This window comes from Coregonus lavaretus, assembly GCF_964263955.1.
Source record: "Coregonus lavaretus genome assembly, chromosome: 16".
Lineage (NCBI taxonomy): Eukaryota > Metazoa > Chordata > Actinopteri > Salmoniformes > Salmonidae > Coregonus > Coregonus lavaretus.
This window is the reverse complement of record NC_140003.1, coordinates 8,001,842-8,117,183: the sequence shown is the minus strand read 5'-3', so window position 1 is coordinate 8,117,183 and position 115,342 is coordinate 8,001,842. Positions and strand designations below refer to the sequence as shown.

Genomic DNA, 115,342 nt, shown 5'->3' with positions numbered 1-115,342 from the left:
AGCCTCACTGCTTCTTACATTTTACATTTTAGTCATTTAGCAGACACTCTTATCCAGAGCGACTTACAGTTAGTTAGTGCATACATTTTTCATACTGACACCCCGTGGGAATCGAACCCACAACCCTGGCATTGCAAGTGCCATGCTCTACCAACTGAGCTACAGGTGGGCTGTTCACAGGAGTAGGTTTTGGAGCAGGCAAAATTAATTATCGTTAATGTAGAAATAGTATGGGTGGAACAAGTTGGTCATGGATTTGATCATCAGGCTATTAGGTGACTTACAAATCTGATGTAGAGATCTGGACGTATTCACAAATGGTCTCAGAGTTAGAGTATTGATAAAGGATCCGTTTTGCCTTTTCGATCATAATGAATAAGATTATATAGACGGGGGGAACTGTTCCTTGATCAGCACTGCTACTCTGAGACACTTTGTGAGTACAGACCCTGACCTGCTGATTTGTGCGGTTCCCGTGAACAAGCAGTCTCAGAAGTTTGAGATTAGGAGACTGTGAACTACCACATTTGATTTCTCCCCAATATTCTACATCCCTCCATCTCTGGCCCCTGGCAGCCAGGTAATGCTGGATAATGAAGGAAAACTGTGACGAATGTGTTAGAATGGGAACTAACACTACCCCTCCACTAAGCTAAGCTGCGATACAGAAGTTATAATGCTGTTGCCTTTCCAACCGAAAACAGTAACCATCTCAAAACAGGTGTAAATACTGTACTACACCATGAAATACGAATAAAGTATTCTTACTTTAGTTTGTATTTTGAAAAATGACTACTACAAAGACCCTCTGTACGTATATAGCGTTCATGTTCTCCGAAAAATGGTTTACTCCAATGTTTGTTGTTTTAAAATCTTGACTGTTATGACATAAAAAATAATTTAAGACAGACCAAGTACATGGATTTTGCAGTATGTTTAACAAAAGCACAATTTTTCATCCAATTAGATCCCCATAGTCTTAATAGAGAAAATGTTATTGCATCTGAGATTATTTATACCACTTCGGTGGGTATTGCAGAGCCACGAATGGGGACTTGATCTGATTGAGGATCTTTCAACTGTTGAAAATGGACAATTTTATGCCATAATAGCGTTTGTATGTCCAACAATTGTATTTTAGACACATTTTGTTTGATCAGCACATGAAATGCAAATCAATCACCCACTCACTCTTATTCTATTGGTGATTTTATTTAACTTAAATACATTTTTTATCAGTAAAAGTTAACTGTTCTGTAAACCTTGATGTACACCATGACAAAGGGCATGTTATCAATGTTATTCCACCAACTGTCAACCTGTGTACAGAACTTTATGGAGTGTTTGCCCAGCACCCATTGTGGATAGAAGACATTTTATGACTTGAGCTAACTACAGGAAGTTATAACTTCCCCTGTAAACTGAAAAAAGTTAAGCCCCTCAAGTGCAAGTTTTACCTTTGTCCAACTCAGTTGTTACTTTCACATTGTCAAGAAATTTTTAAATAATAAAAATTCCAGTAGCTTTTATTACCATCACTATGATTAATGCACAAAGGAAGCCAGATGTGAGAGGTATTTGACTGTTTAATTCTTGTGGTTCCTATAGCCTATTTTTACTTGCGAAAAACCCAGGCACTCTGGAACTTATCATCCTATCTAAACATTTGTTTATCAGATTTTCCCCCAGATCATCCATGTTGAAGTCTCTTATTGATGGGCGAGGTGCTAGATACATAAGTGCATTGTATATATTTTAAAACGGGTGTTTTCAAAAATGTATTTTTTCAACGGTTCTTACGAAATGTGCGTATATCTTATGAAGAAGGTAGTTTTTTCTTTCTCAGGTACTTTGTTGGAAGGATGACTTTATTTTCCTCTGTCCAATCAGATTTTGGTTTGATAATTTCCCGTCCTTTATGATTGTATCATTAATTAATCTCTTTTAAAAAGATGTATACAGATTTATGTAAGCGTGATCATTATAGTTTACTGTATCATCACAGGCTCTTTTAAGAGTCTTTGGTGAAGTTGCGTAAGTCCTTTTTCCAATGTTATGCTGCACTATTAGAACGGAAGATTTTCATTCTTGTCTCGAAAATATTATGTTTTGTAGGTATGACTCCAGCGCTATTATTCCATATCGGATTGTAAGAAAGATGGCATAATAGTGAATCTTGTCCTTTGTATCCCCACTTTCTCCCTCAGTTAAGATACCTTTTTTTGCCATCTAATTTACAATTTAAAAAAAATCTTAACCTATTTCAATAACATAACAAAAAAGTTTAAGCTGGTCAAAAGCTGAAAAATCCATGAAATTCAAATGAGCACCACAGCCCTAACTATGCACTACCAAGATTTTCCAGCACACAGCTTCAACACCTGCTAAATGTCTGTAGCAATGTTGGTCTACTGTGCTTCAAACAACATGTACAGTGAGGGAAAAAAGTATTTGATCCCCTGCTGATTTTGTACGTTTGCCCACTGACAAAGAAATGATCAGTCTATAATTTTAATGGTAGGTTTATTTGAACAGTGAGAGACAGAAAAACAACTAAAAAATCCAGAAAAACACATGTAAAAAATGTTATGAATTGATTTGCATTTTAATGAGGGAAATAAGTATTTGACCCCTCTGCAAAACATGACTCAGTACTTGGTGGCAAAACCCTTGTTGGCAATCACAGAGGTCAGACGTTTCTTGTACTTGGCCACCAGGTTTGCACACATCTCAGGAGGGATTTTGTCCCACTCCTCTTTGCAGATCTTCTCCAAGTCATTAAGGTTTCGAGGCTGACGTTTGGCAACTCGAATCTTCAGCTCCCTCCACAGATTTTCTATGGGATTAAGGTCTGGAGACTGGCTAGGCCACTCCAGGACCTTAATGTGCTTCTTCTTGAGCCACCCCTTTGTTGCCTTGGCCGTATGTTTTGGGTCATTGTCATGCTGGAATACCCATCCACGACCCATTTTCAATGCCCTGGCTGAGGGAACAAGGTTCTCACCCACGGTACATGGCCCCGTCCATCGTCCCTTTGATGCGGTGAAGTTGTCCTGTCCCCTTAGCAGAAAAACACCCGCAAAGCATAATGTTTTCACCTCCATGTTTGACGGTGGGGATGGTGTTCTTGGGGTCATAGGCAGCATTCCTCCTCCTCCAAACACGGCGAGTTGAGTTGATGCCAAAGAGCTCGATTTTGGTCTCATCTGAACACAACACTTTCACCCAGTTCTCCTCTGAATCATTCAGATGGTCATTGGCAAACTTCAGACGGGCCTGTATATGTGATTTCTTGAGCAGGGGGACCTTGCGGGCACTGCAGGATTTCAGTCCTTCACGGCGTAGTGTGTTACCAATTGTTTTCTTGGTGACTATGGTCCCAGCTGCCTTGAGATCATTGACAAGATCCTCCTGTGTAGTTCTGTGCTGATTCCTCACCGTTCTCATGATCATTGCAACTCCACGAGGTGAGATCTTGCATGGAGCCCCAGGCCGAGGGAGATTGACAGTTCTTTTGTGTTTCTTCCATTTGCGAATAATCGCACCAACTGTTGTCACCTTCTCACCAAGCTGTTTGGCGATGGTCTTGTAGCCCATTCCAGCCTTGTGTAGGTCTATAATCTTGTCCCTGACATCCTTGGAGAGCTCTTTGGTCTTGGCCATGGTGGAGAGTTTGGAATCTGATTGATTGATTGCTTCTGTGGACAGGTGTCTTTTATACAGGTAACAAGCTGAGATTAGGAACACTCCCTTTAAGAGTGTGCTCCTAGTCTCAGCTCATTACCTGTATAAAAGACACCTAGGAGCCAGAAATCTTTCTGATTGAGAGGGGGTCAAATACTTATTTCCCTCATTAAAATGCAAATCAATTTATAACATTTTTGACATGCGTTTTTCTGGATTTTTTTGTTGTTATTCTGTCTCTCACTGTTCAAATAAACCTACCATTAAAATTATAGACTGATCATTTCTTTGTCAGTGGGCAAACATACAAAATCAGCAGGGGATCAAATACTTTTTTCCCTCACTGTACTCACCACAGGGCAGAGTGGTTTACTATGAAGCAAGCTAGATGTACTTATAAAGCTAGCCAGCTTCAGTTAGCTTCACATTCCAGCTCAGGCCTCATACATACTATGACGGTGGATATTGCTCGTCTGCCTACCGCTAACCCTAGCAGGCTTGTACCTTCACGTGCATGTCGCTCATGGCTAGTCGAACGCTGAACTCTTCATTGAGACAATGCTGAAACCTCAATCCATAGGCGGGTCAGTACCACATTTTCATTTGTGCTGAAATCAAAATAAAATAAAAGTTATTTTGAAAATTCAGCAGGCTTTGGTGTGAAATATGCTTTTAGAGGTGCTGTCTTTATTTGATTACTTATCGTTAATGCCGTCTTTGGTGTGCTTATCAATACACAAGCACCTTTTTCCCCCACTGCTATCTATATGCAATAATTGTATTAAGTTATACAAAAAAAGTTTTACTGTGCGTAAAGTTTCGAATGTATTCTGTCATTACTAAATTTGTAATGTGATAGGTATTTTAACATTAAATATTTTATTAAATGTTTGTTAAAAAATAGTAATCAGTCGTCTTCTTCCAATGAAGGGCATGATGACGTAATCTTTGCGAGAGGGAGGGAGTCTGATTTCATTGTTCTTCAATTCGCGGCTGAGACACTTCATTCAGCATTGTTCTAAAGGATTCGTTGCCATAGAAATGTACCTGGGTTAAAGGTGAGCCACTTTCGTGGTACCGGTGATCCTGAGTTGAACTCAGAGTTGACCAAAGTTACCTCTTCAAAAATGATTTGTAGAGTAGGGCTCAGGTTACCTAGGATTTGTTAGATAAGGTTTGTGTTGTGTGTGTTGGTTCAGACTTTTCAATTTCGTTCTGTGTTATTGGTCACAGAACTGCCTACAAAAGATCCAAAGCTAAACTCAGGACGACTTCTGGTTTACAGTTCAGAAGTTGTTTTGTATTCAGTGAATCCTCTTCCGCTCCGCTCCCTGAAAACATTTGAGACCTTTTAACTTGTAAGACCAACTTACGAATCAAAAAGTGGTCGACAGAGGAAAAACAATAGATCTACTGTTATACTGTATGATTTTTGGTATTTATTACAACACTAATTAGAAACCACATTTTTGTTTATAGAATGTATATTTATACTGGCTACAAAATATTAACACAGGAGCTAGCAGTGCAATTATGTCAGCAGATTGTCTTGGATATATGGCTTCCAAATCAATCTCTGAGTTGGATCCAGTCTGTCTAGTCATTGCAGATAATTGCAGTTACATGGACAAATTCCATATCCAAATTCAGCTGGCATTAATTGAAATGGAATTGGACCCTAACAGTGAAAGGCTCATAAACTGATAAAGCCCTCACCTGTCCTCATAGGCTGACATCGGGAAATGTCATACCTGTCTCTCTGTGTTCTGCCCAGTTTACTATTGTACATTACTTGCAGCAATACATTTATTCTGTGATTCATCATGCACTCAAGTTCAGCTGTTTTGTCAAACGCACGTCAGCATCTCGTCTTATAAAACATTCAAACAGCAGTTTCACGGAGGCATTTACAATCAGGGCAATTACAGAACATAATGATAGATCATTAGGAAAATATAAAAGGGCTGGAAATGAAGAGGTAGGGTAATTATTGTAAACAAACCAAATTGATTTAGCTAGCTTCGCTGTTGAGAGTGCACCTGCCTGACGACGCTTTGTCATGCAGTTTGGCCTGGGTTATCATGCTTTATCTGCCTGAGAGCTTTTGAGAGCACAGAGATAGGCACTCAACCAATCAAGTCTGTGCTCTAATCAGATTGATAAAACCTGCTTTATCATTTTACCCAACTCAAATTCTTGTGGAATATGCTTATGTGAAATCAGGGCAGATTGCAAGCCAATTGCAGATTGCAAGTTTTCGTAGAATGGATACAGTCACTTTTCCTGTCTTAAATCAAAGGGTCCGTTTTTGTTTGATTTACTTCTTGTCTCGAGCCAGCTCATTGTTAATGTCAAATGACATGGACTTGATGCGGCCTCAATAGAAAATGTGTGTACTTTAATTCAGTCATGTCTGTATAATATCAATACAACTTCCTCCATTTGAACTTTTGAACTTCTACGTACCGGTATGCCTTTTGTTACTTACATCCATCCTACACAGGGAATTTATTTCACCACGTCTGTTTTCTTAGAGGGCATGTGGAAGAGTGTCAAAGTCATTTGTATATTCTGCAATAGTTTTAATTTGTGTAAATAAGCCTAAGAATGGCGTTTGAATAAATGTACCTTTCCAAGGTGCCATGTAGCAAAGTTACCTTTTTTAGTTCTGTCCCGTATTATATTCATCCAAATGGGAGGTGATAATGTTCGGGAAGGGCCACACCTCTGTATGACTAAAGAGATGCGTAGTAACCCTTGGTCCCGCCTACACACAATCACCCTGTCCCTGAAGTAGAGCCAGGGTTCATACTGCACTTGAGTAGTGATAACAGAACAGGGCTGTGCTCTCTCTCCCCTGCTCTGAAGTTTAATGTTTAACTTGTAGGAGGGAGGAAATAGGAGAAAATCAGTGCCTGCTGACAGGGTGCAGCTTGAAGCATGGCCCAAGCAAAGGAGTAAATCCAATACTTTCTGGATAAAGACTTCGGATGGCCGATGGTTCAAAACTCAGACTTCAGGCCAGTAATGGGTAGTCCTGCCACTTTGAGGCGTATGTTTCAAAGAAGCTAAAACGAGGAAGAAACTTTCTGGTATGTCTAATGGGATCCTAATTATTCTTCTGTGATATGGTTTATCTGGGCAACCAAGAGGTCTGTGGTGAGAAAGTTGTTGTGTCGCAACAACCAAGTTAATCTAGTTTTAGAGTCAATCACAGTTTTCGACGAGGGAGTCAGAAATATAATATTTGATCTCTGAAAAATAAATCTCTCCCTGGCTGTTTGGATTTCCTCTGGGCTCTATTACAGACTCTGCCCTGCTGAAGTGATACGCTAGGAAAAAATCAATATCTGGAGATCGAAACTCAGTAACCATGAATGTGGGGGAGGCCGAGATAGCCGAGGAGAAAGACTGGAAGGAGCTGGAGCCCAACTATGCCATCAAAGTCTTCCTCACTGTCCTGTACAGCCTCATCCTGCTCACAGGCATCGTGGGTAATGGTGTCACCATTCGGGTGACGCAGGTGCTGCGGCAGAATGGCTACCTGCAGAAGTACGTGACGGACCACATGGTGAGCCTGGCATGTTCTGACCTTCTGGTCCTCCTCATAGGAATGCCCGTAGAGCTCTACAGCGCCACGTGGTTCCCCTTCACCTCAGCCTCGGGTGACGCTTCCTGCAAGATCTACAACTTCCTGTTCGAGGCCTGCAGTTATGCCACCATCTTGAATGTGGCAACGCTCAGCTTCGAACGCTACATGGCCATTTGCCACCCGTTCCGCTTCAAGGCCCTGGCCAGAGAGCGAACAACGGGGAGTCTCATCGCTCTCGCCTGGGTCACGTCCGTGTTCATAGCCCTCCCGCTGCTGTTCACCACGGGAATGGAGGGCTATGTCCCAGAGCGAGCCATCAGGCCGGTCCAGAACCTGACGTTCTGCACCAATCTGAGCGACCAGTGGGGGATGTACAGGGCCAGTATCTTTGTGGCGTTCATTGTGTACATGGTGGTGCTGGTCAGCGTGGGGGTCATGTGTCGGGCCATGATCCTGGTCCTTCAGAAAACCATGGGGCCCACAGGAGGAGGGGTCAACGGAGTAGAGGACAAGCCAAAACACGAGAGTGCCAGGGTCAAAGCCGCCAAGAAGCAAACCATCCTTTTTCTAGGTAAGTTGACACTTTTATGTTCTACCTAAAATACCTAAGATGTTATCGATTGCAATTTTGAAAGGATGTCGATACATTTTGTTTAGCCAACTAGTGTCCACAATGTGTGTGTTACACAGGGCGTGTACACCATTGCATTCCAACTGGTAGACAGTGGAGCTGTTGAGACAGGCCATTCGGACAACGTGTGGCGAGGCGGCATTTGCCACAGCACTTTTGATTTAGGTTAATAAAATATATTGTCGCAAAGTGTTAAAAAGAGAGTCAAAGTACTGTTTTTTAGACCGATTTGCCAAATGATTTGTCAACTATTGCGCAATTTCTCTATCCTTCACATCAGAGTGCTTCACATCGGAGTGCTGCTGCAGGCTCTTTGCTGTGTTTTGACCAATCAGATTCATGGAAATCGCAGGTCACGCATGCTAGGCACAATGCACAAAGCTCAAGGCGCACGCTTCACTTTCGTCCGGTATTGGGTATTTCGGCAAGATGACAACCTAAGCCCGCAACTTCAACAAGCTAGTTAACGAAGTCTCTCAATTTATATTTACAACCTGAACTTCTCTCAGTTCAAAATACTGTAAATATAAAAGACGTATTTGTCACTATACTGTTGGTTATTGTCCTAGAAGAGAATGTCAATGTCAACATTTTCCTCAGGATCTGGTCCTCTGAAAGCTAGTGTCAAAGGAGCTAGCAACAACGCTAAGGCTACAGGGCAAAAGTGTCTGACAACTACTATGCCCCCTCCTCATAAAAAATTTAATAAAAAATATGCCATTTAGCAGACGCTTTTATCCAAAGCGACTTACAGTCATGCGTGCATACATTTTTGTGTATGGGTGGTCCCGGGGATCGAACCCACTACCTTGGCGTTACAAGCGCCGTGCTCTACCAGCTGAGCTACAGAGGACCCAAAGACAGACAAAGGGATTCCTCTCACGTTTCCCCCATTTTTAAAGACCACAACCCAAAGAAAAGCAAACCCGGGGAAGGAGACGAAAATGAACCAAAAGTAGACAAGATTTCCAATGCAACAATACTTGGAGATAACATGCTCACAGACAGGTTTGCTAAGCAAGACAAAACACTTGAGGACATTAACTCTCAAATCAAACTTGGGCTGACTAGGCTACCTAGACTTTTTAAATCCAAAATTATTAGCTGGAATTAATCAATAAAAACAATAGCTGACATAGACTGTAAATTAATTTTTTATTAGGCCTACAGTTACATATGTCACGACTACACTATGCAAATTTGCATAAAGCAAGCTCAGCCCTGTTAGTTTTATTGTCCAATCATGTTGATTTCTCTGTGTCTGTGTATAGGAAACCCCCTAGTCCTTTTTTAAAATATAAATACAAGGTTGCTGCAGTTTGACAGGGTATTCATCCTCCCCAAGGCCAGGAGTTGTTCCAGGAGTTTTTTAAAACCACGTAACCTGATTAGAAAAACTTTGGTCCCATCATAGCCCATATTAAACCTTTTTACAACAGATTAATCACGCCATATCATATAAGGTCTGGAGTTTTACCTGCTTAGGTTACCAGATCAGGAAAAACTACGTGCCCCAGAATGTTTTTTTTTTACCACACCACTCTGGGACCTGTGGTGCCACCTCTGTGTTGAGATGTGTCTGTCCAACTCCTCTGTTTACCTAACAGTGGAAACACCACTCCCGGCCCCAAGCTCCGATTGACTCTACGAGACCATTATGAAATGTTATGACCATTCAAATGATTGATTTCACACACAGGTCTTCTGTTTGGGGTGTCTGTGCCATTACTGTCCACAGAGAATCTCAAGGGAACTCACATGAAGAACACGCCTGTAAATGGCCATGTTATATTGATGTCACGTGGATAGAAGGAAATACCACACAACATTGAAGTGTGCATACACATTAAGTACGCAGAGTTATTTTTTAATTCGTTCTAGACTGTATTGTAGTGTTTTCTCATGTCTCGAATGCATGTAAAGTTCTCGGGTGCTGGAAGCAGGAAGCCTTGACAAAGACGGAGAAAAATGTCTAGAATTGGAGGCCTGTAATCCATATTAACATTGACTATAATGATTAATATGTGTGGCTGTGTGCAGAATATTCAACATGCACATGTGAAGTGTTTGCTCTATGTTGGTTACAGGGTTTCCAGGCAATACTTTATCCCAACAGTAAATATTACCGCATGGCAAAGAGAATCGGAAGCCAATGTGAATATAATGTATGATATATTACAATTAAAATGACTATTTTACTGGTACTGTAGTTCTCTCTGGGGGTACTTAATTGAAAATGGGCAGATTTACTTCAATATGGCACTTGATAATGTAAACTGAGAGAATGTGTAACCTCATCTCTCCTCATTACTGCACTCTGCTCCTCTCAACCACCTACTTGAACCATTCAGTGTATAAATATTAATATTTAGAACACAGACAACATACCCTTGCATTTTTACATTTCTGTGTGTCAACATCTTTGTCTAGTTTCTATTATATATTATTCAATGAAATCAACAGTTATATAAGTGATATCTATTCGCAGAATGTCCAGGTATCTAAGAAATCAAATGTAGGCCTACAGTATCATATACGCTAACCATATTGTGTACGCTTGGAAACCAGGCATATGCTAAATCATCATTGGATTCGCCTTAGAAATGTGTATCTTCTTTAGTTACTTTGTACATGTACATCCTAAGGCTTCTCCATTCCTAAATCCCATCACAGCCCTTTCAGACAATAACAATCTCCACAATTGGCTGTGCCATCTTGGCTTCCATTTCACTACTAGACCAGTGATCACTACTTGAAGGTATAACAGCTCACTGAGCAGTGCTTGAAGAGCTGTCCTTCAACTGATTGCAAGGTATGAATTTCAGTGCCTGACTGGTCTGCTGCCACTTGGCACGTGGCACTTTGAAAGTGATTCATTTGTAATTATGTGTATTTGTTGTCAGAGCGGTGTGGTTGTATTCAACAGCTATCAGAATGTAATAATAATAATACATTTAATTTGTATAACACTTCATTACAGTGTTATCTCAAAGCTCTACATAGGCAACATTTTTAATAATGATAAAATCAAATGATCAAATACACTGAACAAAAATGTAAACGCAACATGTAATGAGCTGAAATTAAAGATCCCAGAAATGTTCCATATGTGGTCCTCTGTAGCTCAGCTGGTAGAGCACGGCGCTTGTAACGCTAAGGTAGTGGATTCGATCCCCGGGACCACCCATACACAAAAAAAATAAAGTATGCACGCAGGACTGTAAGTCGCTTTGGATAAAAGTGTCTGCTAAATGGCATATTTTTATTATTACAAAGAGCTGATTTCTCCCAAATGTTGTGTAGAAATTTTGTTACACCCCTGTTAGTGAGCATTTCTCCTTTGTCAAGATAATAAATCCACCTGACAGGTGTGGCATATCAAGAAGCTGATTAAACAGGATGATCATTACACAGGTGCACCTTGTGTTGGGGGACAATAAAAGGTCACTATAAAATGTGCAGTTTTGTCACACAACACAATGCCACAGATGTCTTAAGTTTTGAGGGAGTGTGCAATTGGCATGCTGACTGCAGGAATGTCCACCAGAGCTGTTGCCAGATAATTGAATGTTCATTTCTCTACCATAAGCCGCCTCCAACATCGTTTTAGAGAATTTGGCAGTATGTCCAACCGGCCACGCAACCGCAGACCACGTGTAACCACGCCAGCCCAGGACCGGCTTCTTCACCTGCGGGATCATCTGAGACCAGCCACCCAGAAACTGTGGTTTTGCACAACCGAAGAATTTCTGCACAAACTGTCAGAAACCGTCTCAGGGAAGCTCATTTGCGTGCTCGTCATCCTCACCAGGGTCTTGACCTGACTGCAGTCGTGATCGACTTCAGTGGGCAAATTCTCACCATTGATGGCCACTGGCACACTGGAAAAGTGTGCTCTTCACGGATCAATCCCGTTTTCAACTGTACCGGGCAGATGGCAGACAGTGTGTATGGCGTCGTGTGGGCGAGTGGTTTGCTGATGTCAACATTGTGAACAGAGTGCCCCATGGTGGCATGGTTATGGGGTTATGGTATGGGCAGGCATAAGCTAAGGACAATGAACACAATTGCATTTTATCAATGGCATTTTGAATGCACAGAGATACCGTGACGAGATCCTGAGACCCATTGTCGTGCCATTCATCCGCTGCCATCACCTCATGTTCAGCATGATAATGCACGGCCCCATGTCGCAAGGATCTGTATACAATTCCTGGAAGCTGAAAATGTCCCAGTTCTTCCATGGCCTGCATACTCACCAGACATGTCACCCATTGAGTATGTTTGGGATGCTCTGGATCGACGTGTACGACAGCGTGTTCCAGTTCCTGCCAATATCCAGCAACTTCGCACAGCCATTGAAGAGGAGTGGGACAACATTCCACAGGCCACAATCAACAGCCTGATCAACTCTATGCAAAGGAGATGTGTCGCGCTGCATGAGGCAAATACTGACTGTTTTTCTGATCCATGCCCCTACTTTTTTTTAAAGGTATCTGTGACCAACAGATGCATATCTGTATTCCCAGTAATGTGAAATCCATAGATTGGGGCCTAATTTATTTATTTTAATTAACTGATTTCCTTATATGAACTGTATCTCAGTAAAATCTTTGAAATTGTTGCATGCTGCGTTTATATTTTTGTTCAGTGTAAAGACATACAGTATTTAGAATCAAGGCAGGAAATAGAAGTAGTAGGATAGGTGCTAAAAGGATTTTTCAGATTAGGAATATAAGAAAGACAGTCTGTAGAAATATGTTTTATGGCCCATTTTAAAAGTTCTGATTGATGGAGAAGCTCTCAGATGGTCAGGGAGAGCATTCCATAGGCGAGGGGCAAGGGAGCAGAAGGATTGGTCCCCCATAGTACGGAGACATGTCTTGGGGACTTGAAGCAGTGGGTAGTTGCTGGAGCGTAGTAAGGTAATGTACATGTCTATTGTCAAAATAAATAAAGTGTGTCAATGGAGAAAGTGCAATTTTGGGAAAAACTGTAAAGCAATCCCTGGTTGATGGTTGCTGGTCCTGGGTTCAAATCCTAGTCTGGGCTACCTCCTGCATTTGCTGCAATTTGAACTATGTAGATGTTTATCAAACCCTCATTTTCCCATCTAGTATTCATTGTGTGAGATGATTTATCCTGTGTCAGGCTTTGTACCATCTGCTCCCCCCTTTTCATCAGAAAGGGCTTGACTACATAAGGTTCCATTTGCATGAGTGTAATTTAGCCAGTAGCTTCAGTAATTTATCAGCCTCCCAGTAAGGTGGGGCAGGAAGAATTCATCAGCCAGTCTAGAACAGTGTTTTTTTTTACTAACTAACCTGAGAGAATAACTAATGCCATCAGCCTGATGATTTGAATAGAGGGCACAGTGCTACCATTTCTAGCCATCGTGCTTTTACTGTATTGATGTAAAGTAGCACATTGGCTTTAAGAGTTGCATGCCCTATTGAAACCTTATCCTAAACTTTGGACCGCTAATTCAGCAAAAAATATATATTTATTAGCAGCTTCCTCCAAGCTCACTCGTGTGCACATAATCACATGCATTATAGTGTAGTATATTTTATACAATATTATTATTTTATTCATGTTATATTTTAAAGTAAGTGAACACACTCAAAAATAGTAATAACTGATTGACCCTATCGTGTAATGATCTCATTGCCTGGAGTGTAAAAACAAGATGGCATTTTCATAGTTGGACTCAATTACACATCAGCCTGTACATCTTCACTGGTCTAATTGTGTCTTTAAAATTGGATAGAGTGAGAATCAGATTGAGTGTATGTGCTCCGGTAACCTCCCTACGGGGTCTGGTTCTGACAGGACAGGGAGATGGCTGGCCATATTACAGTGATGAAGGCGTGAAATGGGGTTTCATCCATTAGCCCCCACACATTGTGCACCCTAATCACTGGAGCAGGCATAATTCAGCTTGTCGGGCAGCATGGACACTGTGGCACCTCAATCATGTCATACTGAGCCAATGGAAATGAAAACTTACATGACATTGTTTTGAGGCAGTTATCCTCTGATGATTCATATCATGATGATGATGATCCTAAAGCAAAAGAGTACACTTTCTACTCAAACAGGCATAAATCATTCTCACAAACCGATTTAATACTATTATCTAAACCTCTATTTTCTTTAATTAAGAAAATAGAAATTCGACATATGAGCTTGTCTGACCACCACGCTTACTACTGCCAACTTAACATTTCTGAATCTCCTAAAAGAGCCACAAGATGGCATTTCAACATTTCATTACTACAAAATCCTACATTCTGTGATCAATTTGAAATTTCACTAAATTAATTCATAATGATCAATAAAAATTATGTCGATGACCCCCGGATTATATGGGATGCCACCAAAGTTATTTTTTTAAATAATGCAACTGCATTTGCATCTGCGTTGAATAAATCACAATAAAAGAAGATATCAGATTTGGAAATGTGTTAACTGTGTTACAGCTTTCTCAACAAACACTATTTTCAGACCAGGAAGCTATTACTCTTTCCAAAGTCAAGACAGAACTTAATTTATTAATAACACAGAGATCAGAATTTGCCATCCATCGAGGAAGACTCAACCATTACATCCATGGTAATCGTCCCAGTCATTTACTGGCCAACAAGCTATGCAGTATTGATCAATTAGCTGATATAGCAACTATTGAATCTGAAACAGGGGAATTACTATCAGAACCCAAATTAATCAATCAGATTCTACCGCATCTATAAAGAACTGTATGTAAATCCACAGCAAGCCAGACTACGTCATTTTTAAAAGAATTAATAACTCCTCTTCTCTCAACAGAGGAAGCCACCACACTGGGAGTCCAAATCTCTCTCAATGAACTCAAAAGGAATCAGTTAGGTCCACTATTGCTCGAAATGATTAATACAGCCGTTCACAAAGGTTCATTTGGGATAGATGTGAATACAGCACTAATTTCCTTTTAATAAAACAAGTTAAGGATGCCACCCAGTGTTCTCACTATCACCCCCTATCTTTGATAAACACAGATATGTTGATAAACTGTTTTCTAAAATGTTGTCGTCCCATCTCGAGACTTACTTACCCAAATTGGACCACACGGACCAAAGCAGGTTTGTTAAAAAGTGTTTATCCTCGGATAACCTCTGTCAACTATTACATAGCTCCTTGGTCTGTATTATCTCTCGATGCAGAAAAAGCTTTTGATAGACTAAGAATGGTCATATCTCTGGTCTGTCTTGGAACATATGGGAATTGGCAAAAAAAGTTATAATATGATTTAAATACTACATGCCAATCCCTCAGCCATAGTTACAACTGGCAATATCTGCTCTGCTCTGATCAGAATCACTAGAAGCAGCAGACAACGCAATCCAATTTCGACCTTTGCCATTGTTATTATCCATGGAACCCCTGGCCCAGGAGATTCGTCAATCGAACACCAATTTCCCTCAAATCTACTGATCACTTCATCTCATTATACCCAGACAATGTATCTCAATCGCTCCCAAAAGCATTAAAGATCATAGATAAATTGGGGCGGCGCACAATTGGCCCAGCGTCGTCCAGGGTAGGGGAGGGAATGGCCGGCAGGGGATGTAGCTCAGTTGGTAGAGCATGGTGTTTGCAACACCAGGGTTGTGGGTTCGATAAAATAATGTATGTGCTAACTGTAAGTCGCTCTGGATAAGAGCGTCTGCTAAATGACTAAAATGTAAATGTAATAAATTCAGCTTAATCTCAAGCTCTAAAATGTATGTAACCAAATTAGCCCTACTGCCTCTCAAGACCCCGATGGAGGACTCCATCTTTACTTATGGAATCCCAATCGTTTCCCATTTTGGATTAGATATATTTCCTTCCTCAGATAAAACCATTGCCAGAAACTTTAACAGAACACTCAAATCAATTCAATCCGACCTCAGTTGATGGAAAAATTTCCCAGTTAAACTGGCAGAATATCTATTGTCAAAATGAAAATATTGCCACAGCTTTTCTGTAGTTCCATTCTTACCATGGCTCCCCCTTCTGGCTATTGGGATAAAATTCATAGTGTGGTAAAAACATTTTTTACGGCAAGGTAAACAATCCCGGATAAAATTTACAAATTTACAAAGAGGGAAAGACGTAGGAGGACTATCTGTACCAAACTTTAAATTGTATTTCCAGGCACTAGCATGTCGCCCTATCCTTAATTGGTTTAGACATGATTGTTCTGTCCCCCTAGCTTAGTATAGAAAGAAATATGGTGTCTCCTAACGCCCTAGAAGAGGTGGTCTTCACTGATATATCCCTTAAACAATGTAAACTATGCTTTGGTCCTATTATTACTCACACAATTTCTATTTGGGGCAAAATTTAAAAACAATGTAACTGGGAATCAAATTTCATGCCCCCAATGGTCCAAATGTGGAATCCGGACCCTTACCGATAACATGAACAGTAATGGTTTGAGAACACTCCAAGATTTGAAAGATACATACTGTACACATTACGAGGCAACTCCTTTTTTCTATATTTACAACAGCTATGCTGGCCTATGGAGTCCCTTGGGAAACCGAACTACCGAACCATCCAATGATTGGTTTTATAAATACATTATCTGGGCTCCCGAAAACACTGATCTCTATAACATATAAAAAAAGCTGATATTCTGATCTAGCCATTAAAAAAGTATGGTCCACAGTTCTAATTGAAAATAAACAACCCTTTAACTGGAACAGAATATGGAAAAATATGACCTTAGCATCCCATAATCCGAACCATTATTTATACATTTTAAGTTTGTTCACAGACTTTATTTAACAGCAAGGTTGTGGCAAAGTTACAAAGTTCATTTCGTGGTGAATTAATTTAATTATTCAATGCTTTGCATCTATTATGTTACTTAAAGATGATAGCCCCTTGAATCTCTCAACCAATCAGAGAAGATTACTGATGGCAGGCAGAACTGCTGCAAAAAACATTTTGGGCTCTAAGATGGCAACCACCTCACTTTCTTTCCCATTTACCAGTGGATACAGTTACTATTAGAAGTTATAATCGACAGCGAGAATTAATTGTGTTAGTCAAGGAACAATTGAGTCCTGGACAAATATACTTGAATCTGTAAAGAAACAACAAAACTAAATAAAAAGTTGGTCCTAAAAAATGTAATATCATGATTTGATGATGATGATGATGATGATGATGATTTGGAACAGTTTGGGTGTTTCTTACCGGTATCTTACTATTATCGGTGATAGTAATAGTAATGATGAAAGAGATAATATTGCGTATAACTACTACACAGATGAGGATGAAAATAATCTAATCTTTGTAATGAAATTATAAACTATTAATGGCATTGTATAAGCAGCTTATTAAAAAGTGCCTTATGTAAGGTAAAGTTTAACCGAATAATGTTCACACATGATAGCATTATTTATACTAAACTGTCTCTAACAACTAATTCAAACAAATGTATTTACATAAATATATGTTTAATTGTTAATGGTTATACAGTCAATAGGATGTTTATACATTTAAGATATAATTTGAAAAGGACGAGTAAGAATTTTCTCTCAATCTGTGATTGTCTTAAAAGTCATACAGGTAACTATTAATTATGCTAATTAATAATTTACACTTACAACTTCTCAGCAAATATAATGCACCGAATCACTCCCTGTAGCAGATGAACTTCAGCTTCCTCTCACATTTTCCGGATCCCCAATGGAGCTTATTAGTTTTAATGCTTCCACAAGGAAATGCAGAGGAACAATTATCATCCCACCCCTCTCTGTTCTCGTACTCCAGGGCATCCCCGTTCACCCACAGCCAGTAGCCACCATGGAAGCATAGGCCCATCCACACCAGCGGACTATCAGTGGTATTCTTGATCTCCTCCTGGATCTTTCTCATTGCAACGTTATTCTCGTTCTCAGAGAGAAGGCTGACGATGTCAGTGAAATGCTTTCTACAGTAACGCACGGCCTCCTCCCATGTCTTCTTCTCATGGACCAGGGTCATCTCCTCAAAGCAGTAGAAAGTGAATCGCGAATCACTGAACTGATACATTGTCAGTACTTTTTTGCCAATGAAGACACAGTTCCCTGTGTCTTCAACTGAGTTGATTGAGTGGTTATTCTAACACCTTATCATTTGGTTATTGGTGTCTATGGGCACACTAACCCAACCAATAGATCCATCCAAACCCGCTGCATCTTCAATGGAGGCCAAGCCAGTGTAGTGCTCACTGCAGTACCTATGTGCGTCTGTGCTGTTCATCTGGCTGTCCACGTTGAAGAGCTCTCTCACCAGACCGGAGGCCACCCCACATAGAGCTGTGATGAGGAGGCCAGTGTAGCTGCTCTTCCCCTGCATGGTGCCTCAGTGTTCTTGGCGGACTGGAGATGCCCCCCTCGTCTTCTGATGCTGGTGCATATTAGACCATATATACCACGGGTATGACAAAATGTTGGTTACCAGTTTACAGTGCATTCGGAAAGTATTCAGACCCCTTGACTTTATCCACATTTTGTTACGTTACAGCCTTATTCTAAAATTGATTAAATAATGTTTTCCCTCATCAATCTACACACAATACCCCATAATGACAAAAGAAAAACACGTTTTTAGAAATTCTTGCAAATGTATTACAAATAAAAAACTGATATCACATTTACATAAGTATTAACACCCTTTACTCAGTACATTGTTGAAGCACCTTTGGCAGCGATTACAGCCAGCGATTAAGCTACAAGCTTGGCACACCTGTATTTGGGGAGTTTCTCCCATTCTTCTCTGCAGATCCTTTCAAGCTCTGTCAGGTTGGATGGGGAGCGTCACTGCACAGCTATTTTCAGGTCTCTCCAGAGATGTTCGATCGGGTTCAAGTCCGGCCTCTGGCTGGGCCACTCAAGGACATTCAGAGACTTGTCCCGAAGCCACTCCTGCATTGTCTTGGCTGTGTGCTTAGGGTTGTTGGCCTGTTGGAAGGTGAACCTTCGCCCCAGTCTAAGGTCCTGAGAGGTATGGAGCAGGTTTCCATCAAGGATCTCTCTGTACTTTGCTGCGTTCATCTTTCCCTCGATCCTGAATAGTCTCTCAGTCCCTGCCACTGAAAAACATCCCCACAGCATGATGCTGCCACCATCATGCTTCACCGTAGGGATGGTATTGGCCAGGTGATGAGCGGTGCCTGGTTTCCTCCAGACGTGACGCTTGGCATTCAGGCCAAAGAGTTCAATCTTGGTTTCAGCAGACCAGAGAATCTTGTTTCTCATGGTCTGAGAGTCCTTTAGGTGCCTTTTGGCAAACTCCAAGCGGGCTGTCATGTGCCTTTTACTGAGGAGTGGCTTCCGTCTGGCCACTCTACCACAAAGGCCTGATTGGTGGAGTGCTGTAGAGATGGTTGTCCTGGAAGGTTCTCCCATCTCTACAGAGTAACTGGAGCTCTGTCAGAGTGACAATCGGGTTCTTGGCCACCTCCCTGACCAAGGCCCTTCTTCCCGGGCGGCCAGCTCTAGGAAGAGTCTTGGTGGTTCCAAACTTCTTCCATTTAAGAATGATGGAGGCCACTGTGTTCTTGGGGACCTTCAATGCTGCAGAAATGTTTTGGTACCCTTCCCCAGATCTGTGCCTCGACACAATCCTGTCTCGGAGCTCTACGGACAATTCCTTCAACCTCTTGGCTTGGTTTTTGACACGCACTGTCAACCGTGGGACCTTAAATAGACAGGTGTGTGCCTTTTCAAATCATGTCCAATCAATTGAATTTACCACAGGTGGACTCCAGTCAAGGTAGAAACATCTCAAGGATGATCAATGGAAACAGGATGCACCTGAGCTCAATTTTGAGTCTCATAGTAAAGGGTCTGAATACTTATGTAAATTAGGTATTTCATTTTTTTATTTGTAATACATTTGCAAACATTTGTAAAAACCTTTTTTAACTTTGTCATTATGGGGTATTGTGAGATTTAGTCATTTTTTAATCCATTTTAGAATAAGGCTGTAACGTAACAAAATGTGGAAAAAATGAAGGGGTCTGAATACTTTCCGAATACACTGTATAATAGCAATAAGGCACCTTGAGGTTTGTGATATATGGCCAATATACCACAGCTAATGGCTGTGTCCAGGCACTCTGCGTTGCATCGTGCATCAGAACAGCCCTTAGCCGTGATATATTGGCCATATACCACACCCCCTCAAGCCTTATTGCTTAATTATACTTTCATTACAGTAGTATTTAATACACTCAAGTACTGTAGCCAATGTTGCATGAATTCTTGTCTGATCAACTTGACATGAAAGCTAGTTTTATCTATACTAATGGAAACTTTGAACAAAACCTTAGTGTTTGTTAAGAATTGTGGATTCTTATTGGAAAAGCAGCACTAGTCTCTCAAATGGAGATTAGAGATTAATCATATAGGTTGCTTCCAAAATGGCACCCTATTCCCAATGTAGTGCACTACTTTTGACTGGAGCCATATGTACTCTGGTCAAAAGTAGTGCACTACATTGGGATTAGGGTGCCATTTGGGACGCATAGGCTGTGTTCTCATTCAGATTGCGACAGGCACTCAATCAGACTGTCGTCTCCCCCCAGTTGAGAGGGAACAGCAGGCAAATCACAGCTTTGTGTGACAAACAAATTGAGCCAAGAACATGCAACCCCCTTCCCCTTCCCCTTAACCTGAAAAGCAGATAGATGACTAAGCATAACTTTTCTGACAAACCTTTCTGCAGGTTTTTTCAGAGATTGTTCAGCCCTTATGTTGTATTTTGTTTTACTTGGTCTGCTGCTGCAATTTTAAAATACATCTACAAATGTTGGAAGAGTTTTATTCTCAGTCCATTTGTAAGCCTTTTAAAGGAGAGTAACGGCCAGCTTTTCCACAGAATGCATAGAAGAGTACTGGTTCTGTTCCACAGTTTCTGTAACAGGCTATACATTGCAAATAACTAATGAGGTTATTGTTAGCCTTAGTTTTAAATTGGCAGATAAAAACATCAATAATATGAACATTACCCCACTGCTGGGCCTAGTCATAGGTGTTTACGAAACCAGCTAGCTAGCATACTAATATTGCAACATTCGCTAAGTCTAGGGAACCTTTCCCTAGCTAAATAGTCTATAACCTCATTTAATGTGTGCATTTGCGTGAGAAGTCGGAGTATGCAGACCGTGTTGTATGCATGTTCCCCAGGTACAGCAAACTTACCTGGGTCCAGGGCCAGCTCAGTCTTGACTCCTTGGTCAACCAGCTCAAGCGAGTTATTGATGTTCACGTTTTACATTGGCATTTTAGTCATTTAGCAGACTCTCTTATCCAGAGTGACTTACAGTTAGTGCATTCATCTTAAGATAGCTAAGTGGGACAACCACTTCTCAGTCATAGTACAGTAAGTACATTTTTCCTCAATTAAGTAGCTATTAGCAAAGTCAGTGCTAGTAAGTGGTGACCAACATATAATATTACATACAAAAAGGACATAAAAATATGGCAGGCCACCAAAAACTAGTTCTACCTGGAACCAATAAGGGTTATCCTATGGGGACAGCCAAATAACCCTTTTGGAAACCTTTTATCTAAGAGTGTATATAGAAAACTATAGTAAATCCAATATCCGAATATGAAAAAAGTGTGTGTCAATACCCAGCTGGGACCCTCGCAGAAAATGACAATAATATATTCTGCAAAATTAGGCTACTTTACTACAAATGAAAATGCACAATAGAATACAAAAGCATCTCCATAATCATCTGACACACACGGCCAATATGTTCTTCATATTTTGTTTGTCTTGCAAAGGTGAGCTAGGTGAAGAAGTTGTTCTGGTTGATTCAGTGTATTTGCAGGCAGTTAACAATTCAACAGTGTCGAAAAGTAAGCAACAGCACAGACCAGACAGTTAACCTTAAATGTGTGGATACATTTAATCAGGTCATATAAACTCAACTCATATTACAACCCATCAGTCCAAAAAATAAAGTTTGTTTCAATCAAAGTTACAAGCATTTCGCTACACCTGCAATAACATCTGCTAAATATGTGTATGTGACCAATACAATTTGATTTGATTTTAAGTAAGCACCCTAACAAGCTAAGTACAATGCCAGTCAAAAGTTTGGACACACCTACTCATTCAAGGGTTTTTATTTATTTTTTACTATTTTGTACATTGTAGAATAATAGTGAAGACATCAAAACTATGAAATAACACATATATGGAATCATGTAGTAACCAAAAAAGTGTTAAACAAATCAAAATATATTTTATATTTGAGATTCTTCAAATAGCCACCCTTTGCCTTGATGACAGCTTTACATACTCTTGGCATTCTCTCAACCAGCTTCATGAGGTAGTCACCTGGAATGCATTTCAATTAACAGATGTGCCTTCTTAAAAGTTAATTTGTGGAATGTATTTCCTTCTTAATGCGTTTGAGCCAATCAGTTGTGTTGTGACAAGGTAGGGGGGGTACACAGAAGATAGCCCTATTTGGTAAAAGACCAAGTCCATATTATGGCAAGAACAGCTCAAATAAGCAAAGAGAAACAACAGTCCATCATTACTTTAAGACATGAAGGTCAGTCAATACGGAACATTTCAAGAAAGTTTCTTCAAGTGCAGTCGCAAAAACCATCAACCGTTATGATGAAACTGGCTCTCATGAGGACCGCCACAGGAATGGAAGACCCAGAGTTACCTCTGCTGCAGAGGATAAGTTCATTAGAGGTACGACCCTAAGAAATTGCAGCCCAAATAAATGCTTCACAGAGTTCAAGTCACAGACACATCTCAATATCAACTGTTCAGAGGGGACTGTGTGAATCAGGCCTTCATGGTCGAATTGCTGCAAAGAAACCACTACTAAAGGACACCAATAAGAAGAAGAGCCCTGCTTGGGCCAATAAACACGTGCAATGGACATTAGACCGTTGGAAATCTGTCCTTTGGTCTGGAGTCCAAATTACAACCGCTGTGTCTTTGTGAGACGCGGTGTGGGTGAATGGATGATCTCCGCATGTGTAGTTCCCACCGTAAAGCATGGAGGAGGAGGTGTTATGGTGTGGGGGTGCTTTGCTGGTGACACTGTCTGTGATTTATTTAGAATTCAAGGCACACTTAACCAGCATGGCTACCACAGCGATACGCCATCCCATCTGGTTTGGGCTTAGTGGGACTATCATTTGTTTTTCAACAGGACAATGACCCAACTCACCTCCAGGCTGTGTAAGGACTATTTTACCAAGAAGGAGAGTGATGGAGTGCTGCATCAGATGACCTGGCCTCCACAATCCCCCGACCTCAACCCAATTGATATGGTTTGGGATGATTCGGACGGCAGAGTGAAGGAAAAGCAGCCAACAAGTGCTCAGCATATGTGGGAATTCCTTCAAGACTGTTGGAAAAGCATTCCAGGTGAAGCTGATTGAGAGAATGCCAAGATGGTGCAAAGCTGTCATCAAGGCAAAGGGTGGCTATTTGAAGAATCTCAAATATAAAATATATTTTCATTTGTTTAATACTTTTTTGGTTACTACATGATTCCATATGTGTTATTTCATACTTCTGATGTCTTCACTATTATTCTACAATGTAGAAAATAGTCAAAATAAAGAAAAACCTTGAATGAGTAGGTGTGTCCAAACTTTTGACTGGTACTGTAGTTGCAAAGTAGCTAAAACGTGGTCAGTAGGTGTAGCGTTGCTAGTTAGCTAAAAATGCTTAAGTTGTAGATGATGACATTCGAACAAGCAACCTTTGGGTTGCCAGCCGTTTGTGTTATTTTCATACTAATTTGGGTTGCCAGGCGTTAATTAGTTATCATACTAATTTGAGTGTCCCGGATTTTTGTTTACTATGTTACGTCTATTATTTTTATTATTATATTATTATTATTAGTCTAAGAGACCAGGCTGATCCCTGGCCTGGTTTCATAAAATAATGTTATGCAGAACTGGACCAATACATGGCATCAGGCAAAAGAAAACAGGGATTGAATGACTTATGCAACTGTTAGGCTAGCGTAGGCCACATTCTGTGTTAATTTGCCTGTGAGATGGAATGTAATCATTTTTCAGCTATTTATTAATGCACAGAGGAAGGGATTCTCAAAGATGGTGCTCAAGCAAAGCATATCAACAGGTAGGCTATAAAAGGTGCAGATTAGACGCTCTACCCAACTCATTCAGAAAACATTTCGGACTTGAACAAGTAAAACAAATAAAAAAGTGAATCTTGCCTAAAAAAAATTGCTTCCTAAAACACACAAAGAATAAGAAGTGAAATATTGATGTTTATAATGTCCTTGAGGAGGATTTAGTAGTTTGTGCAGATATTTAATTTGAAGTCAATCCACATGGTTTGGAATGTATTTTGCACTAATTGGATAATTACGTTAGATGATTATGTTATGCAGGGTGATCGAAATGAGGGGTAAAAGCACAGTGCCTCTTTTTCCGCTCAGAAGCCCTACTTATTGTGTCCTAAGAACTAAACTTAACGACCTATCCTATACCATAACATTGGCTATACTGTATTTGTAATGGTGCAAAGTCATGACTGTGTATTCCCCCTAAAATATGTTTTGTGTTTTTTGTATATCCATAACGGTTTACAGCACCGTGGTAGAGTGAAAACAGTTTTGCATGAATATTTCACTGATTTGTATTTTGTGCAAAGGCATACTGTATGTGTACTGTGTCAGCACTGGAAAAAAAAGCTTCCAAGTTTGTATTTACGCGTAGCACTTGTTTGACTTTTTTGCATGTGAATTTGCCTTGTGTGCAAAGATGTTGACCTCTGTCTCTTTCATTGTAAACATACATTAATCATTCAGAATGGTTAGTGTACTGTATGACAATGTGTTTAGTGTTGACAGGTTGAGAATTGCGTTGCTCTCAGGTCCTATAAACTAACATAAGTCAGTCTCTACTGCTTTTAACCAGAAGATGGCAATACACTCCCTTTTCAATAGAAAAATGTAAATTGACTATGCATGTTTAGGCCATTGTATTTGTGTGAATTACTGTTATTATTAAGTCTTTATTAGTGACTGTGTATAGGCCTACTCTAAAATATGCCATTTAGCAGACGCTTTTATCCAAAGCGACTTACAGTCATGTGCGCATACATTTTTACGTATGGGTGGTCCCGGGGATCGAACCCACTACCCTGGCGTTACAAGCGCCATGCTCTACCAATTGAGCTACACCCTCTACTAAGATGTATTCATATTATGCAGTCCTACATGTACTGTATATTAGCTGATAACAATATATAGTAATATATTTCATTTTGAATGGGTGATTCATTTCTTGCCCATTACTCAAAAACCTACAGTGGCCATGGGCAAAAGTACATAACAATCAAATTATTTGCATAGCTAATTAGAAAGATACTGAATCCAACAAGTTTTGCTGACACTCATGTTGATTGACAACTTAAGTGCAGCAAAGCAATATTCGGAAATTGGAATATCACAAGAGATACTGCATGGGCTGGCACAATTACCGTATAACCGTGTAACCGACGGTTATGGATGAAGACATCAGGAAAATAAAATAACTGTTTAACATGTATTCTTATTTTTGTGTGGAACAAGTCGGGGCGGCCAGGCATTTGTGCGATTGAGTCCGTTTCGGCCATAACATGGACTCTTAACAACGTGATGAAACAAGCAAACAAGTCTTTGGTTTATCTAGGCAACACACTCCACAATGCCGCAGCAGCAAATTAAATAGAAAGGATAGAACCAGTGGTGTAAAGTACTAAAGTAGTTTTTTTGGGGTTATCTGTACTTTACTACTTATATTTTTGACAACTTTTACTTTTACTTCACTACATTCCTAATGAAAATAATATACTTTTTACTCCATACATTTTCCATGACACCCAAAAGTACTTGTTAGCTAGCTACCTATCAAGACAAAATACTTTTCATCACGATCCTGCAACTCTGAGAGTCAAGACCACAGGATATAGTGATCAAACCCTAGAGCAGCCAACCCCCCCCAAAATGTATAAAAATATGTACAATATTTACAGAGCTCTCTGCCTAGGTTACCTTACGGTGCCATGGCATCCACGGAACCATCATCATTTGGCTGGCCAATTACTGTAATCCAAAATTCCATGACCGTCACAGCCCTACCACTGCATAGACGTGCAGTGCAAATTATTTCTATAAAGAAATAGCGACATTGCCTCCGGGTTATTTTAATAAATTCACTTCACCTGGCTCTACCTCGCTCCCTTCAGGGTCATAAAATTATCATATCACTCTCAGCTACTCTAAAATTCATAACTCCCCAATATTGAGAGACAGGAAGTGCAGAAATGCATTGATTCATTTTCCTGTAGAGGTGTTATTGAGTTTAGGGTCAACTTTGTGCTTGCGTTGACAGTTTTTTGTCTCAAAGCGACATCCTTCGTCAGGAGGCCTAAACATTTTCATATATTTGCTTTGTGTATCATACTGTATTTCTCTGCTGAGATTTCAACTAAAGTTAATCAAGACATGACAATATTGTAGCAAATGGTAACAGTGCATTGCTCCTTGCGGGTTTCGAACGCGGTTCTCCTGGCTCCAAGGCAAACTTGCTAACCACTGCTCCAATATGGTTAACTGACTCGGGCGGGATAGTAATGTGCCTATCTAGACAAGGCCCTTTACACTATACTGAGAGAGTTCAGTGAGACTAGTCAAAATGTATCTGTATGGGGTTGTTAGAAGCGCTCATTAAAAACAACCCGGGCTGTGGTAATCACCGCTGTCAATTACCTCTGAAAGAGTGAGTTACGCCACTGTCACCTTGCCACTTTACCTTGAAAATAACTTTTTAATCTCAGGCGGACTCTGTGACTTTGGAGAGTAATTAAAAGCAGTGTGGCAACTCGGTAAGTTGCTCACACATCACATATAGGACATAAGGTTAATTGCTATAGATATTTTTTGTCAGTCACGCCGGCTCGCATTAGCGAAACTAATATTCATTTTGTTTTGCCGCCTTCAGCCTTTGACACTCGCCCTTTTTGGCCAACGTGTGGTGTGGACATTGTCTGTGTAGCATGTATTATTCCACACTGACAAGATAGATATGTGGTGTGGTAAAAGCTGTTAGCTTCCAATTGGCTCATTCATCCCCCTTCCTCTCCCCTGTAACTATTCCCCAGGTCGTTGCTTTAAATAAGAATGTGTTCTCAGTCAATTTACCTGGTAAAATAAGGGTAGAATAGAAAAGTGCGTAGAGGCATAAACATACAGAGTGGGTGGTTTGGTTCCTTTCACTTATCGGTTGGTGGCTTTGACATTGTTCTTTTTCTATTAGAGTAAATCAGACTTGTTGAGGATGTTGTGTAAAAGTACTTGACACCCTACGTTGAATAGCACTCACAGCTACATGGGATTTCGATCTTCTCTTGTCACAATGGTGTAATTATCATTTAACAATTGGTAATTAGGCTACATTGTTAGGTTTTGTGCATGAGCAGTCCATTTATTCACATTTTCCTTTCTCCTCTTATTCAATGGAGTCATTGCTTCTCATCGGTTTGTTAATGTGAACACACTCGAAATACTTCTAGACTTCACAACTTCTTCAAAACGGCGAATATGTCTGCTTGTCATCAAGTTACAGTGCATTAGGCCTGCACCATCTATCTGTTGACCATGCCCCTTCGTAAGGACTTCCTACTCATTGAATCAGTCTTAGACTAAACCCCATTGTAAACCAATAGTTATTAAATACCCTTTCCCCTCTATCAACTCTCTCTTATCCCCAGTCAGCCAGAATGTGTCCATATCTCATAAACATGGTTACAACCCTATTGCCACCCACACAACTCTTAAACCGCAGTCCATTGGATCGATGTTGTTTATTTATTGTGTATGACTGCACCACAGACGATGGTCCCCTTTTTACCTGCCAGATGGTGAAGTTAAACAAACCTCAGGGAAGGATTTGTGGCAAGAGATGTATGATTCCCTTGGTGCAGGTCGATTTAACACCCTCTTTCCTCTCCTCCCTCCCTATCTCCCACAGAATGACAGCCACATACTTTTAATGATGGGCTCCCTGCCTTAGTGGTGTTGCTATCGGCAATCCTACCTCAGAGTGACAGCTCGACTCACTAACTCACACACAGGAGACAATGGCTGACAGGGGAGAATAGCATGGCTTCATAGTGTGACGGCACAGAGGGCGATGACAGAATAATTGTGTGGGTGTGTTTACTTGTCTTACGATATGTAGGGCTTGATGTGATAGTGGTTGAATAATAAGAATCAAAGTTGCCCTAATTTGACATTGACTGATTCATTTTACATGACATACTCAATATTCACATTACAGTGGATGCTATAAGCTTGTTGTAATTGTTGTCACATTTTGGTCTTTGAGGATACTAACATCATTGAGTAGTTTGTGAGAAATTAGTGAATTTGTCACTGTATTTTTCTGTAATACCTTTCAGTAGCACTCTTCAAACTTTTTCAGTAGTAAAACACCTGCCGGTGTTACCTTGTTAAAAGGCCAGTGCATTCAAAAACGTAATTTCTCTGTGTTTTATATATAGTGAGTTCCAAAAGTATTGGGACTGTGACACATTTCTTGTTGTTTTGGTCTGTACTCCAGCACTTTGGATTTGAAATGATACAGTACATTGACTATGAGGTTAAAATGCAGACTGTCAGCTTTAATTTGAGGGCATTTTCATCCATATCGGGTGAACCGTTTAGAAATTACAGCACTTTATGTACATAGTCCACCCATTTTAGGGGACCAAAAGTATTGGGACAAATTCACTAATGTGTAGTCAAAAGTTTTGTATTTGTCTCATATTCCTAGCACGCAATGATTACATCAAGCTTGTGACTACAAACTTGTTGGATGCATTTGCTGTTTCTTTTGCTTGTGTTTCAGATAATTTTGTGCCCAATAGAAATTAATGGTAAATAATGTATTGTTTCATTTTGGAGTCACTTTTATTGTAAATAAGAATAGAATGTTCCTAAACACTTCTACATTAATGTGGATGCTACTATGATTACGGATAATCCTGACTGAATCTTGTTATTGTAATTGTGAGAGGTTAGCATGTCTTGGGGGTATGATATTTGCACGTCAATATTTCCATGTTTACAGTTTATAAGAGAGCTTCGACCTGGCCTTCCCCTCACTCTCGATGGAAATGCTTCAGGGTTGTGGTTATCTTTTGCACAGTGTGTAGCACTGAGGGGCCTCAGGTAAAATGAGATGAGTTTCTTGTGTGCTACCTTCCAGCAGTAGTATCTTGCCCATACCTAACCCCTCAGAGAGTCTGAAAGCTAGGCCCTATCTCTACAGTGCCATTGTGCAGTGAAAGGTATAGGCCTATTATCTGTATTACTGTACAGCGTTAGCCTACATTAATGACATGGGTAGGCTAACATATTTTCCTGTAGGCCCATGTCTGTCTAAAGACTGTAATGTTTTGTAGAAAATATGTGACACACCTTTTCTTTATTTTTTCCAAAATGGTTGATGGTTCTTTGAGATGCCCTGTTGAGGGTTGGGCTACAGGCATACAAGGAAACATACGGGGGTGGACAAGTCCTCCTTTCTGTAGCTCCTTGAGGATAAGCAAATGCCAGGAATTTGCTTCAAGGAGTTTTAACTTGATGGAAACAAACAATACAGTGGCTTGTTTTGTACGATCGTGACTTTGATATGCACTTAAAAAGCATTTAAAAATTAATTCAGAAAGGGAGACTCAAAACATGCCCTTCAGGACTTTCTCTTAAAAGCAGAGGATAGACTTATTTGGTATTATATTCTCTTTTAAGGGTCGGTCATACCTGCAGTGTTTTTCCTAGAGATGATTCCGTCCTTTTCCCTTGATATTCTCAAAAGTCAAACTACAACCTAGTCTAGTCAGATATAAAGGAGTCAATAACACAGAGACCACACATCATTATGGTCGAAAGAGAAAGATGGCCAGCTCCACTCATGCAATAAGTAACACATTATCAAATCGAATAGACCTGGCTCACAGTCGGCGTTCCAATTCATCCCAAAGGTGTTCAATGGGGTGGAGGTCAGGGCTCTGTGCAGGCCAGTCAAGTTCTTCCACACCGATCTCGACAAACCAGTTCTGTATGAGCCTTGCTTTGTGTATGGGGGCATTGTCATGCTGAAACAGGAAAGGGACTTCCCAAAACTGTTGCCACAAAGTTGGAAGCACAGAATCGTCTAGAATGTCATTGTAGCCTGTATTGTTTCCCTTCACTGGAACTAAGGGGCCTAGCCCAAACCATGAAAAACAGCCCCAGACCATTGTTCCTCCTCCACCAAACTTTACAGTTGGCAATATGCATTCGGGCAGGTAGTGTTCTCCTGGCATCCGCCAAACCCAGATTCGTCTGCCGGACTGCCAGATGGTGAAGCGTGATTAATCACTCCAGAGAGTGCATTTCCACTGCTCCAGAGTCTAATGGTGGCGAGCTTTACATCACTCCAGCCGACACTTGGCATTGCGCATGATGATCTTAGGCTTGTGTGCGGCTGTTTGGCCATGGAAACACATTTCATGAAGCTCCCGCAGCAGTTCTTGTGCTGGCGTTGTTTCCAGAGGCAGTTTGGAACTTGGTAGTGAGTGTTACAACCAAGGACAGACGATTTTTACAAGCTATGCACTTCAACACTCGGGAGTTGAACTACATTGAAAAGTTTGTTTTATTAAATTAATTGTTTGAAATGTCATGGTATATCCTTTTATGTAACAATGTCACATGGATATGTAGATTTACTTTAGAAAAAGCCTTTTCAGTGTTAAAATATACCTATAATAAAAAAATAGTATTTGAATACTAACATCCGTTCGAATAAACGTGCACATCCCTAGCTCATTCCTGATTTAATTTCACTAGCTCATTCCTGATTTAATTGAGGATTTTAGACAAATCTGACGGAGTTGACCATCTCCGGTCACATCTTTTAGGAATCAAACTTTTGAGAGATGGAGCTGTAACTTACTCCTAATTATACCATTATCCCAACTGACAAATCGAGAAGATTGAAATACTGCTTTTTTTTATGAAACAGCCTTTTTCATCATGCTAGGCTAGATAATGCTTATAGCTGCTCATTGGGTTCCATGAAAATGCAAAGGCTAGCGTTGTCACAGAACAATCAGCCAGATGTTTCACCGGATGTATAAATCTGAAGCATCCAATTTGCATTTCCACTCACCACCAAATATGGTGATGAGAGGAAGCCCAGTGGATGGCAGTGCGAGAAGATGGAGCAAGATGGATTTTGGGCGACATTATGCAAAAAAATATATAATAATCAAGGAAACATTTCATCTTAATACAGTTTTCTGTTCCCCAAACTAGAATAGGTTACGAACAGAGTGGACTAAGTTTTGTAGACTTTACCCTTCGCCAAAGTTTCAAAAAATGGTGTTAAGGAGTCCAAGGGCGAATTAAGTTATTGCACACGCGCACATCAGAGTAGGTGTTCCCTAACGGAAATATGCAAATACATGCTAGAACGCGCCAATAGGATCTCGCTAGCTTGTGCTTGGCTCTGCCCACCTCCTTGCTTGTTCTGCCCACAATGATTAATTTGCTTCCATTGGAAACGACAGGCTGTGGTCTGTCTTGGGTTAGTTATAAATAATCTTTAGGGTTGTGGTGAGTATCTACCGGAAGTTTTTTTCAAATCCAATGGGTTGCTTTAGCATGCTGACGAAAAGGGCAGTATTTCAATCTTGTCCAAGTGATTTTGTTACATACAAGGATAAACCATGACATTTAAAATAATTTAATAAAACAACATACTTTTCAATGTAGTTTTTGAGGCGCGCCCCATAAAAAGACCGGCAGCCGACCGGTGGCCTTCGTGTGTAGCTTGCTTATGTTGGCCAATCAAAGCGGCGGGGAGGCTCAGTGTGTAGCAAGTGGAGGAGTTCGCTAAATGCAGTGCAAGATGGAATTTAATCATGGAATTGAAAGTTAGCGAAATGAGTGGGCTGCAGTGAGCGACTAGCGGGTGGGCTGTTGTTTTGTTTGGATGGGGTTGGGGAGAAAGCGCATCATGTGGCCTCAAGAATTAGCCTAGCTTTCTATTGGCTACTCCAGCCAAGACAGGCACTGTTATATGGGATGATAAATAACATTTTGGCTCCTACATGTTAGCTAGTCTTGGCTGTAGCTGAGTTGTCTTGGTTACTGCATATCTCACTCTCTCACACTCAGTCTGCTCACTCCCATCTCACTGGACCCTCAGCAGCTGCCGCAATAGAGCGCAGAAGTGCCTCTTGCGCAGAAGTGCTCAGGTTAAAAACAATTTTTTTCAAATATCCGAAAACAATTCATGATACTATTCCAATAGTGAAATTCTTTCAAACCCTTGTCCCTATAGCTAATTAGGACAGGTGTTAATGTTTAGAGCAAGCGTCTGAGCTCTTAAAAAAACTATTGTCAATAAGCGCTAAAGCAGTTAGCGTCTATGAATGGAGTAGGATGTATTTGTTATTGCCCCGTGTAGCTCAGTTGGTAGAGCATGGCGTTTGCAACGCCAGGGTTGTGGGTTCGATTCCCACCAGGGGCACTATCAAAAATGTATGCACTCACTAACTGTAAGTTGCTCTGGATAAGAGCGTCTGCTAAATGACTAACATTTTTAAAAATTTAAATGAGTCCGTTCTGTGAGCTTCTCTGGCCTACCACTTTGTGGCTGAGCCGTTGTTGCTCCTAGACGTTTCCATTTCACAATAACAGCACTTACAGTTGACCGGGGCAGCTCTAGCAGGGCAGACATTTTATGAACTGACTTGTTGGGAAGGTGGCATCTTATGACGGTGAAAGTCACTGAGCTCTTTGGTACGGGCCATTCTACTGCCAATGTTTATCTATGGAGATTGCATGGCTGTGTGCTCAATTTTACACACCTGTCAGCAACGGGTGTGGCTGAAATAGCCGAATCCACTAATTTGAAGGGGTGTCCACATGTATGGACATATAGGTAGGTGTAAAGTGACTAGGCAACAGGATAGATAATAAACATTAGCAGCAACGTATGTTATGAGTCAAAAGATTTAGTGCAAAAAGGGTCAATACAGATAGTCCGGGTAGCTATATGGTTAACTATTTAGCAGTCTTATGGCTAGGGGGTAGAAGCTGTTCAGGGTCCTGTTGGTTCCAGACTTGGTGCATAGTCTTATTTGCTGTATAATGAAACAGTCCACAATATTATTAGCTTAGCATTGAGCATTGTTTTTCTGTTGGCATGTTCAGTCAGTCCTCTGTATCGTTGATGAGATTGATCATGACTACCAGAATACTTCTGGAAGTCAAAGCTATAAATAGACAAAAGTTGTGTTATATAGCCTACCAGTTGGCATCAGAAGTGCCTTGTAAGATGTACAGTGGCTTGCGAAAGTATTCACCCCCCTTTGCATTTTTAATAGTTTGTTGCCTTACAACCTGGAATTTAAATGGATTTTTGGGAGGTTTGTATCATTTGATTTACACAACATGCCTACCACTTTGAAGATGCAAAATATATTTTCTTGTGAAACAAACAAGAAATAAGACAAAAAAAACAGAAAACATGAGCGTGCTTAATACTTTGTAGAGACACCTTTTGCAGCAATTACAGCTGCAAGTCTATTGGGGTATGTCTCTATAAACTTGGCACATCTAGCCACTGAGATTTTAGCCCATTCTTCAAGGCAAAACTGCTGCAGCTCCTTCAAGTTGGATGGGTTCCGCTGGTGTACAGCAATCTTTAAGTCATACCACAGATTCTAAATTGGATTGAGGTCTGGGCTTTGATGAGGCCATTCCAAGACATTTAAATGTTTCCTTTTAAACCACTCGAGTGTTGCTTTAGCAGAATTATTAGGGTCATTGTCCTGCTGGAAGGTCAACCTCCATCCCAGTCTCAAATCTCTGGAAGACTGAAACAGGTTTCCCTCAAGAATTTCCCTGTATTTAGCGACATCCATCATTCCTTAAATTCTGACCATTTTACCAGTCCCTGCCGATGGAAAAACTTCCCCACAGCATGATGCTGCCACCACCATGCTTCACCGTGGGGATGGTGTTCTCGGGGTGATGAGAGGTGTTGGGTTTGCGCCAGACATAGTGTTTGCCTTGATGGCCAAAAAGCTCAATTTTAGTCTCATCTGACCAGAGTACCTTCTTCCATTTTTGGGGGGAGTCTCCCACATGCCTTTTGGTGAACACCAACCGTGTTTGCTTATTTTTTTCTTTAAGCAATGGCTTTTTTTCTGGCCACTCTTCCGTAAAGCCCAGCTCTGTGGAGAGTGCGGCTTAAAGTGGTCCTATGGACATATACTTCAATCTCCACTGTGGAGCTTTGCAGCTCCTTCAGGGTTATCTTTGGTTTCTTTGTTGCCTCTCTGATTAATGTCCTCCTTGCCTGGTCCGTGAGTTTTGGTGGGTGGCCCTCTCTTGGCAGGTTTGTTGGGGTGCCATATTCTTTCCATTTTTTAATAATGGATTTAATGGTGCTCCGTGGGATGTTCAATGATTCAGATATTTTTTTATAACCCAACCCTGATGTGTACTTCTCCACAACTTTGTCTCTGACCTGTTTGGAGAACTTTGTCTCTGACCTGTTTGGAGAGCTCCTTGGTATTCATGGTGCCCCTTGCTTAGTGGTGTTGCAGAGTCTGGGGCCTTTCAGAACAGGTGTATATATACTGAGATCATGTGACAGATCATGTGACACTTAGATTGCACACAGGTGGACTTTATTTAACAAATTATGTGACTTCTTAAGGTAATTGGTTGCACCAGATCTTATTTAGGGGCTTCATAGCAAAGGGGTTGAATACATATGCATGCACCACTTTTCCGTTTGAAACAAGTTACATTTTTCATTTCACTCCACCAATTTTGACTATTTTGTGTATGTCCATTACATGAAATCCAAATAAAAATCCATTTAAATTACAGATTGTAATGCAACAAAATAGGAAAAACGCCAAGGGGGATGAATACTTTTGCAAGGCACTGTATGGAAATGCTCACCATACTAGTCGCATTTGTTGCGCTCCCCACACACACAAAGATGTTGAAGGTAAATTGCCTAATCAACTTACCTACAACTTTTCTCCACTTTCTCTTTCTTTCCTTCTCTCGCTCCCTCCATCCCTTCCACCTTCAGGTTGACTGTGACATGACCTGGAAATAAGAATCTGCCTGTTCCTAATTGGCACTCAGCTGTAAAAAGCCTTGAGGACCAATTGAAAGATGAATGGATGGAGTGAGGGAGGCATTTTTCATGTGTTCCTTGTAGAACCCAAAACATAACTCTTCCTTTGGCTTGAGGCATCTTGACATAACACCTTTGTGGCGTTGTAACGGGGCAGTATTGTCATTATACCTTTTATTTTGATACATCCTGCCAACTACGCCAGTTACGATTTAATGTGGCATTATCTGTTATGACATGGCACTAGCAGTCTTTTCAGATCATATTCTGAACTTTTCCAATGCCTAGTGATTCTTCCAAAGAAATCACAAAGCATATGGAACAAATGTAGAAACTCTGTTTGCCTCTGTATGTTGCAGTACAGTATCATTGCTTGAGTAAGTCTGAAAAAAATTATACATAGAGAGAACAGTAAGTGTTGATCTATCTAAATAAACAGCTATGGTTCTGTGAGAAAATCACTTTAAAGATTAGATTAGCACAATATGAATAATATCCTCTTCGGAATGAATGAAGTTGCTTGAGTGGTTTAACGACAGAGGATTTTCTATTAGCTATCAAATTAATTTGCTCACCCACAGTGGCTGGATAGCATCCCAACATTATAGATAGTCGCTTCTTAATCCATTTGCTATGCTAGGGCAGCCAGTACATTTGTGCCTGACTGACAAGCAAACGACTGGAGATTTTCCCAGGTTTATAAATGCCTTTACTGGATCCATGGACTTAGATATAGTGAAGACATATTGACAGGGGAGGGGGGTCCTCATCATCTTCCTCCTCCTCCTCCTACTCCTTCACTTCTTCCTCCTCCTCCTCCTCTTCCCCTCCACTTCCTACTCCTTCACTTCTTCCTCTTCCTCCTCCTCCTCTTCCACTCCTCCTCCACTTCCACTTCCTTCTCCTCCTCATCCTACTCCTTCACTTCTTCCTCCTCCTCCTCCTTACCATCTTCCTCATCCTCCTTCACTTTCTCCTCTTCATTCTCCTCCTCTTTCACATACTCCTTAAAGGGGCAAACTGCAGTAGAAACAATAACAAAGCATACACTCTCAAATTCGTAGACAGGGCTATGGATGCAAGGACTGACCATTCATTTGACATTTTAGTCATTTAGCAGACGCTCTTATCCAGAGCGACTTACAGTTAGTGAGTGCATACATTTTCATACTGGCCCCCCATGGGAAACGAACCCACAACCCTGGCGTTGCAAGCGCCATGCTCTACCAACTGAGCTACAATGATAGTTTTAATACAAACGTTGTAGTAAAACAAGCTATTTTGTGTTCTGATGTGGTATGACAGTTTACCTAAGCCAATGAGTGGGTGCATACAGGTAACTGCCAAAATAATGGAAACACACAGGTGTGGTTCCTGAGTTAATTAATCAATTAACAATCATCATGCTTAGGGTCATGTACACAAATGCTGGACAGGCCATTATTTTGGCTACCATGGCTATGTGCCAATAGGATGACAATGCCCCCATCCACAGGGCACAAGTGAATGGTTTGATGAGCATGGCCATCTCAGTCACCAGATCTCAACCCAATTGAACACTTATGGGAGATTCTGGAGCGGCGCCTGAGACAGTGTGTTCCACCACCATCAACAAAACACCAAATGATAGAATTTATTGTGGAAGAATGGTGTCGCATACCTACAATACATTTCCAGACACTTGTAAATCTATACCAAGGTGCATTGCAGCTGTTCTGGCTCATGGTGGCCCAGCGCCATATTAAGACACTTGGCAGTTACCTGTATCATTAAAGGTGCAATATGCAGAAATCGCTCCGCCATTTCCCCATTTCCTGGTTGCTAAAATTCTAATAGTTTGCCTAATTTCAGTTTATGTGACTAAACAAGCAGCCATTGTGTAGAGAATCATTGTATCATCTAAACCTATGTGAAGAAAAAAAATCTGCTGTTTGAAGCTGGTGAACAAACCCGAAAGTAAAAGATGCAAAACGAAACTTAAGAACGGAAAGCATAGAAATAGAGCACATAGAACACAGATCTACCACTTCTTTCAATGAGAATGACAGATCTAAACTCACATTTTTATGTGAATTTGGCAGGGTCACCCAAAAAGTTACATATTGCAGCTTTAATTTATAAGTGCAAAAATAGATGTAGCAACTTTAACTTTCTCCTCCTCCTCCTCGTCATTCTCCTCATTCACTCTTCTTCCTCACATCCTCCTCATCCCCTTGTCCTCATCCTCCTTCTTCTCATCCTCCTCTTCATCCTCATTCTCCTCCTCCTCCTTCTGAGGTATGGAGGCCTGCCCTTGTCCCTGTATCTGTCCTTCGTGGTTCTGATGTTCCCCAAAGAGTCCAAGAAAACTGTTGAACCACTTGGGGGAGGGATCGGGGTATTTTAGGGGTTGAAGGGAATGGAGGACTGAAGTTTTCCCAGCAACACCTTTTTCAGATGACGAGAGCCACACTGGCTAATCTGCTAGAGAAAATGATTACCCATTTTTGGTACCTCATTCCAGAAATGTGCACAAAACACTAACAGTACAATTCAGCTGTCTGTGAAGATTGTCTGTGTTGATACACTACAATGATATTGTAGAGTTCTAGAGTGTTGTCTGCGTTGTATACTCAGAGTCGCTATTCACAAAAATACACGGCAGAGTTCTCATAGACCGCAAGCAGAAAAAGCTTCCATGTACATGTTGCTTATGAGTGCATTTCACACTACTTTTGGATTATAATTGGATTGTAAGGCTCGTATGAATGTCCTGCTTCATATAATGTTTGTGTCATCGTAGCCAATCAACTGCATTATACTTAAAAACAAGTAAAATGCTCATCACAAGCTTAATAAATAGCTACCAGCCTATGTCAATGAAAGTTAGCATTCTAGCTAACAACTGCTGCATTCAAAATAGGTATTTTGCAACGATCACGACTAAATATAATCTTAGCGACTGTTCAAGCAATAATCAAAACAACATTGTAAGCCTATGAGAACCCCCCCCCCCCCCCCAAATGTTTTTGTTTATCAGTAATAACTACTTAAATCTAGGCTATGTTGAATGGGCACAGATGGTGAACAGCATTTGACTTCCCCGAAGGTGGGTGTGGTTTAACGGACTACTTCTTCATGACGTGAATAGCGACTCGGCGTATGGGACCTGTTATGACATCACGGTTTGGTTCCATTACAATCTTGATCTATGACATCACATATTGCAGACCTACAGTAAGTAATTCAATTGAGATAAAGGGTTCTGACTACTGATTCAGTGAAACTAGAGAATGACCTTTGTCTCTGCGCCTCTGATCTGAACTGTGCATGTGTCTGTCTGTCTGTCTGACTGTCTGTTTGCAACTCTAAATTACAAACATGTTTATCAGTGTTTATCTTCACCGCTTCTATTCCCTAAATCGCTTTTCCTCATTCCACTGTTATTAACGAACCTCACTGTCTTCAACCCGGTTTAGATACAACATCCGGCATAAGGAGAGACGGGACAAAACTAGCCAGTTTTAGAATTTTGTGTTTTAGAACAGCTGACGAAAAACAGGGCATTCAGATCAACTTGTTGTAGCAAGGTGTTGTAGCAAACAAGTATCATGAAAAACATGCACCAAAAACAGGGCACACTTTGTGACTTGCAAATATCAGCAAGCTAGGCTAGCTAACAGCAGCAAAATATTGACTTAGCTTAGCTAACTAGTAATCCTTCAAATGAAAACACACACACACTTTGAGTTTGCTGTGTCATGTCATATTAAAGGAGATTTATTTAAGACTTATAATATTTGTATTTATAATGGTTCCCGATTAGCGAAGGCAGCAGCTGCTATTCCTGGCATCCAGCAAAATTAAGGCAGTTACAGGGCATTCGGAAAGTATTCAGACCCCTTGAATTTTTCCACATTTTGTTACATTACAGCCGTAATCTAAAATGTACTTTAAAAAATGTATCACCAATCTACCCCATAATGACAAAGCAAAAATAGGTTTTTAGAAATGTTTGCAAATGTATTACAAATAAAAAACGGAAATATCACATTTACATAAGTGTTCAGACACTTTACTCAGTACTTTGTTGAAGCACAATTGGCAGCGATTACAGCCTCGAGTCTTCTTCGGTATGAAGCTACAAGCTTAGCACACATGTATTTGGGGAGTTTCTCCCATTTTTCTCTGCAGATCCTCTCAAGTAGCAAAAAAGGCTTGCACTCTGTTCCTTGCCTCAGGCTGCACAGCTGTTCTCTCATCAAGTGATCATATTTTCACTAATATGTAAAATTAGTTTCGATTTAGAATTGCCCAATATCAAATGGGCAGGAACAGAGGCAGGGGAAAAAATACATGTTATTTGTATGCACTCGAATAGCGAATTGAAGCCACCCCTGACATTTGATATTCTGCCCAAACGCTGTATGCCATGGGCTCTCCAACCTTGTTCCTGCAGCTACCCAGTGCTTCATTTGGAAAACCAAGTGAAATCTGTTCGGGAACATCGATATTAAAATAAAATCTCAACAAAACATATTTTTGCTAAACTGTTGACAGCCCGTCTGCGCGCTCGAGAACGGAATAATGGAGAGAGAGGAGGAGATGGAAACTTATGGTGGTGAGATATTCTTTATAGCTAAAGGTAACGTGTCACCCAATGAATTGTGAAAATATAAAACATTCCCGATTACTAGGCTATTCAAAATCAAATACAAATTCACTAATTGTAGGCTAACTGTAAGCCGCCCTGCACAATCAATGAACCAACAGCATTGCCTAGGACTATAAGTTCTCTCCCAAACTCATGGTTAGAAATGTTGGTGTAGCATAAGGTAACCAGTCCATCCAGTATGCATAACAATACAGTCCACACTCAAAGGTGATTACTGGAATTTGTTTAATTTTGGAGTATAGGCTAGACCAATTATTTACCAAAGACATCTTCAATCAGTTTTGTTTTATGTTTTTCAGCCATGCATAATTTGCGATAGAGTATGTATTGTATAATGCCACAATCATCATTTTAATTCAGGTTTTTCTTTTGGGCTTGGGCTCATAAGCCTATGCATATGCTCTAATATGCATATAGTGTTTTGAATGTGCTCATCACATGTAGGGGCGACCCTACCCTACATGTAGGGGGTGGTAGATAGCCTAGCAATTAAGAGCGTTGGGCCAGTAACCAAAAGGTTGCTGGTTTGAATACCCGATCTGAAAAAGTGAAGAATCTGTTGATTGGTCTTTGAGCAAGGCACTTAACCCCAATTGCTCCTGTAAGTCGCTCTGGATAAGAGCGTCTGCTAAATGACTAAAATCTAAACATGTTAATGTAGTTCAACAAGACCACTCATGGTCTGTAAAGTTCTCTACTTTTGATAGATTTAAACCACAGGTGTCAAACTCATTCTATGGAGGGCCGAGTGTCTGCGGGTTTTGTACTTGATTGATGAATTAAGGTCACTAACTCCCCACACCTGGTTGTCTAGGGCTTAATGGAAAGGAAAAACCAAAAACCTGCAGACACTAGGCCCTTTCAGCATTGTGGTAAAATGTGTAAAATTAGCTATAAAACTGCACATTTTGCTCTGACATTGGGCATGAAACTGCACTACACGACTGTTCAGGACAACCAGAGCTACAAGTAGAACACAAAACAATTTGACATAAACAGTTGCATTCATGAGTTTTATTGACAAATGTCAATAAAACAATTTGGTCTACTAAAGCAAAAACCTGAAAAATGGTATTTATAGGAATGCTGTAAGTACAGAAATTGTTTGCTCAGTGGAAAATGAATATTCAACTAGTCATTGACAACTGTGTGGAGTTTGGAGTTTGTGACAGCAACTATGTGATCTTATTACAGTATTATAGACACTATGTCCTGGGTTTTCCTGTGATCTTCTATGTAGAAGAACTCCATATCTTGTAATGACTCTTGTGTAGCTTGTGAGCTTTAGAGCGAAACATGTTACACGTGCTTGTTCGTGAGAGTATCAGTTATTCAAAAAGTGTCTGACGAAAAGTGATCTTCTTATCCATGTGTGATCACTACCTTCTCTGGCGGGTGTGTCATCACGCACTCCACGCAACAAACCTTGTTCCTGATTGGGAAATTTGGAATGCAACTGTAGGTAAGCAACCTGTGTTCGAAGTTTCAATAGCGCAAATTACATTTTGTTTGTGAAAACTATTTCTAAATGCATACTTTCAGTTTTTCCGAATTCACTTCACTTGCGCAATCGCATAGAGGGAGGCTTGCGTTGCTGGTGCTGGCACATGCCCAGATCAAATACACTATTGCAGTTGACATAGCCTACGTTGGCTGACGTAGCCTCGCAAGCCAATCGCAGAATGTGACGACAAAACGGAAGCAAATCATACAATCTGGCCAGATTGATACCAATATTTTATTTGGTAACATTGCACAGTGTGACATGTAATAATTGTAAAAGATTGAATCCGACGTACAGTGTGGGAAGGCCTTTAGACTGACAGTTCAGACTCTACTAAAATGAGACCGAGTTGTGCTTAATGTTGGCTGAAAAGAATGTCAACAAAATATAAATAGTACGTTATTTAGCAGATAGGTATGCCTAGTCCTTGACCTTCACCTTCAAGGTAGGATTATTGAGATTGTTTAAATATGTATTATGTACTTGTTATTCTCTGAAAATATGCAAATTATGCAAAACAACATCTCACCTTTTTGGACCCTAACCAGATTGCATCCCTGAATATGATACCTCATTACTGTAAGGGGCTAAATATCCCTTAACACCTGTAGGTCTAAGCCCTTAGATCGCAATATCTACTAAGCTAACATATGGAATTGTTTTAAGATGGTCATAAAATTTATAATTTAGCCATTTGATTTATAATTGTACGACCTGTAGGTATAAAAATATATAGAAACAATTATTTGATGAAACATTGAATTTGGCCTTTACTGCTATAGCCCATAGAAACGCATTGAATAACACATTTGTACATGACAAAACAGACAGTCAAAAAATTAATCATGAGGAACAAGGTTTTGAAATGTCTATCTGAGAGATATAAGAAAACTCAGGAAAAAATCGATATATTTGACACATATTTGGTCATGTTATTCGTGGCACATTGTACCCCCTATGCACTTTTTGCAATTTTTACAGCCCAGTACTTACTGGGTTACCTTCAGACTACTCCCTTGAAGCAGAACAACCGACACCTTCGTGTTTGTGAGTCTCCCCTTTTGATATTGGGTGACATATTAGTTTGTAGCTCCAACAGTTCGGTCTGGTTTTGTGAGAAGACCTCTTCGAAATGAAAAAATTGGGGCCGTTCTGGAAATCGTAATTTACATAGGCTTTCTAGGACAGACCAGGGCTTTTGGCACCGCTAGGTTGCTACGTAGTAGCCGACCAGCAGAGCTCGTGACTTCATGCTCCAGACTGGACACTGGGTGCGTCAATCAACTCTAGGGGGTTTTTAACCACACATTTGCTTACAAGTTCCATAACCTGTTTGTAGTATATAACAATAGTGGTGTAACTACCACGAGCGATGTCTGGCCACACAATAGATACGAGGGGCTCAATCAGAGAGACTCCAATTAAAGACAGGGAATTAATTTGTTGAATAATCAGCTTTAATTGCTTTCTAATTAGTAGCTGGGCCTTATTATCCTTGGCAGGAGAAAGTAATACTTTATTAAGGGGACTCTGTGGTACTGTCTGTGTATTTGTGTGTGTCATAGGACCAGGCTGTCCAGACTGTTCTTTCATATGCAGTGTGAGGCAGCAGGAGCGCCCGGCAGGATAGCAGAAAAACAAAACAGACTCAGAGCCAGAACATAAGTGTGTTTTGCCAAGCATGGATGATAATGGTGAATCGTGGTGATATACAGTGTGTGTGTGGGGAGGGAAGAGGGGATATGTGTATGTGGGTGTGTACCGTTTGTACCTTTTGTGTGCCTTGACAACAAGATATGACTACAAATGTTTTGAGTTGTATGTGTATGGTGTGTGTTTATGGCATATGTGGTATATGTGGTATATGGTTATGGCATTAGACAGATACTAGACCCACAACAACAACAACACCATCAATCAACATTCATTGACAAAGCATCTACCATTATGGAGGCTATAACGTTTGAATGTTTTACAGTTATACTCTATTACTGTTTCACGTGCACCAATCCATGTTGGCCCAATGCCTATTTCCCAGGTGACTGGCCACATTAGAATGAGGAAGCCATGGGACAGGAAGAACCAAACTCGGTGATCGATCGCCTCCCCAGGAATTTGGAGCAAATAGAATAGCAGTCAGCATTGTCTTCATGGTTCTCTGCTTAATTTAACATTTGGACATGATATCAGTTAAAAGGTCATGCGAAAGATAAACTTAATCGATTCTAAAAGAATCATAGATTTTTATTAAACTGACAGAAATGTAATAAAGTGTGTGTAAAGAAATTGATTTAAAAGTGGTCCATTATGCTCAAGGGCAACAAACTCCACACCTTACTCATTTGTGTGTAACTGCTTATAATCATAGTCATGAATCTTCCATTTGACAAGGAAGTAATTAATCAATTGATTGCACTGGGTTCTTTTGATTACATTATAGCCTAACACAAGTCCCCAGTTATTTTGAATTGAAGAAAACTGGCATTTAGTACCCTTTCCTCAAAAGCAGAAGGGTAGTGAAGACTTTCTGTTGTGTGGACCATGAACACTTAGATTGGTTTATGAGTAGCAGATCAGAGAGTGGTGTTCTCATCACCTGTGTGTGTACAGCAACTGCGGCACTCTGTATCAGTCTAATGTGAACCAGTGGACCTGTGGATAGCGCCAATAATGATAATGATGAGTCCGTGTCCATCCGATAGAGAGCTCTTTGTGTGTGGTGTGTGATGCTCTGCTTCTTTATTCTCTCTCCACTGGCTTTATTCTCCTTCTCTCTTGTTCTCCCTTCTCTCATCTTTATCTCTGTCCTTCCCACTCTTCCTCTCACTCGCCTCCTCTACCTCTTTTTCTTTCTTACAGCCTCTCTCTGTTCTCTCCCTCCCGTTTTCTTACTTTCTCGTCCTCTTTAGCTCTCCCTCTGTCCCTCTCATAAGCCTCAAGTCATGTGCTTGTCTTGTTAAGGGTTATTGTGACAAGCCCCTGGTTGATTTTCCACACAAAGGGGGTTAAATGTTTTTGCTGTGAATAAAAAGGGTTTTCAGGCTTCTTTAGTATTCATTGATGTCTCCACAATCATATAAATTAACTTGATTTATTATGCTCCATCAAAAGCATGCACAGAGTAGTGCATTCCCATGTCCCACAACCCCTCCAGCAGTCTAACTGCGACATATGCTATGCTCCAGTCTCATATGTATGTAGAGTAATGTGTGTGTGCAGGAATAAAGCACAAGAGCAGTGTATACAGGACAGTGAACAGGCTTTCCTTTCTTTAATTCCAGTACCATTTGTTGCTCTGCTGCATTGTTTGGAAGGGAGGCCACTGATGGCATTTGGTAGCTGTCTGCATGATGTGCGTTAACTGAGGTAGGGAATGGCCCTGTTGCTACTGACCCTGCTGGTAATCAGCTGAGGCTGAGCGCAGTGGCCTGTCCAGCCTGTAATGGGTTGACCTCTGCTAAGGCTAAATTGCTATGGTCACAGCGACCTGCTAATGGATTGGCCACTGCCTGGAGATAAGCTAATGTTGCTTACGGTGACCGGTGGCAGTGGGCCTGTGGCTGTTACGGTTCCTCATTCTGCTTGGGAAAAATCTAAGTTGAAGCTGGTAGCACAGATTGGAGCTTGTTCAGGGAAATTGCATTGTTTCACTGGTCTGTGAGGTGCTACGGCTTAGGGTATTGATACTTTACATAGATCACTTTGGGTGTTTCTCGATATGCGTACTACCGCGCTCCACACTCTCATGCTCCGAGTGCATTTTCCGGCCACGTTCTCTTGAGTACGTTCTTGTGAGGATGAGAGTGTGGAGAATGCATAAAACAATACATTTGAGAAGCACTCACACTCCCCCTATTGTATTTCCTCACGCTTCACCTCCCCATTCACTGAACCTTCTTCCAGCCAGGATAATGACAACAATAAACGAAACAAGATATACACAAAGCAACCGTTTTACTTCATAACTATCAGCTAGCTATATGTGAATCGTAATAATGTAGCTAACCAGATAGTTTAACAGGCAAAAATGACCTAAAACTAATATTATTCAAGGTAGATGTCAATTATTATACTAGTACTAGTAGCTAGCTAGTTAGCCCTATTGACTTATTATGGGCTTGTGGTCTACGGTACGTAGGCAGGTAAACATGCCAAAATGAACACAGCATGTATTTATTAACGTATCAAGATAAAATATTGTAGTCAGGCAACATATGAGATGTGAATAGGCAACATTTCATTCCAAAGTCAGAGTGTATTTTCTCTCGCTTCAACTCAAATAATGTCCGCCATACCTTAATATGGACTCACCTTAATATGGACTCACACTCGGACCCTCCCATGCTCCAATTTGCATGCTCGGAGCATGGTAGTATGCATTTTGAGAAACACCATTTGTCTCTGACATACCTATCGTGAAAGATAAAATGGACATTTTACAATAAAATAATTACAAATCAAGTGTATGTAGCTAACAAATAGCAGCTATGGAGTACTAATGACTGGCCTAAAAAAATTATTCATAACTTTTCTCAAAAAAAAAAAAAAACACCATGACAGTTGAATGAGAGGAATGAGAAATGTTCAATTATGAAGTAAAGCCGAACATGCGCAAGAACAACTTGGTCTGCGGAATACAAATAGCCAGAGAATCAGATATATTATTGATGGTCAAATAACCACAAATCCCTTGGTTATAATAATGTAATATGGTGAGATATTTAATGCACAGTCATACACTCCGAAAATCATGCCGTTTTTGACCAAATGTTCTTACATTTGGACTCATAGTGAAAATTTGTCCAAAATGTAAAAACATTTCGAACACCATTGGAGCAAATACTGATTTAATAGCTTTGTTATTCATGTATTCCTGTTCAATATTCTGTGAGAAGTTTCCATTTGACTTATCCCCATCAGTTTTCTGTTTACCCCTTTAGGCATGTATTGTCTAGAGACATGTTTGTAATGAATAAAATATACATACTTCTTTTGCCTCTCCGATGTCTGTAACTCGAGCTGTGGATATTGTCAATTTCTATTTCCTTGACTTGATGTCAATTGGGAAATTGGAGCCCATTGACACGTTAAAGTTTTTGAGTTCTTGATGCATTCGATCAACGCTTTCAGGAATTTGTATCTTCAGGATGCATTTGTTGGTGTGAAACTAAGCATTATTAATTTAGATTTAGAAATATGGTTGAGTGTGGATATTGGACATTCCCTATCTTCAACACAATTCTAGCATTTGCATAGGTAATAGAATTGTTTGACTATAATAGTCCAAACTCACTACCACCCAGGGTTGGAGTTTAACCTCCAGATGCTACACTGTCAGCGTAGTCTACTTTACTATGATGCTTAAAGCATATGATAGAGATGTGCTGAGACCATAATTTGTGCACCAGCTATAGCATACACATAACACACCAGGCTGTGTTAAGCCTACTGTATGTTTGACATTTAAAGTTTCTCTGTCTTGAGTTTTCTAAGACCCATTCCTGACACTTGGCAGATTCAAACTAAAACTTAACCTTGACTTCATAGTTCCCCCAGGAAAAAATATGAAGGTTAGCTTGCTGCTTCACAGCCATGATTACTGTATGACTTTGCCTCATGGTGCATTCACACTGTGGAAGAATTCTGTGTGTAAATGCAAGATCAACCTACTGAATGACACCTTTCAAATACACTCAAGTCTGCACAAAGAAACATGTATGAGCCAATGCCAACAGGAACTGTATTGAGTATGTACTGGAAATAAGAATAGTGTAAATAGTTATGTCTTGTAGAATCTACAACTTCATGTAAGTGTTTGTCAGCAAATTGTTTAACTAAATTGATAACTATTTACTTCAACACTTAAAAAGTGTTAGTGATTTTAACACTTGGTTATTTTAACACTTAAAAAGTGTTGGACTATGTTTAATACTTATTTGTTTTAATACTTAAAAGTGTTCATATAAATTGATGAGGATTGGTAACTATGTGTGCGGGAGTTGTACTTTTTTACAATCAAGCAAATTGTTACCACTTTTTCCTGCAGTGTAGAGGTGAATACAACATTAGCCAGGTAGGAATGTATCAAAAACCTGTGCCTCATCATCACAGAGGAATTCTACAGTCTGAGACCTACCAAGAAAATTGTTTCAGTCTTCTTATTAAAATCCCATTTCATTTATTTTGGCAAGGATAATGTTCAGTCATAACAATGTTTTTCAGCAGTTGCCTTTATTCAGGGTTTTTCTTTAAAAATAATTGCATGGCACAGTTACACTTCAGTTACACCCAGCTAAGATAGCCCCATTAACGAAAACATAAATCAGATAACAATACATATATATCCCTGTTTAGGATTTTTCTTCATTTGTTGTATTTTTTTCTTCATTAGAATGGGTACTGTTGTAGTCTGACATTCACTAAAATGAGCAAGGAGACAGCAAGAAAGTGTAATTACCCCCTAGGGAATCTCTCTAATGGATCCCTCACAGTGTCGACCCATACTGCACCTCTTCTAATCTCAGCGCCACTTTGCTGTGAGATAGGGCTGAAGAAAATATCTCCACACCCCATCATTTCTGTTTTCCCTTTTTCGAATTTCACAGCATTTCAATTTAAGTCCTTAATTCATAACAGTAGTATGCCGATATGAATATAAATAAATACAAATTATTTAAATGTAATTTGAAATCACCTCGCCCTAAGGACTAGCCGGCAGTGATTTTTACAAAAGCACAGACCTCCATGCACTGAGAAAGTATATTTTTTATTTAATAGTGTACTGAATCTCAAAGGACAGTTTTTGTCTTAGCATTATAAATCATCAGGGGAAGCTAAATTAGTTCATGTAAAGAGACAGCACAAATATGGCCAAAAACACCAACATAAGGCATTGTTTCTGTGCGGGTTTAGATGGCAAAGCAAACCGAATCTACACAAAAATGTTTGCATTATTCAACCTGGGTTGAAATACTATTTAGGGTATTTCAATTACTTTCAAAGATATTTCAGAGTAAGTATTTTGATATTTCATTTAAAATACAAGTAGTTGAATATTGGAATGTGGAAATACAGTTGGAAAGTATAGGCATGTACACTGAGTGTATAAAACATTAGGAACACCTGATTTTTCAATGACAGACTAACCAGGTGAATACAGGTTAAAGCTATGATCCCTTATTGATGTCACCTGTTAAATCCATGTAAATCAGTGTGGATGAAGGGTAGGGGACAGGTTAAAGAAGGATTTTTAAGCCTTGAGACAATTGAGACATGGATTGCGTATGTGTGACATTCAGAGGGTGAATGGGCAAGACAAAAGATGTAAGTGCCTTTGAACGGGTATGGTATTAGGTGCCAGGTGCACCGGTTTGAATGTGTCAAGAACTGCAACACTGCTGGGTTTTTCTTGCTCAACAGTTTCCTGTGTGTATCAAGAATGGTCAAACACCCAAATGACATCCAGCCAACGGCAGTCCAGTCGTCGTAAATGGGTCATTGATGAAAGAGGACAAAGGAGACTGACACGAATTGTGCAGAGCAACAGACGGGCTACAGTTAGTCAACTGACAGTCCAGTACAACATTGGTGCCCAAAGACTCATAAAACGATATGCAACTCATTTTACCTTGACACAAATGGGGTACGGCAGCCGACGACCTTACAGAGTTCCACTTCTTTCAGCAAAAAACAAGAAACTGCGGTTGCAGTGGGCTAAGGAACTGGATAAGTGGAAAAACATTGCCTGGTCTGATAGTGTGGGGTGTGTTTTCATGGCACACGTTGGGTCCCTTGATAAAAGTGGAGCAATGTTTGAATGCCACAGGATATCTGAATATCATTACCAATCAGGTGCATCCCTTCATGGCAGCAGTGTATCCCATTTGCAAATTGATTTTGACACAAGGCTAGGATTGTCCAGGAATGGTTCCATGAACATGACAGTGAATTCAGCTTACTGCATTTATTTTTTATTTTGTATTGTTATATATATATATATATATATATATATATATATATATATATATAACAATAAAAAATAAAAAATAAATGCAGTAAGCTGAATTTTTATTTTTTTACTCCATATACCAACTTATACTGTACATGCGAACAACAAGTTACAGACGCACACAAACAATGACTACATCTCATCTGCCCAGACCCGCATGCTCACACACCCATACCTAGTGCCTGCATTATTATTTGCACTTGGCCTTAAATTGTATCAATTTGTTTTTCTTGGTCGCCCATGCTATTTCAATATTTCGATAATAAATAATTAGATTTTTCCATTGTGTTAATGATGGTGGATTGATTGATTTCCACGTTTTTAGTATACACTTTTTCAAGAGGAGTGATAAGAAGAGAATTGTCCAGGTCTTGGACACCCCCATATGTAATGTTTTGAAATATGCAGACAGATGGATTAAAAGCATGTTTACATTGTAATACTTCTGACAGCCAACTTTCTAGCTCCACCCACAAATTCCGTACTTTATAGCATTCCCAGAAAGTATGGATTATTGAGTCATTATTAGTTTTAGACTTAAGACATGACTCTGCCGTTGTGCTGTAGAATTTGTGAATTTTGTCTCTTGTATAATCAATTCTATACATTAGTCTGTACTGGATTAAGCGTACATTTTAGTTAATGGTAATTTCATTAGTTATGCTCCTTTCCATCATTCTTGTGCCAATATCAATTATTTTTAAGTCTTGGTTCCAATAGTTTATATTTTTTTCAAAGAGATTGTCAGTTGGATATGATCTCTGCAAGGTTTTGTAATCTTCCCTATCATGTGAACATTATTTTCTGACTCAAATAAGGTTCCCTCAAGGTTGCTCTGATGTCCAAAATATTTTAAATATAAATGTTGTGATATGTAACTTTTAAGTTGCATGTATTTAAAACTATTGGTCAGTCCAAAATTACTGTCATGGAAAAAAATGTATTTTCTGTTACCAAGTCATTTACGGTTTCTATGCCTTTAGTATTCCATGTGGACCAATTTATTGGTGAATTCTGTAAAAGCTATCCAAGGATTGTTCCATAAGGTTGTGTTTTTAGGGAGTGATATTGGTTCTTGTAGAATACGTTTCATTTTCTTCCATATTGTTATAGAGTTCTTAACTATGAAGTTGTTAATGTTCTTAGCTTTATCCTTTGAAAATAGACACATAAAAATATTCTGGGGATGAGCATGCACATCTTTAATATGTACCCATTGTTCCTCTTTAGTGCATTTAACTATATGTCACAAGTAAAAGCCTTGGGTAGCGAGTTGATACAAGTCTGGAAGGTTAAAACCACCCTCAGACTTAGGAAGATGTAAAACCTTCCTTTTTTTTGATGAATTTTATTTGCCAAAATAAAGTCTGTTATGACCGAGTATACTTTTTTAAAGAATGTCTTCGGTGGGGTAATTGGTATTACCAAAAATTAATACAACAACTTTGGCAGCTCTGCCATTCATAAGAGGTTTATTCTACCTGTAAGATTTATGGGAAGATTAGTCAATTTAATTAGATCTGCTTTCAGATTGTTGAGTAATGGAATAAAGTGCTTTATATATATATTTTTGTTTGTTGTCACTTATTAACCATCCTAAGTATTTCATATTTTTTGTGGTCCACTTAAAGGATTGTCAGTTATTCTTTTTCTTTTCCTATTGCCATTATTTCGTTGTTTTCCATGTTAATTTTATATCCAGAGATTTTTGAATATTCTGAAAATATTTTTTAGCAAAGGGCCATTGAGTTATTTTGCAAATAGGTTTAGTTTATATTCATATTTACCAATACTGACACCTGTTACGTTTGGGTCCAGTCTAATTCTTTCTGCAAGTGGTTCAATTGCCAGTATAAACAGGAGGGGGGAGAGGGGACATCCCTGTCTTGTGCCCCTTTCTAAAGCAATTTAATCAGATAATGTATTATTTGTGTATATTTGTGCTTTAGGACACTTTTTTTTTTGTTATGTACATTTATTATTTCAGCTGGAAAGTTGAAAGCTTCCAAAGTTTTTAATAGAAAAGGCCACTGAAGACGTCGAAAACAGCCATAATGTATAAATCTATATCATGTTTTTCTGTATATTGTATTAAATTGAAACATGTTATTGTATTTGTTTGATTGATATATATCAAGTCTGGTAAGACTTTTGCCATTCTATTGGTTATAATCTTTGTTATTATTTTGTCACAATTTATTAAACTTGTGGGTCTTAAATCAGCAGGGACTCTCCAGATTTTCCTTGTTTTAATATAACTGAAATAACTGTTTTATACATGAAACTAGGAAGTACTGAATTGAGTGACGTGTGTTGTCATTTGTACATAGGGGGGCTACTTTGTCCCAAAATGTTGAATAGAATTCTATGGGAAAGCCATCCATTCCTGGTGCTTTTCTCCATGCAATTGTTTTAACAGTATCTAATATTTATTCTTGGGTGATCTCTGTTTTTAGTAATTATTTTTTGTCTGCTGGTAATTGCTTCAGAGTTGTTGAATCTAAAAAGGCTATATGATCCGTCCAACTGTTGTTTAATTCTGATTTATATACATTTTCATAGAAGCTTTTAAAATGGTCACTAATCGTGTTGTTGTTTCTAATTACCATTTTGTATTTTCATCTTTTAAAATTACAACTGTTTTAGCGTGTATTTGTTTTGTGAGAGCTGCAAGATATTTATCAGGTTGATTTGCCACACTTAGTGTATTTTAAAATACAAATATTTAAACAATCCATTCATTTGAACCCAGGTCTTCTAGGGGTATTTGAAATAATGTATTTGTAAATAAGTATTTGAAAATAGTTCTCAAATACTTCGAATAGAGGTACAGTGGCTTGCGAAAGTATTCACCCCCCTTGGCATTTTTCCTATTTTGTTGCCTTAAAACCTGGAATTAAAGATTTTGGGGGGTTTGTATCATTTGATTTACACAACATGCCTACCACTTTGAAGATTTAAAATATTTTTTATTGTAAAACAAACAAGAAATAAGACAAAAAAACAGAACTTGAGCGTTCATAACTATTAACCCCCCCAAAGTCAATACTTTGTAGAGCCACCTCTATAAGCTTGGCACATCTAGCCACTGGGATTTTTGCCCATTCTTCAAGGCACAACTGCTCCAGCTCCAGGTTCCGCTGGTGTACAGCAATCTTTAAGTCATACCACAGATTCTCAATTGGATTGAGGTCTGGGCTTTGACTAGGCCATTCCAAGACATTTAAATGTTTCCTTTTAAACAACTCGAGTGTTGCTTTAGCAGTATACTTAGGGTCATTGTCCTGCTGGAAGGTGAACCTCCGTCCCAGTCTCAAATCTCTAAAAGACTGAAAGAGATTTCCCTCAAGGACTTCCCTGTATTTAGCGCCATCCATCATTCCTTCAATTCTGAACAGTTTCCCAGTCCCTGCCGATGAAAAACATCCCCACAGCATGATGGTGGCACCACCATGCTTCACTGTGGGGATGGTGTTCTCGGGGTGATGAGAGGTGTTGGGTTTGCGCCAGACATAGTGTTTTCCTTGATGGCCAAAAAGCTCAATTTTAGTCTCATCTGACCAGAGTACCTTCTTCCATTTGTTTGGGGAGTCTCCCACATGCCTTTTGGTGAACACCAAACGTGTTTGCTTATTTTTTTCTTTAAGCAATGGCTTTTTTCTGGCCACTCTTCCGTAAAGCCCAGCTCTGTGGAGAGTGCGGCTTAAAGTGGTCCTATGGACAGATACTCCAATCTCTGCTGTGGAGCTTTGCAGCTCCTTCAGGGTTATCTTTGGTCTCTTTGTTGCCTCTCTGATTAATGCCCTCCTTGCCTGGTCTGTGAGTTTTGGTGGGCGGCCCTCTCTTGGCAGGTTTGCTGTGGTGCCATATTCTTTCCATGTTGAAAGTGTCTGATATTTTTTTAATAACCCAACCCTGATCTGTACTTCTCCACAACTTTGTCCCTGACCTGTTTGGAGAGCTCCTTGGTCTTCATGGTGCCGCTTGCTTGGTGGTGCCCCTTGCTTAGTGGTGTTGCAGACTCTGGGGCCTTAGCAAAGGGTGTGAAAACATATGCACGCACCACTTTTCCGTTATTTATTTTTTTAGCATTTTTTGAAACAAGTTATTTTTCTAATTTCACTTCACCAATTTGGACTATTTTGTGTATGTCCATTACATGAAATCCAAATAAAAATCCATTTAAATGACAGGTTGTAATGCAACAAAATAGGAAAAACGCCAAGGGGGATGAATACTTTCTCAAGGCACTGTAGCTGATTTAGCCACATTATTTGAAATTATTATTATTTAAATAAGAAATACTTAAATATGCATGTATTTGAACCCAGGTGTGGTCCACTGCCTCCTTCTTCCATTATCGAATATTCTTAATTACTTTCTCTCTTTCCTTCCTTCCCTCTCTCTCTCTCTCTCTCGCTCCCCCTCCCTCTTTCTCAGGTTTAATCGTGGGCTCCCTTACCGTGTGCTGGCTGCCCAACCAGGTGCGTCGCCTGATGACCGCCGCCGTGCCCAAGTCCAGCTGGACCATGTCCTACTTCCGCAACTATGTGGTGCTGCACCCTGTGGCCGACACCTTCTTCTACCTTAGTTCCGTGCTCAACCCCTTCCTGTACAACCTCTCTTCCCTCCAGTTCCGACAGGTCTTCGTCCAGGTGCTACGCTGCCGCCTCACCATCGAGCACATCAACAAACGGACTCTGAGGAACGCCAAGGCCAACTCGGCCCACTCACTGCGGCCCCTGCTAAAGTCACTGCGTCGTTGCGGTGGCAACAGGTCTACTCAGACTCAGAGCGAGGAGTTCAAGATGCCTACGTTCACTACATTCCATAGTCCTAAAGACAGTCCCGCTCCCAGCCCTGAGGAGGCCCTCCCCACAACCGATGAATCATTTTCGATTTCGGTGCGAAAGGGAAACGACCCTGAAGAGACTGAAATATAAGTTTATTAAAATACATGTATGACAGAGTTGTCTTGACTTATGCTCTAACATGCTTCTTGGCTGAGGTTATGAAGTAGGATTAACGTGGTGAGTCAATACAGTCCAGAATGACTTCTAGGTGACTTTGAAAGATGAACCAAAGGAGAGCATATTGGCTGTGTTCAGTATTACACTATTCAATCAATCGGAGAAGGATACAGGGTGTCATCCAACACAAACTTGAACAATCTGTCACAAGCTGATTTGTCAAAGAGGTGGCTCTATAGACAGAATATGTGAGGAGTCTAACATACAGTAATACATCCAGTCAAAGCACAGTCAGGACATTTTTACCAATTTCATCTCATACTGTACATTGTAATAGCGGGAACATTGGAAAAGCTTTGTATTTGATCAGTGTTAATTACAGTGATTTGTTTCCGTTACATGAGAGTACACTTATCTTGGCCATGCTGTAACTCATATTATCACATTCACTTAAGATGCCACTGAAAAATAAGTTCAACATTGTTCATCATGACCTGGTGTCTGCATTGTACATTGTGTCCAAAGTATACTTTTCCATTGATTTGTATGGCATCCATATCTGACCACTGACAGTTGGCCACTTTCTAAATTAGATGCAGTGCATATGATTTGATCTCAAGACAAATGTAATTTATGTTTCATCACTACAGTATCTGCATCATTATTTTAATATTAAAAATGGTCAGTTACTCTGTTGTGTTATTTGTGTTTTTCTTCATCTTATGTCTCTGTACTCCAGTTAATCTACTGTACAAATATACCTCTTCCAGTTCATCTACAAATGTACAGATTATCTTCTAGTGCCCTCAGTTGGCCAGTCAATAGCTATGTTTCCATTAACTTGTCCAGTGATTTTTTTGTTGACATTTAGAAAGTTTGCATAGAAAATAAATTATATGTGACAATTGCCTGTTACGGTGCGTTTCCATTTAACTGTCTTGTGTCGATAAAAACAGCTGTACATAATGATGTCACACCTAAAAAACATTTTTATTATTAAAAACCTATAGTGTCAAATAAAATGAAGTGGTTGAAGTGTTTCCATTGCAAATTGTGCAGTGATCATTGCTGTCTGTTTCATGTCTCAGGTAGCCTTGCGAAAGCCAGCAGCATTGATAGAATGCAACAATTTACTAATATTTGCCATATTATTATAATTATTGTGTGCCAATGTATTGCCACGGTCCGTGCCATGGTGAAACCTGCACTCCTGTAGATCTGAAATAATTGGATGGTAAAACTTGCCAGCCAACCAGAAAAGCAAGGCAAAGCAAGGCAAAGCAATTCAGGCCTTCTTGAAAGTCAGGACAATCCTTGTCCTGCAAAGAAACATTCATTTTATAGTCGAAAAAATTGATTTAGCAAGCAGTAGACATTTAGAATTAAACGTGGAGTGGACCTTAACAGTTACGTGATGACATCACGTGCCCAGCAAAATTATTCGGCAATCATCATTTATTAGAAAAACACTGTTTCCATCATCATTGTCGCAATAAAGAAAGTTCAGCAAAAGTAAAACCTGTCAAATGGATAAAAATGTTGTCGATCTATATCTTCCGTTTCCATTACACATTGCTTGCTTTTGTCAAATATACCTGGGTCAATAGTTAGCCTGCCTATTGTCTGTCAAACATGTGGTGCACCTGACTCACACTATAAACATATTTGTCAGGATCCTTCAGTACCTTATTTCAATCAATATCTTTTGACCTTTAGTTGCTGTCCATAGTAGGACATCTTCTAAATGCGGTGTCCATACTAGGACAGTGTCACACATCCATTAAAGATATGGACACCGTACAGGCTGGAGAACCTTTCACGGAAACACAGGCTGAGTCCAAAAGCTGGACCACAGTCTTGATGAGACCAAACCAGCCAACCATAGGGTCTGTCAGCAGAATATGGAGGATGGGTGCAGTAGGAAGGGAATAAAAAGGAGGGAGAGGCTGTGTAGTGGGATTAGGGACGAGGTGGCAGAGGGAACTCTGTTTCTGGAACTCTGTTTCTTCTGACGGGGTCCATTACAGAGGGGTGTGTTGCAGCAGCTGATGCACACCGAGTTGAGTTTCCCCGTGCAGAACTGCTGGTAGCCAGAGGAGGCGATGAGGCAGGCACCAGACGAGGCGCAGGACTTGCGGTAGTGTTTTCCTGGAACAAGGACAGAAACGTAGCCATTAGATACTGTATGCCCAGATACTTATTTCACACTACTGAGATAAGATGAGCTGTACTAGGCTGTGGGCTGGTTAACCATCCACCATAGTTGCTGGAACCGTGCTGGTCAGGACGATGTGAAAAGAAAATATAGTGTGAATCAGGCAACAGTCTATGTATGTCTGTGTGCTTGTTTATGGAAAGCACATCTACACAAAATGTGTGATTTATTAGAGGAGTTCTAATAATAAATACATTGTAATACAGCCATACAGTGCACAGACAAGATATTAGATCAGTTGTTAGACGAATGAACATTTTGAAAATTATCCATCAATCGATTTCTCGATCTCTATATACAGTATGTGGCACAACTAATACATTTATCCAGGGTTCGGGGACTCCAACTAGACAGTGTGGTCAAAGTGAGTCTCTTGCGAGAGCTTCTTTACTAATTCAGTGATCCATAGTGAATCTACAAGCTGTGTCTTCTTCACAAAGAAATCAAATTACCCCGTAATGGAGTCAGGTACAGTATGACCTCTTCAGTACCTTGCTACCAAACGCACAATAGCAGAGAGTGGTGCTATTGACTCACAGAACACCCACAGTCAACAAAGATGCATTAGTCATCATTCTGAGATAAAAGTCAGTCCATGAAAATTACAATTACAAGGTATGCACCAAGAATCACCTGGCTGGCTATGTATTTGTATGCCTTCAAGTTAATTATCTTGAAGATTATTACCCTTGGCGGAGTCCATTGGTTTTGCATGAAGGTTCTCAAGGCCACTGAATTGCTATTATGTTCATGACAGCGGGCTCTTGAGAATGATTATGTAAAAAAAAATCAGAGTATGAATTTTCTACAGATAGTCTGTAGTATAAGCATGTTGTGAGACAACATTGGGTGTGGCAGTGCTTATCTTTTAGAGTACAATGTACATGTAAACCTGTGGCATACAATACAGGGAATACAAAAATTAGCTGAGTCTGAGAGTGATACTTACACTAAATCACCAAAAGTATGTGGACGCCTGCTTGTCGAACAGCTCATTCCAAAATCATGGTAATTAATATGGAGTTGGAAATGTTTCCACTAGATGTTGGAACATTGCTGCGGGGAATTGCTTCCATTCAGCCACAAGAGCATTAGTGAGGTCGGGCACCGATGTTGGGTGATTAGGCCTGGCTCGCAGTCAGTGTTCCAATTCATCCCAAAGGTGTTCGATGGGGTTGAGGTCAGGGCTCTGTGCAGGCCTGTCAAGTTCTTCCACACCGATCTCGCCAAACCATTTTTGTATGGACCTCGCTTTGTGCACGGGGTTATTGTCATGCTGAAACAGGAAAACGCCTTCCCCAAACTGTTGCCACGAAGTTGGAAGCACAGAATCGTCTAAAATGTCATTGTATGATATAGTGTTAAGATTTCCCTTCACTGGAACTAAGGGGCGTAGCCCAAAATATGAAAAACAGCGTGATTCATCACTCCAGAGAATGCGTTTCCACTGCTCCAGAGTCCAATGGCGGCGAGCTTTACACCACTCCAGCCGACGCTTAGCATTGCACATAGTGATCTGAGGCTTGTGTGCGGCTGCTCAGCCATGGAAACCCATTTCATGAAGCTCCCGACGAACACTTATTGTGCTGGCGTTGCTTCCAGAGGTACTTTGCTTCCAGAGGTACAGTGGGGAAAAAAAGTATTTAGTCAGCCACCAATTGTGCAAGTTCTCCCACTTAAAGAGATGAGAGAAGCCTGTAATTTTCATCATAGGTACACGTCAACTATGACAGACAAATTGAGGAAAAAAAATCCAGAAAATCACATTGTAGGATTTTTAATGAATTTATTTGCAAATTATGGTGGAAAATAAGTATTTGGTCACCTACAAACAGGCAAGATTTCTGGCTCTCACAGACCTATAACTTCTTCTTTAAGAGGCTCCTCTGTCCTCCACTCGTTACCTGTATTAATGGCACCTGTTTGAACTTGTTATCAGTATAAAAGACACATGTCCACAACCTCAAACAGTCACACTCCAAACTCCACTATGGCCAAGACCAAAGAGCTGTCAAAGGACACCAGAAACAAAATTGTAGACCTGCACCAGGCTGGGAAGACTGAATCTGCAATAGGTAAGCAGCTTGGTTTGAAGAAATCAACTGTGGGAGCAATTATTAGGAAATGGAAGACATACAAGACCACTGATAATCTCCCTCGATCTGGGGCTCCACGCAAGATCTCACCCCGTGGGGTCAAAATGATCACAAGAACGGTGAGCAAAAATCCCAGAACCACACGGGGGGACCTAGTGAATGACCTGCAGAGAGCTGGGACCAAAGTAACAAAGCCTACCATCAGTAACACACTACGCCGCCAGGGACTCAAATCCTGCAGTGCGAGACGTGTCCCCCTGCTTAAGCCAGTACATGTCCAGGCCCGTCTGAAGTTTGCTAGAGTGCATTTGGATGATCCAGAAGAGGATTGGGAGAATGTCATATGGTCAGATGAAACCAAAATAGAACTTTTTGGTAAAAACCCAACTCATCGTGTTTGGAGGACAAAGAATGCTGAGTTGCATCCAAAGAACACCATACCTACTGTGAAGCATGGGGGTGGAAAAATCATGCTTTGGGGCTGTTTTTCTGCAAAGGGACCAGGACGACTGATCCGTGTAAAGGAAAGAATGAATGGGGCCATGTATCGTGAGATTTTGAGTGAAAACCTCCTTCCATCAGCAAGGGCATTGAAGATGAAACGTGGCTGGGTCTTTCAGCATGACAATGATCCCAAACACACCGCCCGGGCAACGAAGGAGTGGCTTCGTAAGAAGCATTTCAAGGTCCTGGAGTGGCCTAGCCAGTCTCCAGATCTCAATCCCATAGAAAATCTTTGGAGGGAGTTGAAAGTCCGTGTTGCCCAGCGACAGCCCCAAAACATCACTGCTCTAGAGGAGATCTGCATGGAGGAATGGGCCAAAATACCAGCAACAGTGTGTGAAAACCTTGTGAAGACTTACAGAAAACGTTTGACCTGTGTCATTGCCAACAAAGGGTATATAACAAAAGTATTGAGAAACTTTTGTTATTGACCAAATACTTATTTTCCACCATAATTTGCAAATAAATTCATTAAAAATCCTACAATGTGATTTTCTTGATTTTTTTTCCTCATTTTGTCTGTCATAGTTGACGTGTACCTATGATGAAAATTACAGGCCTCTCTCATCTTTTTAAGTGGGAGAACTTGCACAATTGGTGGCTGACTAAATACTTTTTTTCCCCACTGTACTTACTCGGTAGTGAGTGTTGCAACTGAGGACAGACTATTTTTACGCGCTACGCTCTTCAACACTCGGCGGTCCCGTTCTGTGCGCTTGTGTGGCCTACCACTTCGCGGCTGAGCCGTTGTTGCTCCTAGACGTTTCCACTTCACAATAACAGCACATACAGTTGACCGGGGCAGCTCTAGCAGGGCAGAAATTTGATGAACTGAGTTGTTGTAAAGGTGGCATCCTATGACGGGCCACGTTGTAAGACACTGTTCAGTAAAGCCATTCTACTGCCAATGTTTGTCTATGGAGATTGCATGGCTGTGTGCTCGATTTTATACACTTGTCAGCCAAATCCACTAATTTGAAGGGGTGTCCACATACTTTTGTATATATAGTGTATGTGAATAACCAGTGTTAACAGTACATGCAAAGCAAAGCATGAAATGCAGTTATAGGGAGAGACTTAACACGGAGAACAATGTCATAAAGAAATGGTTTACAGTTGGTGTCTCATTTACAAAGACACCATTGAAATTCCACTTATCTCTTCCCAACTGGTACCAAACAATCAATTCTGAACAAAGTAAGTGTAGCCTACAACATTATGGCTTTGTGGGCTAAAAGCAAGGGGAGGGATATCCTGGTACGCCACAAAGACTCTAGGTCATCCAAACCCACTCACGTCTTCACAGGAAGAACACATCACAGTGTTTGTTACACACAGAGCTGTCAGGCGGTGGAACACTGTGCTTAATGAAAGACAATAGCTTTCTCCCTTTCCAATGAAATTGTATTTGTCACATGCTTCGTAAACAACAGGTGTAGACTAACAGTGAAATGCTTACTTACTGGCCCTTCCCAACAATGCAGAGAGAGAAAATAGAGAAATAATAGAAAAGTTATAATATGTAATAATAAAAGTAATAATAAATACACAATGAGTAACGATAACTTGGCACAAGGTTTTGTACCGAGTCGATGTGCAGGGGTATGAGGTAGTTGAGGTAGATATGTAACATATTAATATGAATAAAGTGACTAGGCAACAGGATATACAGCATAATAAACAGTAGCAGCAGCGTATGTGATGAGTAGAAAACGTTAGTGCAAAAAGGGTAAATGCAGTCCGAATAGCTATTTGGTTAACTATTTAATTAAATATTTATCAGTCTCATGGGTTGGGGGTAGAAGCTGTTCAGGGTCCTGTTGGTTCCAGACTTGGTGCATCGGTACCGCTTGCAGTGCGGTAGAAGAGAGAACAGTCTATGACTTGGGTGGCTGGAGTTTTTGACAATTTTTAGGGCCTTGCTGGATGGCAGGGAGCTCGGCCCCAGTGATGTACTGGGCCGTACACACTACCCTCTTTAGGGCCTTGCAGTTGGATGTCAAGCAGTTGCCATACCAAGTGGTGATGCAGCCAGTTAAGATGCTCTTAGTGGTGCAGCTGTATAACTTTTTGAGGATCTGGGGGCCCATGTCAAATACTTTCAGCCTCCTGAGGGGGAAGAGGCGTTGTTGTGCCCTCTTCACGACTGTGTTGGTGTGTGTGACCATGATAGATCCTTAGGCATGTGGACACTGAGGAACTTTAAGCTCTCGACCCGCTCCACTACAGCCCCGTCGATGTAAATGGGGTCGTGCTCGGCCCTCCATTTCCTGTAGTCCATGATCAGGTCTTTTGTCTTGCCGACGTTGAGGGAGAGGTTGTTGTCCTTGCACCCCACTGCCAGGTCTCTGACCTCCTCCCTACAGGCTGATGGTGTTGGAGTCGTGCGTGGCCACGCAGTCATGGGTGAACAGGGAGTACAGGAGGGGCCTAAGCATGCACCCCTGAGGGCCCCCCGTGTTGAGGGTCAGTATTGCGAATGGGCGGTCCTTTAGGAAGTCCAGGATCCAATTGCAAAGGGAGGTGTTCGGACCTAGGGCCCTTAGCTTAGTGATGAGCTTGGAGGACACTATGGTGTTGAACACTGAACTGTAGTCAATTAACAGCAACCTTGCATAGGTGTTCCTCTTGTCCAGGTGGGAGAGGGCAATAGAGATTACGTCATCTCTAGATCTGTTGGGGCTGTATGCGAATTGAAGTGGGTCTAGGGTGTCTGGGATGATGGGGTTGTGAGCCATGACCAGCCTTTCAAAACATTTCACAGTCATTTAGACATGTTACCTTGGCGTGCTTGGGCACAGGGACTATGGAGGTCTGCTTGAAACATATAGGTATTACAGACTGGGTCAGGGAGAGGTTGAAAATGTCAAAGAAGACACTTGCCAGCTGGTCAGCGCATGCTCTGAGTACGCGTCCTGGTAATCCGTCTGCGGCTTTGTGAATGTTAACCTGTTTAAAGCTTACTGACATTGGCTACGGCGAGCGTGATCATACAGTCGTCTGGAACAGCTGGTGCTTTTATGCATGGTTCAGTGTTGCTTGCATCGAAGCGAGCATAGAAGGCATTTAGCTCGTTGGGTAGGCTCGCGTCACTGGGCAGCTCGTGGCTGGGTTTCCCTTTGTAATCCGTGATAATTTGCAAGTAATGCCACATCCGATGAGCGTCAGAGCCGGCGTAGTAGGATTCAATCTTAGTCCTGTATTGATGCTTTCTTTGCCTGTTTGATGGCTCGTCAGCGGTCATAGCAGGATTTTTTATAAGTGTCCGGATTAGTGTCCCGCTCCTTGAAAGCGGCAGCTCTAGACATTAGCTCAGTGCGGATGTTTCCTGTAATCCATGGCTTCTGGTTGGGATATGTATGTGCGGTCACTGTGGGGACGACGTCGTCGATGCACTTATTACTGATGCCAGTGACTGATGTGGTAAACTCCTCAATGCCATTGGATGAACATATTCCAGTCTGTGCCAGCGAAACAGTCCTGTAGCTTAGGATCCGCTTCATCGGACCCCTTCCGTATTGAGCGCGTCAATGGCACTTCCTGTTTGAGTATTTGCTTGTAAGCAGGAATCAGCGGGATAGAGTTATGGTCAGATTTGCCAAATGGAGTGCGAGGGAGAGCTTTATATACATTTCTGTGTGTGGAGTAAAGGTGATCTAGAGTTTTGCCTTCTCTAGTTGCACAGTTGACATGCTGGTAGAAATGAGGTAAAACGGATTTCAGTTTCCCTGTATTAAAATCACCGGCCACTAGGAGCGCCGCCTCTGGATGAGCATTTTCTTGTTTCTTTGCTTATGGCCCTATACAGCTCGTTGAGTACGGTCTTAGTGCCAGCATCGGTTTGTGGTGGTAAACAGTATTGTCTACAGCTTTTAATGAGGTATTCTAACTCAGGCGAGCAGAACTTCGAGACTTCCTTAGAATATTACAGAGCGAGCACCAGCTGTTGTTAACAGACACACCCCTCCCCCTAACCATACCCCAAGCTGCTGTACGGTCTTGACGATGCATAGAAAAACCAGCTAGATGTATATTATCCATGTCCTTGTTCAGCCACGACTCTGAGAAACATAGGATTTTACAGTTCTTCAAGTCCCGTTGATTGGATACTCTTGAACGGAGCTCATCCAGTTTGTTCACCAGTGATTGTACGTTCGCCAATAGAACGGAGGGTAGAGAGAGGATTATTTATTTGTCGACATAGTTTCATCAGGGTGCCAGCACATATGTATCTCTTATGTCTTTTTTTCTTCAGGCCTGGTCCAGGGTGAGCAGTATGTCCTGTGCCACTGACTAGTTGAAGTAGAAATCTTCATCCAAATCGAAGTTAGTGATCGCTGTTCTGATGTCCAGAAACTCTTTTCGGTCATAGGAAACGATGGCGGAAACATTATGTACCAAATAAATTAAAATCAGAGCAAAAAAAACACAAAATATTGACAGGAGCCCATAAAACGGCAGCTATCCATTGCAGTGCCATTCTGAGTAGCAGGTAAACAAGTTCATTATCACATCTGATTGTTTACAATTTGGCTTCAAAGAGGCAACAATTTCTATTGACATTTTTGTCATTTAGCAGACGCCCTTAACCAGAACGACTTATCTTTGTTATTCCAGTACTCACATTATTTAAAGTAGCATTGGTAACACTTTGCATTACGTTGCCACGATTACTATGTAACTACACAGTAATAACTGTAGTAACAACATAGTACAGTAGTTACATAGGTGTTACTATGTAATTACATGGTAATACGGTTGTAGCGGTGTCAGTTATTACACAGTTGGAACAAGGAATGTGTAATTACACATCCACTTGCTGAAGGTTATTCCACATGTGTAAATACTGATGTTATTACAAATTTTATTGTTCCACTATGTAACTAATGTTTTGTATTACAATTTGAAAGTCACCTGTGAATTACCAAGTTAATAACTCGAACCAAAATGTGACATTGTTACATGTAACTACATGGTGCGCACTATAATCAAATCCACAGGTAATACCAGGGTTGATACTGTTTATCTAATGATGTAAATAGGTTAAGACCTGGTAACAACAATTGTAACAAGGTATAGTCTGTCATTAACAAGTGGTTATTTTCAACAAGTTTATTTCTGTGTTATTATCTGGCTCAAAGGGTATACTGAATCAAGTCTAATGTAAGAACTATGTAGTTGCACAGGATATACTTACTGTTTTTATCTCTTAATTTGTCCTGTTTTTAAAGGTTTTTAATGTGCAAAAGTGCAATGTAAGTCTCAAAATAGTGAAATAACTGTTAACTAAATGTGTCATACGTTTTTTGACGATTTTGTAATGTTTATAGACCGAGTTGGAAAACGTGTTGACATTGTACCAGGGCTTAGCTACAGTGTATCTACATTAGTGAACCATGGGGAAACGCTAGCTAGCTTTACGAACCTCCCTTACAAAAATGTACCATGGTAGTACAATGAAAAAACAAACATGATTTTTGGTCACTACCATGGCAGGAAAATACCATGGTACTTGCACCAGTACCATGGTATTTTACTGCTATGGTAGTGACCAAAAAAAATATATTTATTTCATTGTACTAGCTACCATGGTACACAAATGAACCATGGTAGTACAATGAAACAAATACCATGGTTTTGTATTAGCAGCATGTAGTGAAATATGAAAGCATGGTAGTGGTTTACAATGTATTATGATGGTCTATGTCCCACCGTTTTTCGGGTAAAGTGACCAAAAACATAGTAATTTATGGTACTCACATAATGCAACATTGACTACTCGCTCTGCAATGGCAAAGCATAGGCCTAGTACCCTCTTAAACCCCTTTAGCTCATAGTGAAAAACCACAACACACATGGTCTAGTGGTGTAGCGTACCCTCTTAAAGGGAGTCTGAAACCTTGAAGATTTAAAATAGTTAGTTTATCTGGTGCATCTCTCTTCAATACTGTTTTTAGTTGTCTCTCTCTCATTCAGCTGACTTGGCTACTCTTATACAGATATATATTTTTGTATTTTACCCCCTTTTTCGATCTTGTCTCATCGCTGCAACTCCCCAACTTGCACAGGAGGGGAAGGTCGAGTCATGCGTCCTCCGAAACATGACTTGCCAAACCGCACTTATTAACACCCGCCCACTTAACCCTGAAGCCAGACGCACCAATGTGTAGGAGGAAACACCATTAAACTGACAACTGAAGTCAGCCTGCAGGTGCCCGGCCTGCCACAAGAGCGCGATGAGCCAAGTAAAGACCCCCCGGCCAAACCCTCCCCTAACTCGGACGACGCTGGGCCAATTGTGCGCCGCCCTATGAGACACCCGATCGCGGCCAGTTGTGATACAGCTCGGGATCGAACCCAGGTCTGTAGTGACAACTCTTGCACTGCGATGCGGTGCCTTAGACCACTGCACCACTCGGGAGGTCCCTCTTATACAATTCTAAATAGCCAACACATTAAAAAAAGCAATTTGTAAAAAGGTATTAATTAACATCTTATCTCATAGGTAGATTTTCATCATGTAATTCTCAACATATCCCTAAAATCAGCAAGTTACAATGGGTGTGTTCTTAAATTCACTCTGGAGTGCCTTGACTATAAATACTGTAAATTATTACAAAATGCCAAAAATTAGACTACATTAGATTAGGAACACAATCATTTCAAAGATTAGGAACACAAGCATTTTGCTAAACCCGCAATAACATCTGCTAAATATGTGTATGTGACCAATAACATTTGATTTGATTTGATTACATCTTACATTCTCCCACATTTCAGGTTGGCAACACCGGAAACCCAAACATGAGCAAAAAACGGTACAGTTAATACAGAAAGTATTACCCCTTTTTCATAGCAACTTTTTCCCTTTTCTTTGATGTTACAGACAAACTAGGACCAACAATAGTAGCCTGCCTGTGACTTTATCAGAAACTTGCCCATACTGGTATATCTGTTATGTGGGCAGCTTGTCTCTCCCTTTTCTGTTTCCCTTCCTCCTTGTTTTGTCCCCTCTTTTTCTGTTGTATGTGTGTTTGTCCCCTTTATGTGGGTGTGTCTGGAGTGGAGCAGGGGGCGTGCTCAGGATCTGCCTCTCCTGTGCAGCTGCGGGTTGTTTCCAGTGATTCCTGCCTACGCAGCTGCATCCTATTCTCTCATCAACCTGCACTACTTATTCCTGGGCATGGCTCTCCACCGGCGCCAGATCGTTGTTCTTACCAGAGCGGTAACTTGGCTCACCAGTAAAGTTATTTTGTCTTTGTCTTCAGCCTTGCTCTCCACTCTCCTTAACCTGTCGTTTGTTTTGTCTTCAGTTCGGACATACCTCCCAACCTGCCTGCCTTCCTGCCTGTCGGTCTGCCTGCCTGCCTGCCTGCCTGCCTGCCTGCCTGCCTGCCTCAGCCTCTCCTTCCTCCGGAGCCGACTAGCCCACTCTGTTCCTTTACTTCAGTTGTTTTTGGACTAAGACAATTTGAACTTTTATTAAAATATTTTTGTTTCTTCCACTCCCTTTGTCGTGTTGGTTTCTCTGAGTGCTGGGTTGAACCATAGCCATAACAGAACGATCTGGCCATGGACCCAACAGAGAAACAGCACGGGGCAAACAAAGACAGCTTCCAACAAGCTATCCAGGCTCAAGGAACGTTGCTAGGACAGCATGACCAGTTGATTCGGACTCTTGTGGAAGATAATCATCAACTGCTGAACCAGGTGACTCAGTTAACTACACACGTCTCTAAATTGTCTGTTATCAGTTCTCCATCTCTCTCTGACCCCCAGTTTGATGCACCCCAAGTTGTTTCCTCGGACACTAGGCAGGCTTCGTTCCGTCGGGAACCCCCTGTCACGTCGCCTGAACCGTTCAATGGAGAATTGGACAAGTGCCGGGGATTTTTGCTTCAGTGTGACTTGATTTTTCGGCAGAGACCACTGTCGTTTTCTACTGATTCATCTAAGGTACATTATGTTCTGGGGCTGTTAAGAGGGAAAGCTCTGGTTTGGGCTGAGGCTGTGTGCTCAGATCAAACTTTGACTGGATTGACTTTTGCTGATTTCTCTGCTAAATTGAAGACTGTTTTTGACCATCCTGACCATGTGGGTAATTCCTCCAAGATACTTTTTAATTTGAGGCAGGGTTCTAACAGTGTGGCAGAGTACTCTATTGAGTTCTGGACGTTGGCAGCGGACTCCAAGTGGAACAATGTGGCACTTCAAGGAGCATTTCTAAACGGTTTGAATGAAGCCATTAAGGATGAACTGGCTGCTCGTGATGAGCCACATGATTTACATTCTCTCGTTTCCCTGTCCATCAAGCTAGACAATCGGTTGCGGGAGAGGCGTCGGGAGAGAGGCGATCGGCCACATCTAGGAGGACGAGTTACCCAGCCTTCAACCACTCGAGTCTCGCCTCTCCGGAGTCGGCAGCTTCTTGTTCCTGATTCCATCCCGAGCACAGAGGAGGAACCTATGCAAGTGGGTCGAGCTCGACTACCTCCAGCTGAGCGGCAACGGCGCCTCCAGGCGGGTGAGTGCCTGTACTGTGGAGACGCCACACACATTCTGGCTACATGCCCTAAGCGGCCAAAAGACAAGGCTCGCTCGTAACGGTGGGTCTACTTGCGAGCCCAGAGTTAGATCCTGAACCCATCATTCCCCGATTACAAGTACCTGTAACCTTACGTTTCCAGAGTCATTCCCTGCCACTCTCAGCTCTCATAGACTCAGGTGCAGAAGATAACTTTATTAGCCACCAGTTCGTTACACAAGCTCGTATCCCCATGGAGCCACTACCTACCCCCATCCGGGTCACAGCCCTTGATGGGCGCCTCCTCGCGGAGATAACTCATCAAACCACCCCCGTTTCCCTAGTGATTTCTGGCAATCATTGTGAAAGCATTCAGCTAAGAGTTATGTCTGGCTCAGCTACCTCCCTAATCCTTGGCTTCCCCTGGTTGGCTCTTCACAACCCACAAATTGATTGGACACGTCACACCATTCTCAGTTGGAGCACTAACTGCCATTCCGAGTGCCTGAGGTCAGCGGTTCCCCCCACTAAGTGTAACCCAACTCCTCCCTCAGCTCCTCTTGATCTGTCATCTGTCCCCAAAGAATACCATGACTTAGCGGAGGTTTTCAGTAAGGACAAGGCTCTGTCTCTACCACCACATAGGCCTTATGATTGCCCTATTGAACTGCTTCCTGGTGCTCCCTTGCCCTCTAGTCGGTTATACAATCTGTCCCGACCGGAAAGAGAGGCAATGGAGCAGTACATTGGTGATTCTCTGGTCTCGGGCATAATCCGTCCCTCGTCGTCTCCTTTGGGTGCAGGTTTCTTTTTCGTGGAAAAGAAGGACAAGTCGTTACGCCCCTGTATCGATTTCAGGGGTTTAAACAACATAACTGTTAAAAACAAGTATCCCCTTCCACTCATCAACTCAGCTTTTGAACCTCTGCATGGCGCCACAGTGTTTTCCAAGCTCGACCTCAGGAATGCTTATCACCTTGTCCGAATCCGAAAGGGAGATGAGTGGAAAACCGCTTTCAACACTCCACTGGGACATTTTGAGTATTTGGTCATGCCCTTTGGGCTTTCAAATGCCCCTGCGGTTTTCCAAGCCATGGTGAACGATGTTCTTAGGGATTTTTTGAACCGTTTTGTCTTTGTATACCTGGATGATATTCTTGTTTTTTCCAAGTCACCCGAGGAGCATGAGTCACACGTCCGTCAAGTCCTTCAACGGCTCTTGGAGAACAAGCTGTACGTCAAAGCAGAGAAGTGTGAGTTCCACAAACAGTCTACATCGTTCCTTGGATTCATAATTGAGAGCGGGCAGGTGAAGGCGGACCCCGAGAAGATCCGGGCAGTGACGGAATGGCCCACACCCACCACCCGTAAGCAACTTCAACGATTTTTGGGCTTTGCTAACTTCTACCGTAGATTCATTAAGGGTTTTAGTAGAGTGGTGGCACCCCTTACAAGACTCACATCTCCTAAAGTCCCTTTTCGGTGGTCCCCTGAGGCGGAGCAGGCGGTAGGGGTTTTGAAGGAACTGTTTTCCACCTCCCCCGTGTTGATACACCCCAATACCTCTCTGCAGTTTGTTGTGGAGGTGGACGCGTCGGACTCAGGTGTGGGAGCAGTCCTCTCCCAGCGCTCCCCCACTGACCAAAGGCTTCACCCCTGTGCTTTTTTCTCCAAGAAATTGTCACCCACAGAACGGAATTACGACGTTGGAAACCGGGAACTGCTGGCGGTCAAGCTTGCACTGGAAGAATGGCGGCACTGGCTGGATGGAGCTGAATTGCCGTTTGTGGTCTGGACTGACCACAAAAACTTGGCTTACATCCAAGCCACTAAGAGACTCAACTCACGCCAAGCCAGATGGGCCCTGTTTTTTAGTAGGTTTAACTTTATTCTTACATACAGACCGGGGTCAAGAAATGTTAAACCAGATGCTTTGTCCCGCCAGTTTGCTGACCCTTCGGAGACCAGCGAGCCTGAGGCAGTCCTGCCTTCCTCATGCGTCGTGGCGGCTGTTCAGTGGGAGATCGAGTCTCTTGTGAAGACTGCACTTGCCACGGACCCGGGACCGGGTGATGGACCTCCCAACCTACTCTTTGTTCCCGAGACGGTCCGGTCTCAGGTGTTGCAGTGGATTCACACCTCCCGTTTTGCTGGTCACCCTGGGATGAGACGCACGTTGACGCTGCTTAGGAGACATTTTTGGTGGCCTTCAATGGAAACTGACGTTCGGGCTTTTGTGGCAGCCTGTTCAACCTGTGCTCGGGGCAAAGCCTCCCATCAGTCCCCTTCGGGGCTGCTGCTACCCCTCCCAGTTCCCAGCCGTCCCTGGTCCCACATTGCCATGGATTTTGTCACCGGCCTACCCAAGTCTGAAGGTAATGATACTATACTTACCATTGTGGACAGATTCTCTAAATCTGTCCACTATATAGCATTACCAAAATTACCGTCTGCCAGTGAGACAGCGGACCTCCTAGTCCAACATGTATTCCGTCCCCATGGAATACCTGTGGACATCGTATCTGATAGAGGCCAACAGTTTACTTCCCGTGTTTGGAAGGGTTTCTGTTCTGCTTTGGGTGCTTCCGTTAGTCTGTCCTCAGGGTTTCATCCCCAGACCAACGGTCAAACAGAAAAAGCCAATCAAAACCTCGAAGCAACCCTTCGTTGTGTGGCTGCTCAACATCCATCATCCTGGGCTAAACATCTGCCCTGGATAGAGTACGCCCACAACTCCCTCACCGCCTCTGCCACCGGTCTTTCACCCTTCGAGGTTACCATGGGTTATCAACCCCCTCTGTTTCCTGCTCAGGAGAAGGAATTGGCTGTTCCTTCGGTTCAGGAGAACCTCCGCCGCTGCCAGAGAGTGTGGAGCGACGCTCGGGAAGCATTGCTTCGGACCACCGACAGGAACAAGACAACAGCGGATAGGAGCAGGACTCCCGCACCTGTGTTTCATCCTGGTCAAGAGGTTTGGCTGTCATCTAAGAACGTACCTCTTCGTACCAAATCACGCAAGCTGTCTCCTCGGTACCTGGGTCCGTTTGTGGTGGAATCCATCATTAACCCCGCTGCGGTTCGTTTGAAGTTGCCTTCAGCCATGAAGATACACCCTACCTTCCACGTCTCCCAACTGAAACCTGTGTCCTCCAGCCTTTTGTGTCCGCCGGCTGATCCACCTCCACCTGTTCGCCTCATTGACGACCATCCGGCCTACACCGTCAGTAGGCTCCTGGACTCTCGGAGGCGGGGTAGGGGTCTCCAATACCTAGTCGATTGGGAAGGTTATGGACCAGAGGAGAGGTCTTGGGTCCCTAAGCGTTTTGTGTTGGATCCTCAGCTGATCACGGACTTCCATCACGACAACCCTGACAGGCCTGGTGGGTCGCCAGGTGGCGACCATTGAGGGGGGGGTACTGTTATGTGGGCAGCTTGTCTCTCCCTTTTCTGTTTCCCTTCCTCCTTGTTTTGTCCCCTCTTTTTCTGTTGTATGTGTGTTTGTCCCCTTTATGTGGGTGTGTCTGGAGTGGAGCAGGGGGCGTGCTCAGGATCTGCCTCTCCTGTGCAGCTGCGGGTTGTTTCCAGTGATTCCTGCCTACGCAGCTGCATCCTATTCTCTCATCAACCTGCACTACTTATTCCTGGGCATGGCTCTCCACCGGCGCCAGATCGTTGTTCTTACCAGAGCGGTAACTTGGCTCACCAGTAAAGTTATTTTGTCTTTGTCTTCAGCCTTGCTCTCCACTCTCCTTAACCTGTCGTTTGTTTTGTCTTCAGTTCGGACATACCTCCCAACCTGCCTGCCTTCCTGCCTGTCGGCCTGCCTGCCTGCCTGCCTGCCTGCCTGCCTGCCTCAGCCTCTCCTTCCTCCGGAGCCGACTAGCCCACTCTGTTCCTTTACTTCAGTTGTTTTTGGACTAAGACAATTTGAACTTTTATTAAAATATTTTTGTTTCTTCCACTCCCTTTGTCGTGTTGGTTTCTCTGAGTGCTGGGTTGAACCATAGCCATAACAATATCAATTCATCAATATAATGGCTCTCCACCGGCGCCAGATCGTTGTTCTTACCAGAGCGGTAACTTGGCTCACCAGTAAAGTTATTTTGTCTTTGTCTTCAGCCTTGCTCTCCACTCTCCTTAACCTGTCGTTTGTTTTGTCTTCAGTTCGGACATACCTCCCAACCTGCCTGCCTTCCTGCCTGTCGGCCTGCCTGCCTGCCTGCCTGCCTGCCTCAGCCTCTCCTTCCTCCGGAGCCGACTAGCCCACTCTGTTCCTTTACTTCAGTTGTTTTTGGACTAAGACAATTTGAACTTTTATTAAAATATTTTTGTTTCTTCCACTCCCTTTGTCGTGTTGGTTTCTCTGAGTGCTGGGTTGAACCATAGCCATAACAATATCAATTCATCAATATAATGCCAACCAACCTCTTTTGACCTTGGTTTTTTAAATGTATTTAATGCATTATACTGCTATTGTACTATGGTAACGCACAATTAATAGAGATGGTACAATATCATAATTTTTGGTACCATTTATCATAATTGTGCATTACCATGGTAGAATGTATAATGCAGGTTAAAACCATGGTATTTCCATGATCCACATCTATACCATGGTAAAAATGAGGCAATCCCGTGGTATAATTTAGGTGCACGGCAGTACCATCATACTTCAAAGCTAAAACCATGGTACATTTCCATGATTCAGATCTATACCATGGTATAAATCAAATCAAATGTCACGATCGTTGACGAATGAAAAGGACCAAGGCGCAGCGTGATATGCATTCATGTTTATTTAACGATAGAATAAACACAACGAACAAAGACAATAAACTAACGATACGTGACGTCCTAAGGTACACACAACAAACCTCACACGGAACAAGATCCCACAACTAACAGGTGCCAAAATGCTGCCTAAGTATGGTCCCCAATCAGAGACAACGAGCTACAGCTGCCTCTGACTGGGAACCACCCCGGCCAACATAGATCTACACATTCTAGATCTGAAACATAGAAAACAACATAGCAAACACAAAACAGAAAATACACACCCTGACTCAACAAATACAAGTCCTCAGAGTCAGGGCGTGACATCAAATCACATTTTATTTGCCACATGCACCGAATACAACAGGTGTAGACCTTACAGTGAAATGCTTACTTACAAGCCCTTAACCAACAATGCAGTTTTAAGAAAAATAAGTGTTTAGTAAAAAATAGATAAGTAAAAAATTTGCAATAAAATAACAGTAGGGTGGCTATATACAGGGGGTACCGGTACAGAGCCAATGTGCGGGGTCACTGGTTAGTCGAGGTAATTGAGGTAATATGTACATGTGGGTAGAGTTAAAGTGACTATGCATAGATAATAAACAGAGAGTAGCAGCAGCGTAAAAGAGGGGGTTGGGTGGGATGGGGTGTGTTGGGGGCGGGGGGGGGACAATGCAAATAGTCCGGGTAGCCATGATTAGCTGTTCAGGAGTCTTATGGCTTGGGGGTAGAAGATGTTAAGAAGCCTTTTGGACCTAGACTTGGCGCTCCGGTACCGCTTGCCGTGCAGTAGCAGAGAGAACAGTCTATGACTAGGGTGGCTGGAGTCTTTGACAATTTTTAGGGCCTTCCTCTGACACCGCCCGGTATAGAGGTCCTGGATGGCAGGAAGCTTGGCCCCAGTGATGTACTGGGCCCTACGCACTACCCTCTGTAGTGCCTTGCGGCCGGAGGCCGAGCAGTTGCCATACCAGGCAGTGATGCAACCAGTCAGGATGCTCTCGATGGTGCAGCTGTAGAACTTTATGAGGATCTGAGAACCCATGCCAAATATTTTCAGTCTCCTGAGGGGGAATAGGCTTTGTCGTGCCCTCTTCACGACTGTCTTGGTGTGTTTGGACCATGATAGTTTGTTGGTGATGTGGACACAAAGGAACTTGAAGCGCTCAACCTGTTCCACTACAGCCCTGTCGATGAGAATGGGGGCGTGCTCAGTCCTCCTTTTTTTTCCTGTAGTCCACAATCATCTCCTTTGATTGATGCCATACCATGGTAATATTTAGGTACAATGGCAGTACCATGGTAGTCCCATCATACTTCAAGGCTAAAACCATGGTACATTTCCATGATACAGAATATACCATGGTATATGTGAAAGTACCATAGTAGTACCATCGTACATTTTTGTAAGGGCTGTATCAGTGTACACATTTTGGTTTGAGTTATTGACATGGTCATTCACAGGTGACTTTCAAACGTGTAATTACAAAACATTAGTGGAAAATGTGGAATAACATCAGTAATTACACATGTGGATTAATCTTCAGCAAGTGGATGTGTAGGTTTTTGTTGTGGAACTGTTAGATATTACTTGCTAGATATTGCTGCACAAGCATTTCGCTACACTCGCAGTTACATCTGCTAACCATGTGTATGTGACCTATACATTTGATTTGATTTGATTTAATTACACAGTCCTTGTTCCAATGGTGAAGGTGCATAAAGATGGAGGAATTCAGATGTGACATCATTGTGTTAGCACTACCCACAGAGGTCTTAAACTATGGGATGCAACATGGTTCAATGTGCCAATAAATCAGCACAATCTACTTTTTTGTTCTTTCAAATTGTCGCAGTCTCTGAGCCAGAATTGGGATAATGTTTACTGTGCTAATGACGATACAAAAAAAGGAGTAATGACGAACTTAGCAAATGAGGCATTTGTGATATAAGTACATTGGGTCCGCGATCTTTATGCATGTCCACTATTGTGTAATAACTGCAACGCTACAACCCTATTACCATGTCATTACACAGTAATACCTGTGCAACTCTATGTCGTTACTACAGTTATTACTGTGTAGTTACATAGTAACAGGGGCAGCTTAATGTAAAGCGTTACCAGGGCATTTTACTCTAAAAACATGTTTTCATTTCCTGTCAGTCCACCATTCATTTAGTCATTCACTTCACTGAATTAAAGAATGATACACTAGACATTAGGAATATTTTTGGAACAAAAAGGAATATTATTAACCGGTTCTGTTCCGGAACACTAGAGATCACTTTAGTTATTTTTCAGTGTTCGGTTCTGTTCCCTGAACCTGTTCCAACCCCTGCTTTGTACATACAGGAGACTGAAAGTAGGAGTTGGTTAGTGACTTATCGCAGATGGGTATCAGAGAATCTGTCCTCTTGAATAGAAAGTAACTTTTTTGAAAAACATAGAAAAAATAGACTTGACTTATTTCACACCATGCATTCAGCGCACATCATCGAGAGCATTCCTGTGGAACTTAGTGGTGGCATGCTTCTGAATTTCTAACATTTGATCTTTCTTTTCAATTAAACTCCGAAGCCCTTGTTGATATGATTGTCACCCTTACACGATATATTGATGAATCACAGTTCATTCTGTTACACACACAGACTCCCTTTTCCACATTACATTAAATTAGAAAAGACTGACATTCACGTAAAACACTGCGTCTCGCAAAGTCATAAATATTATATTGAGACTTGGAACTATCCCTACTATGACATCTAATTTAAATTTAAAATGAATGGCATTTAATGAAATTATTTTCAAATGGTTATCTCCCATTTAGTATTGTGTGTCATCAATGTTTAACAGGTTACTGTGCCTGCATTATGTAAGCCTTTCAATGTATAGGCAACTACTTCATATTGCAAGTAAGCAGTTAGGAACTGGTGATTTGCACAAAATGAGCCTTGAGTTGTTCCTAATCTAATTCAAGGAAAATAGTCATGACTCAAAATACAGTCATCATAACTCTAATTTTGTAAACAACCATTCAGAAAACAACAAAATGTGTACCTACAAAAGTCTCCACATCTGTGTAAGTCAAGCCCAATAGATTTAATTCATGACTGAACGTCAAAGTATAAATACTACCGGCGCTAGCAAACCTTTGAGCCTAGTGTCAAAACAAATGTTGGTGTAAGTGCTCAGCTGACACCTTGTCTCAGAAGTCCCCTTTAGCATCCCCATTTCAACCATGGAGTTGACAATGTCACGATGGCTCTCCAATATAATAGTGGAAACTGAGGCGATGACATATGTCATTCCATTTCAAATTCTTTGTACACAAATTTGTCATCGCAGTGGCATCCTAAGCTGGTAAACATGACAGTGTTTGAAAAGGAATAAGAAAGCCTTAGATGAGTAGTCCATGACAGCATCGCAAAAAGAGAAGTATCCAGTAGTTTGTTTTCGATTGTCAGGCTACAAAAGCAAAACATTCAAGAGCCATTCAAACTGTCACTTTGTGTTTGCGTCTGACACAAATGTTCCATAATTGGTACCTCGTGAGATTATAGAAATATGCATAATGACATAATTTTAAACTAATTCGCTAATATGGATGACTGCATGCATTATCCCGAACTTTGCATACCATTCCTGAGGCACTCTGCCGTCATTTAGATTAAAGTGACTGTGCCACTACACCTTTATGTATTAGGCATTATGATTGTATTCCATACCACCAATAATGGTGCTGTAATTTAAAAAGTGTTAGCCAAGTATGTCTGGCCAATATCATTACAATAAATCTTAGACCACCAGGCAACGGTGAAACACTAAATTCATATTGCATGAACGACCATAAAGATTCCAGATGCAATCGTGTTTCGACAATTTTTCTGCTAGAGGGATTTAGTTCCAATTTCAGAGTGTCTGCAGCACTACCTGGTCTAAATTATCATGTTGGGGTATTTTGTGGGAAAAGAGAGTAAAGAATGTACCATGTACTCCCAAACACTAATGAGAAAGGATATGGTTGGCTGCACGGACAGCGGCGAGTGGTCGGACATCTCAACCCTCGTGTGGATCGGTGGGAATTTAACTTTTAAATGTGGGTTCTTCTGTGCCATGCAGGCAGAAAAGTAGACAGCCCTACTGAGTGGCTTTCGCAAACTAGCCAGAAAAAAAAGCATGTGGCTAGACCCTCGACTGTGGTTTCAATAACGGCACTGCAGTGTATTTCAACACAAACAACGAAATGTCATAGTTACAGTAACTGTAATCTCTGGATGGCTGAGACTAGGCAGGGCAGACCCGTTTATTGATTTCTGGTATTTCATCAAGATAAATCAATTGCAGCACGTTTTTGGACTCATTCAGCAGTTTTTATCCAATTAAATACAATACCATTGGAAATTAGTGTTGAGAATTAAATTTATATTCCTAAAACTTAAGTGGAAAATAATGCTGTAGCTACTTCCTGTTGATAAATAGCCCATTGTCGAAACACAGCTTTAACACGTCCAAATCAATAACCAATATGCAGAAACAGTTTGTGATATATTGAAAATGTACTATCTACACATACATGTGCAACAATAGTATTCAGATTACTCCTTATAATCTGCATATGCACCAAAAACCCTGGCATTTTGACAAGTGCCAATAAATCACTGATATTGCTTAGGGGGAAATCAGGTTGTTGCGCTGTTGAAACCCCATAAATATATAATATAAACTGGAGATATTTTTTACATCACTGGTTAGAGAACAACCTGCAGAAGACAGTCAGCTACATTTTGGAGTGAGGCATTTTGATTTGGGGGTCGCCAAAACGGAAAGAGAAACACAACACTTATTTGTCAATCACTCATATCAATCCATTGCGCAAGAGGGGGGAAATGAGGTTGCACGTCCCGTTAAAACTAACACCGCTCAAAAACCACACGGAAACGACTAGCTCAGAATTTCACAAACTTGGTCCTTGGGACCCCATTGGTGCGCGTTTTGATTTTTGCCCTAACACTACACAGCTGATTCAAATCATGATGATTAGTTGATTATTTGAATCAGCTGTGTAGTGCTAGAGCAAAAAACAGAACGTGCACCCCTTGGGGAACCCTGGCCTAGCAACATTTTGAAGTGTTGCATTTGAATTCAAGTGGGTCGCCAATGTGGTAATTGTAACGTTACACTTTTTTTGGTAATCACTTCCATCGATATCATGCTGAAATCAATAGAACAGGGGGCAAACGTTTGGGGTATAGCGCTGTTTAAACAAACACTATTCAAAGGCCGAAAAGAAACTTGGAATAACCTATACATGGTTGGTTAGATGAGTACTTGTAGAAAGCTTATATCTACAGTATATATTTTGGAATGTCGGATGTTGATTTCGGGAGGCTGCCATCACAGAAAGGGGAACAGACCACTTTGTCTGTTAGTTAACTTAAATGAATCACGACGCAGCATAGGATATCAACAGTGACAACGGTTGGCTGCTATTTAAGTGATCGTTTGACTGTAAAGTCCATGTATTGGTGTGTGGCCAGCAACTTCTATAGAGACTGCCCCATATTTTCCATGCCATTTCATTAACTCCGAGTTCTAAGACCTGCTCATCCCAGCGCGTGACAAAATCAATGGTACAAAACCAAATATATTGTTCTGTTAAGTAATCAAGCTTATGTCATCGTGATGACTATACACTTTTATACTAACATCCCCAATCTGAGGTAAAAAGGATGTCCCTACTAAGACATCCTTTGAGGGATATCCTTGAAGGTCCACTCTGTGTAAATACTCATCTTTCTGAGGAAGGCTATATTTGACACTTTCAACAGTTTACTCTCAGTTCTATACTGTATCAAACATGACAAAGCATTAACATTAGCTGCCATTAATTATATTGTATTACATTCTTTTATTTTACTAGGCAAGTCAGTTAAGAACAAATTCTTATTTACAATGACGGCCTACACCGGCCAAACCCGGACGACACTGGGCCAATTGTGCGCCGCCCTATGGGACTCCCAATCACAGCCAGTTGTGATCCAGCCTGGAATCGAACCAGGGGGTCTGTAGTGACGCCTCAAGCACTGAGATGCAGTGCCTTAGACCGCTGCGCCACTTGGGAGCCAATATAAATATGTCATCGAGATATACAGTCTGTATAGGAATGAATAAGAGAGGAGGCCACGTTCCGTAGTTAAACCAAATGCAGGTGTGGCTTATAAGGCTTCATTATCTCCAGGACCAGACACTTCACTGAACCCAACCACACATTGATCCACCAATTGTAATGGACAAGGCTGCAAAAATCAGAGTCTACAGTATACAACAAGCACAGGTTTGAGCAGGTATTGAAATAGCAATGTTTACTGATGAGCACTGCCTACTGCAGTTACCTCGCCATCGCCCTGAAGACAGATATTTACTATCTGGGCAAATGGCTGGCTTTTAAAGATGGAATCCGCATTAGGGGAAACAGCGCCACTATCCGTCCCAGCACCTTTGTAATTGTTTTTGTTTTGTGGACGAAACGGAGGTGGTGCGTCGAGAAGTGTGGTAAAAAAAAATCCAGTACATATTCAGTACATATTCTGCTCTTCTATCGCACATGCAATGATGTCAGAGGGGGAAAAAACAGTGTTTCTTATTTTTGCAGTAACTTCTATGTTGATGTAATATCCCAAACGGACGTGGCAGTTTCACCAATAAGGATTCCAGCTTTATTTAAGCCTTGAGGGGAGAACAATATTTTCACCTAGAAAATAGACTGAAAATACATAATTCAGTAAATTTAGTAAGTTTCATCAACATGATAAGTTTGCTGATGATTTCCGTGGTTGCCATGGTGACGTGAGGTCGCCTAGGCAGAGAGCTCCTGTACATTTTTCTAAATATTTTAACATTTTAAAGTGTTTTTTTGTTACATTAAAAAATAAGCTGTTTTGATCACATAAAAAGTGTGGTCTTCAATCGCAAAGTTAGAGGAATTGTTAATTCAGTTTGTTTGCCTTGGCTAGCTAGCTAGCTGGATGGCTAATGTTTGCATTTAAATAATCCAGCAGCAGCACCGGCTTTTTTTGTTTCACCTGCCGGTTGGAAGGTGGAGACTGCGGTGTCTGAGATGTCAGAGAGGCCGAGGGACTGTTCCTGACCACTGCTGATGTGTGGTTGATTTTCTTGCGCTTTACTGCAGCCGAAGCATCACCCAGGTGGGTGCTACACTGTAGGCAAAGATCAGCTATCTACGGAGGAGCGGCTATTATGGAGGAACTGGGAACGTCTGACAAAGCGATGGGCCCTGATGAAGAACTCCTGGCCTGTGTGACAGACTGACTTTCTCCCTGGGTGTACTGTACCATCGATGCACCTTCCGCTCAAGCCTTACCGACTTTTCCAAACTGCTTCAACTCTATTCATTTTCCATCTTTAATTTGTTGTTTATTGGTTAATTTTGTTAACAAGAGGACCACAATGGAAATCAGTTTCTAAACTTTTTGGTGTTATCCTCAATTACTTTTAAATGCATTGTATCCACATCTGTGGTTGTATTGTGTTTTTATAAATGGTCAAATAAATCATATAATAACTTAGGAGAACACACAACTAATGGAATGGTGGAAACAAATTGGTGGACTACGTTGTTGGTGTCCCGATAATCTTTAACTCCCTTTGTTATTCTCATGTCCTTCATGATCCAGAGCTGGGTTCAAATAATATTTTAGCTGAATTTGACTGAGCTTACCTGTTACCATGGAACCAATATGGATGTCCTAAAAGCCATAGGCCTACCATATTTAGGGAACATATTAACATGCAGAAAATCTAATATTTGACTTACTAACCAGCATGTTTACTTCAATCATCCAACACGCAAGTCATAAATATGTACGAAGCTGAATATAAAATATATTTAGAGACTGTAAACAGTACAGTACTAGTACAGTACCATAAAAGCCAATTTACTTCAAATTAAAGTATTGGTTGATCAAATCCAAAACCGACAAAAACATTCCAACATTGGTACCCCATAACTCTTGAATCATGTCCTGAGAAGGCATTCAAACACTTACTACTTTGAAACATGTTAAAGGACTTTCCATTGGCTAGTACCCCAGTGATTCAATTGAATAATCAAACAACTCTATTGACAACCTTCACAAGGACACATGATTCCAAATCAATCTCAACCTGACCAAATTACAAATGTACTGTGCTCACATTACCACAGGGATAACTTCAATAATCATTTAAAATCTTTACAATATAAGGGAACTGTGGACTTAACGCCCTGTGACTAACTGCATTCAAATTCCTTTCTGACTGATACAGTAAATTAACTCTTATGTATAGCCAGTTATAATTGTAATGGCTTAGCTGATAATAACAAAAAAAGAACAATATTTACATGGCTCAAAGAGAAGGAATATAATATCTATTGTATACAGGAAACTCATTCAACAATTCGAGATGAAGTAGAGTGGAAAAAAGAATGGGGGGGGGGGGGGAATATACTTCTCCCATGGGCAAAGAAATTCAAAAGGGGTGATGATAATTAATTAATAGTAATTTGTGCAAATTGTCAAAATAGATAAGCAAGGTAGATGGATTATTTTAAATATGTTATTGGACCATAAACAGATATGGCTCATTAACCTTTACGGACCAAATAATGATGAGCCACAATTCTTTGACAATATATATAATACATTATCAAGCCTGCAAGCAATTCAAGACAATATTATTATGGTGGGGGATTATAATACTGTTTTAAATAGCTCAATGGACCGTAAAGGAAATCACACCACAGACAATCACCCACATGCTCTTAAGGAAATTGTGAATGTCATGGATACATTAGAACTAGTAGATATATGGAGGCTTAAATATACTGATCTAGTGAGATATACATGGCGGAGACTGAATCAAGCTAGTCGTCTTGACTTCTTTCTTATCTCATTCTCGTTGGCACCAAAAGTAAAAAAAAAAGTGTTGATAGGGGACAGAATGCGGTCGGACCATCATATAATAGGCATATACATTACTCTTACTGAATTTCCACATGGGCGAGGATATTGGAAATTTTATCAAAGCCTATTGGATGATAATTTATTTATAATTAGAACAAAATAATTTATAACTGACTTTTTCCAACATAACATAGGTACAGCGAATCCCCTTATTGTATGGGACACCTTTAAATGTGCCTTTAGAGGCCATGCAATTCAGTACTCATCTCGAAAACAAAAGCAATTTAGGTCAAAAGAGTTTATACTAACAAAGGAAATAGAAAGTCTAACAGAACAGATAGATGGCAATAAAAACTGTAACATAGAGGCTCAGAATAAATTAGAGGAAAAACAAAAAGAAATGGAGAAACTTATTCAAGAAAGATCAAGTGTAATATATTATAAAAATAAAGCAAACTGAATGGAATATGGGGAAAAATGCACAAATTATTTTTTAATCTTCAACATAGGAATACTACCAAATATAACTTAATGAAACTGGTTACAATTGACGGAGTCACCCATAATTCACCAAATGATATTTTGAAGGAAGAAACAAAGTACTTTAAGGATATGTTTTCTTTTCAGTCGCCTCCATCTCCTCTAACTGAAGCTAATTGTAGAGATTTTTTATTTATTGATAATGTCAAATTAACAGCCACACAGAAAGACTCATGTGAAGGTGAAATTACAGAGGAGGAACTTCTGGATGCAATTAAAGACTTTATGTCTGGGAAAACTCCAGGGTTGGATGGCATACCAGTCGAGGTATACCAAACCTTTTTTGATATACTAAGAGGACCGTTATTAGCACTCAAGAAGAAGATCTCATTATTACTGAAACAGGATACAAGTGGAAAATATAAAGATCCAGTCCATTTACAAAATTGGAGGCCCCTTACACTTCAGTGTTGTGATGCAAAAATCCTAGCAAAATGTATAGCGCATAGAATTAAAAAGGTATTGTCGGATATTATTCATTCTAATCAGACAGGTTTTTTATATGGAAGATACATTGGAGATAATATAAGGCAAGTATTGGAAACAATAGAACACTATGGAAAATATGGGAAACTAGGCCTGCTATTCATAGCAGACTTCGAAAAGGCATTTGATAAAGTTCGACTGGGGTTTATATATAAATGCCTGGAGCATTTCAATTTTGGAGAATCTCTTATAAAATGGGTCAAAATCATGTATAGTAACCCTAGGTGTAAAATAGTAAATAATGGCTATTTCTCAGAAAGTTTTAAACTGTCAAGAGGAGTGAAACAAGGTTGTCCACTATCGGCATATCTATTTATTGTGGCCATCGAGATGTTAGCTATTAAAATCAGATCCAATAATAATATCAGAGGATTAGAGATACAGTGCTTAAAAACAAAGGTGTCATTGTACGCTGATGATTAATGTTTTATTTTAAACCCACAACTAGAATCCCTCCACAGCCTCATAGAGGATCTAGATACATTTTCTAACCTCTCTGGATTACAACCAAATTATGACAAATGTACTATATTACGTATTGGATCACTAAAAAATACAATTTTTACATTACCATGTAGTTTACCAATAAAATGATCTGATGGTTATGTGGATATACTCGGAATACATATCCCAAAGGAAGTAAATGATCTCACTTCAATACATTTTAATAGAAAGTTAGCAAAAATAGATAAGATCTTACTACCATGGAAAGGAAAATACCTGTCAATTTGTGGAAAAATCACCCTGATTAACTCTTTAGTATTATCCCAGTTTACCTATTTGCTTATGGTCTTGCCTACGCCTAGCGAACAGTTTTTTAAATTATATGAGAAAAAAATATTCAATTTTATTTGGAACGGCAAGCCAGACAAAATTAAAAGGGCATATTTATATAATTAATATGAATTCGGAGGACAGAAATTATTAAATATTAAAGCATTAGACCTATCACTAAAAGCTTCAGTCATACAAAAGTTATACTTAAATCCGAACTGGTTCTCAAGCAAATTAGTAAGATTGTCTCACCCAATGTTCAAGAATGGCCTTTTTCCCTTTATTCAGATTACAACAACTCATTTGCAGTTATTTGAAAAGGAAATAATCTCCCAAATATCACTATTTCTAAAACAAGCCATAGAAAGTTGGTTGCAATTTCAATGTAATCCTCCAGAAACGACAGAACAAATAATGCAACAAATATTGTGGTTAAATTCAAATATACTAATTGACAAAAAAACTTTATTTTTTTTACAGAATGTTTAAAAAAGGTATAATAGTGTTTATGAACTGACACGCAAAACGACACCGGATTCAAAAATTTGAATTTTTCAATTTAAATTATTATATAAAATTCTTGCTACCAATAGAATGTTATTTATATGGGGGATACAATCTTCCCAGCTCTGCAGATTTTGCTGTGAAGAGACAGAATCATTAGATCATTTGTTTTGGTTCTGTCCATTTGTAGCTTGTTTTTGGACACAGGTCCAGGAATGGCTAAAGGATTGCAATATTTACCTGGAGCTAACCTTGCAGATAGCATTACTGGGTGATCTGAAAAGTCATAGTCAATCGATCAATAATATAATAATACTTTTAGCAAAAATGTTTATTTTAAATTTACAATCTGTAGAAGCAATGAGAATAGAAAGGTTCAGAACTTTTGTAAATCATCACAGTACGGTTGAAATATATATGGCAAATAGAAATCCTATATGGATGGTGTTAAGAGATAGATGGGAGGTATTGAATAGATGTTGAAGGATGGGGATAATAACAAATAATAACAAATAACAACAAATAATAACAAAGATAGCTAATAATGTAAGCATACTGTGTCCATAATAAGTATATAGGTTGTATGTTGGGAGCTTTTGGGAAAGAGCACAGTTAGAAAGATATGGCATATAGAAGCAAACCGGATGGACATCATGAAAATGATCGGAGAGGTTGTAAAATTGACTGCGTCCATAAAATGTAGATAGTAAGTATAAGCTGGAAGTAGAGGCCTAAGCATTGTTGTTCACTAATTTACCCCAAGTAGGGAAAGGATGGCGGGGTTGAAAAGTAATAAAGGGGAGTATTTATATAAAAAACATGGGGGATTGGAAGTGATGCAGACAATTACATTGATAGAAGATACAATCTATCTGCAATATTAAGCTGATACACCCCCCCCAAAAAAAAATAAAAAATAATAATAATAATAATTAACTCATGAATAGTAATGCCAAATTTAGATAAGCTGCAAAATAGGGCAGGACATTTTCGCTGAGAGGCTAGTCCGTGCTCTGTCCGGGAGTCTAGGATTTCACAATGGCACAAATAGTCCAACTTTCTCAGTTGGATAGAGTGCAGAGTGCATAGGAACTCATAGGATGTATGGCAGGTTGATGTTTATTGCCATGAAACTTGTCCTGGAGGCAGAGCTGATCGTTTTCCACTACATAGGCCAGCTGCAAAGTCAAAATTGGCTATTATCGTAAACATTTATGAAAATAAAAAGTAGCTTTTTTGGTCTTCATTTAAGGTTAGGGTTAGGCATAAGGTTAGAAGTGTGGTTAAGGTTAGAGTTAGGTTTCAAATCTGATTTGTATTTTGCCGGGGCGGCAGGTAGTTTAGAGGTTAAGAGCGTTGTGCCAGTAACTGAAAGGTCACTGGTTCTAATCCCCGAGCCGACTAGGTGAAAAATCTGTCAATGTGCCCTTGAGAAAGCCACTTAACCCTAATTGCTCCTGTAAGTCGCTCTGGATAAGAGCATCTGCTAAATGACTAAAATGTAAATGTAGGACTTTGTGGCTTTGCCAGCTATAGTGACCACTGTGCAGAGCTGCTTTCAGTACATGAGTCATGACAATAAATGCCAACCTGCGGACGTACACTGAGTATACCAAACATTATGAACACCTTCCTAATATGGAGTTGCAACTCAATAATTATTCTATACCCTCAGAACAGCCTCAATTCGTCGGGGCATGAACTCTACAAGGTGTCGAAAGCGTTCCACAGGGATGCTGGCCCATGTTGACTCCAATGCTTCCCACAGTTGTGTCAAGTTGGCTGGATGTCCTTTGGACCATCCTTGATACACACGGGAAACTGTTGAGTGTGAAAAACCTGTCAGCTTTGCAGTTCTTTACACAAACCGGAGCACCTGGCACCTACTACCATACCCCGTTCAAAGGCCCTTCAATCTTTTGTCTTGCCCAGTCACCCTTTGAATGGCAAACATACACAATTCATGTCTCAATTGTCTCACCTGAATTCACCTGGTCAGTCTATGTCATGGAAAGTGCAGGTGTTCTTAATGTTTTGTATACTCAGTGTATGCTTCCCTGAAGACATAAATATCAACAAGGTGACCTCAGATCTGTGCATTACTCGTTAAGTGTTTACTTGGAGCGGATAACAGAACCTATGAGGACCAACACTTCTAGAATTGTTTTACAACTTAAGGTATTTTAAATTAAAATGCCTCCTGTTAAGTAATTGCCTATTGCTCTGATTATTGACAGAACCATTTTCAATATTATGGCTATTCTTTCCATGCAATACATATTATATTGAACTTTAATACTTGTGATATCTTATTGAATGGAGCAAATCTTTCAAAGCACCATCGTTACACGTTTTTCTGCACCAGTACCACCTGCAAAGCCCCAAAGCATTAGTGACTCATCGCTATTGCTTGGTATTCAGATTGTCATTCAGCCACATCTAAACAGAATCATTATACTTATTTGTCTTGTCATCAAAGCTGCGCTTAGCACTCTGCCTTTGCCAGTTAACATTCACAAGTGACAATATAATTAACAGATTCCTTTAAAATAGATAAGCTGCAAAAGTGACAGATACACACCAGCTAAGGCAACCGTAAGCATATCACTGATCTGTATGTATGTATGCCATAAAACATTTATATGAAACAGTCGTAATTTATGTTACTGCTGTTAACCATGTAGATTGAATAATATTTTATGAAGGTGTTGACATGCTCATGTGTCATGTCATGTTACTTTTACTGCATGTGGAGGAGGCCATGGTTAAATTTACCGTATCAAAAGTCATTCATGGACCACATCAATAAACCTGTAGCATACAGCTCTGAATGGTTGTCAGGAATGATTTCAATGTAACTACATTTAGTATTGTTGTACACTACATTAACATGTAAAAACTTGTGTCATTTTGCAGACACTCTTATCCAGAGCAACTTAGAGGAGCAATTAGGTTTAAGTGCTTTGCTCAATGGCACATTGACAGATTTTTAACCTACCTACTCTATTTTTAACCTACTCCTACTCCAATTGTTGCGAGCATTCATGAGGACATTTTCTTATTAAAGAGCTGTCGACTCCACAGTACAATGTCCATGCCCTTTGGATCTGGAATCACATGTCATACATTCAAAGACAGGGGCTTGAACCAGCGACCTTTCGGTTACTGACCCAACGCTCTTAACTGCTAGGCTACCTGCTGCGTGTCCCCAAAAAAATCTATAAATGTCTGACTGTATGAGCATTCTGTGTGGAACCACAACTAACAATATGCCCATTCTGACAGACAGGCAGCATCCATCAATATTATGTTCATTGCATGATTTCCAATTCTAAGCCATTGTGTTTTTGTTTGTATGATTACACTGAATTATTTACCAGCTATTGTAAGATGGCTGCCAACATAATCACGGGTGGCCATTATATATTCTTAATGACAGTATCTACACAGGGGAGAGGCAATTTCTCAGCCCCTGGAGTCCTCAAGTAGGCCACGTTTTGGCTGAAGCGCTCCACAAAAGAACAAGCAGCCATTGAAATTACCTGCAACCAAGCAGAGATAAGCAATCATCATCCCAGCCAGGGGAGTGTGGGAAAGCAGAGCACTCTAGCCAAGTGAAACCGTAGCACACCCTGTCATTTCTCATGAAATAATCGGAGGGGGATGATGATGAGGGAGGGAGGAAGGGAGGGAGTAGCCTGTTCTGTCCGTCGGAGCATGGCTGAATAATGGCCATCATTTAAATGTGAAGTGTAGATTCTTTTCTCAGATGGATTTTCTTCGAAGATGGTTCTTTTGGGTGATGTTCACAGAAACTCCAATGTTCTGCCACCAGCCACTTGGCTGGAAAGAAGTGGTATCGCTTGATGGAAGCAGACAGATGGAGTACCTGGCTTGGGATCTAGACCTTAATCTCTCAGTTAGAACACGCACGTCAGACACCTATATCTTTCTAGGAAGCAGAGCAATCCTGGAGCTAAGTGTACTTACCTAAATCAGACAGACTCTCATTGTGGTTTTTAATGAATGTGGCCCCAGAGAGTCAAACAAAATGGGAAAAGTATCAGTTACATTTCAAACAGTGATAAGATTTAAGCTGGTCAAAGGAATTCCCCGAGCCTCGTTGGCACAGCGGAGCCGATAATGATAACGCAGTGAGATAAAAGCACAAATGTACATGAGCATTCATGAGGACATTTTCTTATTAAAGAGCTGTCGACTCCACAGTACAATGTCCATGCCCTTTGGATCTGGAATCACATGCCATACATTCAAAGACAGGGGCTTATTGCGTTTGTTCATCTGGAGGGAAAAATGGCCCCCGAACAGAAATACCCAATTTCAAGGAGTGTGATAACAAAGCAGACCCAGTGCTAAGAAACTGACCCGTTTAGATGACAAACCAAATACCAGGAAGAAACAAACGACCCACAAGGACAATAGACCCATAGGAAAGATGACTCCAACACTTTCAAAGGTGGATTGTTAGACTTGGACCATGACCAGATATTTATATTGTACAGTAAATTACTTTGTACACAGATAGTTGAAGTGGCTAAATCGGTTCCCTAGGGGGCAAATAATAAATAGATAAAAAGTTGCATAAAATATCTGGTTTGAATTGCCTGAAGAAGATCATGTTCTCAAAACACAGTGAATGCACTATAACCAGTTCATTTGTCTCTGTGGTTTCATTTCTGAAATGAATCCATGTTAAAATGGCCCATGTTACGGAAGTCCTTTAACTTCAACAGATATTTTTACATGCAAGGATTTTCAACTACTATTTTAGCCAAGGTTTATACTACTCAGTCGGAGTATTGGAGCCACCTGATACACAAATTAGATGTTCTAGTTGCAACAGTTACGCAAATTGTTTATTTTCACTGTTAAACATGCTTTCCCTTCACATCACTACTTGGTCTTTGGGTATGTTTCTTTGTTCATACCGAAAAAACATAAAATATATATATATACAGTGGGGAAAAAAAGTATTTAGTCAGCCACCAATTGTGCAAGTTCTCCCACTTAAAAAGATGAGAGAGGCCTGTAATTTTCATCATAGGTAAACGTCAACTATGACAGACAAAATGAGAAAAACAAATCCAGAAAATCACATTGTAGGATTTTTAATGAATTTATTTGCAAATTATGGTGGAAAATAAGTATTTGGTCAATAACAAAAGTTTCTCAATACTTTGTTATATACCCTTTGTTGGCAATGACACAGGTCAAACGTTTTCTGTAAGTCTTCACAAGATTTTCACACACTGTTACTGGTATTTTGGCTCATTCCTCCATGCAGATCTCCTCTAGAGCAGTGATGTTTTGGGGCTGTCGCTGGGCAACATGGACTTTCAACTCCCTCCAAAGATTTCTATGGGGTTGAGATCTGGAGACTGGCTAGGCCACTCCAGGACCTTGAAATGCTTCTTACGAAGTCACTCCTTCGTTGCCCAGGCGGTGTGTTTGGGATCATTGTCATGCTGAAAGACCCAGCCACGTTTCATCTTCAATGCCCTTGCTGATGGAAGGAGGGTTTCACTCAAAATCTCACGATACATGGCCCCATTCATTCTTTCCTTTACACGGATCAGTCGTCCTGGTCCCTTTGCAGAAAAACAGCCCCAAAGCATGATGTTTCCACCCCCATGCTTCACAGTAGGTATGGTGTTCTTTGGATGCAACTCAGCATTCTTTGTCCTCCAAACACGACGAGTTGAGTTTTTACCAAAAAGTTCTATTTTGGTTTCATCTGACCATATGACATTCTTCCAATCCTCTTCTGGATCATCCAAATGCACTCTAGCAAACTTCAGACGGGCCTGGACATGTACTGGCTTAAGCAGGGGGACACGTCTGGCACTGCAGGATTTGAGTCCCTGGCGGCGTAGTGTGGTACTGATGGTAGGCTTTGTTACTTTGGTCCCAGCTCTCTGCAGGTCATTCACTAGGTCCCCCCGTGTGGTTCTGGGATTTTTTCTCACCGTTCTTGTGGTCATTTTGACCCCACGGGGTGAGATCTTGCGTGGAGCCCCAGATCGAGGGAGATTATCAGTGGTCTTGTATGTCTTCCATTTCCTAATAATTGCTCCCACAGTTGATTTCTTCAAACCAAGCTGCTTACCTATTGCAGATTCAGTCTTCCCAGCCTGGTGCAGGTCTACAATTTTGTTTCTGGTGTCCTTTGACAGCTCTTTGGTCTTGGCCATAGTGGAGTTTGGAGTGTGACTGTTTGAGGTTGTGGACAGGTGTCTTTTATACTGATAACAAGTTCAAACAGGTGCCATTAATACAGGTAACGAGTGGAGGACAGAGGAGCCTCTTAAAGAAGAAGTTACAGGTCTGTGAGAGCCAGAAATCTTGCTTGTTTGTAGGTGACCAAATATTTATTTTCCAACATAATTTGCAAATAAATTCATAAAAAATCCTACAATGTGATTTTCTGGAGAAAATAAATCTCAATTTGTCTGTCATAGTTGACATGTACCTATGATGAAATTTACAGGCCTCTCTCATCTTTTTAAGTGGGAGAACTTGCACAATTGGTGGCTGACTAAATACTTTTTTTCCCCACTGTATCTTTGGATTGAGCAAACATTCCCATATTTCTTCGATAGCTGCATGTGTGACATAAGTTCACCATTACTATTCATCATATCATTATTAAATATAATACAAAAAAAAAAATCAATGAGTATGTTTGAGGTTTGCCATAATATTTGTTGTAATATTTGTTCTGTATTTTCTGGAGGATAAAATGTTTATTTTAACCTGCTTTGTATGACTTTGTATGACCAAAAATTAGGAGTTGTAATCTGTATAACGGCAAAAAGGCAATTTTTGAACAAAGTGTGAGCTTTCTTAGTAATCTACTGGAGAACCAGTTCGGGTTTAAGTATAACTTCTGTATGAGTGAAGCTTTTAGTGAGAGGTTTAGTGCTTTAATATTTAATAATTTAATAAGAATTATATAAATAGGCATGTTTAATTTTGTCTGGCTTAGCGTTCCTGTCACGATCGTCGACAGATGAAGCGGACCAAGGCGCAGCGTGATAAGCGTACATACTTTATTTGTGTACACACACGAACCAAAACAATAAACCAAACGATACGTGAAGTCCTAGGTTATACACAACAAACCCTACGGAACAAGATCCCACAATAAACTAGTGAAAACAGGCTGCCTAAGTATGGTCCCCAATCAGAGACAACGAGCTACAGCTGCCTCTGATTGGGAACCACCCTGGCCAACATAGATCTAAACGATCTAGAACGAAAACATAGAAAATGTAACAGAAACTCCACACCCTGGCTCAACATTTAAGAGTCCCCCGAGCCAGGGCGTGACAGTTCCAAATAAAGTGAAATATTTTATGTTCATTTTATTTTATTATCGTCTAGAGTTGGCAGTGCCATAAGTAAATAAGTAAACTGTGATATGACTAAAGAATTTATCAGTGTGATTTTTCCATAAATAGACAAGTATTTACCTCTCAATGGTTGGAGAATCTTGTCTATTTTTGCTAATTTTCTGTTAAAAAGTTCATTTATATCTTTAGGGATATGAATACCAAGTATGTCTAATTCGCCATCAGACCATTTTATTGGTAAACTACATGGTCATGTAAGAGTTGTATCTTCTAATGATCCAATACGTTATATGGTGCACTTATCATATTTTGGTTTTAGTCCAGAGAGGCTATAGAAGTGATCTACATCTTCAATGAGACTGTGCAGGGATCCAGATTGCGGACTTATGAGGAAATTTGAGTCATTGGCATACATTGACACTTTTGTTTTTAAGCCCTGGATTTCTAACCCCTTGCTGTTCTTGTTGGATCTGATTTTAATAGCTAGCATTTCAATGGCCATAACAAATAGATATGGAGACAGCGGACAACCTGGTTTTACTCCTCTTAACAGTTCAATACTTTCTGAGAAGTAACCATTATTTACTGTTGTACACCTGGTTTTGCTATACATAACTTTAATCCATTGTATAAGAGATTCATCACAATTAAAATAGTCCAGGCATTTATATATTAATTCTAGTCGTACTTTATCAAAAACCTTTTCAAAATCTGCTACGAAGACCAGGCCTGGTTTATTTGATGTTTCATATTGTTCTATTGTTTCAAGTAATTGTCGTATATTTTCTCCAATGTATCGTCCATGTAACAAACCTGTCTCATCAGACTTAACAATATCTCGTAAAACCTTTTTAATTCTATGCGCTATGCATTTTCCAGGATTTTTGCATCACAACATTGACATGTAAAAGACCTCCAGTTTTTTAAATGGACTGGATATTTATACTTACCACCTGGGTCCTGTTTTTTTGTAATAGTGAAAACAGACCTTCTTGCTGAGTACCCGATAGTCTACCATTTTTATAGTATAGTAGTTAAAACATGCTAATAGTGGATCTTTAAGTACATCAAACAAGGTTTGATATACAGTACCAGTCAAAAGTTTGGCGACATCTACTCATTCAAGGTTTTTTCTTTATTTTTACTATTTTCGACATTGTAGAATAATAGGGAAGACATCTATGAAATAACACATATGGAATTATGCAGTAACCCAAAAAATTGTTAATCAAATCAAAATATATTTTATATTTGAGATTCTTCAAATAGCCACCCTTTGCCTTGATGACAGCTTTGCACACTCTTGGCATTCTCTCAACCAGCTTCACCTGGAATGCTTTTCCAACAGTCTTGGAGGAGTTCCCACATATGCTGGGCACTTGTTGGCTGCTTTTCCTTCACTCTGCCGTCCGACTCATCCCAAACCATCTCAATTGGGTTGAGGTCGGGGGATTGTGGAGGCCAGGTCATCTGATGCAGCACTCCATCACTCTCCTTCTTGGTAAAATAGCCCTTACACAGCTTGGAGGTGTGTTGGGTCATTGTCCTGTTGAAAAACAAATGATAGTCCCACTAAGCCCAAACCAGATGGGATGGCGTATCGCTGCAGAATGCTGTGGCCTTGAATTCTAAATAAATCACAGTGTCACCAGCAAAGCACCCCCACACCATAACACCTCCTCCTCCATGGTTTACTGTGGGAACTACACATGCGGAGATCATCCGTTCACCCACACCGCGTCTCGCAAAGACACGGCGGTTGGAACCAAAAATCTCCAATTTGGACTCCAGACCAAAGGACAGATTTCCACCAGTGTAATGTCCATTGCTCGTGTTTCTTGGTCCAAGCAGGTCTCTTCTTCTTATTGGTGTCGTTTAGTAGTGGTTTCTTTGCAGCAATTCAACCATGAAGGCCTGATTCACATAGTCCCCTCTGAACAGTTGATGTTGAGATGTGTCTGTGACTCTGTGAAGCATTTATTTGGGCTACAATTTCTGAGGCTGGTAACTCTAATGAACTTATCATCTGCAGCGGAGGTAATTATGGGTCTTCCATTCCTGTGGCGGTCCTCATGAGAGCCAGTTTCATCATAGCGGTTGATGGTTTTTACGACTGCACTTGAAGAAACTTTCAAAGTCATTAATGTTCCGTATTGAATGACCTTCATGTCTTAAAGTAATGATGGACTGTCGTTTCTCTTTGCTTATTTGAGCTGTTCTTGCCATAATATGGAGTTGGTATTTTACCAAATAGGGCTATCTTCTGTATACCCCCCCTACCTTGTCACAACACAACTGATTGGCTCAAAGGCATTAAGAAGGAAATCAATTCCACAAATTAACTTTTAAGAAGGCACACCTGTTAATTGAAATGTATTCCAGGATCCTACCTGGGGGAAAAAATTAAGAAAAACCCTTCAATGAGTAGGTGTGTCCAAACTTCTGACTGGTAGTGTACATGCACAGGAAAGGACAACGAACTAGCGATAGCACTTCATGTTCTGTTTCTTTAACAATGAGACAACTGATTATTCATTATATGCACTACCTGGAGCCTACAGTCTAGTTTGAATGGATTTCACATGACTGGGAATACAGATATACATCTGTTGGTCACAGATACCTTTAAACAAATGGGCCTCACAATGGGTCTCAGGATCTCGTCATGGTATTTCTGTGCATTCAAATTGCCATAGATAAAATGCAATTGTGTTCATTGCCCGTAGCTTATGCCTGCCCATACCATAACCCCACCGCCACCATGGGTCTCTCTGTTCACAGCGTTGACATCAGCAAACCGCTCGCCCACACAACGCTATACATGTGGTCTGCGGTTGTGAGGCCTGTTGGACGTACTGCCAAATTCTCTAAAATGACGTTGGAGGTGGCTTATGGTAGTGGAATTAACATACAATTGTCTGGCAACAGTTCTGGTGGACACTCCGTTAGTCAGCATGCCAATTGCACACTCCCTCAAAACTTGACACATCTGTGGCATTGTGTTGTGTGACAAAACTGCTCATTTTAGAGTGGCCTTTTATTGTCCCCAGCATAAGGTGCACCTGTGTAATGATAATGCTGTTTAATCAGCTTCTTGATATGCCACACCAGTCAGGTGGATGGATTATCTTGGGAAAGGAGAAATCCTCGCTAACAGAGTTGTAAACTAATTGGTGCGCAAGATTTGAGAGAAATACGCTTTTTGTGTGTATGGAAAATTTCTGGGATGTTTAATTTCAGCTCAGGAAACATGGGACCAACACTTTACTTGTTGCGATTATATTTTTGTTCAGTATACATTACACGCACTAACAATAGTCTAGTCTAAACGATCAACCATCATATTGGCTAACTCATACCATTACTGGTTTATTGGAGTAGCCTGTATTTCTCAAAATTCCCCCTAAGCTGTCGGCCGAGTGCGGAGCAGTGAGTCACTGAATACCATAGTGACAATTATTGCCACTAATTCATTTTATCATATGCTACAGCTGCAATGGGCTATATTTTCAACTCATTATGCACAATGTCTGTTAACCATAATTATCCAATCCTACATTGGGCACATAACCGCCTAAATGGAAGAGAAGAATTGGACAGCGAAAGAAGAGAAAAAGGGGCCAAGAGCATCAAAAACAGTAGGCCTGCACATTTCTGTTGTTGTTCATATAGGTCCTAGTCTGTCATTTCTTCATGAAGGCCTACTGAAAACGTGGGTGAGCTGAAGTGCACTTAGATTTGCCCTTACCAAAGGACTCAACGTCCAATCCATCAGTGTCCCATTTGCCTATTCATTCAATGCAAATCTTCTGTGAGTTGCAGAATTAAGCTACCACTTATAGTTGTAGCCTAATCAATAACTTGTAACACAATATCACAACTAAAAATGCAATTGTCTTTCATTACACAACATAGGCCAAATAGCCGACTGGCCCCGTATATCAATAGACTGACTATATTTTCTGTATTGTCATCTGCATCTATAGCCAGCCTACTGTTTTGCCCCACTAATTGCGCCCTTAATGAAGTGGCATTCAGTCCGATATCATTTAAGTGCATTTCCATCCAGACAAAAAATGTAATAATAATAATCACTCGTGGATGATTATAGTTTCACATATCCACAGTTTACCAAACTGTATAGATGTAGAGAGAGAATGGGGGGAACAGCCCGCTTTTACTTTATTTTCAGTCGTCAGGTAGTCTTCTCTTTCATCTTCCTCCACCCCCATGATGACAATGTCGTGCCTCATGCTTCTGCATTTTAAGTCCAGTATTGCCGCCTTCTTCTGTTTATTGTCATCCTGGAGTGTATTTGTTGTATTTTGTAGGTTTGCGGCTGTGGCTCGGAGGGTTTCATTTTCTGCCCTTACCTCCTGTATTAGTTTTGTTAAATTCCATAGATAATCTGAGAGACTTTGGAGCAAATCGAGCTTCTTCAATTGCTCATTCATGTCTGCCAACAGAGCACTGTCTTCCCTAGAGAATGTTGTGGGGTATTCTCCCTTCGTTTCTCCGTCCATATTCAAATGTTTGGATGGCCGCACCTTGTCGGTTTCACTGGAGGACAGTACTACTTTTGTTTGTTTTACTTGTTGACTAAGCATATCTTGAGATAGATCTATAAAAGGCTCTAGTTCTGATATATCCTCCAGTTTGATCGTTGTTAACAATTAATGGCTAAATTACCGTTTCTAAACAATAATAATGGGACAGGTTTGGAGCTCAGCACGTCCACCGCCACCTACCACTTAATTTCCCTCGTGTATTCACCACTGCAGTATTAATCAGCTTTCAAAAATCATAGTCAGTTAGACATAATGACTGTGATGGTCAAATTATAACATTAAATCATTCAGCAGAGCAATTATGGGCAAGTCAGAACTGTAAACCCAACTAATTTATATAAAACCCTTTCAATATATACATTCAGTGGGGGGAAAAAGTATTTAGTCAGCCACCAATTGTGCAAGTTCTCCCACTTAAAAAGATGAGAGGCCTGTCATTGTCATCATAGGTACACGTCAACTATGACAGACAAATTGAGATTTTTTTTCTCCAGAAAATCACATTGTAGGATTTTTTATGAATTTATTTGCAAATTATGGTGGAAAATAAGTATTTGGTCACCTACAAACAAGCAAAAGATTTCTGGCTCTCACAGACCTGTAACTTCTTCTTTAAGAGGCTCCTCTGTCCTCCACTCGTTACCTGTATTAATGGCACCTGTTTGAACTTGTTATCAGTATAAAAGACACCTGTCCACAACCTCAAACAGTCACACTCCAAACTCCACTATGGCCAAGACCAAAGAGCTGTCAAAGGACACCAGAAACAAAAGTGTAGACCTGCACCAGCCTGGGAAGACTGAATCTGCAATAGGTAAGCAGCTTGGTTTGAAGAAATCAACTGTGGGAGCAATTATTAGGAAATGGAAGACATACAAGACCACTGATAATCTCCCTCGATCTGGAGCTCCACGCAAGATCTCACCCCGTGGGGTCAAAATGACCACAAGAACGGTGAGCAAAAATCCCAGAACCACACGGGGGGACCTAGTGAATGACCTGCAGAGAGCTGGGACCAAAGTAACAAAGTAACACTACGCCGCCAGGGACTCAAATCCTGCAGTGCCAGACGTGTCCCCCTGCTTATGTCCAGGCCCGTCTGAAGTTTGCTAGAGTGCATTTGGATGATCCTGAAGAGGATTGGGAGAATGTCATATGGTCAGATGAAACCAAAATATAACTTTTTAGTAAAAACTCAACTCGTCGTGTTTGGAGGACAAAGAATGCTGAGTTGCATCCAAAGAACACCATACCTACTGTGAAGCATGGGGGTGGAAACATCATGCTTTGGGGCTGTTTTTCTGCAAAGGGACCAGGACGACCGTGTAAAGAAAAGAATGAATGGGGCCATGTATCGTGAGATTTTGAGTGAAAACCTCCTTCCATCAGCAAGGGCATTGAAGATGAAACGTGGCTGGGTCTTCTTTTTCTCATTTTGTCTGTCATAGTTGACGTGTACCTATGATGAAAATTACAGGCCTCTCTCATCTTTTTAAGTGGGAGAAATTGCACAATTGGTGGCTGACTAAATACTTTTTCCCCCCACTGTACATCCAACTGATTGCAGCATTATCACAAAATGGAGGAGGCAGGTGGGAGGGGGAGAAGGTAGGGAATTAGTTTTTCTGCCATATATTAAAGACCAAAATTGGCTGAAAAAGATTGGCATAAACTGAAAAATATACCAGTTTCATTTGAGGACAAAAACAATGACAGTTGTGCCATGCAGGTTGCAAAATAGCTAGGAAGAGATGTTCTATGTACTGATTCCATGGCACATGGTAAATGAACTAATACACAAAACAATGCTTGATTCAACAGTTTGAGTTTTTCAATTTAAATTATTTTACAAAATTCTTGCCACCAACAGAATGTTAAACACAGTGCCTTCGGGAAGTATTCAGACCCCTTGACTTTTTCCTGATCAATCTACACACACAATACACCATAATGACAAAGCAAAAACAGGTTTTTAGACATATTTTCTCATTTATAAAAAATTTAAAACTGAAATAACACATTTACATGAGTATTCAGACCCTTTACTCAGTACTTTGTTGAAGCGCCTTTGGCAGCGATTACAGCATCGAGTCTTCTTGGGTATGACGCTACAAGCTTGGCACACCTGTTTTTGGGAGTTTCTCCCTTTCTTCTCTGCAGATCCTCTCAAGCTCTGTCAGGTTGGATGGGGAGCATTGCTGCACAGCTATTTTCAGGTCTCTCCAGAGATGTTCGATCGGGTTCAAGTCCGTGCTCTGGCTGGGCCACTCAAGTACATTCAGAGACTTGTGTTGTCTTGGCTGTGTGCTTAGTCGTTGTCCTTATCGTTGTCCTGTTAGAAGGTGAACCTTCGCCCCAGTCCGAGCGCTCTGGAGCAGGTTTTCATCAAGGATCTCTCTGTACTTTGCTCCGTTCATTTGTCCCTCGATCCTGACTAAGCTCCCAGTCCCTGCCACTGAAAAACATCCCCACAGCATGATGCTGCCACCACCACTCTTCACCGTAGGGATGGTGCCAGGTTTTCTCCAGATGTGACGCTTGGCATTCAGGCCAAAGAGTTCAATCTTGGTTTCATCAGACCAGAGAATCTTGTTTCTCATGGTCTGATAGTCTTTAGGTGCCTTTTGGCAAACTCCAAGCGGGCTGTCATGTGCCTTTTACTGAAGAGTGGCTTCCGTCTGGCCACTCTACCATAAAGGCCTGATTGATGGCGTGCTGCAGAGATGGTTGTCCTTCTGGAAGGTTCTCCCATCTCCACAGAGGAACTCTAGAGCTCTGTCAAAGTGACCATCGGATTCTTGGTCACCTCCCTGACCAAGGCCCTTCTCCCCTGATTGCTCAGTTTGGCCGGGCGGCCAGCTCTAGGAAGAGTCTTGGTGGTTCCAAACTTCTTCCATTTAAGAATGATGGAGGCCACTGTGTTCTTGGTGACCTTCAATGCTGCAGAAATGTTTTGGTACCCTTCCCCAGATCTATGCCTCGACACAATCCTGTCCCGGAGCTCTACGGACAATTCCTTTGACCTCATGGCTTGGTTTTTGCTCTGACATGCACTGTCAACTGTGGGACCTTATATAGACAGGTGTGTGCCTTTCCAAATCATGTCCAATTAATTGAATTTACCATAGGTGGACTCCAATCAAGCTGTAGAAACATCATAAGGATTATCAATGGAAACAGGATGTGCCTGAGCTCAATTTCGAGTCTCATAGCACAGGGTCTGAATACTTATGTAAATAAGGTATTTCTGTTTTTAATTTTGAATACATTTGCAAAAAGATCTAAAAACCTGTTATCGCTTGGTCATTATGGGGTATTGTGTGTAGATTGCTGAGAAAAAATAATTTCATCAATTTTAGAATAAGGCTGTAACGTAACAAAATGTGGAAAAAGTCAAGGGGTCTGAATATTTTCCGAAGGCACCGTATATGTTTATATATGGGGCAAACAACAATCTCAGCTCTGCAGATTTTGCTGCGAAGAAACAGAATCATTAGATCATTTATTCTGGTATTGTCCCCATGTAGCTTGTTTCTGGTCACAGGTTCAGGAATGGCTAAAAAAATCCTAAAATGAATCCTACAAATAGCAGTGTTGGGCGATTTGGAAAACCATAGTCAATCAATTAACAATATCATAATACTCTTAGGAAAAATATGTATCTTTAACGTACAATCTGTGGATACTATGCAATCAGAGAAGTTAAAAGTTAATGTGAGACATCACAGCTACGGCTGTTACGGTGTCCGTATTACTGCCACACCGGTAAATAGTAACCGCAAAATACCAGTCTCAATGTCAACAGTGAAGAGGCGACTCCGGGATGCTGACCTTCTAGGCAGAGTTTCAAAGAAAAAGCCATATCTCAGACTGGCCAATAAAAATAAAAGATTAAGATGGGCAGTCTGAGATATGGCTTTTTCTTTGCAACTCTGCCTAGAAGGTCAGCATCCTGGAGTCGCCTCTTTACTGTTGACGTTGAAACTGGTGTTTTGCGGGTACTATTTAATGAAGCTGCCAGTTGAGGACCTGTGAGTTGTCTTTTTCTCAAACTAGACACTTTAATGTATTTGTCCTCTTGCTCAGTTGTGCACCGGGGCCTCCCACTCCTCTTTCTATTCTGGTTAGAGACAGTTTGCGCTGTTCTGTGAAGGGAGTAGTACACAGCGTTGTACGAGATCTTCAGTTTCTTGGCAATTTCTCGCATGGAATAGCCTTCATTTCTCAGAACAAGAATAGACTGACGAGTTTCAGAAGAAAGTTATTTGTTTCTGGCCATTTTGAGCCTTTAATCAAACCCACAATTGCTGATGCTCCAGATACTCAACTAATCTCTAGAAGGCCAATTTTATTGCTTCTTTAATCAGCACAAACATTTTCAGCTGTGCTAACATAATTACAAAAGGGTTTTCTAATGATCAGTTAGCCTTTTAAAATGATAAACTTGGATTAGCAAACACAACATGCCATTGGAACACAGGACTGATGGTTGCTGATAATGGGCCTCTGTACGCCTATGTAGATATTCCATTAAAAATCAGCAGTTTCCAGCTACAATAGCCATTTACAACATTAACAATGTCTACACTGTATTTCTGATCAATTTGATGTAATTTGAATGGACAAAAAATTGCTTTCCTTTCGAAAACAAGGACATTTCTAAGTGACCCCAAACTTTTGAACGGTAGTGTATTACAAATCTAAACATATAGCCCAACATTTGTATCACAACTAAACTTACATAAATAACTCTAGATTAAGCATATAGGAGTACTTGTTTCTTTGTTAACTGCTAAACACAGAATAGCCCCATGTGTGCACTCCCTCAAATCGTTTGGAGAAAATATCCTTTCTATTTTATTCAGCTATGTTCTGTTGTATTCTGAATACTATAAAATACTATGCCACGGAATTCTAAGCAAATCTTGTTTGCTAAATGAACTAGTGTAGCCCACAGCCATATGGCATATTATGTTCTTCTGAAATAGATACATTTTCTTCATATCATGTTTGTTTAGACCTGTCTAAAATAAATAATGGATTTATTGTGATGGTGTAGGCTATATTACATGGATTTATTATACTTTTTTAAATGTAGATGTTCCTAAGGTCTGCATCAGTGGCTTGTAGGCTATGTGTGGAAGCCAGGAGATGCTAAATGTGTTTATGTTAATTAATGTTCAATTATCGTGAGACCGGAAGTTATTTGCTTGACAATCACCAGTTGACACAATTTCATGACCGCCACAGCTCTAATCACAGCACAGTTGAAAAATATATGGCGCGTGGAAATCAAAAAGGGGTGGTCTACGGAGATAGGTGGGATGGGCTGAGAGTAGCAGAGAGCTGCGTTTAAAAAGCTCATGATCGGTAATAGGTATTACTGCAAACACTAGATAGATGTCCGAGTACTAACTATCCAAAATGTTGTGTGTATATATGAAAAAAACTTATTTTATGTAACTGTGCAAAAAAAAGTACCAGGTATGTAAAATGGGTGTCAAATGTATATATAACAAAAAAAACAGTAAAAACAGAAATGTAAAAACAAAGTTACTTTTGTCCTCGAAAGAGGGGGGGTGCACTGCAGGCATTTCGACTGTCATCAGAACCATTGACCTACCATGGGCTAATTCAAGCTCTGCTGATCCCAGATCTGTGAAGCAAGCAGACTATAGACGTTTAGCAGGCTATCTAGCAGATCAGGTGGATAGATTGAGGCAGGACCCACTGGGTAAAAACTGGTTGAATCAATGTTGTTTCCACATCATTTCCAAAGAATTAAATGTGCTGAAGTTGAATCAACGTGGAAAACTGATTGGATTTGCAAAAAGTCATCAACGTAAGGGAATTTCGTATTTTCTCACCCAATTTTTTACCTATATCCAATGACAGGGTGACATTTTTGGTTGATTTCATGTTGAATTCACATTAGCTGACATCGCAACCAAATGTAAATCAAAACTAGACGTTGAACTGTGCCCAGTGGGGAAAGTTATTCATTTGAATGCATTCAGGTATTTTTCAAATTCACAGAGCGAATCTCCACCCATTTATGTATTATTTTTGTACATGTTACAGATAGAAGGCATATTGCGGAAAGATCTCAACACATTCGTCAAGACCAAACAACCAAAACACATAAAACACACCTTTCTTGGCTATTTGACCTATGCTTCTCACAGAGTAGAAGGGTTTAAGTCAAGTAAGTTCATATCATATGTGGCTTACCGTCTTCCTTCACTAGTACCTCCTTCTGGCACATGTCCTGCACGTTGACAGTGCAGTTGACGATGAACTCGGGTGTAGAGCATTCATTGTGAGTGACCTCTTCACACTGATAACACTGGATCTGCAGTGCCAGCCCTACAACATACATGAGAAACACAGGTTGCCATAGCAAATCTGTTCCTAGTTGACTTACCTGTATGAATAAAGATTTTTTTAAAGAACACAAAACCAATACAATACAATACAAAAGTATGAAGTGAGACACTAGTACACCCATGGACAACGAAATATACTGTACAAAAAACCCATACAGTATGGCATGGTATGGTAAAACTATGAAACAGTTCACAAATATCTGTGCAGACATGTCCAAACTATACAACTCATGTGGATCTCAGCCTTAATTTCCCTCTGAAAATATTTTGATATCGGCTGATATGACAAGATTCCTGATACAACTGCAGCTGCAATTACTGTGGTTAAGTCATACAGTATAATCATAAAATGTGTACTGTAATTCTCCCCTGACAGAACATCAGATATTAGGACATGGTACATTAAACATTTTCTTAACAGGCCATTATGTCCCAGAAAATTTCACGAGCGTAAGAAAGCCCTGTTTCAACTTGAAAATGGACCTGAAGAAAATCTAAATGTAGCCACCTTATTTACCAACTATGACACAGCAAGCAACTTCATTCAGCTACAGTTGAGTAGTGACTGTGTTTCAAATATGAGTACTGTTCCATCATCCAGTGTGCAACAGTATGCCCCATCCGAATGTCACAAATTTTCTGGAATTCTGCTTTGGTAAACAGACATCTAAAACTGTAAGTAAAGGCTGACAGTTAGCAATTTGCAATGTCAGGGTACATGGGGATTTTTCCAGGTACCCAGGGGAAAGTTACACTAATTCAGTCAAACCAGGTTTCAGGGATACATCAAAAACAACATTCTTGGCAGGCAGAGAGAAATATTTGATATGCAGCACAGCAGAGTTCGATTAGCATTAAACTCCCTCTATTATGTGAGCAAAACAAATTATGTTGATGTCATTCAATGCTAAGCAATACAATGAGACTACCAAACATAATGTATTCCCAGTGCTTAATTTGTAAATCGGGATGTGCCGGAGCAAAATGTGAGCACGAGAGGGTGGTGACCTAGGGAGCTCTGAGGTACCGGAACGAATGAGAAAAAAAATCACCTTTATAGTAAAGCATTGCATGCATATCATTGCATTTGCGTAGTGGCATAGAGCAGTAGAGTAGAGGCACTTACAGAAGTTGCACACATGGAGAACATTTTTAGTGGCCTAGGGTTTGGAAAAATGTGATCTTTTATAAATGCATTTCATGCAATTCTACATCATTTTACATGACTGGAGACTTTGGCATAATATTTTTTAATGCCGTGTTCAAAACATGGGAACTCGTAACTGGGACATCTCCGACTTCTGACATCAGTGGGTTCAAGACAACTGAGAACTCGAGGGAAAAAATAGTTTTGAACGGTCATCCAACACGGAATTCCAAATCGGGAGCTCAGGCCTCTTTCTAGAGCTCCAACTTTCCAACCTGAAGATCACTGACGTCGACCTTGTTTCTTTCCGAGTTCCCAGTTGTTATGAAAGCACCATAATACCACACAAATGATGGAAATTACAGGTTACTTTGACACTAACAAACTGAGAATCTGAGATCAATAAAAACAACCTTGTCTTGAATCCATCAATAGCATAGGCCTAGGTGTGTGCAGACACATATTGTAGGCTACAACATGAGGAGGAAATTATAGTCCTAAAAATGCTTTCCAGCTTCACTGACTCACCCAATGATGCGCAACTAACTTCCTGGTGATGGCTGATGTGCTCGTGCCAAAAGCCTCTCTCTCTCTTGTTTTACTTTGTAAAACAATCGGCTTATTTGAAAGTTGATCAAATATTTTGGTAGCCTACATCAGACGGATTAGAGTCTTCTCTTTTCAGCAGGAGCCATTTGCTTTCCAACCTGTGTTTTCCAGCAATTGTATTTGAAGTATTGCCTGTTTTGTATGCATGCCATTTGTTCACTGAGAGATTTGCCGCACGTTCCCGACTGTAGGCTATGCCTTGTTATTTGGCTACACTCCACAGCTAGGAAAAAAAAATAAGAAGCTGATGCTCTGCGGCTAAATGATATGCTTTCTCATGGTGTAGTAGGCTATTCTGAATTATTTCATTTATTTCTGAACAGACAGCAGTAACTATAACTTTGACAAATGTATTTCAATTTATCAGGGGTGCTGCAGCTCCTCCAGAACCCTTCGCACGCACAACAATCTCACACTCAATTCATGCAAATATGTACGAAAAGTATTTCAGCAGATTTTGTGTTTTTTGTGCATTTTTGTGTAGCTTCATTCATATGAAAAGACACATTTTTGTGCGACTTAATTCATAGGAAAATACATTTTGGGGGGCAAACATCGGAACAATATTTTGAACGTTATTAGAGCAATGCATGATGGGCAATGGTGTTCTATACTTTTTTTTGTGTCCCACATTTATTTATAAAAAAATTAAAAAAACGTGTGAACAACCCAATATTGTTAATCAACCAGGTTGTCACCGAAATAATTATAATATAATAGTAGCCTTAAGTTGTTCTTTTTTTAATGAATGCCAATACTGTTTTCTATGCTTGTTTTGGCTTAATACTTTGGGATACTGGTGAACTTGTAGTCAGAATGGCCCTTTTTTCACGTAGGCCTACACAATTCACAATTTTCTTCATAGCGCATTTCATATTTTGTGGAGCTTACACTACACAATTTTCTGCATAATGCATTTAATACAAGGCTCCACTTTATTTTGTACATTACACCATTTCTTTCATAATGCATTTTATACAAGGCTATGTCGAATTTTGTGAGGGTTACCAGATTGGAGAAAAAAATACAGATTTTTCTGTAGATTTTTTGTGGTATCGATGAAGGTATTTGATTGGGGAATGGGGATACAATTTTATGATGGGAAATTATAATACAGACCATAACACACACACACACACACACACACACACACACACACACACACACACACACACACAAACACAAACACTTACATACATATACACACACTCACTTTGTTTGTACTCATGTTATAGCCAACTATTGACTTTCGTATGAATTATTTTTTATTAAATATTTGTATCTAGTCATGTATTCATTATCTTTAACTGGTTAAATGTTCGTAGTTTGCATGTTTCAGTAATAATTACCATGGTTAAATAGTCGTAAATCTCTGCTTGATTTAGCTTTTGGTATATTTGAGATGGTTTGGGATGAGTTGGACCGCAGAGTGAAGGAAAAGCAGCCAACAAGTGCTCAGCATATGTGGGAACTCCCTCAAGACTGTTGGAAAAGCATTCCTCATGAAGCTGGTTGAGAGAATGCCAAGCGTGTGCAAAGCTGTCATCAAGGCAAAGAGTGGCTACTTTGAAGAATCTAAAATCTAAAATATATTTTGATTTGTTTAACACTTTTTTGGTTACTACATGATTCCATATGTGTTATTTCATAGTTTTGATGTCTTCCCTATTATTCTACAATGTCGAAAATAGTTTTTTTTTTATAACCTTGAATGAGTAGGTGTGTCCAAACTTTTGACTGGTACTGTATATATATATGTTTTATGAATATTTTCATGCCATGAGAGGTACCGGATCCGGCCAAATAGGTCCCGGAACAAAACAGTCCAAAGAGAGGTGCCGGATCCTGTTCCAGCAGGATCCGGCACAAATTAAGCACTGTGTATTCCCAAACGGCTAAGTGTAGTACGCTACAACGGATGTGTCATAATATCCCCATCAATACGCACCAACGGGTGCCGATTGCATAGAAACTCCTTTGTCAAAATTGTTTCGAACAGTGTTTCCATCTGAAAGCAGGCTTGCCTCATTGTCTTGACATCCACACACTGGTGTAAAGATAATACTTTTTTGTTCCCACATCAACAGTGCCAAACCGTGCGAAAAGATGCAATAGGAAATATCACAGAGAAGTATAGGCTACCGAAAATGTTATAATCAACTTTTCCCCCGTTTCAAAATAACCAAGTTGCTTGCGCTCCAGGATAGCCTACTGGCTATCAAAGACGCACCCTGAGCTTACCTTCCTCTCCAAAAACGTTATTAATACTAGGTCTACTCCAGTTAGACTCATAATTTCTGGTATTACAAATAATTTAGATAGACTAGCCATTGCATTCCAAAACTGTTTGCAGAGTTACAGTTAACAAATCCCGTAGGTAACATACCTGATTTGAGGATAAACCAGAACAAAGTTGTGTAAGTAAGCAGCCGCATTCTTTCCCTGGTGTCGCTTAGGAAGGAAACATTAGACCTGGTGATGTTGCAAGGAGTGCACAGTCCATTTATGGATCCGACGAACGTCCATGGTAGCCTACTAAACGTTCAGTGCTGCGTACCTCTGATTCAACAGTGAGCCCAGCTACTGCCCTTGCCAGAGTGATAACTGGGGAGGAGTGGAGGTTGCAAGTGTACCATGTGATATGATGATGTGTTTAATCCAAAAATGGCAGGGGTTTAAATGTCATGATTTTAACCAGATTTCCAGTGCTTTAAAGTAATCTATAACCAGGGGTGGACTGGGACAAAAAAGTCAGCCCTGGCATTTTAGTCATATCAGCCCACATCCCAGTACCATCTTTCCATTTTTCTATTCTGACTGAATGACTGACAGATCGTGTTTGACTTTGAATGTGAATTTGGGCCCCCTCAGCTCAGCCAATCAGAAAACCAGACTGGCCATTGCCCACTGGTCAGCCAAATGCTCAATACAGATTATTATGACAAAAGAGAAATTGTGTCTTGTATTTTCATTTTTTATATACAGATATATATATATATATATATATATATACAGTGGGGGAAAAAAGTATTTAGTCAGCCACCAATTGTGCATGTTCTCCCACTTAAAAAGATGATAGAGGCCTGTAATTTTCATCATAGGTACACGTCAACTATGACAGACAAAATGAGAAAAAAAAATCCAGAAAATCACATTGTAGGATTTTTAATGAATTTATTTGCAAATTATGGTGGAAAATAAGTATTTGGTCAATAACAAAAGTTTCTCAATACTTTGTTATATACCTTTTGTTGGCAATGACACAGGTCAAACGTTTTCTGTAAGTCTTCACAAGGTTTTCACACACTGTTGCTGGTATTTTGGCCCATTCCTCCATGCAGATCTCCTCTAGAGCAGTGATGTTTTGGGGCTGTCGCTGGGCAACACGGACTTTCAACTCCCTCCAAAGATTTTCTATGGGGTTGAGATCTGGAGACTGGCTAGGCCACTCCAGGACCTTGAAATGCTTCTTACGAAGCCACTTCTTCGTTGCCCAGGCGGTGTGTTTGGGATCATTGTCAGGCTGAAAGACCCAGCCACGTTTCATCTTCAATGCCCTTGCTGATGGAAGGAGGTTTTCACTCAAAATCTCACGATACATGGCCCCATTCATTCTTTCCTTTACACGGATCAGTCGTCCTGGTCCCTTTGCAGAAAAACAGCCCCAAAGCATGATGTTTCCACCCCCATGCTTCACAGTAGGTATGGTGTTCTTTGGATGCAACTCGGCATGCTTTGTCCTCCAAACACGACGAGTTGAGTTTTTACCAAAACGTTATATTTTGGTTTCATCTGACCATATGACATTCTCCCAATCCTCTTTTGGATCATCCAAATGCACTCTAGCAAACTTCAGACGGGCCTGGACATGTACTGACTTAAGCAGGGGGACACGTCTGGCACTGCAGGATTTGAGTCCCTGGCGGCGTAGTGTGTTACTGATGGTAGGCTTTGTTACTTTGGTCCCAGCTCTCTGCAGGTCATTCTTCTCTAGGTCCCCCCGTGTGGTTCTGGGATTTTTGCTCACCGTTCTTGTGATCATTTTGACAGAGGAGCCTCTTAAAGAAGAAGTTACAGGTCTGTGAGAGCCAGAAATCTTGCTTGTTTGTAGGTGACCAAATACTTATTTTCCACCACAATTTGCAAATAAATTCATTAAAAATCCTATAATTTGATTTTATGGATTTTCTTTTCTCAATTTGTCTGTCATAGTTGACGTGTACCTATGATGAAAATTACAGGCCTCTCTCATCTTTTTAAGTGGGAGAACTTGCACAATTGGTGGCTGACTAAATACTTTTTTTCCCCACTGTATATATATATATATATATATTTGTTATTTTTTAATTTTTTTACCAGCCCACCCCAATAAAATATGGTCCGGCCCTTCTGGCATTTGCTAGAATTGCCAGATGGCCATAACTATTTTGTATGCCTTATCAGTATTAATGCATATGAACACAATGAAATCTGCTTATCCAATATGATTGCATTGTTGTGTAGACCTACACAACAAATTGGCCAGTGCTGATTTTTTTGTGTAACATTTCTAGTGTTGATTCAGGACTTAAATTCACTCTGTAAGTATCATGGTTTCGGCCGAGGCTGCTCCTCCTCCTTGTTCGGGCAGGTTTCGGCGGTCGTAGTCCCCAGAGTACTAGCTGCCACCGATCTATGTTTCATGTTCGTTTGGTTTTGTCTTGATGTTGTACACCTGTATCTAGTTAGTCCTCATTAGTGTCCTATTTAGTTCTCGTTGTGTGTGTCAGGTGTTGTGTGTGATTGCTCTTCTGTTTGGTGTTCTGAGCTACGTGTTTCCCTCCGTTGTTTTGGAGAGGTTTTCGCACATGTTAGTGCGCCTACTGTTTGACGCCTGTGTGCGCCTTTATTTCGCCTCCGGGCTTGTTGTGCTCGTGTACTACGTGAATATTTCAGTCTTTTGGACTTAGTTTCTGCGTCCTGCGCTTGATTCCTGCACCACACCCACCTTCAGCACCCCTGACAGAATCACACACCTTTAATGAATGGAATCAGCAGGAGCAACAGTCACGCCTGAGTCGCTGGAGGAGCATGTCCGCGGCCAGGATGACCAGATCAGACAACTGGGGACCGCTCTACAGGACGTCATCAACACCCTGCACCGATGGGAGTCCAGAGGGGTACCCACACCTCCACCTACCTTGCCACCCCCATCGGCCGGTCCACCAGTCCCAGGTCCGGAACCCAGTGGGATTCGGCTCTCGCTCCCGAGGGCGTATGACGGCACAGCTGCCGGGTGTCAGGGGTTCCTCCTGCAGGTGGAGCTCTACCTGGCCACTGTACACCCGGTGCCCTCGGGACACGAGAGCGTTTCCGCCCTCATCTCCTGTCTCACGGGCAAGGCGTTGGAATGGGCCAACGCCGAGTGGAGGAAGATGGACGCCACCACCATCTCCTACGCCGAGTTCTCCCGTCGCTTCAAGGCCGTGTTCGACCATCTACCTGAGGGCAAAGCGGCGGGGGAGCATCTATTCCACCTGAGACAGGGGAGGAGGAGCGCACAGGTGTTCGCACTGGAGTTCCGGACTCTAGCGGCAGACGCAGGGTGGAATGAACGGGCCATCATCGACCATTTCCGATGTAGCCTACGGGAGGACGCTCAACGCGAGTTGGCCTGCAGGGACACCAATTTCACCTTCGACCAGTTGGTCGACATGTCCATCCGTCTGGACACCCTGCTGGCCACCCGTGGACGTCCCGAGTGGGGTCCGTCCATTCCACCCTCCGGCACCTCCGAGCCGAGCCCTATGGAGCTCGGGGGTGCTGGCGCTAGAGAATGGAAGAGGAGGAGCCCGAGGGGGCCTGTCCCCTGCACCAATTGCGGTCGTGGAGGGCACACTGCGGCCAGGTGCTGGGGAGGGTTCCCTGAGGGAGGAGACAACAGGCCACGCACTGGGGAGCCTTCCCAGGTGAGTAGACGCCCCACTTACCCAGAGCTCTCTGTTGCGCACTTTTGTATACCTGTTTGTTTTCCACAGGTTGCACCTCATTCCCAGCATAAGGCGCTAGTAGTTTCAGGCGCAGCTGGGAATTTTGTTGATCGGAAGTTTTGTTTAGATTTAGAGATCCCTCTCCTGCCTGTCGACAAGCCTTTTCCCGTTCATGCTTTAGATAGCCGCCCGTTGGGGTCGGGGTTGATTAGGGAAATCACAGCGCCACTTAGGATGTGTGCGCAGGGGGGTCATGAGGAGACTATACAGCTGTATCTGATCGACTCTCCTGCGTACCTGGTGGTGCTGGGAATTCCCTGGTTAAGTACCTATAACCCTGCTATTTCGTGGCAACAGAGGGCTCTCACCCCGCATTACCCTTTCAGGTCGAGGTGGACGCGTCTGAGGCCGGTACTCTCTCAACGGTCCGGCACGCCACCTAAACTCCGCCCCTGTGCTTTTTACTCTAAAAAGCTCAGCCCGGCGGAGCGAAAGTATGACGTCGGGGACAGGGAGCTGTTAGCTGTAGTTCAGGCCCTTAAGGTGTGGAGGCATTGGCTTGAGGGGGCTCAACACCCTTTCCTCATTTTGACTGACCATCGGAACCTGGAGTACATCCAGGCAGCAAGGAGACTGAACCCTCGCCAGGCTCGATGGAGTATGTTTCTCGCCAGGTTCGTATTTAAAATCACGTACATCCCTGGGTCCCAGAACGGTAAGGCAGATGCGCTGTCCCGGCGGTATGACACGGAGGAGAGGTCCGTTGAGCCTACTCCCATACTACCGGCGTCTTGTCTTGTGGCACCGGTGGTGTGGGAGGTCGATGCTGAAATCGAGCGGGCGTTGCGTACCGACCCCAGCCCTCCACAGTGTCCTGTGGGTCGGAAGTACGTTCCGCTCGAGATTCGGGATCGACTCATTTACTGGGCTCACACGTCACCCTCCTCTGGACATCCGGGTATTGGCCGGACAGTGCATTGTCTTAGCACTAAATACTGGTGGCCCACGTTAGCCAGGGATGTGAGGGTTTATGTCTCCTCCTGCTCGGTGTGCGCCCAGTGTAAGGCGCCCAGACACCTGCCCAGGAGTAAGTTACAACCCCTGCCCGTTCCACAACGACCATGGTCCCACCTCTCAGTGGATTTTGTGACAGACCTTCCCCTCTCTCAGGGGAATACCACCATCCTGGTCGTTGTGGACCGGTTCTCTAAGGCCTGTCGTCTTCTCCCTATGGCGGGTCTTCCTACTGCCCTACAAACCGCAGAGGCACTATTTACCCACGTCTTCCGGCATTACGGGGTACCCGAGGATATAGTGTCTGATCGAGGCCCCCAGTTTACCTCCCGAGAATGGAGAGCGTTCATGGAGCGTTTGAATGTCTCGGTGAGCCTTACCTCAGGGTACCACCCGGAGAGTAATGGGCAGGTAGAACGAGTCAACCAGGATGTGGGTAGGTTTCTGAGGTCGTATTGCCAGGACCGGCCTGAGGAGTGGGCTCGGTACATTCCCTGGGCCGAGATGGCCCAGAACTCTCTCCGCCACTCCTCTACCAACCTAACCCCCTTCCAATGTGTGTTAGGTTACCAGCCGGTTCTGGCACCTTGGCAGCAGAGCCAGATCGAGGCCCCTGCGGTGGATGATTGGATGAGGCGCTCGGAGGAGACGTGGAACGCTGCCCACGTCCACCTGCAGCGGGCCATCCGTCGACACAAGGCGAGCGCCGATCTCCACCGCAGTGAGGGGCCGGTGTACGCACCCGGAGATCGAGTCTGGCTCTCTACCAGAAACCTACCCCTCCGCCTGCCCTGCCGGAAGCTGGGTCGGCGGTTTGTGGGGCCTTTTAAAGTCCTGAGAAGATTGAACGAGGTGTGTTATAGGTTACATCTGCCTGTTGAATATAAGAATATTAACCCCTCGTTCCATGTGTCTCTTCTCAGGCCGGTGGTAGCTGGTCCACTCCAGGAAGGTGAGATAGAAGAAACTCCTCCGCCCCCACTGGACATCGAGGGGGCTCCGGCGTACACCGTTCGGTCCATCTTGGACTCAAGACGCCGGATGGGGGGTCTCCAGTATCTCGTGGAGTGGGAGGGGTCTCCAGTATCTCGTGGAGTGGGAGGGGTACGGCCCGGAGGAGCGGTGCTGGGTGCCGCGGAGGGACATCCTAGACCCGTCTCTGCTGTCGGAGTTCCACCGGGACCATCCCGCGCGCCCTGCTCCGCGCCCTCCTGGTCGTCCCCGAGGCCGGAGTCGGCGCACGGCTGGAGCCGCGCGTCAGGGGGGGGGGGGGGAGGGGGGGGGGTACTGTCATGGTTTCGGCCGAGGCTGCTCCTCCTCCTTGTTCGGGCAGGTTTCGGCGGTCGTCGTCCCCAGAGTACTAGCTGCCACCGATCTATGTTTCATGTTCGTTTGGTTTTGTCTTGATGTTGTACACCTGTGTCTAGTTAGTCGTCATTAGTGTCCTATTTAGTTATCGTTGTGTGTGTCAGGTGTTGTGTGTGATTGCTCTTCTGTTTGGTGTTCTGAGCTACGTGTTTCCCTCCGTTGTTTTGGAGAGGTTTTCGCACATGTTAGTGCGCCTATTGTTTGACGCCTGTGTGCGCCTTTATTTCGCCTCCGGGCTTGTTGTGGTCGTGTACTACGTGAATATTTCACTATAGTCTTTTGGACTTAGTTTCTGCGTCCTGCGCTTGATTCCTGCACCACACCCACCTTCAGCACCCCTGCCAGTAAGAGTGGTGTAAAAATAACTCCAGTGTTGGTGTTGATAACCAGAGTTATTGTTTTACACTGTGGAGAGTAAAACAGTCCCAACCAAAACCACACCCATCATTATCATATTTCCCAGTATGCTCTACTTCAGGTAGATTGTTTTAGAATTGTTTTTAAAATCTGTGTTTTTGCATGCACATTGATTGAATGATTGATTAATTTTGATTGAGTGATTAATCTTGATTGAGTGATTAATCTTGATTAATCAAAGATAAATATCATACATTTTTCTAAACTTACCCAATCTGTTAGTTAGATTTATTGCACCTGTTACTGAAATGGTTGTTCAGGATTAAATGGTTTAGGTAGTCTCCTTTATCAATGTCTGACAGTCATTCTGAATGCAGGTTGCGGGTAAATAAAAATTCAACTGTTGGATATCCTAACTCTGGCTGGATTCCAATACGAAATACATATCACTTAGCCAACCATCATAATGTGACTTGCAGGCTTTATGTGGCCTGTAAAATAGGAATTTCCTAAATTCACTGTTTTAGGGTAAAACTAGGCCATCAAAGTAAGGCCTTATGATATGTATGTAATGTATTTTTATTAAGTACATTTTTTAATGATAACATTCGCCTACGTACTCATTTGGTAAAAGCCACAGGCCTTTGAAAGCAAAGAATTCAACAACCATGTCTCTGTCACTAACAAATACAGTCATGGGTGGTAACTCTATTTTTTATTTTTTTATTTAACCTTTATTTAACTAGGCAAGTCAGTTAAGAACAAATTCTTATTTACAATGACAAACTACACCGGCCAACTGTGCGTTGCCCTATGGGACTCCCAATTACAGCCTGGATTTGAACCATGGGGTCTGTAGTGACGCCTCAAGCACTGAGATGCAGTGCCTTAGACCGCTGCGCCACTCGGGAGCCCAATTAAATAACTCGAAAAGAAAAGGCACCATGGAAAATATGCAAATTAGGCTTTACACCATACAGTGTTAAAACAACACCCAAAATGATTTACTGTAAAAGTGTTTTTGTTGAACACTAATAGGAGTTAACTCTAGACTAACACTAGTGTTGAATCAAATTAACACTGAGTGTTAATTACCCAATAGTGTTACATTTGAGTGTAATGAATGCAGTGTTGATTTTTTTACACTACGAAGTGTTACATTAACACTCAAAATGTAACGCTGTGTACATTTTACACTCTGTAGAGTGAGACCATGTGTTATCTGAGGTAGTGCTAAAATTAACTCTTTAAGTGTTGATTTATCATTGAAAAATGTACTATGTACAGTATATAGAAAGAGTCATAGTAGATCAGATACAGTACCTTTTTCTGGTAAGAGAAATCGGAAATAATTTAGTACAGCGTGGTGCTTTTTCTGAATAAGAGCTTCAAACTGAGCTGCAATTTCCTCGGGAAAACCATCTAACACCCTGTCTCACACTGCTGAGTTGCGCTTCACGTCGATTTACTCTTTCCAGGCTCCAAACTAATTTGTACTAGATGGTTGACTACACCTGCCAACATGTTCCTGTGTGAAGGTTAACGACAACTTCACAAGGAACACTCTATGGCGACCTTCAAATGTTCCTTCAGAATAACTAAGACTTTAATCAACAAGAGGATAGTAGCCTATTTGTTAAGCCTATAGCCGTTGCTGACCAGTCTGACATTATTTAATGCAATGTTCCTTTCTTTTCAAAGTGGTTTGTAGTTTATCAAACCTTTATTTACACACGTACTGGCAAGTCAATTAAGACTATATTCTTATTAATAATGATGACCTGTCACGAGATAGACTTGTTTTCTCCCTCCATAAAACATTCTTGACAGGATCAGAGGGCTCTCGAGGAGTTGCTCTTGACTTAGGCTACTGAGTTAAGTTAATTAGCTTTATTTATTCCTCCATAATTGCCCATCAAGAGACTGTCAATTGTTATGAATACTCTGCTTCATTAGAGCTCAAAATCTGTTAATTGGCCCCAGTAAGCCAAAAAGTTTTTGAGGATTCAGAATACTTTTATTACAACTTTTTTAAATAAACCCCATGGGGGTTAACTGAAACAAGATCTTTGTATTTAGTTTAAAATAACACCCAACTGATTGTTACTAAGGGCTGGATTCAATCTGTATTGCCACGTTGTAGCCCGATTGGCATTTAAAGACAATGTTCCCACGTTAGCGGAGAGTGCATTCACGACAAACGCTGCATATGTCGGCTCAATCGCAGCGTATGTGGTCTCAGAGAACTCGGTAACATTGCCTTTAAAAGGTGCATAGCCGAAAAGGGGTGATCGGATTGAATCCCAGCCTAACACTGTTACCCAAAGCTTACTTAAGGCTCGATTCAATCCGTAATGCCAAAGTTCAGCGCTATAGCGCAATTTTAATTTAAAGGCAATGTTCCCGGGTTCGCTGTGTTTACTGCATTCATGGTAAACACTGCATATGTTGGCTCAATCGGAAATTACCTTTACATTTCAAGCGCACTATAGCGCTGAACTTTGGTACGGATTGAATCGAGCCCTTAACCTTTGAGGCATTGGCTTGGACAGCAAGGGAAATATCAGAGACTATCAAATGTTCAAATATACAACAAACAGACCTTCAAATAACATTGAAATAAAGGTATCTGCCGGTTCGAATGCTGAATTTAAATATAATATGACAACATACAGTGGGGAAAAAAGTATTTAGTCAGCCACCAATTGTGCAAGTTCTCCCACTTAAAAAGATGAGAGAGGCCTGTAAATTTCATCATAGGTACACGTCAACAATGACAGACAAATTGAGAAAAAAAAATCCAGAAAATCCCATTGTAGGATTTTAATGAATTTATTTGCAAATTATGGTGGAAAATAAGTATTTGGTCACCTACAAACAAGCAAG

General features: G+C 41.1%; 2 protein-coding genes across 2 annotated transcripts; one reads left to right on the top strand and one right to left on the bottom strand.

Moving 5' to 3' along the window:
• The first annotated feature begins 6,515 nt into the window (after positions 1-6,515).
• LOC311143892 (G-protein coupled receptor 39-like) lies at positions 6,516-54,971 on the top strand. The gene is made up of 2 exons (XM_084179762.1): positions 6,516-7,847; positions 53,753-54,971. Exons 1-2 carry the CDS (start codon positions 7,058-7,060, stop codon positions 54,253-54,255), a joined length of 1,293 nt encoding a protein of 430 aa, XP_084035888.1. The 5' UTR covers positions 6,516-7,057; the 3' UTR covers positions 54,256-54,971.
• A 383-nt stretch (positions 54,972-55,354) lies between these two features.
• Positions 55,355-106,234, bottom strand: LOC311143893 (ly6/PLAUR domain-containing protein 1-like). Its single transcript, XM_084179763.1, has 3 exons — positions 106,135-106,234; positions 101,838-101,972; positions 55,355-56,430 (listed from the first exon to the last, which is right to left on the bottom strand). The coding sequence occupies exons 1-3, from the start codon at positions 106,181-106,183 to the stop codon at positions 56,174-56,176; spliced, it is 441 nt and encodes a 146-aa protein (XP_084035889.1). The 5' UTR covers positions 106,184-106,234; the 3' UTR covers positions 55,355-56,173.
• Between the last annotated feature and the right edge of the window lie 9,108 nt (positions 106,235-115,342).

Excerpts from the sequence above, each read along its gene's own strand:
- LOC311143892 (XM_084179762.1), top strand. The coding sequence starts at position 7,058 with ATGAATGTGGGGGAGGCCGAGATAGCCGAGGAGAAAGACTGGAAGGAG. Across the intron at positions 7,848-53,752 it reads GCAAACCATCCTTTTTCTAG|GTTTAATCGTGGGCTCCCTT; the intron begins GTAAGTTGACAC and ends CCTCTTTCTCAG.
- LOC311143893 (XM_084179763.1), bottom strand. The coding sequence starts at position 106,183 with ATGCGGCTGCTTACTTACACAACTTTGTTCTGGTTTATCCTCAAATCA. Across the intron at positions 101,973-106,134 it reads CTGGTTTATCCTCAAATCAG|GGCTGGCACTGCAGATCCAG; the intron begins GTATGTTACCTA and ends TGTATGTTGTAG. Across the intron at positions 56,431-101,837 it reads GGTACTAGTGAAGGAAGACG|GAAAACACTACCGCAAGTCC; the intron begins GTAAGCCACATA and ends TCCTTGTTCCAG.